Below are 144,179 nucleotides of genomic sequence, written 5' to 3'. Positions count from 1 at the left end.
TTGGCAGAGACCCATTCCCAGTATAGTTTTTTTAGTCGCCTTCGGGGGGGCAGAGTGGGTGGACCAACAAGACCCCAATCCTAGGTCCCCTAGGAGATTTTTAATGTCCTTAAGCCATTTAATCTTGTGCCAGCCGTCCGAACCCATCACCTCTGACAGCCCGTCTGCATATGATTTTAGTTCCGGAACCCTCCAAAGACGAGCCCAAAGGAGAAGAGGCCGGAGGCGGGCCCTGTCCTTGATTGCTTTACAACCCGCATCCGGAAGCACCGGAACTGTCGGGGTGCTCATCGGAATGGCCAAGAGGTCCTTTAGAAATTTGTTCTCTGCCTTGGACAAAGCCTCCATGTTACCTAGTCCCCATAGCTCAGCCCCGTAGAGTGATGCGGTTACAGCTCGGGCTTTGTAAATGTCAATTATTAGAGCTACGCATTGTTTAGATGAATTGTTATACTCCTTCAACAAAGCTCCCCCCACCCTTTTGTGGCTGATGGTCATTTTGTTGATATGGGGAGTCCAGCTCATGACATCGCTCATATGAATTCCCAAATAGTCAAATTCTGACACTCTTTTCAAGAGGGATAGAGTTCAGGATAGGGGGGTTGCATGATTAGATATTTGGTTTTGTCTACATTGATGACAAGTCCTCTTTTTGCACAAAAGTCCTGGAAGCAGTTCAAAAGCTTCTGGAGGCCCTGGGGGGTTTTGGAAATGAGGAGGGTGTCGTCGGCAAACAACAGGGTTGGAATCCTTAGGCCCCCCAAGGAGGGGGCGTCTGCTGGTTCACCAAGCAGGTGCTCTGCCACCCCGTTCACGTACAGGGAAAATAAGGTGGGAGCAAGTACACAGCCCTGCCGGACGCCCCTAACAACTGGGATCCTATCGGTCTTTTCCCCGTTCAGTCCCCATCGCACCTGAGCATAGTTGGCGTTGTGCAGTTTGATGAGGAGCATTAAGATGTAAGGGGGCATCCCAGGACCATACAACACCCTCCAGAGTTCCTCCCTGGGAACCAGGTCAAAGGCAGTCTTCAGGTCTATGAAGGCCAAGTAAAGACTGCCTTTGCCCAGCTCCACCACCTTCCAGTAAAGTAGCAGGAGTCTAAAGACTTGCTCGATAGTTCCTGTACCTGAGCGAAAACCAGCTTGCATGTCGGACAATATGTGGCTTTCATCCACCCACTGGAGAATCCTCCCTAGAATAGCTTTTCCTGCCACCTTCTGGGTTGAGTCAATGAGGTTTATTGGCCTGTAATTCCCCGGTAGATCCCGACAACCCTTTTTAAAAATTGGAACTACCTCTGCCCCTTTCCAAGACTCAGGCACAGAACCTCCCTCGATGATAGCATTAAGAAGGGCAGAGATCAACACCCCCCATTCGCCCGGATAGGCTCGGAGAAGGTCCCCTGGCAACCCATCCGGACCAGCTGCTTTTAGTGGTGTTAGAGATTTAATCAGATTCGTAACCTCCTGTGCAAGGATAAGGGGGGAAGGGAAAAAGGGACATTGAGTGTGCCTTCTACGGCAGAATAAAGAGCCTTAAAATGGTTAAACCACGCCTGGGCAGTGATAGTGCAGGTCCTCAAGGTGTCGTCTGGACGATTCCTACTACCCACCAGGTCCCAAAACCCTTTGGCATCTCTCCCTCGACTAGCGGCCAAGAGGTCCTGCCAAAAGCTATCCTCCCATTCCTTTTTGGCATTTTTTAAGCAGTGTGAGTATAGCCTTCTGGCCTCCCTGGTCCTAATTTGTGATTTAGATTTTACCGCTTCAATGAGCAGTGTCTTTGCTTCCCTGCATTTATGATTAAACCAGCCCTGTCTGGCCCGGGGACGTAGTTTCTTCCCGTTGGGACTAACTGGGACAATAAAAAGGTTACTTAGAGCCTGAGTTAGGTTACAAAACCTGTCGGACACCTCCGCCAACCCACCCTCAAGAGAGTCGAAATTATCTAGGGCTGCGGCTAAGAGCTGCGTTATGGAGGATATTTTCTCGACTGAGAGCGACAGCTTGGCCCACTTTAGCCGTCGACCACAGTTAGAGACAGATGACAGGTCCGGGACGGTGGCACATGGGGTTCGGCTCCCTATACCTTCTAACCACCAAGGAGTCAAGGCAAGCGAGAGCAGGTTGTGATCGCTCTCGACGGAAGGTATAATCTCCATGTCTTTTACCGAGCTCCATAGGTGGACGTCAAGCAGAATGTAGTCAATTCTTGATGTATGGCTGGGCCTATTATACGTATGTGCTCCCTTTTTGTCAGAACTAGTCCTGCCATTGAGGGCCCTCAGGTCGAACTCCATTGTTAGGGAATTAACCTGGAGCGCCACTTCCGTCCATCTTTTAATGGGGCTAAGCTCTAGAGCCGGTATCCCCCTCCTGTAGTCATCATCCTCTTGGTCTTGGGTGACTTCTGAGCCAAGAGGCTCAAACGTGCAATTGAGGTCACCCGCTACCAGGGTACAGGACTTGTGGGGAGAGGATCGAAGCAGACCCTCAAGACGGGCTATAGTGGGGGATTCTCTACCCCCCTTGGTGCCTCGCGCATAAATATTAAAGATGTTTAAAATAACACGTCCCTTGGGGGTTTTTAGGATGAAATTAAGGAGGTCCAGGCATTTTGTATCGTGCTCCTCCACCCTACAATTAAGAGAGGAAGCTACCCAAACAAGGAGACCACCCGAGGGACAACCCCTGCCAGTCTCTGAGTGTACAGCTGGTATATAATGGGAAGAATATCCTACCTTGTGTAGGGGCTCCCTACTCCAGGTTTCCTGGAACAGACATATGGGGTACTCCTCCACAAGTGCGTTCCAGTCGGGCAGGGCCAGCTTCCTGTCCAGACCAGCCACATTCCAGCTGAGAACCCTAATAAGTGGGTCCGCCACAGCCGCAATGCTACAGGGCTCGACAGGGCCATCCGAGTCTGTCTCTCCGAAGGGAGGACAGACAATGGCAGGCTCCATTAGGTCCCTCCCCACCCCTGGTTCCCCTGTATCCACTAAGACAACCTACTCCCCTGGAGTAGTCAGGGGGTCATTACATTCTACAGATGAAGAGGACTGAACATCAGATGTTCAAACCACCCGAGCCTCCTCAGGAGAGTCAGGGAGTCAGTACCCCCTGGCACCCCAGCTCGACATTGGCCAAACTGCATGCGGCTGGGCTACAGTTGTTGCTAAATGCCATTGGCCACAGGCACTGTTTTGGAAGGTATACACGGGGGGTTGGCCTGAGCAGTTCATGACCGGCCGCGGGTAGAGGTATGTTAAATCAACTGCTTCAACACCAGGACCAGCCGTGGCCTGCCCTAAGCTACATATTGTGTGGGCAGCTCTCACGTCTTGGAAATTAACCACCACACAATCCCCCTCAAACAGTTTTTTCCCCTGACCAATCCATCCCACCCTGCGCACACCAAGAATCAAGCCATCCACTCCCAAGGGAAGGGGTCTGTTGGCTTTCAACCAGTGGATGACTTTATTCTTCAGTGCCTGATGGGTTTCCTGCTGGGCGTCCCTCAAGGCGGGAACCTTGATAAGGACAAGAACATATGGTTGGCACTCAGGGGGGAGATTAACTGGGGGACACTTTCGTGCCACCTTTTGTGGTATAACCACCGGGCTAGGGATTTTAGGTTGGCAAGTAGTTGGTTTTGCCTTAAGAGCCGTGGCTACTCCCCTGACTTCAGTGGGTGGAACGGCCGGTGGTTTAGACTTAGAGCCAGCTCCTCCCTCTTGCAGCTTCTTTTGGTCAGGTTTAGACTTCGCAGTCCTCACTACTGGGGGGGTACTGGCATGGACCTGGACAACATGAGTAGTAGGTGTCGGCTTTGCACTAGCAGGGGGCGCAGATGTCAAAGCCTTCCCAGTGGCTTGTGCAGGAGCGGACGTTGACGGTGAGGTTCCCTGTATTAGACCCCCTGAATCCCCTTTCCCATCATTCCCATCCGCAGTGTCCTCCCTGAGCTTAGACTGTAGTTTAATCAGGGTTTTCAGGGAGAAGAAGTTGTCCCGGGTGGTCTGTTAAAATCTATCTAGCCTGTCCCCCAGACTCTTGACTTGGTCAATAAGCGGTACCAGCAAGGACTTGACCAGTTTCTCAATGAGTTCGGGGGGAAGGCACCTTGTGTGGTAATGTGGGTAATGCCGGGACCGAGTAATGTGACAGAGGAGTTTCTGCCACTGGTACTAGTGGTGCAGAACCCCCAGGTTCTGGCCCTCCACCATCCAATTGCGTAGGACCTCTGGGGACATGTTTCCTTGGTCGCTTGTGGAGCGAGGAGTAACTCCCCTTCCGTGTACTAATAACCCTTTTTCTCTTCTTACGAGCCAGACAAGCTTGCGCCAGGGGCAGCGGGTTATGAACTGGTGAAGGAACCTGAGTGGATAGTTGGGAATTGTGGCCAGAGGAGGTTGTTATGAGTATGACAGGGCAGGGATCAGCAGCCACTAGGCTGGGGCTGGGGGGCAGGGGATTTATGATTAAGCTTTCCAGCCTGTCAATACCTGCCCCTATAGCTGCAATCCGTGGCTGTACGGACAGGTTCCCGGACAGAGGGGAGGTAGGGTAGGTGGAGATTGGAGACAGGGCATGTGCAACAGCTCCTAAGGAGGAGCGTTTGGAAGGGAAGGAATCTTGTGAGAGGCGACGTTCCGTCATCACAATCTCCTTTTCAATGACCGCTGCTACCCTTGTGATGAATTTGTCCATTATGCCTATCATTGTGCTCCCCGTAGCACTTTCTCCCCCACCCCTCAGTGCTTTGCCAGAACGGGTAGACATGTGGGCCTCTGTATCCGCAGGGAGAAACCAGGCTCTTGGACCAGAAGCGGTGGATGAAAGGGGGATGGCCCAGCCCAGCCACTGTCAGCCCCTGACTGCCACAGTGGCTGGCGGCAGACCGGTGGTTAAATAGGGGGCGTTGCAGTCAGGGGGGCGTGTCTTGCTGGGGGCGCAGCCGTGCACACCTGTGCAGCGCAGGGACTCCTGGTCTTGTGAGTCCCTGCTGGCGCGCACCCTCAGCAGACTCGCGGTGCTCCCTCCTCCTGCCTGAGACCAGCAGACGCTCCGGCAGCCTCTACCCCTCGCCACACGCCGCGCAGCTGCACCCACGAAGCGGGTGCTGGAAGTTGTTGTCAAGCGGCAAGGCGGCGGATCCCTTCAGGGATAAGGGGAGGCTGAGTGGGAGAGAAGTTGGCGTTTCGGCAGACCAGCAGCACCCAGGTCGGTTTCTCCGTCAGAGTCAGATGATGGGGGGGGGGTTGACTGAGGGGGGAGAGGGGGGATAGGGAATTCCACACGGATGCGAATGGATGTGGGGATAACATCCTCCTTCGCCTCGGTTTGGGACTCCAGACAACAGATAGCAACACATACTGCCATGTGAATCTTTCGTACAGCTAAACTGCACTACTACCTTTATGTGACCGCATTGTGACTTCCTGAATGTTCTTTTTGTTATTTTCATTAAAAAAAAACCTTACCAAACTTGCAATGTGATATTGACTATATACCTTTCACTCGAGTTGGTGATGTGCCCTTTTACAGTAGCAGCGTGACTACTGTGTGGACTTCTTTTATGCATGACTATCACTGCTCTTTTATTAGCGGCCTGCCCCTTGGGGTTGTAGGCAAACTGCTGTGTAACTGTGTGAAGGTATAATAAAGGTTTAAAAAAACAAAAACAATGAGTACTATAAAGATGTAAGTGTTGGAGCAGAGGAAACAGCTACAGAAGAAGACAGTGATTGTTCAGTTGGCCAAATTGAAAAAGTTGATGGGCCCGATTCACAGAATGAACTTAAGACTCAATCCTAAACTTACTACTATTTTGGTATTCACAGAATGCACTTACTACTTTTGGCATTCACGGAATGCACTTACTACTTTTGGTATTCACAGAATGAACTTACTACTTTTGGTATTCACAGAAGTTAGGATTTTGTCTTAAGTTTGTCTTAAGACAAACTTAAGACAGACTTAAGACAGACTTAAGTTAGGATTTTGTCTTAAGTCTGTCTTAAGTCTGTCTTAAGTCTGTCTTAAGTTTGTCTCAAGTCTGACTTAAGTCTGTCTTAAGTCTGTCTTAAGTCTGTTTTAAGTTTGTCTTAAGACAAACTTAAGACAAAATCCTAACTTCTGTGAATACCAAAAGTAGTAAGTTCATTCTGTGAATGCCAAAAGTAGTAAGTGCATTCTGTGAATACCAAAATAGTAGTAAGGTTAGGGTTGAGTCTTAAGTTCATTCTGTGAATCGGGCCCGATGTGTCTAGAAGTGAAGAAATATAGGAACATTATACTGTTCATCCTTTGCATTACAAAGAAGTAATGGGGAATGCAATTGACTTGTTTCAAATGAAAGCAGCAAAAGGAAGTCCCATTAGTGTATGGGAAGAAAGTTTGTAAGCTCGTTGTTTTCCACAGTTATTTCCAACAGGTCGTGGTGGACGATATGATGATCGATCAGTTCAAATTCCTGCAGCTGAATACCGGACTTTAAGATTATATGCTGAAGATCCAAGGTTTTGGCAATGCATTCCGTATTTGTTTCATCTACTGTATGAAAGTGATTTTTCTGGGCTTTCTTATGCAGTTAATCATATATTGAAAAGTGGAGCTCATCAGCAAAATGTTTCAGCAAGGGACTTTATGGAGAAAGTCAATCTGCAAGACAGTGTTTTGGAATCTCAGCTAATCAATCTCATGGCATGTCAGCCTGGAACAAATGAGTATTGGTTCCGTCGTCATGGGGAATTGAAATGTGTGCTAAGAAACTTAGGAACTCCTACATGGTTCCTCACTCTTAGCTGTGCTGAGTATGCACGGGACGACTTACTTCAATTTGTACGAGAGGCAAATGGAAACATACAAAATATAGAATTGGAAACACCTGGAGAACTGTGTTCTTTGGATCCAGTGAATGTTTGCAGATATTTTAATCATAGATTTGAAGCTATGATGTCTTTTATTACCAACAAAAAAATCCTCCCCTTTGAGAGGTTTTGGATTTCTTTTGGAGGAAGGAATATCAAGCGAGAGGTACTCCTCATATACATATGTTGTTATGGATTAAAGATGCACCCAAATTTGGATTAGATTCGGATGAAACAGTGATGAGTTTCATTGAAGAGTAATCTGCATGTGCTGTTCCAAAAACTACTGAAGAAAACAGTTTAAGGCAACAAGTTTTACGTTTTCAATCTCATCGTTGTGGAAAGTACTGTCGTCGAAAATTTTAAAACAAGGAAAAGTACTACACGAAATGTCGTTTTGCGTTTCCACGACCAGTGATTTCTAAGGGAAGAGTAAATCATTTGATGTCATCTCTACGACATACTGTGACGAGGAAATCTCCCAAAAATACATATAATTTAAAAAGAAACGAAGAGTCCAAGTACATCAACGACTACAACCCAGTGATTTTGTCCATGTGGAATGCTAACATGGATATTCAGTTCTTTGCTGACAACTCTATTGCTGTGGCTCGAAATGTGACATCTTACATCACAAAAAAAGAAAAGACAGAACTGAAGGAAATGTGGGAGGACATTTCACATGAAAAGAGTCTAAGCAAGAAATTATACAGTTTCAGTCTGAAGATATTGTCGCATCGAGAAATTGGAGCATATGAATGTTCTGATCGGTTATCATCAGCAAGTCTCTATGCCAAATCAAGAACAATCATTTGGGTGAGTCTAGGTCTTGGTGCAACACGAAACTGAGTTTTGAAATCTGTACAAGAAATTGAATATTTGGCGGAGAAAGAACCAAACAGTACAGATATTGTGAAGACAAACAAGTTGGATACATACTATACAAATAGAAGTACTCACCTTGAGAGCGCTTGTTTGTATGAAGTTCTGCAAAACTACAGTTATAAGAGGAACAACACAGAAGATATCAATAATGGAAAATATGCTGTCATTGGGTATGAAGGATGTCTAGTGAAGCTGAGAAAAGGCCATTTGATTAATCATCGAAAATTGAGTTGCGAAGCTCCAGACAAAAGAGAATTTTACTATTTAGCTCTTTTGCAACTCTTTAAGCCATGGCGTAGAGAAGAGGAACTACTTGGAGATTTTATCTGTTATGAAGACTCTTTTAATGCAACTAAGGATACCATAGAATGTCCTATTTTTCTAAATTATCTGCAAATGTTGAACAAAGAAATAGAGCAAGAAACCACAATTGCTGAAGAGATTGCTAGAGACAGTTCTCAAGACAGTCAGAGTTCTACTTCATTGAGTCAGGATCCACTTGGAGGACCAATTATCCAAAATGAATCTGCAACTGCCATGGATGAGGTAGAAAGAGCTATGGAACAAGCTCAAGAGGATGGAGTTAACTTAGAAGATTTGGTAAAGCAACTAAACGTTGAGCAGAAAAAGATATATGATGAAGTCACAGAACAGATTGAACATGGATTCAGACATGAGAAAAAAGAGTGCTCATGTACATCATTTGAGCCTGTCCAACTGTACGTAAGTGGAGAAGCGGGGACAGGAAAAAGTTTTCTGATTAAAGCCATTTCAACTTATCTGCAGAAAAGGACTGATTCACCGCTGTCTTGTGTTGTAACTGCTCCAACTGGTCTGGCAGCACATAACATTAAAGTGATGTCACTGACCATGTCATGAGTGATGTAATATGTGATGTCATCAGCAGTGCATTACACGCGCAAGTTATAGTGAGTCCAACTAACTATAACGTGGGAATTTCAATGGTTTTATGTCAGTAAAATTTCCAGGTAACTATAACTGGTGTGAAACCTATGGGGGAGGAGGATGTAACTCGCATCATCATGGATTTCAACTCAGAGAATAGAAGTCTCAAAAACATCATAAAGAAAAATTGGAACATCTTGATGCTTGATGATTCACTAAAAAGAACACTTCCACCAACCCCAAAGATAACATATAGGAAGACAGCCTCGTTGGGTGAAATCCTGACACAAAGTCATCTAACAATCTGTAATCCAAAAAATGATAAAGGCAAAAAATCCTGGCTTACAACACCTGGCTTTTGGAAGTGCTCGAAATACAAAGCCTGTGAACATGGTTGTAGCACTCTATCATATCAGCTACAAAACGGAAGAAGGGAAAACATTTCTGACCACATAACCTGTGAATCCAAATTTGTGGTATACGTTCTACAATTCCCATGTCAAAAATTGTACGTTGGGAGTACAATAAATAAACTAAAATTGCGAATATTACAGCATCTAAGAGCAATTAAGAACCAAGATCTCTCTTACGCAAAGGCAAAACACTTTCTGGAAAAACACTCGAGTAACAACAAAGAGTTAAAATTCTTTGGTGCGAAACTGGTAAAACCAAATGAAAGAGGTGGAAACAGAACTTTGGATTTAAGGAGAGCTGAATCGAGGTTCATCCTAGCGCTTGGTAGAGAAAGTCCCTTTGGGCATAACTTGGATGCTGTGAAGGACTGGGTTTTCTTAAGACTCAGCGGTGCCAGAGATAACACCTAAAACCTTTGTGGGTAACCTGTTCCGGCGTACAAATGACAGAGACACGGGACACTTCCTTCGGCGTCAAAGATTCAAGGTTTATTACTGCAGGGAACACAGAAGTCACAGGAAGTACAACGTGTGCAAGTTCGAGGAGTCTGCTTCAAATTGCATCTGTGGATCGCTCTTCTTATACAGTTTTTGAGCATAGGATAACATGGTGCACAAAGGTTTACAATCTGGTTCCCATCGTAAAGATCATAAGGGGTCGCTTTCATGTATTCAGGGCCCGGAACATAATTACAGTAACATTTGGCAGTTCCCAACTGTAAAAGTACATCTTCCCACCATTAGTACATTCCAATCAACAGTAAACGAATCGAGGAAGAGACAGAAACAGGTGCAGAGGAAGACGGGAACAGTGAACAGATCGAAAAGGGTGTAAAAGGGGTGGTATCAGGAAACACGAATTGCAGGCATCAAAGGGGACGTGCCTAATGAATGCACAACTGAGACAATAGACCGGCACGGCAAGATGAGCCTCGAGCGGGGCCATCTGCCTTACAATGTCACCCCCCTCGTCATAAAGACACCTTCAAAGGAAACGTGTCTTCCGCAAGAGTTTGGGAATCCCAGGGTCGCAAAGCGGACAGCGTCCGTTCGCTGGCTACTTGAGGGCAAGAAACAAAATGGATGCCGTATCTAAGATGGAACCCGTGGGTTCAGATGAAGAAACCCACGAAACAAACGAACGGTTTAGGTTAGCACAGCGAAAACGCGTACACCCACTAAACTCGTCATTTGCGGTTCATCGATACCAGACTCGACCATATTCGTGTGAGTCGGAAACACCACTTACAATTGTCACGGAACCTCAGCTGAACTACATGTGCACTTGTAGAAATGGAACCAATTGGACAGTAAATTATGAACATACACAAATTCCATGGGGACAGAACAACTATAAGTACAATGTGATGAGGAACAATTCAAGAAATGAACATAATCAAGAAGAGGAAATAAATGGGAAGGGGGTGGAGGAGAGAGAAACAGAATATAATTGAAAGGATGAGGAAGGGAAAAATGCATGGAATGATCAGGGGTAGTTCCAATTGGGACCAAATGTTAAACTTAGGAATGGAATAGGAAAAACTGGATGAAATACTTGTATCCCTCTTTCTTCTTATCTGTGTTTTTCTCTTTTTAAAAAAAAGTCTACTTTAGAATGATAGAATACAGGGAGAAAGACAAGTCTAATGCGTCTTTGCACATGAAAAATATTTGCACATGATGTTTTGCACAATTCACATGACACTTTATTTCCAAGTTTTCTCCTTTTCCTGTCCCCTATAGAGATCTGTTATTTAGACGACTTTTAAAAAGGATGGTTTAAATGAAATTATATTAACAGATGGTGACATATGCTTATCTTGTTAATCTAACCATTCAATCAATCAATCAAAGCATTTATATAGCTCACTACTCACCCAGAGGGTCTCAAGGCGCTAGGGGAGGGGGGTCCGCTACTGCTCGAACAGCCAGGTCTTGAGCTGCTTCCTGAAGGCGAGGTGGTCCTGGGTCAGGCGGAGGTGGGTCGGGAGGGAGTTCCAAGTCTTGGCGGCAAGTTAGGAGAAGGACCGTCCCCCTGTGGTGGCTCTTGGAATTCACAAAAGTAATATTATCATAAAGGAATCTATTTCTCTCCCTCTCTCTTTCTCCCTTTTTCATTCCTCCTCTTTCTCTCTTTCTCGTTTTTCCTACATCTTCTTTACTCTTTCCTCCTCCCTTATCCCCCCTTCCTCTTACACCATGACAATTAAATATCGCACATTGTACCCTTTGATATGTATAAATTCCCCTATTCCGATTTTTAAGAATTTTAATCACATGTTTTTAATCAGGCAATGATAATGTTGATATGAGCTCTTCTCTGTCTTCAGGTACTTTACCATTATGCCTTTCTGTTTTAATAGAAACAGTAAAAATGTTGGACAATAATGGCCACTAAATAAGAATAGATCAACAGGGTTAACAGTCTAGTCTATTTTTAATGAAATAAAGAAGGGACTTATGCACTTTACACTTTAAATGGACAGTTTAGACCGCAGGACTCTATGGTCCAGTTTAAGGCATCCGACGAAACACGTTGACCATCCTCCTTGTTTGCACTGATGGTGTTGTAATATAACAAAAATATCTAAACTTTGAAGAAATCACGTCTGGATTCTGTTTGTGCTGTGGTGAATTCAAGCTGCTGGGCTACGGACAGGAGCCCGGCTGGGTTCGTTCTTTCCTGTGATATATATATATATATATATATATATATATATATATATATATATATATATATATATATATATATATATATATATATATATATATATATATATATATATATATACATACATACATACATACATACATACATATATATATATATATATATATATATATATATATATATATATATATATATATATATATATTCACTGAAAAAACCATAGGTTTCACACCAGTTATAGTTAGGAATTAGCATTTAAAAACCTATGAAATTCACTGAAAAAACCATAGGTTTCACACCAGTTATAGTTAGCTGGAAATTTTACTGATATAAAACCATTGAAATTCCCACGTTATAGTTAGCTGGACTCACTATAACTTGCGCGTGCAATGCACTGCTGATGACATCACATATTACATCACTCATGACATGGTCAGTGACATCACTCATGACATCACTGATGACACCGTCCTTGTAACACAGTGACAGACCTCCTTTCACTGTAAAGTAACCTTTGAAACACTTATTCAAAAATAGAAACTAACATTAACAAAAAAGTGTATATACCCATACCAGTTACAACAACCAATTCAGTAATTTCACCATCTATATACAAATTCACACATTCACCAACAGTTTTATGTATTTACTCATACATATACTCACTCATCATATGTAGTGATACCCCTATTCATTCTGTTACACACTGACAGTCATCAAAAACGTACTCATACATATACTCACACATGCAAATAAACTAATAAACATCCATTTATTTGCATATACAACTATACACACATTAGCACATTACTTCTAAGGAAACTTACACATACTTACTCTCTTACACAATCACTTATAGAAACACATACTTATTTAAACAGGAACTCTTTCAATCTCTCACTCTCACATATACTTACTTATATACATCAATTATCATATATACAAGATTAAAACATATGTAGTTACTCATAAAGACACTAGTGAGAGAGGCATTCACTCTCTAACACACACATATACACACTCATCCACCCATACAATCCTACACAAATGCTGTCTTCAAAACACATACAAACAGTGAGTCAGTCATTGATGCATCTAAGTGCTAAGTAACAGCCCCACCAAACCATACAGACACTCATACTGATACTAAAAAAACATCTAATAACCCATATACACACACATGTAGCTACTCACCAACCCATGCAGCCACTTATACACAAAGTAAAACACTGATACATATATTTAAATATTTAAACATTACTCGCTAATATATGTATTCACTAAGATACACTTAATAAGCCAGTTAACCAATCAATTTTTTTTTTAAAAACATCCATTTAGACACTTATTTAAACATTTATTCTTCCATCGATCTTAACATATACATATATAAAATATATTTATTTTTCAGAAAGACACACATTCACTGGACGATGTCATCAGTGATGTCATTTGAGATGTCATCAGTGATGTCATGAGTGATGTCACTGACCATGTCATGAGTGATGTAATATGTGATGTCATCAGCAGTGCATTGCACGCGCAAGTTATAGTGAGTCCAACTAACTATAACGTGGGAATTTCAATGGTTTTATATCAGTAAAATTTCCAGCTAACTATAACTGGTGTGAAACCTATGGTTTTTTCAGTGAATTTAATAGGCTTTTTAAATGCTAATTCCTAACTATAACCGGTGTGAAACCTATGGTTTTTTCAGTGAATTTCATAGGTTTTTTAAATGCTAATTCCTAACTATAACTGGTGTGAAACCTATGGTTTTTTCAGTGAATTTCATAGGTTTTTTTAATGCTAATTCCTAACTATAAGTCTCACTTTATAAATAAGACTGTTAGCACTCTAGTTGTTCTTTAGAACACTCTGGTACATTCTGTCATTGGGCTACAGTTGGGCTACATCTAGTTGAAATTTGGGCTACATTTACATTTTTTGGTCTCTGGTGGCCATCTTTGGGCTACATTGGGCTACATTGGACTACATTTGGGTTACATTTTGGCATTTTGGCATATATATATAGCCCAATGTAGCACAATATATATTTTATCAAAGTTAACTTTCGTAAAAACCACTTAAGAATAGGGCTACCAGTCCCTACAATTTTTCCCATTTTTTATTTTTTTTATTTTTTGCTTTGGAGCGCTCCCGGTGCGCTTCCCGGGGAGCGCCCCGAAAAGCGTACTTTTATAAAGCGCCCCCGGGCGCGCTCCGAGGAGCGTCCCGTAAGCGCCAATATCGCGAACGAAAACATGATCATGACGTATCGCGTAGCCGCGTCCGCGTGATACGCACGGCGTATGCGCACCCGGAAGTACTCGAGCGAATACGATCGCGCAACGTAAACATCCGACGCGCTTACGCTACGCGACCCGAAGCGCCCCCGGGCGCGCCCGGGGGCGCGTAGCGTAAGCGCGTCGGGTCATGTGACCTGAAAATAACACTTTTCATTGGTTCATAACAGTTTTAGTTTCATAATGATGAAGCCCCTGATCTTGTGACCTGAAAATAACACTTCTCATTGGTTCAGGACAGTTTTTTTTCTAAATGATGAAAGACCCCACCTTTTTTCCTTATTCTGACTTTGTCCTTTGACTGAGGAAGACCTGTTTGTACATCTCTGTACCTTTTTGATATTAATAATGGCTTCAGTAGCAGCAGCAGCTGGTGCATCTGCCCCACCACCACCACCACAACCACCAAGAGGACCACCTCAAGATTATATTGGTGGTCAAGAACAGGAGGAGGAGGAAGAGGAAGAGGAGGAGGGGAGGAGAAGATGGCTGCCTGAAGAAAATACCCCATACAAACCCAAGCCACACATTGTATGGGAGTTTTTTTCAATCCCAGAGGGCAAGAAAAAAGTGAATGCGCCCAAGGTAACTTGCCTAATCTGCAATGATGAACTTTCACGGGGCAACCCAAACAAAAAATATTCATTTGGTAACTATACCATGATTCGTCATATGACCAGAAAGCACCCAAACAACTACTCTCGTGCTGAGTTCAGGGAACTGGCCAGTAACCTCCCCCAGTCGTCAAGGACCACCTCCCAAACAAACCAACCCACTTCATCGGGACCAGAAACATCTGAGATGATGCCTTGCATTCAGCCAAGATTTGCTGATTTTAAAATCACTTGTTCTGCATGTGGCAAGCTTATCGCCTATGGTGAAAAAAGCGTTAAGCTCATCGTCCTTGCAGGTGATAATCACAAGTGCCCCAAAAAGAAGTAATTTTTGGTTTTTTTTATTTTTTTGCTCCAGTTGAGCCAGTTTCAATTCCCTTTTTTTGTTTCTCCCCCTAAAAAACATACAAAAAAAATATAAAACTGTTTTGAAAAGCCAAAAAAGTTCAAAAAGTTAAAAAAACACAAAAAAAATATAAAACAACAAAAAGAAGAAAAAAAAAGTTCTTTTTAGAACTACCTCCAATTTCTAAATAAAAACTTCATTTTTTTAAAACTCTGTCATCTTTTTCCCTCATTTTACGCTCTCCGGTGCGCTACCTGGTGCGCGTACCGGGCGCTTCCCCCGCGCAAAACGAAAAAAAAAAAATATTTTAAATGCCCCGCGGGGCCCTTTTATAGCCCCCACATCAAACCTAGGGTGTCAAGGGGGGGTCTACCCTTCCCCCTTATGGTCATTTCCCTCTTTGTTTTGCCCACCTCTCGTGTCTCGATCCTACCGAGACACAAGATGGCGGCCGCTCCGGACTGTTTAGAATGTTTACAGACAACTGAAAGCCAATCAGCTTTCTGCGCGCAAGTCGCGTGGCGCGCCTGGAGCGCTCTCCGGTGCGCGCACCGGAGAGCGCCTATAGATATATATTAATTTTTTTGAACCTAAATTACTCAAAATCCACTGCAGCACATATCTTGAGACATAGCAAAGGCACATCGGGCTACCAGTCCCTTCAATTTTGCCAAGTTTGGTGGAAATCCATTCAGCCGTTCGGGCTAAAAGTAAAATCGACCGCCCTATGGAAATTTACATGGGGAAAACGCGTTTTGGGACCCCCCTTTTATCTCGGCCCCCGCTTGACGTATTCCCCCCAAACTTTCAAGGAAGGACCGGAGCTCCACGAGGCCATTTTCAGGAAATTTTCAGGCAGATTCGTCAACCGGTGCCAAAGTTATTCCAAATAGAATTTTGAGATTTAACATTGAAAAAAATCCTAACTATAACTACCTACTGGCGACCGCCAGTAGGTAATATATATATATATATATATATATATATATATATATATATATATATATATATATATGTATATATATATATATATATATATATATATATATATATATATATATCAAAAGAAGACCTGTCCGCTATGACTGCGGATTTGAAAAGGTGCCGACCTCTCTCCCCCACAACGAGTCTTATTCTCAATAAAACGCCATCACAACGTAGAAAGTTGTAGCAGTGGAGAAATGTATTGTGCAAATCATGGAGCAAGTGCTCTCCCTGACGCGTTTCGCTCCGCGGACGGAGCTTGATCACATATATATATTCACTGAAAAAACATAGGTTTCAGGCAAGTTATAGTTAGAAATTAGTATTGAAAATCCTTGGAAATTCACTGAAAAAACAATAGGTTTCAGGGATGTTATAGTTAGTTGGGCATTTCACTCGTATAAAACCATAGAAATTCAGCTGTTATAGTTAGTTCAGCTAACTATAACTCGCGCCCCTGCAATGCCCTGCTGATGTTACATAGTACATCATTCATGACATGGTCAGAAACATCACCAAGGTCTCGGACCACCTCTCTCCAATGCAGCTCTGTGGAGCTTACTGGAGGTACCTGGTGGGCTACTTGGCCCCCAGGGACCCTCAGGATTCAAGGGGGCATAATCCCCCAATTTAGAACATGCCAGGGGGTGTGTTTGCACACTTGTAATATCAGGTCCGCCCCTCCCTGCACCACTTTGAAAACGCGCCCCCCGGTGCATAGTAAGTTGGGGCAATAAGTCCACTTGAATCCTGAGGGTCCCGGGGGCCAACTAGCCCACCAGGACCTCCAGTAAGAGCCACAGAGTTGCGTTTGTAGAGAGGTGTAAAAAGAGGCATGGCCTCAGACCACCTCACTGCAACACAGCTCCATGGTGCTTACAGGAGGTACCTGGTTGGCTAGTTGGCCCCCAGGGACCCTCAGGATTTAAGGGGACTTAATCCCTCAATTTACAAAGCACCAGTGGGTGTGTTTGCACACTTGTTATATCAGGCTGCCTCCTCTCTGCACCACTGTGCAAACGCTTCCCCTGGCGCATTGTAAATTGGAGGATTAAGTCCCCTTGAGTCCTGAGGGTGCCTGGGGGCCAACTAGCCCATCATGTAGCTCCAGTAAGCACCACAGAGCTGCATTGCAGAGTGGTGTAAAAAGGGGGAATGGCCTTGTACCACCTCTCTGCAACACAGCTCCCTGGTGCATATTGAAGGTACCTGGTGGGCTAGTTGGCCCCCAGTGACCCTCAGTATTCAAGGGGAATTAATTCCCCAACTTACAATGTGCCAGGGGGCATATTTGCAGAGTGCTGCAGGGAGGGGGCGGGCCTACAGTGCGATGCCGGCTTTTTTTTCTGAAGGGGGGCTGTGTGACCCCCTTCTTTCCCAATTTTATGGGGGCCATCCCCAGGGCCTGAACCCTATTTAAAAAAAAATAAACAAATAAACGGGAAGGGGGCCAAGTGGCACCCCCTACAGAGACCAATTACGGCCTTGGGGACCCCATCTCCCGGGGCATGGTCATATATTTATTTATTTTTTGAAAATGTTTTTAAGGAAGGGGGTTGCATGGCCTCACTCCTGAGGCCTCTATTAGCCCCGGAAACCCCATCCCTGGGGCTCTGCCTCTACTTTTTATTTATTTATTTTGAGGAAGGAGGGCCACGCGGCCCCCCTCCTGGCACACATCTGGCTTCGGGGACCTCTCCGTTGGGGACCGTGGGGGAAGTCTCAATTCTCCCATGGTCCCACTGGCTCCCAGCCTCCTACGGGAGCCGGCATTGCTTTTTCACAAGGGGAGCTGCTGACATGCAGCTCCCCTTGTGGTAACCCTGCTCTTGCTTCAATGGTCCAAAGCAGCGCTTGCTATGGCAGGGCGGGAGCCGCATGGCTCCTGCCCTGCCATAGCAAACAGCAGTGTTCTGGTGTTGGACACCCCAGTACACTGCAGGAGCCGGCCCCAGTTGGGGGCAGTCCCAAGGGCCATTAAGGGCTCCATGACAGGGGCGCATGGCCCCCCTCCCAACCTTTGAAAAGCCCCAGGGAGGTGGTTGTCCTCGGGCATGGGGGTTTGTAACAAACCCCATATATAAATTCAAAGTGCCCCGGGGAGGTGTTGGTCCCTGGGGTAGTGTGGGGGTGCTTGAGCCCCCACACTAATTAATTTTGACAGCCCCGGCAAAGTGATGGTCCCCAGTGCTTGGGGGGTCCACAAGGCCCCCCACACTTATTTAATGAAGCCCTGGTGAGGTGGTGGTCCCACGGATTACGGGGGGCCACGTGCGCCCCGCATATAATGACTATAAACCCAGGGAGGTGGCGGTCCCCAGGGCTGCGGGCCCCCAGGGGTCCCTGCTATCATTTATTGACAATGCCCCCGGGACCTGGCCCACCCGGGGGCCTTTTATAATTTGGCGGGATTGGCAACCTCAGTGCGAATTCCACCAAAATTATAAAACAAAAATCCTTTTTTGGGCCCCGGGGGTTCTTGTGGGACCCCCTGAACAGGCCTATGGGGTCATGGTCTTTAAACTCTGCCCCCTTTTCTTGTTTTTTATATTTGTTTTACTGTTTTCTTGTGGCTCGAGTCACAAAATAGCTGCCAACACTTCCTGGTTTGGAGTGTTGGCACCCAATCAGAGGGTAGCTCATGCCCGGGAGGGTGCGCGAACCCTCCTCGGTGCTCAGATACCAAAACTTTCTTTTACTAATTCCTCAGCAACTATTGAACGGATTTACACCATTTAACAAAAAGAGCTCTTTCTGAACCAAGGGCTAACTTTTTGCCGAATTTGGTGTAATTCAGTTTAGCAGTTCGGGCTGTAGCTTTGTCTAAAGTTTCCAATGGAGGACAGATATCGAACAATTATTTTTCTAATTTCTCAGGAACTACTGAAAGGATTTACATGATTTTAAAAAAGGGCTGTTTCTGAACTAAGACCTACCTTTTGGCCAAATTTGGTGTAATTCTGTTTAGCATTTCGGGCTGTAGCTTTGTCTAAAGTTTCCTATGGAAATTAACATGAGGAATACACGTTTTGGGACCCCCCCTTTTTTCTCTGCCCTCACTTGTTGAATCACCCCAAAACTTTCAGGACAGAAGCTGACTGGATTGGGCCAGTTTTTGGGAATCTTTTGCAAAGAATCATCAATCGGTGCCAAAGTTATTGTGAAAAAAAATGTTTTTCCTATGAAAACTAGGTTCTAACTATAACTACCTACTGGCAACTGCCAGTAGGTAATTTATATATATCTGATGTGTATATATATATATATATATATATATATATATATATATATATATATATATATATATATATATATATATATTCTGTCAAACACTTCTCCGCTCAGGAAAGATAACAGGACACGGCGGGGCTTTGTTTCGCGGTTTTCTTTATTCTGACCAACTCTGCATGACCGGTTTCGGCGTTGCTGCCTTTTTCAAATGCTCGTGGTCCCAGCATTGCGTTTTCCTTACTTGAATTCTGTTTGGCTCCTCCTTGCCCAGTGGTGGTTGGCTCGCCTGCACCTCATGACGACACTTAGGAATAGAAAGGGACTACCAGTCCCATGATGCCCCAAGATGCTGCTTTGGTGCAGTGCAGTTCAGGAACGAAATTTGCATTTCAAATGCCTTTTACCCCTTCTCTCATCCACTGCCATCTGCGCAGTTCTCAATAGTCACTCTCGTGATTTTACAGATGGTACGATAGAGGGCCAGAAAATTACTTTGTTTCTACGATAAAATCAGGATAGTCCCATGGTTTTCTGGCCTCAGATATGGGAGGGTCCTGCATGCGCGTCGTGGGTAACGCGGAAATATTCTGTCAAACACTTCTCCGCTCAGGAAAGATAACAGGACACGGCGGGGCTTTGTTTCGCGGTTTTCTTTATTCAGGCCAACTCTGCATGACCGGTTTCGGCGTTGCTGCCTATTTCAAATGCTCGTGGTCCCAGCATTGCGTTTCCCTTACTTGAATTCTGTTTGGCTCCTCCTTGCCCAGTGGTGGTTGGCTCCCCTGCACCTCATGCCGACACTTGGGAATAGAAAGGGACTACCAGTCCCCTGATGCCCCAAGATGCTGCTTTTGTGCAGTGCAGTTCAGGAACGAAATTCACATTTCCAATGTCTTTTACCCCTTCTCTCATCCACCGCCATCTGCGCAGTTCTCAATAGTCACTCTCGTGATTTTGAAGATGGTACGGTAGAGGGCCAGAAAATTACTTTGTTTCTACGATAAAATCAGGATAGTCCCATGGTTTTCTGGCCTCAGATATGGGAGGGTCCTGCATGCACGTCGTGGGTAACGCGGAAATATTCTGTCAAACACTTCTCCGCTCCGGAAAGATAACAGGAGAAGGCGGGGCTTTGTTTCGCGGTTTTCTTTTTTCAGACCAACTCTGCATGACCGGTTTCGGCGTTGCTGTCTTTTTCAAATGCTCGTGGTCCCAGCATTGAGTTTCCCTTACTTGAATTCTGTTTGGCTCCTCCTTGCCCAGTGGTGGTTGGCTCCCCTGCACCTCATCCCGACACTGGGGAATAGAAAGGGACTACCAGCCCCATGATGCCCCAAGATGCTGCTTTGGTGCAGTGCAGTTCAGGAACGAAATTCGCATTTCAAATGTTTTTTACCCCTTCTCTCATCCACCGCCATCTGCGCAGTTCTCAATAGTCACTCGCGTGATTTTGCAGATGGTACGGTAGAGGGCCAACAAATTACTACGATAAAATCAGGATAGTCCCATGGTTTTCTGGCCTCAGATAGGGGAGGGTCCTGCATGCGCGTCGTGGGCAACGAGGAAATATTCTGTCGAACACTTCTCAGCTCATGAAAGATAACAGGACACGGCAGGGCTTTGTTTCGCGGTTTTCTTTATTCAGACCAACTCTGCATGACCGGTTTCGGCATTGCTGCCTTTTTCAAATGCTCGTTGTTCCAGCATTGCGTTTTCCTTACTTGAATTCTGTTTGGCTCCTCCTTGCCCAGTGGTGGTTGGCTCCCCTGCACCTCATGCCGACACTTGGGAATAGAAAGGGACTACCAGTCCCATGATGCCCCAAGATGCTGCTTTGGTGCAGTGCAGTTCAGGAACAAAATTCGCATTTCAAATGTCTTTTACCCCTTCTCTCATCCACCGCCATCTGCCCAGTTCTCAATAGTCACTCTCGTGATTTTGCAGATGGTACGGTAGAGGGCCTGAAAATTACTTCATTTCTACGATAAAATCAGGATAGTCCCATGGTTTTCTGGCCTCAGATATGGGAGGGTCTTGCATGCGCATCTTGGGTAACGCGGAAATAGTCTGTCAAACACTTCTCGGCTCAGGAAAGATAACAGGACACGGCGGGCCTTTGTTTCATGGTTTTCTTTATTCAGACCAACTCTGCATGACCGGTTTCGGCGTTGCTGCCTTTTTCAAATGCTCGTGGTCCCAGCATTGTGTTTCCCTTACATGAATTCTGTTTGGCTCCTCCTTGCCTAGTGGTGGTTGGCTCCCCTGCACCTCATGCCGAAACTTGGGAATAGAAAGGGACAACCAGTCCCATTATGCCCCAAGATGCTGCTTTGGTGCAGTGCAGTTCAGGAACGAAATTCGCATTTCAAATGTCTTTTACCCCTTCTCTCATCCACCGCCATCTGCGCAGTTCTCAATAGTCACTCTTGTGATTTTGCAGATGGTACGGTAGAGGGCCAGAAAATTACTTTGTTTCTACGATAAAATCAGGATAGTCCCATGGTTTTCAGATATGGGAGGGCTCTGCATGCACGTCGTGGGTAACGCGGAAATATTCTGTCAAACACTTCTCCGCTCAGGAAGGATAACAGACACACACACACATATATATATATATATATATATATATATATATATATATATATATATATATATATATATATATATATATATATATATATATATATATATATATATATATATATATATATATATATATATATATTACCTACTGGCGGTCGCCAGTAGGTATATATAGTTAGGATTTTTTCCCTATGGGATTTCTGAAAATTCTATGTCTAATAACTTTGGCGTTTGTGGACGGAATTGGCTGAAATTTTCAGGAAAATGGCACATTTTGTTTCTGAGCAGCCCTTGAAAATTTGGGGGGGTTTTGTCGAGGGGGGGCCGAGAAAAAAGGGGGGTCCCAAAACACGTTTTTCCCATGTTAATTTCCATAGGGCGGTTGGACTCACTTTTAGCTCGAACGGCTGAATGGATTTGCACGAAACTTGGCAAAATTGTAGGGACTGTTAGCCCGATGTGCCTTTGCAAGGTCTCAATATATGTGCTCCAGTAGTTTTTGAGAAATTAACGTTCAAAACAAGATATATATCTGTAACAGCGCTCCGGGCAGCGATCCGGTCCGCTTACTTTTCGCGAAACGGAACTTTGCGCGCAGAAAGCTGATTGGCTCTCCGGTGTCTGTCAACATTCTAAACAGTCCGGAGCGGCCGCCATCTTATCTCTCGGTAGGATCGAGAGAGAAGAAGAGGTGAAAAACGAAGGGGGAATTTAATGAAAGGGGGCTAGGTATACCCCTCTTGACCCCCTAGGAATGTTGTTGGGGTTATTACAGGGTCCCGTTGGGAAAATAAAAAAAAAATGATTTTTTACGGTAGAAGCGCTTCACGGGCCGCGAACTGGGCCGCAAACTGGTAGCGAAACGGGAATTCGCCATTTTGTGCTTCGTTTTAATTGTTTAGAGACAAAAATTATCGCCGCACATCGGCCACAATGCCTGAATATCGCTGAAAAGTCAGCGATATTCATGCATTATCCAGCAAATGCTCTTAGCCATGTTATCCACCTTCCATTGGATAACATGGCTAAAAACTGCTCTGTGCGTGAGCTTTTTTTTTTTTTTTTGCTGCGTGACGTTTGTTAACGTTCGATTCGATGGAAATCAGGAAGTGTTGACCACCATTTTGTCACTGCGAGTAAATATTTTGTTATAAATGAATCCTTATTGATAAACATTGTCTGCGCCATCTTGCGTTTTCGTCCAATGCCACAATTTTGTCGTGCACGGCAGCCATTTTAGATGCCTTGACCAGGGCCACTCCCTGCACGCCGCCGATCCTCAGCATGGCTCCCCAGCCTCGCAAGCATCTCCCCCACGCAGTGGTCACCCCCGCTCTTTCTCTCATGCATGGGCCATATACTTCCCCCCATCTGCGCTGCTCTTCTCTGAGAATCACACCCTGTGCCCGCCCGACACCTCCCTTTCACCCTATTCACTACTGCACCCTCTGACACTCCTCTTCCTCTGTGTCCGAATGTCCAGGCCGGACCTAGGCTATCACCTAGCCCTGCGGATGTAGTTTATGGCCCCAGCTGTAGAGTATCCAGACATGCCAACCCTCCCGATTCAGGCGTGAGACTACTGATTTCAGTGCTAGTCTCCCGCCTCCCGATTCCTGCAAGCAAAAACCCGGGGGCATATTATCAACAACTAGCGATAATTTTTGTCTCTAACTTGTTTAGAGACAAAAATTATCGCCGCACATCGGCGAATTTTATCGCACATAAACCTTGCTATTAGCAAGGTTTATCGCAAATGCGATAAAAAACGTCCGCAATGCATGAATATCGTTGAAAAGTCAGCGATATTCATGCATTATCCAGCAAATGCTCTTAGCCATGTTATCCACTTCCCATTGGATAACATGGCTAAAACTTTTCAGGGCAGGTGTTAGGTTTTGGAGATATTTGCGCTTAGCGCGAATATCTCCAAAAGTTGGTAATAGGAGATAGCGATGGTTAGGGACTGTTTCCAGTCGCTAAAATCTTGGCACGCCCACTTTGCATGTCATTAGTGATAAATATCACTGATATGCAAAGCGGGGCCCAAGATGGTCGCTATCTCCTTTTAGATGTCACTAACTGGTGTTAGCGACAGCTTGGTAATAGGGAGATAATTTTATCTCTTTTTTTTTGGCTTTTAAAGCCCAAAAAGCGGAAATAAACCCCCTTGATAATATGCCCCATGATTTCTCGGGGGTTTCAGCTGACAGGGCTTGGTATTGTGTTACGTGCTAATTCTTCCAGGAACCGTCAGAGGGTCGATGCAGGGGTTCTAGAAGGGGTGATAAACCATTTAAGCCTCATGAACAAGCGCATGGTCTTTTAAAGATTTGTGAAGTACTCGGGGCGGCGGTGTGTGTGTGCCCTCTTTCAGGAGCGGGCGGGGGGGGCACTGCCAGCAACTTGCCAGGCCAGGCAGTGTTCAACACGTGCATCACCCTTTCTCTGCCTGCTATTGCGCTCCATGCTTCGGAAAGGTAAGAAAAAGAACGTGCATTTGAGTTTGAAATGTCCGATCTTGTAGCAGTACACTTGCAAAGCCCACACATGACAATAACCCGATTCAAGGGCCCATTCACCCGATTTTTTAAACATATATAGCACTCCAACAAAGTTAGATTTTAAAACTTTATTAACTTTTAACTATAATGAACGGAACAAAAACTGTAAAAACATTTAAACATTTTTCACCCAAAAAAGCAACAATTGTCAGAAGCTGTCTTTTGTGCGAATAGTCCCAAGGCAGCACAACGTGCTGAGTTCTGGACGGCACCCAGGTGATGTCGCCTGGGTGCCGCACTGGTTTTGGTATCCTACAATGCTGCTCCGAAAATTGGCGTGGGGCGTCCCGGGTGGGGCGGGGGGAGGCTTCGTCAGTAGCGGTCTGTTGTGCGAATAGTCCCAAGGCAGCAGAACGCGCTGAGATGTTGATGGCACCCAGGTGATGTCCAGTAAACTGCCGCACTGGTTTTGGTATCCTACAATGCTGCTCCGAAAATTGGCGTGGGGCGGCCCGGAGGGGGGGGGGGCGTGGGGGAGGCGGCGTGAACGGGCCTCCCCAGGTGGCGGCCATCCAGCTGAGTTGCGCCCGCTCTTGCGGCTACAGCGTCTCGCTCACCATGTTGTTGAGTTGCTCCCACTCTTGCAGTGCAGCGATAGGCGGCTGCCACATGACTCTTAAAATGGCGGACGGCTCTTCGGTTTTGGGCCTGGTCCACTAAAATGGCCCTGGGACACCTTGGAACTCAGACGCTTGCCTGCTAGGGCTTGGGCTCCATTCTCGAAAGCGTCCCCTCAGCCGTGAAGATTCTACAAAAGTCTTGGGGGCCCTCGACTCCTGCAGGCTTCCGGTGGGGAGCGGCTGCCATGATTGCTCGCGGAATGACCACGACGGAGCCATGAGATGGTGGTGCTCTCATGCTGACGCCAGCTTTAGTCTGAAACATCCAGAAACAAGGTGGGGCTTTCATCGTTTGGGAAAAAAAAATGTTCTAAACCAATGAAAAGTGTTATTTTTAGGTCATATGACCAAGCCTTCCATCTTTAGGAAACCAAAAGTAAAATGAACCAATGAAAAGTTTTATAAACAAGTCACATGACCTGTTATGCGGCATAGGGCTACAAAAAGCGTAGAAAATCCGTTGGCACGTGAGGCGGCGTCAGTAGCGGACCGATGTGCGAATAGGCTGAAGGCAGCACAACGCGCTGAGATCCGGATGGCACCGAGGTGGTGTCCAGCAAATTGCCGCACTGGTGTGGCCATCCTACAATGCTGCGCCGAAAGACGGCGTGTCCAGCTGAGTTCCGGTCACTCTTGCGGTACAGTGAGTCGAACGTGCCGAGATCCGGATGGCACCGAGGTTGTGTCCAGCAAGTTGCCGCACTGGTGTGGCCATCCTACAATGCTGTGCCGAAAGTCGGCGTGGGGTGCCCCGTTGGCTTATGAGGTGATGTCAGTAGTGGACCGATGTGTGAATAGGTCGGAACCAGCACAAGGCGCCAAGATCCGAATGGCAAGTCCTGGATATTGAGTGCCATAGTTGAGAGTTCTGAGCAGTGCTTGTAAGACTATCTGAAGCTTATTTGCACCTGCCCTGCTGCAGCTTCACTGTTGCCCAAGGTGGTGTCCAGCAAATTGCTGCAGTGGTGTGGCCATCCTACAATGCTGCGCCGAAAGACGGCGTGTCCAGCTGAGTTCCGGTCACTCTTGCGGTACAGTGAGTCGAACGTGCCGAGATCCGGATGGCACCGAGGTTGTGTCCAGCAAGTTGCCGCACTGGTGTGGCCATCCTACAATGCTGCGCCGAAAGACGGCGTGACCAGCTGAGTTCCGGTCACTCTTGCGGTACAGTGACTCGAACGCTCCGAGATCCGGATGGCACCGAGGTGGTGTCCAGCAAGTTGCCGCACTGGTGTGGCCATCCTACAATGCTGCGCCGAAAGTCAGTGTGGGGTGCCCCGTTGGCTTATGAGGTGATGTCAGTAGTGGACCGATGTGTGAATAGGTCGGAAGCAGCACAAGGCGCCCTGCACTGTTGAGCTTTTTTCAATGCCTGTTTTTTGTTGTTTCCCCTCCATCAAAAACAAAAAAAATATATAAAACTGTGCACAAATACAAAAAAATGTTTAGAAAAGCAGTGCTTGTAAGACTGTCTGAAGCTCTTTTGCACCTGCTGCAGCTTCACTATTGCCCTGGTGTGGACAAAGATCGCCCATGACTTAGGCTGATTGAGAGTTTGTAGAAAAATGGCTTCAGATTTTCCACATATTACTCTTCAACATTCTTCCTAAATGTAACAATGTGAGACTCACTAGGAGAACGGCTGTTTATCTTTCCTTTCAAAATGCTGCCAACAATATTTTCTGAATGGAAGACACCATCTTGTAGCATAAAGGGCCGAAAGGGGTTCTGGTCTGGCCGATTGTTGGTGGAGACATTTTGACTATATCTTGGACCTGCCCGGCCTCGCCCAAAATGGCGCCGGTATAAATGGGACTCGTAACTCCTTGCCCGCAAATGTATATCTAGAAAATTTTATTGTAAGTGGCCCTGTCTTATTTTAATTACAAAATGTACGTCCACCGATTCCGCAACTGTTAGACACCTTAGTTCTTGCAACCTAATGGCCCGCTCGTTACGTTCCTCTACAGTGTAAATGTCTCCTCATCATATACGATTTCAGTTTGCTCCGTGGCCGGCCCAGGTGGTTATAGGCCCGTATTTGTATACTGACATTTTCACAATAAAGGTTTTTAAATCAAACACGGTAGTAGTATTTACATTGGTAAAGTTTTTACTTTTAGTCACTGTTTTCGAATCAGTAAAAGGCAAGTGAAATAAAGCAGTCCAATTACATGACGGATAAAAGGTATAATATGTAGGAACGTAGTAAAGATAAATGGTCAAGGGCAGTTGTGTTTTCCACTCCTGCAACATAAAGTGATCGATAAGAATCTGATAATCAGGCGTATCGGCGACTAAGACAGCAGGCCCAGTCTCTTTTACTCAACAGCTCCGTCATGGAACGAAGAAACGCCCTTTTTCTCGAAAAAGGAATATATTTTACTTGCAGGACAGTTGTAAATTTTCCGGGAAAGTACATTAGCCTGGAATATTATAACATATATGTTTTAAAAAAAATAATGTTCGAAAAAAATAAAAAGCGTAATTTTTAGGTCATATGACCAAGCTTTTCATCATTAAAATAACAAAAGTAAAATGAACCAATGAAAAGTTTTATTAACAAGTCACATGACCTGTTATGCTTACGTTACGCGCTGCGCGCCGCGCCCCGGATCACTTCCGGGTGCGCTAACGCGGCGTGTCATATAACGCATTACGCGACAACGTAGGTCAAGAATATAGTCAAAATGTCTCCACCAACCAGCGTTCGGAACACAACCCCTTTCAGCAGTCCAAAAAGTTCTGTTAAATGACAACAGAGGGGACAGGCAACAAGACAGGCAACAAGAACCATCAGTCAAAGAGGGGAGGGCAAGTTCTTCTCTTCCGGGTCATGTTGGGGCGCTACCGGAACTGATCGAATTGATCGAATTGGTAGTCTACAGTGTTTCTGGATGTTTCAGACTAAAGCTGGCGTCAGCATGAGAGCACTACCATCTCGTAGCTCCGTCGTGGCCATTCCACGAGCAGACATGGCAGCCGCTCCCCACCAGAAGCCTGCGGGAGTCGGGGGCCCCCAAGACTTTTGTAGAATCTTCACGGCTGAGGGGACGCTTTCGAGAATGGGACCCAAGCCCTATCAGGGAAGCGTCCGAGTTCCAAGGTGTCCCAGGGCCATTTTAGTGGACCAGGCCCAAAACCGAAGAGCCGGCCGCCATTTTGAGAGTCCTGTGGCAGCCGCCTATCGCTGCACCGCAAGAGCGGGAGCAACTTAACTACATGGTGAGCGAGACGCTGTAGTCGCAAGAGCGGGCGGTAAACAGCTGAATGGCGGAAGAGGCACAGTGTAGCAAAAGCGGGCGGAATGGCAACTAAAACGGTAAAGGGGCGCCCCACTACAGCGTGTCTTCAGGTCAAACGGATTGTGGGACAAAGTCCAGAATAGAAGAGTCATCAAAAGGCAAAAAGTTCCGCTGGACCCCGGGAGCCGGCCGCCTATGTCGGGGGCGATCTCAGGCTACACCAGTGCTATAAGACTTGGGGAGGGGGTCGGAGCCAAGCGTCTTCTCCGAGTCCGTGCCATCACACCGCCCCTCGGGGACCTCCGTCAAGCGGTTTAGGGAGGTACCATATAACATTGTTTTCAAATGCAGTCAGGTCCACAAACGACCCTCACTTACTTTGAGAATAGTGAAGCTGCAGTAGGCGGAAATAAGCTTCAGACAGTCTTACAAGCACTGCTTTTGTAAACATTTTTTGTTTTTTTTATATTTTTTTTTTTGTTTTTGATGGAGGGGAAACAACAAAGCACAGGCATTGAAAAAGGCTCAAACTCAGAACTCTGAACTATGGCACCCAATATCCAGGACTTTCCATCCGGATCTTGGCGCCTTGTGCTGCTTCCGACCTATTCACACATCGGTCCACTACTGACATCATCTTATAAACCAACGTTATGTAAATAGTTATTTAATAAAATGTTTTACCCTGTTTCTTTGCTGGTGTGTTGTCTATATTTTTAATATTTGCATAGGGTTTGTCGTTATTTTGGGCGGGGTGGGTGACGGAGCCGAGCTGTCTTGCAGCCCTCATGGTGTGGAGCTCAGTTCATCTCGCTATTTTCGTATTTCTCATGAAGGGTTGTTTATAATATTTCTATTTTAGCGAGGTCAAAAAGAGATCCAATTAGTGGCCTACTGATTTTGCTCGATTACTTTTATTTTTTTACACGATTTTTCACGATCTGCAAAGACTAAACAGAGTATTGCGACTTTGTGCTTGTTTGTAAATAGAGAATGAACCAAAGAGAATCAATTGAAAAACAGTAAATGCTTGGATAATAATCAATCAAATGGAGAGACAAGCAGGCAGGACGGATTACAACGGGGGTAAAGGCCTGCGTTAACTACTCTTCACTATCTGCAAAGAGAGAGTACTACTAAGAGAAAAGAGGGGAGGGGGGCAGCGTTCAAAGCACATCAGCGTGCATAAATACGAAAATGTTTTTTATCTATCACGTACTTGACATTTTAAAGCTTTTCATATTTGCTATTAAAAAACCAATGAAATTCACAGAAAAAACCATAGGTTATAGTGGATATATAGTTAGGAATTTGCATTTACAAAACCTTGAAAATTCAATGAAAAAACCATTGGTTTTAGGCCATATATAGTTAGGGATTTGCATTTACAAAACCTTATTTTACTCGCATAAAACCATTGAAATTCCATATATAGTTATAAGCGCTAACTATATATCGCGCACCCGCAATCCACTGCTGATGATGTCACATATTACATCATTCATGACATGGTTAGTGACATCACTGATGACATCACTGATGACATCTCAAATGACATCACTGATGACATCACTGAAAACATCTCATTTGACATGACTGATAACATCACTGATGATATCATTCATGTGATAATACCATGAACCTCTTCAGACTCTAATATAACCTTAGATACAATCAGTGTAAACAGACAGTCACAGACTGTCACTCATCCATGGAGTTACTCACACACCTAGTCAGTTATGCCAAAAATCAATCACACCTCCATTTTCTCAACTATACAGTTATACACACCTTACTTATTCAAACATATACTAACACATATTTACTTTACTCTCTTATACAATCTCTGATACATGTTCACAATGATCCATACAGCCACTCACACATTCACTGGCTCTTATGCACAGTTATTTATAGATGTCAACTCTCACATGTACTGTGTTTTACATATGTACTTAATTTGACATGTAGCACTGAGATATCCATTCACTCACTAATACACTCATGCACAGTCAACCGCCCATACAGCTGTTTGCACATGCACTTTTGAATCTATACATATAGTGAATCAACTACTCACACATCTATGTACAGAGTCACACACCTTCCAGCCACCCATACACACACACTCAGTTTCCCATACAAATACTTGGACAACCAATCAATAACCCATACAGTTACTCATATAGCTACTGATCAACATATGCAGCAGTTTGTAGAACAACAGATATAATGATGCACAAATTAAAACAGTTTAGTCACTAACCCATGCACTCAGTAAGACACATTTAATCACTCACTCAATCAGTCAGTCAGTCATGCACCTAGTAAATCCTTCATCCAGACACTTATACATCCACTCATTCTTCAATATGTAAGACATATTTTAACTTTACAGAAACATACAGTCACTGGATGTTGTCATCAGTGATGTCATCAGTGATGTCATTTGAGATGTCATCAGTGATGTCATCAGTGATGTCACTAACCATGTCATGAATGATGTAATATGTGACATCATCAGCAGTGGATTGCGGGTGCGCGATATATAGTTAGCGCTTATAACTATATATGGAATTTCAATGGTTTTATGCGAGTAAAATAAGGTTTTGTAAATGCAAATCCCTAACTATATATGGCCTAAAACCAATGGTTTTTTCATTGAATATATATATATATATATATATATATATATATAAATATATATATACCTATGCTAATTACTAACTATAATGTGGCTGAAACCTATGGTTTTTTTCAGTGAATATATATATATGTTGGTTTCCACCGGCCCAGACACTGCAGGAACGACGTATGCCCAACCCACTACCCCGACTCTAATGCGACTCATGTAATATAATAACATAAGAAGACACTCGAGTCTAGGATAGGGGGCCGGAAAGGAATTCAAGGGGAAGGGACGTCAAAAAAGCTTCACCCCCAAGCTGGAATGGACTACGATATCCAACCTCCGTATCACGCCTCTGTATCTAGAAATACAAGATACACAGAATCAGTATTTCTCCTATTTCTCTCTGTACCCTCCCTTTCCACCCTGTCTCATAACCACACTCCACCATACACAACCCACAATCTCCTTACTTGTGAATGATACAGGAACTGCTTTCGGAGGTTTCTGCAGCAAGGAGAGGGAAACTCCAAAGTGGATGGGAGGTTCCAATTCCAGAAGGGGTTTATGAAAGGGAATCTGCTCTCTGGAATCAAGTGCGCTAATCAGGGATTCTAGGGGGAAAAAGCCAGGTTCATAGGCATAAAAAACCCCCAAACTACTGTCCATAAGCGTCTTTCCGTACACCAATAGGTAAAAGTCTCTAACAACTACTTTTCACTCCTCCGGGATCGGCAGCGTCTGCAGCTCTGTCCAGCGCGGCAGAAAACGCCCAAGCGGCACACAAAGAGGCGGATTGCCTACACAAAATGCGGAAACCAAGTATACTGCTTCCGTGTAGATACCGAAGGCACCGGTAAGAGTTTCTTCTAGCGCGAACACACGCTTCTGCTTCAGCTTGTTGCCGAGTGAACCGGAGCCCCGGTTTACCTCGGCTCTGCAGACAAAAGCCAGAAAACTACGAGCTCAAGGAGCCAGGAGCCAAACAAGGAAAATGAAATAAAGGCTAAATAACGTAAAACGGGGAGGGAGGGGGGAAGGACTAGAAAAACGAAGCTCCACAAAAAACGGGATACAATCAACCAGGGAACACGAGCCCGTGAACCCCAGACAAAGCTATAGCTCAGGAACAACAACCCAGCACCTGGAACCCAAAATTAAAGATACCAAGCACTGACTCAAAGGAGGGCGGTGCTTATATTCCCCCAGTGCTGATCATGTGATGGTGGAGCATGGCCATGGAGGACAGACTGGCCCTGGTTCCTAACAGTATCCCCCCCCAAAGGCCCTCCCTACCGGACGGGGTTTAGAGGGATGCTGTCTATGGAACGCTCGAACCAGCCGAGGAGCGTGTACGCTACCAGCTGGTTCCCAGGTCCGATCCTCAGGTGCATAACCCTTCCAATCCACCAGGTAGAAGAGACGACCTCTCCTACGCCGGGAATCCAAAATAGTCTGAACCTCGAACTCCTCTTCCCCATCGATTAACAAAGGAGGGGGAGGTGGCAAAGCCTGTGTTGATGGAACATAGGGCTTCAACAGTGATGTATGAAACACAGGATGGACCTTGTATTCATTGGGCAAGACTAGCTTCATGGCCACGGGATTAATCACTTGCTGTATGGCGAATGGTCCCACAAACCGAGGCTGCAGTTTACGAGAGCCCTGCAACCTAAGATTGCGCGAAGCTAGCCACACCTGATCCCCTACCTTATATAAAGGAGCGGGAACTCTGTGTTTGTCTGCCTGAACCTTCATAGACTCTTTGGAGGCCTGTAACTGTTCTCGTGCTCTGTCCCATATCCCACCCAGGGACCTACATACATCGTCTATGGCTGGCACACGCCCCGTAGGCTGGATGGCTAACGCCCTGGGGTGATAACCCAATGAACAAAAAAAAGGAGTCATACCCAAGGCGGAATGCAAGCTGTTATTATACGCAAACTCCGCAATGGGAAGAGCCACCCTCCAATCACAGGACAAGGACGTGACCAGACACCTCAAGTATTGCTCCATGGTCTGGTTCGTCCGTTCAGTCTGACCATCTGATTGCGGATGATAGGCTGATGACAACCTTATCTCTATCTTCAACACCGAACACAATTCCGTCCAGAAATGAGACACAAACTGTGCTCCCCTGTCCGACACAATCGCAGATGGTAACCCATGGAGTCTAACTATTGATGACATGAAGACTAATGCCATCTCCCTCGCAGTAGGCACCTTGGGTAAGGGAATAAAATGTGCCATCTTTGTGAACAGATCAACCACCACCATTATAGCGGTATGTCCTGACACCAAAGGTAAATCCGTCACAAAATCCATACTAATAGTATGCCAAGGAGCAGGAGGGACCTCTAAGGGCTGCAAAAGACCAGATGGCTTGGTGTGGGAAGGTTTATTAATGGCACACACCGGACACGCTGCCACATAACCCTGGATATCCCTGATCAGTGAATCCCACCAAAACCAACGCAGACACATCTCCCTCGTCTTTTGTATCCCTGGATGTGCTACCAATGAAGAGGAATGACACCACTCCAATACCTTCTGTCTGAGGGAGGGGGGCACAAACAGACGGTCCCCATGGTACAATAGCCCGTCCTGCATCGATACCTGTGGCACCGCCATCCAAGGGGCCAAATCCAGTTGTTGAAGGTGCCGTTTGATTAGAGTGGGAAAATCCTCAACTTGCGTCACCCCTACAATCTTTTCAGCACTGATCATGGGTCTATCCTCCTTCACTCCACTCTCCCCCCTCCCCTCCACATGGATCCTGGAAAGGGCATCTGATTTTATCTGCTGTGCGGCGGGTCGATAAGTAATGACAAAGTCATACTCATTAAAAAACAAGACCCACCGCATCTGCCGAGGTGTTAACGCACGAGCAGAGCGAAAGAATTCTAAGTTCTTGTGATCCGTATAGATAGTGATCGTATGTCTAGCGCCCCAAAGATAATGGCGCCACTCCTCGAACGACAATTTCACCGCCAGCAGCTCCCTCTCTGCCACAGTATAATTGCGCTCCGCAGGCAGCAAGGTTTTAGAGAAGAAGGCGATAGGATGCATCAGACCTGACTCAGCATCCCTCTGGGACAACACCCCTCCTACCGCACACAAGGAAGCGTCCGTTTCCACAAAAAACGGTAAAGCAGTATCGGGATGTACCAATACAGGGGCTGACGTGAAGGACCTCAACAACGAACGGAAAGCATTCTGGACTTCAGAGGACCAGTCAAAGGAAACCCCCTTCCTCAATAATCGGGTCATAGGAGACACGATGTCAGAAAAATTGGGGATAAAGCGCCGATAAAAATTGGCGAACCCCAAAAGGGCCTGAATCTGTTTGACCGTGGTTGGGATAGGCCAGGTGATAATAGCCTCTATTTTCCTGGGATCCATTCGGATACCCTCTGCTGTGATGATAAACCCCAGGAATTCCACTTTTTGTGTACCGAACTGGCACTTCTCCAGTTTGGCATACAAATGGTTGTCCTGCAACTTCTGCAATACTTCCGCTACGTGGTCGTGGTGTTCAGCCCTTGTCTCCGAGAAAATCAAGATGTCATCCAAATAGACTATGACACTTCGGTCCAGTTGTTCCCGGAGAACCTCGTTGATAAAGTATTGGAATGCCGCCGGTGCATTACATAAACCGAACGTCATTACACAATACTCGAATAGGCCAAATTTGGTCTTAAACGCCGTCTTCCACTCATCCCCGGGCCGCACTCGGATGAGATGATAAGCACCCCGCAAGTCCAGTTTCGTAAATATGGTTGCTTTGCGTAGTTGGTCTAATAGCACAGGGATGAGTGGAAGAGGGTACCTATTCTTTACAGTAGCCTTATTCAAGGCCCTGTAGTCTACACAAGCCCTCAAGGTCCCTTCCTTCTTCGGGATGAAGAAGATCGCCGAGGACACAGGCGAGCAAGAGGGACGAATAAAACCCATCCTCAACATCTCGTCCAGATACTCTTTGAGATGCACTTCTTCAGGTTCCGAGAGGGCATAAATGCGACAAGATGGTAAAGGAATACCTGGTATTAAATCAATTTTACAGTCAAACGACCTGTGCGGAGGGAGTCCCTGCGCCTGGGTCTCATCAAAGACCTCCTGAAAGGCAGAATACTGTACAGGGATAGTCATCCCTTCTACTCCAGCACAAGACAAAGGAGAGATCTGTTCACTAGCTTCCTTATAGCAATGTGTAAGACAATATTTGGAATCTAGGGTAACCAAACGTTGCACCCAATCTATCCTCGGGTTGTGTTTCTGAAGCCATGGGACTCCCAACACCACCCCAAAGGAAGGGGCATCTATAAGGTCAAAGACCACTAACTCCGAGTGTCCGTTTTCGCACAACAATGTAATTGGTTCGGTTTGACGTGTGATAGAGCCTGAAGTCAATTCCGTCCCATCAATAGCCCTCACCGGTTCTGGCTGTTGTTTGTACTGACATGGAATCCCCAATGTATCCGCTAATGATATATCGATAAAATTTCCAGTGGCTCCGGAATCCAACAGTACTGACACGGAGACACGGCTCCTTCCTACCCACAATAAATGTGCCGGGATCATAAAATGCCGAGGAATCTGGTCTATCGCTCCCAGTACATCGTAGGTCCCCACTGCTCCTCTCCTCACTTCTGAACCCTGATTCCCATGTACACAGGCTATCTTTTTACTGAAGGCCAGACCTGAAGGTTTAACTGGACACTCACGGGCAAAGTGGCCACCTTGTCCACAGTACAGACATAAATTCAAATCTCTCCTTCGCCTCTTCTCTTCCATGGTTAACGGACCTCTCACTCCGCCTATCTCCATGGGTTCAGGGGCAGTTTTTTGTTCACCAGGTGGCCTTGTTTCTGGTTTAGGATAATACCACCTAGACAACTGACCTCGACTACGGTCGCCCCGCCTCTCAGACAACCTGTGATTCAACTTCACCACCAGATCTATAAAGGCGGCACAGTCGTCTGGGGGATCTACCACCTGCGACACCACGTCCTTTAATTCATCACACAAACCCTGATAAAACAAGGATGTCCGTTTGTCTGTTGGCCAGTGTGTCTCCGACACCAATCTATTAAATGTCGATATATATGTTAGCAAATCCTGTCTGCCCTGTCGCAACTTTAGGAGCTCTGCATCACTTGCCTGCATAAACGCATGTTTAGCAAAGAGGCCTCTCATTAGTTCTTTAAATGTCCGATAGTCATGTATAACCGGATCATCGTTATCCACAAGAGGGGTAGCCCACTGAGCGGCTGTGCCAGCCAAATACGAGATGGTAAACGCCACTTTTGCCGTGTCATCCGGAAAAGCAGTCGGCCTGCACAAAAAATGCAGTTGACATTGCGTCATAAAGGTCCCAAACTTATTACTATCTCCCATGAATCTCTCAGGGGGGGCCAAAGGTACAGGGACAGGAGTTGTGACAGTTACCGCTACGGGAGCACCCCCATCCGCTCTCTGACCTGTCCCACCTCCGTATTGAAAAGTGGCTGGCTGTATGACAGGACCATGTCCCCTTTCTCTCAGCTGTTCTCTGGCTCTCACTGCTCCCAGCTCCTGTTTTAGTCCTGCATTCTCCTGCTGTAGATCTTGCACCTGAGTCTGCAATGCAGCAACAGCCCCTATTATATCCTGAAAAGTAGGAACCCGTTCGGCTCCCTCCGTAGGACCACCCAAATCCTCATCCATACCTCGTCCAGGCAGTGTATTAATTTCGTGGGCTTGGTATTCTGTTGGTTTCCACCGGCCCAGACACTGCAGGAACGACGTATGCCCAACCCAGTACCCCGACTCTAATGCGACTCATGTAATATAATAACATAAGAAGACACTCGAGTCTAGGATAGGGGGCCGGAAAGGAATTCAAGGGGAAGGGACGTCAAAAAAGCTTCACCCCCAAGCTGGAATGGACTACGATATCCAACCTCCGTATCACGCCTCTGTATCTAGAAATACAAGATACACAGAATCAGTATTTCTCCTATTTCTCTCTGTACCCTCCCTTTCCACCCTGTCTCATAACCACACTCCACCATACACAACCCACAATCTCCTTACTTGTGAATGATACAGGAACTGCTTTCGGAGGTTTCTGCAGCAAGGAGAGGGAAACTCCAAAGTGGATGGGAGGTTCCAATTCCAGAAGGGGTTTATGAAAGGGAATCTGCTCTCTGGAATCAAGTGCGCTAATCAGGGATTCTAGGGGGAAAAAGCCAGGTTCATAGGCATAAAAATCCCCCAAACTACTGTCCATAAGCGTCTTTCCGTACACCAATAGGTAAAAGTCTCTAACAACTACTTTTCACTCCTCCGGGATCGGCAGCGTCTGCAGCTCTGTCCAGCGCGGCAGAAAACGCCCAAGCGGCACACAAAGAGGCGGATTGCCTACACAAAATGCGGAAACCAAGTATACTGCTTCCGTGTAGATACCGAAGGCACCGGTAAGAGTTTCTTCTAGCGCGAACACACGCTTCTGCTTCAGCTTGTTGCCGAGTGAACCGGAGCCCCGGTTTACCTCGGCTCTGCAGACAAAAGCCAGAAAACTACGAGCTCAAGGAGCCAGGAGCCAAACAAGGAAAATGAAATAAAGGCTAAATAACGTAAAACGGGGAGGGAGGGGGGAAGGACTAGAAAAACGAAGCTCCACAAAAAATGGGATACAATCAACCAGGGAACACGAGCCCGTGAACCCCAGACAAAGCTATAGCTCAGGAACAACAACCCAGCACCAGGAACCCAAAATTAAAGATACCAAGCACTGACTCAAAGGAGGGCGGTGCTTATATTCCCCCAGTGCTGATCATGTGATGGTGGAGCATGGCCATGGAGGACAGACTGGCCCTGGTTCCTAACAATATACATACATAACCTTTCCATTTCCTCAATTCGCCGGGACACGCCAGCGTTGGTGCATCACAGGGGCCGAGGTCACCCTGTAAACATCTCACTTCCACCGTACATCCAAGTACGCGATGCACTCCAAACACGAAAATACGCAATTCCAGGAGCTTGAAAGAATTTATTTATGCATCAAGCCAAGACAAAACCCAACGCGTTTCGGCGGAAACCTCCTTGGTCACGGGTGAGTATGTTAATGGCAATCTGACATTTAAACTTTATGTGAACACTTTGAAAACAAACAATTGACTATTCGCACCATTTCTGTCGGCCATCTTAAGCTAGTAAATACGAAAATGCCAAACACCAGAACTACAGCCGTAGTTCCTATTTGATGGCGATACAGTGCTGTTGTTTCAAGTTCATACAAACTATCATCATTTAACTCATAAAGACACATTTATAGACTTCATTACTGACATAAATAATTTACAACCGTGTTTCCACATAAATGCAATAAAGAGAATTAATGTGGCATTTTCTTCCTTTTGATCAATAAGGCAACTTGCTTTCTAACATTCGACGGTGGATTATATTGATTTAACAGGCAATCATAAATCCAATTTATAATATTGTATTGGTCACAATGATAACACTGCCTCTCCCAAAAAATCATTCAATCACAAACAAATACATTATTCATAGTTGCAATATTTCATAACATATTTCACTCCCCAAGTGTGTTAATATCTTTGGTCTAATTGACCAACTGTAGTTCAAAGCACATCCTATATCCCAAGTGGGCAAACTACAATTTATCCACTTTATTAAATAACATGCCGAATCATATCTTTCTATTACGGATACAACTCTCTACTTATTGCAGCATACACTATTATTTCGCCCTAGTGCAATTAAATTCTTGTGAAATATCGACGGCAAAATAAAAAAGAATTTCTTCTATAATTTTTCAATATCCCAGAAGGGCAGGGAACATCATTTATAAATAGTACTCAATCTATGATCATCATTGGTATTGATAGTCGCTGCCTTTATTCTTGTTGCAGCCACCACCTACAAGAAAACAAATATAATAAGTGGCTCAGACAGAATATTGATGAGAATTCTCTAAGCAATAGTGAAGATGAATTAAAAACACTTAAAAACAGCGGAAGCAGTATTATAGGAGGTTTCAGATAATAACAAATTAATTAATTGATCACAACCAGGAGAGACCTTGCTTTAAGCCTAAAGCAATGAATTCAGTCTCCTAGGAACCAAGACAGTTCCTCTTCGGAGTTAAGACCACTTGGGATTTTCGTGTCAAGTTATAAGATATACTTAGACTCCAAGTGGTGAAATTTATAGATGGTGTCTCCTCCCCTGCCAGAAGGAGGCACTCGGTCAATCACAAAAAAACGTAGCAAATTTTGATTGCTGTTATGTAGTTCTTCAAAGTGTTGTGCTATCGGGGATACCTTATCCTTATTTTGAATTGCTCTCATGTGTTCGAGAATGTGCTTCTTGTCAGCATACATAGTGCTGTCCACATATTTTTTGGCGCATGGGCAAATTAAAACATATACACAATGGTCAGATAGACATGTTAGATGTTTCTTTCGCATTCAACAATAGGATAATACACACTTTTCACATTTGAACTGTATTTGCACGCTTTGCACAACATGCATACATAGAAACCCTGAATATCTCGCAGATTAGAGTTGATTGGTACAATTTAATTTTTACATAATCTGTCTTTTAAGGAGTTGGATTTCCTATATGTGATATTGGTAGAATCCTTGATTGCATTAACCAATGCTGGTTAAGTGCTCAAGATTTTCTAGTGTTTTTTCAAGATTTTCTAGTGTTTTTTCAAACATTTTCGAACATTTGCAGAACCATTATTATGTGTGGTGAGGTATCTGATGACATTTTCATCCTCCCCAATAATCTTCTCTTTGGGTGTTAACAGCTCAAGATGAGTAAAATGTGCAGCTTTGGTATATGCATCTTGAATTGAATTGGGGCTATACCCTCTTTCGTGAAATCTCTTTTTCATACACTGACACTCCTCAAAGCTCGATTTGCTACTGCAGTTTCTCCACGGCCGCAAAAATTCCCCATACGGGATACTGCAAATCAATCCTCTACGATGGCTGCTTTCAGTGTGCAGCTATGTATTGCCAGCTGATTTCTTTCGATACAAACTTGATGTTAATTTGTTGTCAACTATATTAAATACCAGATCCAGAAATTTAATTTTGGACTCACTCATTATACATTCAAATTGTAAATTGACTTAATTGTGATTTAAGACTGCAATGAACTTAGTTACTTCCTCCTGGCTGCCTTTCCAGATGATAAAAAGTGCTAGTGTGGGTGTGTGTGCGATTTGCTGTCCTGTAGGGGAAAAGCCTGGACTAGTGTGTGTGAAAGTGCATTTAGGAGGGCTTTCGGGAAATATTTTAAAAGTGCATTTATTTTTCTTTTGCCGCTTTTTAACTGTATTCTGCCCTACCTGAAGCTCATGCTTGAATTTTCTATCGACCCCTGTGTCGTGTCCATTATTTCATCCCCAGCAACCGAGTAGGAGCTGTTGGGACACCGCCATTTTTGTGCAGGGCAAGCATAGCAGGGCTTAGCCCCTCCCCGCCCTCTCGTCACATCCACTACAAAATGGTGCCCTCCCCAGGTAGCGCAGCGTACGGGCGCAGCGGCGGCGCCGAAGGTGCACCTAAGGTAAGCCCGTCTGCGCCCGTCCGCGACCCGGAGGCGCCTGGTCCTGTAGAGAACCATGCCCACCCGGCATACTTTACGGAAGGGGTAATTACTTACGATCGAGCCACCTTACACAGGCTCAGGGATACTACGAGAAATATATGTGTGTACCCTGCCTGCGATCCTGATACTGTTAGTCATGTTTGTAAGGATTGTGGGTGGTCATCTACCACTACCTCTCTTTCTCAGGACACCTCTGGCCCCAATAATATCGCAGATAGTTTTCTTGCGAGGGCCTATGTTCACCCATGTATGCTTCTAAATACCCGATCACTGGGCAAGCATGCCCTTGACCTTTTTAATGTACTCTCTGCGCAAAATCCTTCATGTCTTTTTCTCACGGAGACCTGGCTGGGTGACTCCTCTAGCCCTGATATAGCTACTGCCCTTCCCTCTAACTATTATATTGTAAGGAAAGATCGGGAGTCAGGTAGAGGAGGAGGAGTGGCTATAGTGGTGGACAAGCGCTTCGCCTGCTCTGTGTTGGAAACTGACCCTATTAGTGGGACCGAATCACTTGGCTTCTGTTTATCTTTTTCACCACATCACTCTTGTGCCGGTATTCTCATCTACCGCCCACCCAGCAATCTTGGCTCTTTTTGTGACGAACTTCATCAGGTTTTGTCCACACTGGCAGTGAAATATAAGCATCTTTTCCTTCTCGGTGATTTTAATATCCATATGGATGAACCTGAGTCAGCCGATGCCATAAAATTAAGTGATGTCACCGGCACATTTGACCTGCTTCCCTACTTTTCTGTGGCTACTCATAACAGAGGTCATCTGTTAGATCAAGTCTTCTCCTCCAGGCCCATTCAGTCCTACCCTCCTCTTCCCGTGATCTGGTCTGACCATTGTCTGTTAAACTTTGATATCTTGGGTCCCGTTAAATCCATCACGACAGAGAATAGCCTTCAATCTATGGCTTTCCGCCCTTTCCATCGTGTCACCACTGACATGTTGGAACAGTCTTTGGTAGTCCACCCTTGCCAACAGTCTGGTAATCTTGAGCTGGATCTTATTAGTTTTCAGTCTTGGCTCGTGCAACGTTTTGAGGAACTAGCTCCCATTCCTGCTAGAACCAAAACAGTCCAACGGACTTCAGCTCCTTGGTTCACGGCCGAACTTCGTGAAATCAGGAAGGACTGTAAGAAAGCCGAGCGATTATGGCGTAAAAACTACGAAATTCCTCTGAAAAGAAGTTTTAAAAATCTTACAAAAAATTACCACAAAGCCATCATAAAGGAGAAGAAGTCTTTCTTTGCCAAAAGAATTGACTCTGCCAACAACATCAGTAAGGAAATCTTTACTATTGTTAGGGAATTCACTTCACCTCTTGCCCTTTGCCCTAAATTCTCTCCTTCTGAGTCTTGGGTTCACCAGCTGGCTAGCTTCTTCTTTAATAAAATTCTTACTATTCAGGCGTCTTTTCCTCCGATCGCTCCTGTCTTAGACCTTGGCTCTCCTATCTCTGTGACGACTGCCCCACAAGTAGACAATATCCTCGCTGTTTTTCCGCCATTATCCCCCCAGACCTCGCTCATTCTTTTACAAAAACTGAAATCTGGCTCTCCCTCCGACCCATGCCCAGCAAAAAGTCTGTCCAAAATGGCCCACATCCTCAATCCTCTGATCAATCCTCTTCTTAATGCTTCCTTTACATCAGGTGTGGTTCCTGGGGCCTGGAAAATGGCTCATGTCATCCCTCTTTTAAAGAAAGCTAATCTGAATCCCTTGGTGCACTCCAATTACAGGCCAATAGCTTTGCTCCCTGCATTAGCCAAGCTTGCAGAAATACATGTACATTCCATCTTGTCTAATTTTTTAGAAGAGCATAATATTCTGCACCAGACACAGTCAGGCTTTCGGTCTAACCTTAGCACAGAAACAGCTTTGCTAGAGGTTACCGAATCTATAAAGGAAGTGACGGATCAAGGCGGGAAGGCAATGCTGGTATTACTCGATCTCTCAGCGGCCTTTGACACCGTCCCTCACAACCGGCTCCTATTAAGACTCCAGGAGATCGGGATTAGAGGGACGGTGTTCAATTGGTTTAAGTCCTTCCTGTCTGAGCGCCAACAACTGGTCTGGTCGCCACCTCATGCAGCAGTGGTTCCTTCACTTGAAGTGGGAGTGCCACAGGGATCAGTATTGAGCCCCACCCTCTTTAATATTTATCTTTCCCCTCTGGCTGCACTGGTGGAGTCTTATGGCGCCCGTATTGTATCGTATGCTGACGATACGCAGCTACTGTTCACCTGTGATAAACATTCTGATTTTGCAGGTGATTCCATCAAAAGCTGCCTGGAGGCGGTCTTCGCCTGGTTTCAGGAGAATCAGCTTAAATGCAATTCAGACAAGTCTGAAATTATTTTTTTTGGCTGTTCTCCTGCCTCTCAATGGAAATCCTGGTGGCCGGCAGATATGCACCCTCCTTCGTCACCTACTGAGGTTGCTAAGAACCTGGGCGTGAAAATTGACAAGGGTCTCACTTTTAAACCTCAGATCCTCACCTTAGTTGGCCAATGTTTTGGGCTACTACGCACGCTTAGGAAATTCCTTCCTCTACTGTCGCATTGCCACAGGAGAATCACTGTGCAAGCAATGATCGGAACTAGGCTTGACTACGCCAACGTACTATACTTAGGACTTCCAGAGTACCTCTTGGCTCGCCTTCAGACTGTACAGAATTCTGCCGCGAGGGCCATTTTTGGTCTGAGTCGTAGAGCTCATACTTCATCCCTGCTCAATTCACTCCATTGGCTCCCGGTTAGGAAACGGATCATCTTCAAGACCTTGACCATGACTTTTAAATCTTTGCATGGCATCGGTGCAGTCTACTTAAGGAAACATGTCCAGTTTTATCAGCCTTCTAGATCACTACGCTCGGCCACACAATCTCTGGCTGTTGTTCCAGCAATAAAGCGTGCTCGCATTGGAGGTCGGTCATACAGGGCGTGCGCTCTGCAGCTCTGGAACAAACTCCCACTTTCTCTGAGGAAGGCAGACAATCTCCTAACTTTCAGAAAGGATCTCAAGACGTTGCTTTTCGGTCTCTAGGAAGTCATGTTGTGTTCAGACCTCACTACTGATCTGTAAAAGCGCCGGGACACTCTGATCGAGTAGCCGTGCGCTATACAAACCAAAAAAAAAAAAAAAGAGCATCTATATACCGCAGCCAAGATTTTACATGGCTGTGGTATTGGCCATACAGCTGGGGAACCTGTCGCTCCAGATACTGGACTTTGCAGCAAACGGTTGTCTTTAAATCCATAAACAGCAACGTGGCAACCTAATCCAAACCGTCCTTATGCGTCTCAGCTGATGTAACAGCCTTGATCACAGGTAAAATAAGGGTTTGCAGCATTCTCTGCATCATTACACTCGCCTTTTGAAGACTACACAATTACCTGGTAGTTTCCTCATACTTCAATCACCATAATGTATTTGAACACTTTACCAAAATAAAATTGTAACATGCAATTCCTTTTCTCCATAATTGGTTTTTCGAGGACATTGCAGCCAATATTCAACAATCCAATAGTGTTCTATTTGCATATTATTCCAATATACTGCCTGGCTGCCACCAATATATCATTCTCAGGAACACTTGTTTACTTCAAAAGTCCCTAGTGAAGAGGTTTCTCCCTTTCACTCCCTCGCCACGCTTTTGCCTCCTTTATAGGGTCGATTAATTCCTCATACCTTATTTTCAATTGGCATATTGCGGGCGGGTCGGGATCCCTCTTCCAACATCAGACTGTGTCCGCAGGGGAGCCCTGACCTCACATGGCAGTCTCAGCGCTGGGAGACAGAGCACCCCCACAAAACATTCACCATTCACTTCTTTCATCATACGCAAAGAAGTGCGCCGGACACTTGACTTTGTAGCAAGCGGTTGACTTTTAATCCATAAACAGCAAAGTGGCAGCCTAATTCAAACAATCCTTTTGCGTTTCAGCTAAACTCTGTGATCAAGGCTGTTAAATGAGCTGAAACGCGTAATGATTGTTTGGTATCCCATTGGGGAAGAGGGGCATGGAGAGCTGAGCGAGATAGGCACACCTGTGAGAGAACCCAGATGGATGTTCAGGTCATCCTAGTTTCAATTCCTGGTGGACAAGCGAGGTGCAGGTACTGCTGGTACTAATCTACCTAAAGGCTGGAAATCTCAGAGGCCGGTGTTCAAAATCATAGAGGGATATTGACCAAGAGTTTTAGCCATGACACCTACAAGACTGATGCAAACAAACCCATACTGTGAGTGGGCCCCAATTTCTCACAAGACACTTCGGAGTCACCCCAAACAGGGCGGGATAAGGAGGACTGGTAAACAGTCCCCCACAGGGGCCAAACAAAATTTTAACAAGGGAGCCTGTTATATGTACCTCTGCAAGTTTTGCCATGACTGTTTCAAAACTGGTGGCAGGCACTACTTGCTCCAATGCACAGCAAGAGATAATCTGCTCCTGGTAGGATGGGGCAGGAGGATGGTAAATGAGTGGCAGCAAAGGGCGGATAGTCTGGTTAAACTGGAGACAATGCTACCGCGGTTGCACCGATATCCTGACGGAGCAGGTGTGACTTTCTTGTGGGAGGGCTTTTGTTTTAGCTTTTTGATACCTTACACAGGTTTCCGGGCGAGTTGAGAAGTGGACAACCTGATGGCTTTCAAAGACATGGAGGAACTGAATGAGGATAATTTAAGAAAAGAAGTCAGTCAGGGTTCAATGGCAGGGCTAATCCTGCTTCTTTCATCGAGCTGCATGAACGAACGAGGGGTGCTGAAAAAGGCTCCGGCCGAGCTCACGATGATAAACCACCTGTTGTGACCTGAAGGGGGCTCTTTATATGATTTCATTGCTCAGGTGGGTTTTCAGTGGTGTATGCCAGTGTAGACACAGCCACTTGGTTAGTGCGGGAGTGTGAGGTTGGTGCGGAAATGGGCAAAGCTAATACTAAATTGGCTTGTCCCCTTCTGCCGGTGCACCCGGATGATTTCCACTTGTTGGGAATGCAGTTTCAGGGTTGCTATCTTTTGGATAAATACATGCCTATGGGTTATTCGGGGCATGCGCAGTGTTTGAGAAAAGTAGCAATTTATTATAGTGGGTGATTCACACAGTGGCTGCATCAGAGCAGGTTCTTCATTAGTTGGATGATTCTTGCTAGTGGGGAGAGCGGGGATAACAGGTGAGTTTGAGAGAGTTATTAAGATACTGGCGGTGGTGGTGGACTGATTTGTCATACCACTGGCACCGAGAAAGACAGAGGGGCAAGAGACCATGCTGATATTTTAGGAAATTGAGTTGGACTCTGAGGCAATGGTGTTGGTGCTGCCAAGTTGCAGGTGGACCGATTGATGAGCTTCTGTAAAGCTGCTGCGAACCTGCAGAGGAGAAAGAAGTGCAAGCTGCATATTGCCCAAAAGGTGCTGGGTCCTCTGCATTTTGCATGTAGTGTAGTGGCCAGAAGTGTGCCTTTGGCAGAAGCATTGTATTAGTTACATTGGGGGCTGTGAAGTCACATCACAGGATTTTCTTGTTCAGTTAAGTGGAGGATGACTTGTTGGTATGTAAGGTGTTCTGGGGGGTGGGTATAACGAAGCAACAACCTGGGTGCAGTGTTATTGCGGGTGGATAATTTTTCAGATGCTTGGGTTCAGGGGATTGGAGGGTTCTGGGAGGGGTGCTGGTGTGTGGAAACCTGACCTCAACATTGATGAGACAAGGTGCACAGAATTGTCTGAATTTTTTCTATTACTTCTGGCAGTGCGTCTATGGGGTGATGAGCTAAGGTAAAGCTTTGTCTGCTAATGCAGCACTGGTAGAGTTGGTGAAAAGGATTAGTGCTTGTGGTGCATGAGTATTGATGTTTCTGAGAGAATTGGTGTTGCTTTGCTTAGAGAAGAAGACCTTGTTAAGAGCTAGGCCCATTGTGGGTCTGGTCAACTGAGTAGCTCACGCAATATCTCATTTATAGTGGGAAAAGTTCTGTGATTTGCCCCCACTTGCAGCGATGGTAAGTCTTCAGGCTCCAGAAGAATGTGAGACATCAGGCAGTAAAAGTGCACATACTAGTCGAAAATTCCTTGGCGGAGTCAATGAGGAGAAAATACCAACAATGTTAGAGGGGGTTCATAGCATTGGGTGGCAAATGGGCAGTCAATGGCCGCGTGGGGCTGTGGTTGAGATGTGAGGACATGCTGGAATTCATCTTGGGGCAAATTGAGAAGGGGTTATCCGCAATTACCATATGGGGAAAGCTGACATGTATTGCATTTTATTGGAAGAAGTGATGCAGGTATAACCCATGGGTTGGTGAACTCAGTTGGGGAATGTTAGATGTCTTATCCTGAATGCATGACAAGGTGCCACTGGTAAGTCATTACGATTTTGACCAGGGTCCTAAGGGCAATAATGGAGCAGACAAGAGTCACATGAGCCTCTGTCAGAGAGACATGGCTCTTTTGAGCAATATTCAGTCTGATCATCTATGAAGTCAATCAGGGTTTCAGAGTTGGGAGAAGGGAAAGGCAGTGTGGCGATGTCATTGGTTGACCCATCACATGGAGTAAGGGGTGTGTAAGTGCATTTCAGGAAGTCTAAGACTAACCAGAAGGGAAAGGGGACAATGGGGTGCCTGCACATTTTGGGTGAGGCATGGTATGCTATTACTGTAATTACAGGCCTTTTTGGAGTTGAGGGAATGGAGTGAGGGCCTCATTTTTTGACACAAGAATGGATGTGTAGTAAGCTCAGGGCAATTGGTGGAAGTGTAAAAAGATGCTTATGAGCATTGGGCTTGCCAGGACATAAGTTTGGCACACACTCATTTCGGATAGGGGCAATGACGGAGGGCTTCTGCCTGGGAATGAAGGAATACAGACTGAAGTGTTTGGGTAAATGGCAGAGCAATTGTGTATGGAGGTATGTTTAGCAAACACTGAACTGATGGACTGTTTGCTTTGTTGGCAGGTGCTTCTTCTGAGGAGTCTCACCGGTGGGATATATGAATCTGCAGGCAATCTTTAGTGAAGTGGCCATAGTGCAGCCTGGGAGTCAATTTGGAGGAAAGCTGTTGGAGTTGGAAAAAGATGGTGCTCGGGTGCATTGTTTTTGGTGGGATGAGTTGAGGGCAGCTGGTGCTGGCCTTGTGCTAATACAAGACAAAGTGTGGCAAATCTGAATTGTTAGTCGTTCACCTGGAGGAGAATGACTTGGTGTAATGCACTGGGTTGGATTTGCTGAAGTCCATAAAGTTGGATTTGCAAATGCTGAAGGTCAACTGGAGTGTCATGAATGTGTTTTAGACCAGGCTGTTGCCTAGGAAGGTGTGGAAGGGTGTGCAGTGGAAGGCTGTGATCATCAGAGCCCCGAAGGAGCTAAACTGGTAAATGACTGTGTTGTACAAGGTGAGAAGGGTTCCAGTGAAAGCGCACCAGGGCATTCTTTTTGAGTTCTTGCATATATTCAGGCACAATGGGGTGCATTTATGTCAGCAGGGCAATAGCCTACACTTGGAAGGGTTGATGAGGTGCTTGGAAGAGTGACTGAAATTTCTCTGATTTGTAGCGAAGAAATGACACCTCAGGGTAGGGTCTTTCTGGTGGTGGAGGAAGGCAAACTGTTACCCTGATTGAGGAAACAACGAGGGGGTTTAGGAAAAGATAGAGTGCAATGGAGCCAAGATTTGGGGCAAGGATGAGGGCCTGGTCCAAAATCCGCCGAGTTCAATAATATGGGTAATGAGGGTACAGGTGCGGGGACCACAAGGCTGTTGATGTGGGTTCCAGAGTGAGCACCACAAGGACTCATTGGGTGACATGGGGGGGATAGGTACTCTGCCTGTTTAAATAAAGCAAAACCAAAGGGGTTATTGGACGGAGTGTTAAACATTGAAAGCACTCACCCCGAGTCAACTGATCTGGGTTTAATACATCATCATTCTTTAGCTCACTCCGCCATCCCAGTTCAGACATGGCCATATGCAAATCATTCTGACCCTGTGCCTCATGGGAACAGTCCATCCCGAACTGCCAAGCCATGTCTTCCCAGGACTAGAAACAAGTATCGTGGGACCGGTCTCTGGCTAATCAGCCATCACTTTGCCACTGGATTTGAGCTAGCCTGGCTGATGATGGCTGATTAGTCCCAGGATGTTTGTTTCCGGTCCAGGGAAGACATGACTTCATTCCCTTTGGTTTTGCTTTGTTTATATAAAGCAGCCTTTGGCTCTCAAAGCAAGCGCAAGTGTGTCATTGTTTCCTCTCAATCTAGGGGTTATGAGGAAGTAAGGGGCAATGCTGTGACATGATGACTGTAGGGCCACCCATATAGTGTCAACTCATACAGTGGTGTGCACACTTTCTGTTGCGCCAGGCGGAGTGTGGAACCCCATTCTAGTACATACCATTGTGGGTCAGTTTGGGTGTTTTATTGTTGTGGGCTGTTACTGTTGTGTAATAATGTTGCTGGCGAGTAAGCACAGTAAGGCAAACTTTTCAGCTGATTAAGGGAAAGAGGGAGATGTACGAATGATCAAAGTGCAATAGCAAGGTTTGGGGCAAGGACAACCAAAGAGCAGTCAAGGTTAATGTGGGATTCGGTGTGAGGACCGGATGGACTCATAACATTGCAAAGGTTGTGTGCAGTTCAAAAGGATTTGGGGGGTTAGAGGTTGGGGGTAGGAGTTACTTAGTAGAGGTTAGCTCATTTGAACCTTGTGTTAGTCCAGTTGAAAGGGCAGATTGTGAGGCTCAGCCGAAGGGATAGGTACTCTGCTTGCCAGTTGTAGACAAAGCAGCCTTTTGCACTTGAAGCAAGTGAAGTAGTGTAATAAATTCCTCCCAAACACCTATGTATTGATGGAGCAAGGATTCGCATATGAAGCGACTTGCTCGTACTCATGAACCTCGCCGAAAGTTAACGAAGTAACCAATCTGTTTGTTTTACTAATTTCGCACATCTTACATTTACATGGGTGATCCAAGGGAAGCTTGCTTATGTGTTTTCTAATCCTAATACGCCTGCGTCTAAGATGGCTGCTGCTACGCGGGAATTTCACGAAAAAGAAAAGATATTTCTAAACATGGTTGAGAAAAGAAGGGAGAGTTTCCAAAGAAAAGCAAATGACAAGAATCAGAAAACCCCTAAATGGGCTAAAAAGTATAGGGAGCAACTCAAATGGTGGAGCTAATGCTGCTATGTTGCTGGATTTCGAAAAGAAGGGGAAACTCTGTCTTCACAGAGAAAAGACTAGCTATCATAACAATATATTCATTGGTTCCAGTGAATGTGAGCACAATTACAAGGTAATTGGGGGCGGGGGTTTCAAAGATGGGTCCGAACCTGTGTTTCCCGGAATTAAATATATATATATGTGGGAACAAGGCTTATTTCAAGTTACCAGCTCACTGGTATGGAAGCTGTTATTTTAGTATTGTCTTCCCAAAGATATACCATGTGGATAAAATCACAGGAAGCAATGAAGAAACTAATGTATTAGTACGTAGCAAAAGAGAAAGTGCCGGAGAAATATATACTGCATTGATACCTACAGTGGGAGTGGCTCTGAATACACACAGAATTTGCAAATTATCAACAGTAGTGGATCGGTTATCAACTGACACTGCTGGAGGTTTCCTGATGGTCAATACCGAATTGGTTGTGATCAGATCTATGGTTTTACAAAATCGAATTGCTCTTGACGCATAATTGGCAAAAGAGGGCGGAGTCTGTAGAATGTTGAAAGCGCAACATTGTTGCACTTACATTCCAGACAAAAGTGTTGAAATAAAGAGGTAAGTGAAAAACATTACTAATTTGGAACGAGAGCTTAAACCACTGGAGGTTGATAGTGCCTGGAAGAGACTGACTGATGGTCTCTCCTCTGTAGGTAGTTGGTTTTCTAATCTAGGTAAGAGTCTTGTGAGTAAAATACTGATGCCAATGATGGGAATAGGTTTATTAGTTTTAGGGATAATAATTTGCTGCAAATGTTGAAAACATAAAAAGAAATTTTCTGTAAATCAGCGAGGAGTGAAGCGAAATATTGAAGAACTTGAATTGGAATAGTTAAATTGTCAGATTTATAAAAAGATGAAAAATTCTCATTCGATTAAAAATAATGAGAAAAAGCAGAATAGAAAGTTTGAAGAGATTGAAATGGTTGAAATGTGAAACGTGAAGAGTTGGCAGCTTTTTCATTAATTAGTGATGATATAAAATATCATCAAAGAGGGGATTGATGGAGCAAGGATTCGCATGCGAAGCGACTTGCTCGTCCTCATGAACCTCGCCTCACGTTAACGAAGTAACCAATCTGTTTGTTTTACTAATTTCGCACATCTTACATTTACATGGGGTATCCGAGCGAAGCTTGCTTATGTGTTTTCTTATCCTAATACGCTTGCGTCTAAAATGGCTGCTGCTACGCAGGAATTTCTACTGCGCATGCGTCTGTCATACCCACGTGATATGACGTACTCGCAAGTTGTGGAGGGAAGTCTGTCGCATCTGCGCACTAGTGTTAAAATGGCTGCTCTGTGTTCTCACATACTAGAAGCTTGCACTGCTGCTTTTGCTAAACTGTTCGCACTGCTTAATCCTAATGCTATAGTTTATTTTAAAGTAATGGGTATAGTGTAGAGATTCATGGTATACAGTGTAATCATTTATTTCTGTGTTCTAAGTTGTTTCCTTTTACTTTTCATGTATCGTATTCTTTGGTCCTGGGAGGTGCTTATTACTCCATCTTGGACGTCCTTTCCGTGCATGACAGTCTGCAGCGGGAAGTAGAAAACATTTGACATTGAATGGGATCCAAGAAAAATCACAGCCAAGATGCGCCTGGGAAGATGAACCCTAACCCTGCTAGCAGAAGCTGAACTGAACTGAAATTATTACATTGTATTTAATGTTAAATTCACCATTGTTAACTGGAAGGCATATGTCATGAGAACATGAAATTTAATGGGTGTAGACGAAATTTGAATAAGGAGACTGAGAAAGTCCAAAATTTAGGTGGTGTGATGACCTGTCCTCCTCCTTTGTCCAATCAAAATTGGGGATCCTTACACTTGCAACATTGGGGGGTGGTACTCTGACCTGAAAAACAGTATAATTAGCCTAGGTTTAGCTAGCAAAATTTTCTGACTTGTCTGAATAGCTGACCTGTCACTGACCCAACGCACTCATTAGGTGTCTAAAAGCAGAGAGCTGTGGAGCACTCTGTCGGGAGGTTTGAGAACCCAATCAGTGTTTTTGGGAAGTGAAAGTGCTGGGGAAGCACTTTGTTGGTGAAAGCTGTAACCCAATCGGGGTTTTAGCAGATTCCTTGCAGAGAGGGAGTAGCGCAGGCTTTGCAACCGAAACTGCGGGTGCTGGTCTTAACCTCTGGTGATCCGGTCCTGATCCAAATTCTGGGGTTATCCTGTCCTGATTGTCCATGAGCTCCATCTACTTGCCTACTGGCACTGAAGTCTTTGGGGTTTCTCCTGTCCTTTCCAACTGACCCATGACCAGGGTTGGTCTTCACACTGTTCTAGGTAAATATAAATCTGTGTGGGTGATTGTGTTTCTAAAATCGTGTCCTCTTCTTTACCCTCAATGAAATATTTGTAAAGTTTTGATTGCATATGTTCCTTTTCTCTCTCATCCCTTGGTAAATGAGATTTTCATGTATTACTATCTATTAGCATGTTCCAGTTTTCGACCCACCTTTAGTCAATGATGAGCGTTTCTATAATAGTATATGTTCCTTTTCTCGTCCTCCCTCCCTTTGGAGATAAGCTGAATCCATAGTGTGTTCCAATTCTTACCTTCCCTATAGTTATTGTGCTAAATCTGATTTTCAAATTGCATAATTGTATTCTCTTTTTCAAACTGCCAATGAATGACGAAAGTTCTTGGGTTTAGTATGTTCCCTTTCTTTACCCTCCTTTAATCAAGTTGCAAAAGTCTGTTATCTACAATTAGCATGTTCCTTGTTTTTACCTTCCCTTTACTTAAAGTTTGCTAAATGGTTGGCATAATCTATCTTTTACATAGCTATACGCTGTTTCTGATCTTGGTTATTGATAGTTGAATTGCTTTCAATCTGTGGCTCATGACTTTTGATGATGATTAGATAAAGAGTTTGAACCTACCCTGAGTCTGTGGGTATTATATAAATGCAAATGTTATGGTATTCCGAGTGCCTTTCTTTATTAAACTCCCTGATTCATCGTGTTTAGGTATCTAATGACAAGGATTGGTAAGTTACTGGTATAGGAATTAGTATAAACACAAACTGGTAGTAGAGCGTGGGTTACCTGTCTAAGGTAACAAAATTGATATCTTTTTGGAATTATGGGCCCTGGCGAGTATTGGTAAGATCCTAGTCCGGTGACCTGCGCGCTCTATCAGTTATTTCTTGGTAGCAGTAGTATGGTTAGGGATTAGTTAAAGTTAGGTAGTCAATTAGTTGGTAGGTTAAAGTTCATATTTTATTGATCGATCAAATGTGCTTTTATTGAAATGTTTATTTGATGCTGTTATATTGAATTTTATTTATTAACCAAAGTCGTTTGTACCTGTTATATGTTTTGTCTGGAATCCCCGGGGACAGAATAGCGGGTGGTAAATAGAAGCCACTTCGCGGCGAGATCACGTACCAGAGGAAGTTAGTGCATGGTTGGTCAGAACCGGAAGCACTATTTAGGGTTTTATGAATGAATGTATGAATAGCAAGGAGTTCGCTAGCAACACTTCTATTGTGATATAACCAAGTAAGGGTCACACGGAAGGAGTAGCAGGTCCATCTTAGCTTGATTGATAGCAATGGTGAAACTTTAGCCTCAGTATATATCCCGGAGTGGATGAGTCTGGAGGAGTAACAGGTTCTCTAATGCTTGTGAGAAGGGTAGGCGGAAGAGTTCTACTCGTAGTGTATGAAAAGTAAACAGAAGGGATTTACTTGCAGTGAAATATTTTTTTCTATCTAGTCACTCTGGTACAGTGGCGAATGTGTTTCCGTTGTTAAATAATAAAATAATAAAAACTGCACTTTAAAACAAAATAATCTAGTTTTCGAATTACCGTGTAAAGAAGGGAGTCAGTTGCGGAGCTGCTCTGACGTCACTCAGTGTCGCGCTGGTATTGGTCAAGACAGCGGGTGTGTAGTTGAGATAGCACTGTAAAGGAGGGGTGAGCGCAGGAGCGTGAGAACTCGTCTCACAGGAAAGGCCGCGCACCCATTGGTTGAAATTATTTGAAACCGCATTGTTGGTTGGTTGTCGAGAAATAAAAGACGCGCTAGTATTGGAAGCATTTAGTAAACAGAAATAAGTATTTTTGTACGATTTGAATTGTTACAAAGTATATGTGGTATCCAAGTCATCCAGAATATCGACTTGATCCAAGATACTTAGGGTTTGCTAAGGATCAGATGTTAAGAGGCAGACCAATCAATATGTACGAAAGTAAGAGAAAAGTGTCCCTTGTCGATAAAGTTAGAAATTACTTTAAAAAAGACAAGCCTATTAAGACTAGAGAAGGAGTTATTATCCCACCACCGAATACTCCTGCATCATTCATGATGTTTGACCGGGGATACCAATCCTGTGTATGGGTAGAGAACTGGGTGGAATATACAAATGATAATGGAATTCTGGGATTTCCCTTAGAAGGCACCTTTAATGGAAGAATTTTGTTTAATTTAAGGACTTGAATGAATGATCTACATCCCAGACCTAGATTGACGCAATATGAGGCATTCGAAGAATGGGAAATTGAGGCTTTTGAGCGAGACAAACCTAGGATTGACAAAGGACTAAGTACATTTTTCCCAAAGGTTCCATGAAATTCAAAAGAAAAACAAATGAAACAATGAAGACAGAATATGCTAGTGGAAGGGCTTTACCCAGTACTAACCATTGAGGAGCCTGTGGGAGGTAAAAGGACTGAAAAAACTAAACATTTAATCACTATGGGTGATTCCGATGATGATTACATGGAGGATTTATTAATGAAAAATCCACCACCCTATAAAGAAGAAACAAGAATAGTAAATCCGAATGACCCGTTTTTTAAGCCACCTTATGATGAGGAGTCAAGCACATCGAACCCGACTGCCCCGTTCTTAAAGCCCCCTTTAATTCTGCAAATGATACATGAGACCTCTATCGAAAGGGTATTACAAGACAGAGAAAGAGAAGCTTTAAATAAACAGAGAAGTGAACTAATTCAGAAAATTTCCCAATTAAATACTAGTCCTGAGGCTTTGACAATTCCAGTGACTATTGGCCCAGTTGTTCCTTTGTACGGAGATAAACAAGCTAGTCCAAAAGCTCAAGTTATAACTGCATCAGTAGTACAGCCAAGAAAAGAACCACTGATAGTAGATGATCAGGCAAGTAAATGTGAATCAGTTATATACGTAATGGATTTACCGATAGGGGAAACTGAAGGTGGTTCAATGAGGAAAACCACTTCTTTAACTTCAAGAGAAGTACAGATGGAGACTTCCTCAGGTACAAGAAGTGCCACTGTAGTAACTCCTAAAGAGAAAGACAGATGGACACGAGAAATAGAGAGACCAAAGACACAGCCTAAGCCATTAGACATATAAATTAAGGATTGAAATAGAAGAAATGATGGCTGGGAATATGGGATTGGAGAGATTAAATACCCTTAGTGAAGATGAATTACTGTTTATCTGTAAAAGCATCACTAGAAATACAAAGGTGTTTCACGAAAAATTAATGCATATGGCAGCTAGCATGGGAATCGACATTGGTAAATCTAAAGTGTTGCAGAAACCCTACCGAGTAGAAATTTCTCTCTGACAAAGATTTAGAAAACATGAATGTGTTGGGGGAAAAGGTGCAGATAAGAGAGCTGATGGCTTTAATGCAAAACATGGGGAGAACTAGAGGAACGGAAAGCAAGATGGGCAAAGAAAAAGAAAGAAATTCGATCAAGAAAAATGACTTCAGAATATGTTTTAAAAGAAGCAGAAAAGGTAGAAAAATGATGTCCCATGCGAGAGGTACCAGGTGGAGGCTATGTGCATGTTCCATGGTCCAGACAGGATATTTTGTCATTTACGAATTATTTCCCAAAACTTCGAGAAACACCTGTAGAATGGTACAGACAGGTCAAGAGTTTTGTAAAAGTGTCAAAGTGTCTTTTGAAAGACTTAGATAGCTTATTTGAAATTGTTGTTCCCGTAGATTTGTGGACAGAATGCAAAGTAGCTGTTGATTGGCCAAGTGATGAGTACCCAAGAGACCCGAAGACAGGAGCACCTTTCGAGGATGTAATGAAGAAATAAAATCAGGTAATACTTTACCTGAAAGGAAAGGTACCTGCAAAAGAGACAGATTGGATGAAAATAGATGGAACCACTCAGAACAAGGATGAATCAGTGCATTCATATTATGAACGTCTACCACTGACCTTTAAACAATACAGTGGGTTAGTCAGCATTGACATCAAAGACATGACACATTTTATGTATTGGTTTGTACTGGGCTTGAGACCAGAAATTTCACAATGGATTAAAGACAATTACATTTGTTGGCAAGCTAAGCCCATAGATGAAGTCCTGAAATATGCAAAATATTGTGAAGATTAGCTAGAAAACAAATGGAAAGAATTGAAAGAAAAGGTTATGTGGGCACAACATTAGCAGAGCACCAAGAACAACTGTTAAATAAGATGACTACTAATCAGAATAAGGGCGATGGAAGTGGGGAAAGGCCCAGGGGAAAATTCAATAGGGAAGATGCGAAAAAGAAGTTCCCCTGTCACGGATGTGGCAAGTTGGGCACTAGTAATAATGCTTTAAATCCATAGACGCAGCTTGAGGTGCCACGGAAGACCCAGCAGCAGGTAACACAGAACCAGATACCCCCGGCGCCTATGGCAAATTATAGGAGCAAAGCGATACAAAAGGGGATGATGGACAGAGCGTTTGAGCAAATCAAACACTCATCCCCAGTCAACTGATCTGGGTTTAATCCATCACCATTCTTTAGCTCACGCAGCCACCCTAGTTCAGACAGGCCATATTCAAATCAGTCTGATCCTGTGCCTCATAGGAACAGTCCAGCCCGAACTGCCAAGCCATGTCTTCCCTGGACCGGAAACAAGCATCCTGGGACCGGTTTTGGATTCATAATCCTCATCAGCCAGGCTATCTTGAATCCAGTGGCCAAGTGAGCAAGGGACTCACGTCTGAGCATACCCTGCCAACTTAGGGCGAACAAAGCGATACAAAAGGGGATGATGGACGGAGCGTTTGAGCAAATCAAACACTCTCCCCCAGTCAACTGATCTGAGTTTAATCCATTACCATTCTTTAGCTCACGCAGCCACCCCAGTTCAGACATGGCCATATGCAAATCAGTTTGACCCTGAGCCTCATGGGAACAGTCCAGCCCGAACTGCCAAGCCATGTCTTCCCTGGACCAAAAACAAGCATCCTGGGACCGGTTTCGGATTCATAATCCTCATCAGCCAGGCTAGCTTGAATCCAGTGGCCAAGTGCTCACTTTGCCACTGGATTCAAGCAAGCCTGGCTGAAGACGGCTGTAATGCCAGAAACTGGTCCTAGGAAGCTTGTTTCCAGTCCAGGGAAGGCATGGCTTGGCAGTTCGGGGTGGACTGTTCCCATGAGTCACAGGGTCAGACTGATTTGCATATGGCCATGTCTGAACTGGGGTGGCAGAGTGGGCTAAAGAACGGTGATGGATTAAACCAAGATCTGTTGAGTGGGTGTGAGTGTTTGATTGGTTCAGATGCTCCGTCCATCACCACCCCCTTTTGTACCAAATTATAGGAGCAAAGCACAACAGAATGTAGAGACTTCGAATTGGGAAGGAAGGGAAAAGAGAGATGCGTTAACCTCACAATTTCTTTTGAATTACACATTCTTTTGTTAAGAACCTTACTGACGGTGCCTGAGGGAGGAGGACGAGGAGTGGGTTCTTGGTGCCTCCTTGCCGGTAGACCAGTTGGGCCATACATTGAAGGAAAGGTTGAAGGGAATGATGTCCCCTTCCTGTTGGACACTGGTGCTACCCGTTCTACTGTGAGAACAGCAGACGTTCCAAACCTACCCCTCTCGGGAGAAGCGATCCAAGTAGTGGGCGTTTCTAATAACCAGATTAGTACCCCAGTCACAAAACCAATGGCAGTAAAAATAGGGAATTTTAAAGAAATGCATAGATTCGTAGTCTGTGACTCAAGTCCTGTAAACCTGCTAGGACGATATTTGTTGTGCAAAATGAATTGCACCATCTTTTGCACTCCAAATGGCGTTGAAATTCAAACTCCTGATGAGGATGGCATTTACAAACTAATGTTAGCAAGACCAGAGACAGAAGTTGCCAGAATGACAATAAAAGACTTACCAGAAGAACTGCAACAGACAGTAAAACCAGAGGTATGGGACTTTATTGGAAAGGATGTAGGAATAATGGCAAATGTTGATCCAATAAAAGTGACCATAAAAGAAGACGTAGTTTACCCAAACACACGACCGTACAAAATGAATGCAGAAATAAAGGCAGGAGTTGCAGTAGAAATAAAGCAGTTGGTGGAAGCAGGCATTTTGCAAGAAGTAATGAGCAGTCCATGTAACTCCCCCATAATTGGTATAAAAAATCCAGCGGTAAGTACAGAGTAGTACAGAACCTGAGAAAGGTTAATAAGATTGTTGTCCCTTGCTGTCCAGTTGTGCCAAATCCGGCAGTGATTCTGTATCAGATACCGTGGGAAGCTGGATGGTTTACTGTCATAGACCTATGCCATGCATTTTTCTCAATTCCATTGCTCCCAGATAGCAAATTTCTTTTCTCATTTGAATTCGACAGTCATGTCTATGTTTGGAATCGTGTCCCTCAGGGGTACACAGAAAGCCCCTCAATCTTTAATCAGATTTTGAAAAAGTGCCTTGAGTCATTAGTACTACCTGGGCGGTCAGTCTTGGTTCAATACATAGACAACCTTTTAGTGGCCTCGAAATCACGAAAAGACTGTGTTGTTGATACCATTGCTTTACTGAATCATCTGGGTGAAGGAGGACATAAAGTGTCCCCAGAGAAATTGCAATTTTGTGCTGCCTCCGTGAAATATCCAGGATATCAAATAGAGAGAGGTGTCAGGAGAGTTACTACAGAAAGAATCAGGCTACCTAAAAACATTTATTTGCCAAAAACACAAAAAGAGGTTAGAATGTTTCTTGGAGTCGTAGGATATTGCAGGCAATGGATTGTGGGATTCGTAGTCCTTGCAAAGCCTCTGATATAAATGACAAAGAAAAAAGCCAAAGACCCAGTAGAGTGGGATGACGAAAGCATGACTGCCTTTCTAAATTTGAGAAACTGCCTGTGCACAGCTCCAGCATTGGGAATGCCTGACTATTCGAAAGATTTTACACCTTTCTGTGACACACGAGATAATTGTGCACTTTCAGTTTTGACTCAGATTCATGGATTGGTGTGACGACCTGTGGCATAATTTTTCATCCACACTAGACCCAGTAGCCGCCGCATTACCTGGATGTTTGAAAGCAGTAGCTGCCACTTGCATGAGTCTTGAGCAGAGTGAATCCATCATTATGGGACATCCTGTAACCGTATATGTTCCACATGCAGTTGTAATCTTGCTAACCAGGACTAAAACGCAGTATCTCACACCTAGTTGGCAGACTAAGTACGAGAGAATTCTTGTAGGTGCAGGAAATGTAACCATTGCTAGGTGTAACATTTTAAACTCAGCAACCTTACTACCTAATTCATATAGTGCAGAACTTAAGGAAGAAGTTGAACATGACTGCATTGATCTGACTGAATACAGTACCAAACCACGACCAGACATAAGAGAGGAGCCTCTAATTGATTCAGGCTATGAGCTCTTTGTTGATGGCTTATGCATGAGACATGAGGAAGGAGGTTTAAGCGCTGCCTACGCAGTGTGTACCTTGGGAGGTCCAGTGGAAGCATCCTATTTACCTGGAGTCAAGTCTGCACAAATTGCCGAATTGGTTGCCCTGGCAAAGGCCTGTAAATTTGGGGAAAATTGGTTACGGGGTTGTGCATGACTATGGCCAATTATTGATGCAAAGGGAGTTTCTGACTTCCGCAGGCACCCCCATCAGAAATGGTCAATATGTAAAAGATTTACTGGAAGTAATCCAGTTGCCAAAAGAAGTGGCTGTGGTCAAGTGTGCTGTTCACAAATCTGGCAATGACAAAGTGACAGCTGGTAATCGATATGCTGACCAGTTAGCCCAACATTGTGCAAAATACAAAATGGCTGTTAACAAAAAGGTTGAGGTGGGAGGAAACAGCTGCCAACTTATGTTACTGAATGGTGTGGATACATGGGAAGAAGTGAGAGATTTGCAGAATGCAGCAGAACCTAAAGAAAAGGAACAATGGAGGAAATTAGGGTGTAAGAGAAGGGTTGAAGATGGTGTCATTGTTTACCTCGACGAAACAGTAGCGTTACCCAACTGTCTGCTTGCTCCTATGGCTAGGTTGATTCATGGAGATTCACATCTAGGGAGAGATGCTATGATACATCTGTTCAGACGAACATGGTTTAACATGAAATTCAGGAATATAGCAGAGGCACTCTGCCAAAGGTGTTTGATTTGTCAACAAATGAACCCAGGGAAGAGAACAGTGGTATTGCCAGGAAAAATTGGAAAGGGAGAAGGTCCTTTTATTTGATTGCAGATTGATTTCATTCAGTTGCCCCTTGTCAAGAACTAAGATATGTACTTGTCATTGTCTGCCTGTTTTCAAAATGGGTGGAAGCTTACCCCACACGTAAGAAAGATACCATCACTGTGGCTAAGCTTTTACTTAGAGAGCTTATCCCACAGTTCGGATTTCCAGTAACAATTGAATCTCACAGAGGAAAACATTTTAACAGTGAAATAATGGTTCTAATTTGTGAAGCATTTAAAATTAAGCAAAAACTGCACTGTGCATATCGCCTACAAGCATCTGGAGTGGTAGAACAATTGAATGGCACTATAAAGTCAAGATTGGGAAAGATGTATGAGTCAACTCGATTGGAGTGGCGAGATGCTCTGACACTTGTTCTGATGGGACTTAGAAGTATTCCAGACCGGAACACAGGCTTAAGTCCCCATGAAATACTGATGGGAAGAGCAATGCAGCAAGCATGGGTGCCAGGACGCAGACCGCTAAACATATCTGATGATTTAGTACTGGAATACTGCAAAGAACTGGCTGACTAAGTGCGTTCTATCTCTCGCCAGGTTGGGGAGGACGCTGTCGCCAGACCAGCAACTCCAGCTCAAGACTTGAACCCAGGGGATTGGGTTGTCATTAAGAAACATACACGAAAATCTTGCCTCACACCCAGGTGTAGTAAACCTCGTCAAGTGATTCTGATCACCACCACAGCAATAAAGTGTGCAGGAGTTCCACGCTGGATCCATGTCAGTCACACGAAGAAGGTGACGGAAGCTGATGAAACTGAGGCTTAAGGTTGCGCAGCTGAAGGGTCCCAAGATATCGACCCTGAAGTAGCTGAAGAAGAACAACCGAGCACCAGTCAAGATGATTGGATTCCAGTAATCTACATACCTGCAGAATATGTTCGAACAAGGAGCCAAACTTATTTGGACAGACAGAGTGATAGCAAGGATATGACAGGTATAGAGCAAGATAGTCAGGTCATTGAAATCCATGTCAAAAGTGATTCCGAGGAGGACCAGATAGGGAAATATCAGGTAATCGATACTCCACCCAGAACTCCTGAATCTGAAAAGGGACAGATAGAAATTAGGGCGGAAACTCAAGCGGAAGAAGATCAAGAGTTCGAAGAGCTTAAGCAGGACCAGGTAGGAATAGACAATTGTGTTCAGGACGAAGAAAGTGAAACAGATAAAAGGCAAATCCAACAGATTCCTGAACGAGGCCAGTTTAGTGACCAGGCGGAAGAAACAGAAATAAGACCTGGAACTAGTGAGACAGAGAGGGAAGAAGAAGAAAACTCTGAAATCGATGTGCCACAACTGAGTGACAATAAAAGAGCATTCGAAGAGGGCCAAAGCACAGTGCCAGTTAAAAGACTCAGAAAGGGAGACAAATGGCCTTGATATGTCAAAAGACTGATATTGCATTTAAAACAAAATAATGAAGAGCCTGAACTAGTGGATGAGGTAACAAGTCAAACTGATCCACCTTTGATACAACCCAGAAGAAGAAGTCCATGACTAAAAAGACTTAACAACAAGTACAAGGGCCCTGAGTGGACCTACATCGTTTTGGAAGAATTTGAAAATCTAGACATAAGTGACGAAACTGATGAAGACGTGATTGCTGATCAAACTACCGAAGAAGTAAGACCCACCTGAGAGTTGCACAGGGTGAAGACTGTGTAAAAGCTTCAAAGAGGGGTTGAGACTCCTTAAGACCAAATGGATGTTTCAACTGTTAACGGAAGACCAAAAAGAAATTGTTTGAAAACATGCTGCAAAGTATGTTTTTGTAGCATAGCAATAGTACTTATACTTTGGATAGGACTAACCATAGCTATTCCTTACATGATGAGTAAAGATACTAATCTGTACCCTACTAAGCCAGTGACAATGGACATGGACACAGAAGAGCTGCAAACGGAAGATACACCACAAAGAGAAGACAATCAAGAGAGAGCACTTAGCAATAGACAAACTATAATAGACTTAGATGCACCAGATGAGGAAGGGCTGCATTATAATAGAATCAAAAACAGAACTCATTTAAATGTATTTGCAAACCTTTTAGTACACTATGTAGAAGCAATGGAGATAGAAGACTGTTATGTCTGTATGAAGCTGCCTACCTCAGTAGCAGAGGGTGTAACATCTCAACATTTGCTGCTAACATATGGAATTTCCTGTAGTATTTTAACCAGCTTATTTTATAAGAAAGGACCTTTTCAGTATTATTATTCTAATTCAGATGTGATATTTTCTGAACTTCCTTTACGTAGAAACCTAAATCCTGTTCATACTACTAGAGATGTAGCACGTTATATGAGTGAATACTTTCTAACAATAGGGAAAATAGATATTGGTGACGCACACAAAAAATAACTTAGCATGTCTATTACACGAAAAAGAAAAGATATTTCTAAACATGGTTGAGAAAAGAAGGGAGAGTTTCCAAAGAAAAGCAAATGACAAGAATCAGAAAACCACTAAATGGGCTAAAATGTATAGGGAGCCCCTCAAATGGTGGAGCTAATGCTGCTATGTTGCTGGATTTCGAAATTAAGGGGAAACTCTGTCTTCACAGAGAAAAGACTAGCTATTATACCAATATATTCATTGGTTCCAGTGAATGTGAGCACAATTACAAGGTAATTGGGGGCTGGGATTTCAAAGATGGGTCAGAACCTGTGTTTCCCAGAATTAAATATATATATGTGGGAACAAGGCTTGTTTCAAGTTACCAGATTACAGGCATGGAAGCTGTTATTTTGGTATTGTCTTCCCAAATATATACTATGTGGATAAAATCACTGGAAGCAATGAAGAAACTAATAGATTAGTACGTAGCAAAAGAGAAAGTGTCGGAGAAATAGTAGGTGATATATTTAGTGCATTGATACCTACAGTGGGAGTGGCTCTGAATACACACAGAATTTGCAAATTGTCAACAGTAGTGGACCGGTTATCAACTGACTCCGCTGGAGGTTTCCTGATGGTCAATACCCAATTGGTTGTGATCAGATCTATGGTTTTACAAAATTGAATTGATCGTGACACATAATTGGCAAAAGAGGGCGGAGTCTGTAGAATGTTGAAAGCACAACATTGTTGCACTTGCATTCCAGACAAAAGTGTTGAAATAAAGAGGTATGTGAAAAGCATTACTAATTTGGAACGAGAGCTTAAACCACTGGAGGTTGATAGTGCCTGGAAGAGACTGACTGACGGTCTCTCCTCCGTAGGTTGTTGGTTTTCTAATCTAGGTAAGAGTCTTGTGAGTATAATACTGATGCCAATGACGGGAATAGTTTTATTAGTTTTAGGGATAATAATTTGCTGCAAATGTTGAAAACATAAAATGAAATTTTCTGTAAATCAGCGAGGAGTGAAGAGAAATATTGAAGAACTTGAATCAGAATAGTTAAATAGTCAGATTTATAAAAAGATGAAAAATTCTCATTCGATTAAAAATAACGAGAAAAAGCAGTATAGAAAGTTTGAAGAGATTGAAATGGGTGAAATGTGAAACGTGAAGAGTTGGCATCTTTTTCATTAATTAGTGATGACATAAAATATCATCAAAGAGGGGATTGATGGAGCAAGGATTCGCATACGAAGCGACTTGCTCGTACTCATGAACCTCGCCTAACGTTAACGAAGTAACCAATCTATTTGTTTTACTAATTTCGCACATCTTACATTTACATGGGGTATCCGAGCGAAGCTTGCTTATGTGTTTTCTAATCTAAATACGCTTGCATCTAAAATGGCTGCTGCTACGCGGGAATTTCTACTGCGCATGCGTCTGTCATACCCACGTGACATGACGTACTCGCAAGTTGTGGAGGGAAGTCTGTCGCGTTAAAATGGCTGCTCTGTGTTCTCACATACTAGAAGCTTGCACTGCTGCTTTAGCTAAACTGTTCGTACTGCTTAATCCTAATGCTATAGTTTATTTTAAAATAATGGGTATAATGTAGAGATTCATGGTATACAGTGCACTCATTTATTTCTGTGTTCTAAATTGTTTCCTTTTACTTTTCATGTATTGTATTCTTTGGACCTGGGAGGTGCTTATTACTCCATCTTGGACGTCCTTTCCGCGCATGACAGTCTGCAGTGGGAAGTAGAAAACATTTGACATTGAATGGGATCCAAGAAAAATCACAGCCAAGATGCGCCTGGGAAGATGAACCCTAACCCTGCTAGCAGAAGCTGAACTGAACTGAAATTATTACATTGTATTTAATGTTAAATTCAGCATTGTTAACTGAAAGGCATATGTCATGAGCCCATGAAATGTAATGGGCGTAGACGAGATTTGAATAAGGAGACTGAGAAAGTCTAAAATTTAGGTGGTGAGATGACCTGTCCTCCTCCTTTGTCCAATCAAAATTGGGGATATTTACACTTGCAACATTGGGGGGTGGTACTTTGACCTGTAAAACAGTATAATTAGCATAGGTTTAGCTAGAGAAATTGTCTGACTTGTCTGAATAGCTGACCTGTCACAGACCCAACGCACTCAATAGGTGACTAAAAGCAGAGAGCTGCGGAGCACTCTGTCGGGAGGTTCGAGAACCCAATCGGGGTTTTTGGGAAGTGAAAGTGCTGGCGAAGCACTTTGTTGGTGAAAGCTGTAACCCAATCGGGGTTTTGGCAGATTCCTTGCAGAGAGGGAGTAGCGCAGGCATTGCAACCGAAACTGCGGGTGGTGGTCTTAACCTCTGGTGATCCGGTCCTGATCCAAATTCTGGGGTTATCCTGTCCTGATTGTCCATGAGCTACACCTGCTTGCCTACTGGCACCGAAGTCCTTGGGGTTCCTCCTGTCCTTTCCAGCTGACCTATGGCCAGGGTTGGTCTTCACACTGTTCTAGGTAAATATAAATCTGTGTGGGTGATTGTCTTTCTAAAATCGCGTCCTCTTCTTTACCCTCCATGAATCATTTGTAAAGTTTTGATTGCATATGTTCCTTTTCTCTCCCGTCCCTTGGTAAATGAGATTTTCATGTATAACTGTCCATTAGCATGTTCCAGTTTTCTACCCACCTTTAGTCAATGATAAACGTTTCTATTATAGTATATGCTCCTTTTCTCGCCCTCCCTCCCTTTGGAGATAAGCTGAATCCATAGTGTGTTCCAATTCTTACCTTCCCTATAGTTATTGTGCTAAATCTGATTTTCGAATTGCATAATTGTGTTCTCTTTTTCAAACTGCCAATGAATGACAAAGGTTCTTGGGTTTACTATGTTCCCTTTCTTTACCCTCCTTTATTCAAGTTGCGAAAGTCTGTTATCTAAAATTAGCATGTTCCTTGTTTTTACCTTCCCTTTACTTAAATTTTGCTAAATGTTTGGCATAATCTATCTTTTACATAGCTATACGCTGTTTCTGATCTTGGTTATTGATAGTTTTATTGCTTTCAATCTGTGGCTCATGACTTTTGATGATGATTAGATAAAGAGTTTGAACCTACCCTGAGTCTGTGGTTATTATATAAATGCAAAAGTTATGGTATTCTGAGTGCCTTTCTTTATTGAACTCCCTGATTCATCGTGTTTAGGTATCTAGTGACAAGGATTGGTAAGTTACTGGTATAGGAATTAGTATAAACACAAACTGGTAGTAGAGCGTGGGTTACCTGTCTGAGGTAACAAAATTGATATCTTTTTGGAACTACGGGCCCAGGCGAGTATTGGTAAGATCTTAGCTGGGTGACCTGCGCTCTCCATCATACACATAAGTGTGAAACTACAATCGGTCAAATCGCAGCATATGAAACACTGGGGGCTCAGATGAAGTTACAAGGGATCCCATGTTCTGCTGTCATTTATTAAAAACCTTTACTCATTTTCATTTAGTGCGCAATAATTAGCATATTTACCTACTAAGTATTTTCATAGATTTCTTTTTAGAGGCAGCAACGTACATTATATGGATACCACTTTTGGAATAATGAAATGTATGAAACAATGGACTACAATTTCTAAAACAAAATCTACAGTTTTTAGTTAGTTATCTAAAATGTCCGATATGAATTGCAGATTATCGGAATGTAACGCTATAAACTTCGTATACAATTGCATTTGACACCAACAAATATAACACATCGAAATGTAACAACAGTAATGTTTAAATTTAAATTGAGTTATAGCTAAAAATCCACTTTTTTCGTTTGCATATGGCCAGAATCTGGAAACTGAAACCCCGACAGCAGATGATAATTGATATTTCCACGGGTCTCCCACGGGAGTCAAATATTTGTGCATGTCTTTCCCATGTCTTCATTCATAGCGTTTAACTGTGCTCCTTCCAATAACCATATGCATGGTTCTTTCTGCAATGATGTCCTGTTATTGTACTGCAAGGCCGCATCATAATGCAAATATCTTCATTATGGAGTTTAACAAGATTTGTTCTGGATTCAAAGCTGTCATTCAAGCTGCCTCACTTTGTAACTTTGAGTGTTTATGTTACAAAAAAAATCGACTTTACAGCAGCTGTTTCCTGAACACGACATGAAGAGCAAAATAAATTGTTTTTCATACCATTTCTTTCCGAATGCCAGACAGATATACAGAAGCAGCTGAAAGCAGTGCGTCTCTAACTGGGAGAACACATTCATTTTCTATTTTTTGAAGATGCGAAGTGACTTGGCACATGACTTGCTCACTCAACTATGCGAAATTAACCTAATAGCCAATACTACACAAATGATACGAGGTTCAACGATTTTGCTCAGTACTTTGGAGTTGGTACAGTATAATTTAAAATTAGATACAAAAAGCTAATATTTGCCCTAAAAATAGAAATCCTAATTAGATAAAATGCAGTGTTTCAAACCGATTTCTTGAACACATGCTCGTTCCACATGCATGTATCACAATTCACAGTGCAAGTCAGAGGAAAAAAGACATTTGTTATCCCCAGGCGTCATCAAACTGCACACACGATATTTAGATATTGTCCACACTCCTGAATTTTTAGGACGCAAGGTAATTGAAATATGTAGTGTCTCTTTCCCCCTCATTTACATTTCTCATGCTCCCCATCATTGTGCCTTCGATGTCAAAATCTCACTCATTTATTTTCGGCCTCTGTGTCTTCTGGTGACTAAAGACCTTATTTAGAGTTTACCAGATGAGATAGTCCATCAAAATATCTTGTCCACCGTCTTGCACGTGTATTAAAGCCTCTGGTCCTTGCAATGCAGCGGATGGGATATCCACCATATTTGTGACTGAGTATGCCATTCACCAAACTTTAAATAAGGCTCAAAGGGTTCAATGTACAAAGCATATTTTCAGCAAAAATGTTCCGATTTGCAGAATCCCTCAATTTGAAAACAGAAGAATTCATTTTGCTATGTGGGGCCCCAAATTGCAACTTGGTAATTTCTTACTGAATCGCTATTTCGGTTTTGCGATTCGGTATTTAGTAGGGGAGTATTGAGGGCATTTTTCCTAATATGATTCGGAATGGTGATGTTCGGATGTTTTGCAACTGAAATGTGGTTGCAAAACATTTGCATTTTACCACCATTTGAAAAATGATGGTAACCTTTTCACAAATAATAACGGGTCCCAAAGTGGCCCCTTTCCCTTTGAGAATGGTGGGTAAAATATTTTTTAAGAGCAGGCAGTGGTCTCACGGCCCACTGCCTACTACTCAAAAATGAAACTTCCAAGTTTCATTCTTTTCTTTTTAAACGAAGCCCAAAGGAAAACGGGCTGCATTAAAAGAAACATAAAATAATACTTTATTTATAGGCAATCACAGACATGGTGGTATGCTTTTTGTGTTGCTATGGTCTGCTGACCCCTGCAGGTCACAATCCCTGTAATGGCTGCGATTCCTAATGACTTGCAAATTTTGGACCTTCCTCATTAATCTTCATTAGGTAGGTCTATTTGCGACCCTCTACAAATTGCTAATGGAACTTTTGTACTTTAGAAATAGCGATTTCCTAAATGAGATTTGCAGGAAATCGCAATTAGGAAATCACAATTCATAATTTTTGTACATCTATGCCCACATGCATCAAACTCCCGTTTTGCGATTCCAAATTTGCGATTTTTACCGAATCGCAAATAAGGAATCGCAAAACGGGATGAATCATTGAAAGTGCATAATATTTGAGATTCAGTAAAAATCGCAATTTTTAAAGAATCGCAAATATTATGCGAATTCCAATTTCCGATTTCGCAATTCCCATTGATTCCTATGGGCCAAAAGGCCCATAGGAATCAATGGTAATTGCGAATTCGCAAATTGGAATTCGCAAAATGTTGATGCATTCCATGGGTGCAGGGGGGGGTCCAAAGGACCCCCCCCTGCACCCCTGAAATGTATTTTAAAATGGATGTTTCACACACATGACAGTGTTTAAAGCATTTTAAATTTTTTTCGCAAATTACCACGAGGTTCAACCTCGTGGTAATTTGCACTTGCAATCTTTGAATTTGCAATTTTTATAAGAATGATGCATTGCATTTAAGGAATCGCAAATTTGCGGTTCCTTAAATGCAATCGCATTTTGGAAAATCGCAAAATTAGCGATTTTCAACAAAAAATAATACATCTCAAAAATCATTTTTGGAATCGCAAACGGCCGATTTTAAGGAATCGCACCGTTTGTGACTCCAAAATGCTTGATGCATGTGGGCACTAGCCCATAGTCTCTTCACACTCCGACCCACTCCTGAGGCCCCAGGCTCCTGTGTCCCTGTGAGTATACAATTGCTTCCCATATTTAGTCTTAGGGAACAGGAAAAAATACTGGGACGATGAATACCAGTAGCTGATTACATCTTCGCTTTGAGCTGCCCAGTGTCTCACTAGAACACGTGCACATAAATCAATGCTTGTCTCTGCTGATAGCTTTTATTGCTAGTTTCCACTATGGCTATGCTATGGAAGTTGAGGCAGAGATACAAAATGTGTAGAACAATTCTAAAAATCTATGGGAAAGTTATCAAAATGTAAACAGTCAATGGGCATTTCAATTACAGAATTACCAAAATCAGTAGAACGGTATGAAATCTGCATTTTCATCCGAGTGATTTGCTTCACAGAACTTGACTGAAACTGTCTTTTGGTTTGGGAAAGCAAGAAGTCTTACCCGAGAGGGACTCTAACAAAGAGGGACTGGGGTGTCGATGATGCACATTCCCAAATCCCAGAGTCAGCAGGAGCGGGCTAATGATGGACAGGACACAGACTCACTGATTCATCTGTCAGGGGGTTCTCTGCTAATGTCAGAACAGAAATGAGAGCCTAGATAGTGAAATCACTCAGGAAAGAGAGAGGAGAAGAGAGGTTGGGGTTATAGAGCGGTTAATTATGATGTAGGTAGAGAAGATTATGAGTGATGCTAAACTCCAAAAATGTGTACAACTTGAGTGACACAAGCTGACAGCAGTGAACGCCATAAGAAATGACAGTCTTGCATAAGTTTCAGCACATCATTTAGATGTCAATCAGGATGACAAACAAGGCAACAAGGAATATATATGTGCATGATGGACGAAGGCCACAGAGCTGACAGGACAACATTAAATATCGGTGGTGTTGGGGGACATTTGTGATGCTGTATGCCAACATATGAGGTAACTGGAGGAGAGACGTATGCTACTTAGCAAAGAGGTCATTGAAAGTTAAACGACTCTGACAGTGTTCACTGTGAAGGCCCTCTTGGGCGCCTGGGTGGGGACATCATAACTGGTTAGAAACCACTGGATTCAACACGCGTTCTGTAATGCACAGCATGCTCTATGTTCACATTATTGAGTCAGCGACAAGTCATTTTCAATTAAATGTAGTACCATTAATTTAAGGTAATAGCCACAGATGTTATTTTACAGCCCTGTAAAATGTCAAAAACTGTTACGAAGCTTTATATAATATAAGTTTAAATTCCTACTAGTTTTATTAGTGTCAGCAGTTGTTTATTTTTGGTTAATTTAAACCTTTTTTATTTTAGGAACATAAATTGACTTTTTTTGGACTGTTCTAATGCTACATCATCTACCAAATGGGTGAAGGATTTTGTGTTTTAATTTATTGGGGTCAATAACCTTATATTCTGCATACAGTGATGCTTGTGCTTCTCCTGCATATAATGCGCCCTTTGGTAAGCATGCAATGGTATCCAGGTCTTCACTGTTGGTAACATTGTGATTTCGCGTGTGCATTGTAAGCTCTTTGCAGGTTCTTGTAGGTATTATTGTTACTGGTTAGGGGTAAACTGCAAACTGCTTTGCATTGGTCCTTAAAATGTGATATGGTCCTGTCCTTGTTTTGGATTGCTTTCCTACGTCTGATTGTAAGTTGGATTGGTGAGCGTGGAGCAGCGTAATTTAATGCTCCATGCATTTATACATTAATTATACTCATTGTGCGATAATTGTGTGCACTGTATTAATCAAAGAGATAGTAGATGACTGCATTTACCTATTGTTCGAGTCACACATATAAACAATTATAATCATTGTATTTACGCATGTTAATTGTACCCTGTTGTCTGTCATTTTTCTCTTTTCTAAATGTTGTCATGATTTTTGCCTAGGCCTGAATCACTCAAATTATTTCTTTACTAGCAGCCCGCCCCAGCGTTGCCTGGGGCAGAAGGGGGCTGGGGGCAGCATTTGAGGCTTGCGTGCACTAAGGGCTCCCGCCCATCCCTCTGAGCGCACCCGCTCCCTCCCCCGACCCCCTCCCGCCCGACTCCCTCCCGCCCCGACTCCAATTGGTCCCTTTACCTTACCTGAGCCGCCGCTGGGGGTAACATTTGAGGCTTGCGTGCAGTAAGGGCTCCCGCCGTCCCTCTGTGCGCACCCGCTCCCGCCCTGACTCCAATGTGTCCCTTTACCTTACCTGAGCCGCCACTCCTCCCCGCGCTCCTCTCTTCACTGCTGCTCCATGTCCGCCGCTCCTTCTCGTCATGACGCACCTGAGCCGCCGCTTCTCCCCGTGCTCCTCACTTCACCGCCGCTCCATGTCCGCCGCTCCTCCTCGTCATCACGCACGTCGCGGCCAGTGCTACGTCACGGCCAGCACAGCGTCGCGGCCGGCGCTACTTTCAGGGCACTACTTTTTTTTAAAAGTAATATTTTTAAATTTACGTTTAAAAAAAAAAGAATTTATAGCCTATGTCCATCTGCACACCCTGACAATTTCTACGATGTATCTGGTGTGTGGATTGGCGCTGTGGTTCCCGAGATTACCTGGCTCAAAGGTTTGTGTTCTCTCTATATAATAGTAGTATAGAAGATAAACTGCATTGCAAATTTCATGGTCTTCTCTCCTCTGCAGGTGTATTATCGAGGAGCGCTCATTGGTTAGACTATGGTCTATGTTTACTGTTGGGGACTGTTAGATTAGACAGTTTAATTGAAACTTGGCCATGGGCATGTAGTGTGTGGAGAAGCGGTAGAGCCTCCTGTACAAGGAAAACCAGACTGTTGCTAACTTCAAGGCTGCATAATTGTACACTGCGCAGGGAACCTGGGGAGTCTACCTGCTCCCGGAGAACATCAACTTCTGATTGGACAATCCAGAGGGGGCTGGTGCATTGAAGCTTTCCGAACCTTCTACTGTGTTTTAATTGTGTGTTAAATTGAATAGTTTAGCGGGTACTTTACTGACTTCCCTGAAAGAGGGCTTTCTCAAATTCTGCTGATTCTCCTTGCCTAGGGTGTTGAGATTCATGCTTGAACACTCGTGTTTTCCCCTTGCTTTAACCTGGTTCTTCTGATGCTGACACCTTCCACTTTGAACTTCCCCTTTTCACTTATGATCCCTTATTTAGAATAGGGAAGCTCCTTTATTCAACAAATGTATATCTTATTATGTGTTTACTACATCCTTATGTTTTGCGTAATGTTCTAAATAATATACAAATTCAGGTTGCATAATCATACTGATATATTATATTTGACCACGATATTCCAAACTGCCTCTCGATATATCCACAAAGGCTAAACATGGCCTTGATGACTGAAATACTCGCTCGGACGTACCTAGCACCAATATTGCGAATTTTGCTTCTACTTTTATTGCTATCCAAAATAATTTACCTTGGAAAGTTACTATGCTTACAGAATTTCATGATTAAAGTCAGGTTTTTTGGACATTACTTGAACTGGCTTATGCCGTGAGGAAGCCCGTGATTGGACAACACTCATTGGCTGCATTGAAGAATAACAAGAATAAAAGAATATAAAGGCTAAACGAAAATTGCCTGATAATTGATGTGCATTTACTGTGTTTTTCTGCACTTTTCATTCAATACCCTCTTTTTATGTTGCCTTTCTAATATAAATAAATGCGAACCCATATATGAATATAAATTGACTTACTAAATGATTGATTTGTCAGCTTTGCTGAATTTTGCTAATAAGCATTCATAGTTTGGACATAATCCTCGCTGTCTTTTTGAGGAGCCACAATAATTTCACCCTAATTCACATGTGTTACTGATTCTAGCGCCTTCATATGCTTACAGTCGACAACCAAAGGTCCATATAACCAGTGAAGGATTTTGTACGATGACTACACTAAAACATTTAGAGATCCGCTGGATCAAGTGTTAATTGTTACTTTGCAGGTATTTTACATAAAGAGTTATTGTGTTATAGTCACTGCATCTTGTGTAATTTTGCGTGACATTTTATTACAATATGAGATATGAAGTTAATTGAAATATTGAAATAACTCTAACTATAACAGCTGAATTTCCATGATTTTATGTGTGTAAAATATCAACCTAACTATAACTCCCTGTAACATTTGTTTTTTTTTACTGAATTCCTAAGGTTTTTTTTTCAATTCTATTTCCTAACTGTAACGTCCCTGTAACCTTTGGCTTTATCCAGTAAATTTCTAGGTTTTTTTTAACATTAAGTAATATGCCCATTGCTATGCATGGTGGGGGGTTGGATGCAGGGCCTGTCCTAGCATTGTGCTGCCTCCATCCAAGCTTGCTGCTCCTGCTCCCCTCCTCCCGGCCATCCATTGTCCAAGTCCATGGCCATGCGCCCGCACTACAGTCCTGTGTGGCCATTGTTCTGCCACTGACCTTCCCGCCTCCCGTGATCTATTAGCTTGCTGCCCCATCCACCTCCACTCTACCCTCTGTTGTCTGAGTCCATGCACCAGCCCCCACCATCCTGCCTTACATGGTCTGATTTGCTGCCGCTATCCTCCATTTAATTAATATCCCATCCCTGCTCACTCTTCTTGCCCTCTGTTTCCCAATTCTATACCCCATCTTTGCCCTCCTTAGCCTTAGTGCTTAGCTTGCTGCCCAACCCTTCTTTCCCCTGCTCTTCGATGTCTGTGTGTATGCCCTTGCTCCCTTCTTTTTGCCCAGCATGTTCCATGGACCTGCCACTGCTCCTCCTATCTCCTCTGAGTGTTCTCTTCCCCTTCTACTGCCACTCCCACCTGCCTACCTTGGTCTGATAGCTGGTGCCTGTCTCTTTTACCTCCACCCTGCCTGTCTGAGCTCCACGCCCCTCCCCACTGCCCCATACGGTCCACTTTGCTGCCACTCTATGCTTTGTTGTGTTGCGACTGCTCCTCTTGCCTGCTTGCGTGATCTGTTGTGATGTTCCTTTCCCTACCCTCTCTTGTCTGTGTCCAGTCTCTACCCCTGCCTTCTGTCCTCCATGGTCCTTTGTGCATGCCACTACCCTCCCTTTTGCTCACCAGGGCAGTTTGTGCTGCCACTAACCCTCCTGCTTGCCCTGCATGCGCTTCTGTGCTGCCACAGCCCCTCCTACCTGCCATGTGTGGTCAGATTGCTGCCTTTCACCCCCTTCACCTTCCCTCCTTTGTCTGTGTGTATGCAATTATAGTCTGGCTGTTGCTCTCCCTGATGTGCTGTGCTTCCAGTGCCCATCCCTCCATGGTCAGCTTGCTGCTCCTGCCCTGCCCACTTGTCCCCCTGCTCTCCATTGTCCATGTGCAGGCCCCTAGTCACTCCCTCCTGCCTTGTCTGGTCCACTGTAATGCCCCTTCCCTCCTGTCCTTCATGGTCCATTATGGTGCAACTGACCCTCCTGTCTGTCCGGTATGGTCAACTTTTTGCCCTTGCCTCTTTCTTCCCGGCTCTTTGTTGTTCATGTGTATGGGCTTGTCCCCTCCCTATAGTTTTCCATGCTCCATTGTCCTGCACTGCCACCCTGCTTTCCCTGTGTGGTATATGGCGCTGCTGCAACTCCTGAAGCCTGCTGTGCATGGTCAGTTTGGTGCCTCTGCCCATCGCCTTCCTGCCCTCTGCTATCAGAGTCCATGTCCCTGTCGTATTTACCTACCATCCGTGATCCAATGTGCCATATGTGTCAACATTTGAAACTTAGTAAGAGGAAGATTTTGAAAAAAAAGCTGGGATATTGATTTTGCCCATTGACTTACATTGAAAAAGAGGCAATTTTAGACAGATAAAATAAAGCCCTATTGGGCTTAAAAACATCAGAAGTCTCCTGTCTGAATTGGGTCTATTGGCATGCATGGTTGTAGTGCCACTGCCTCTTCCTTCTGCCCTCAATGGTCTGCTTTAGTGCCACAACCTCTCTTGGCTGTACTGCAGGGTTGTTTTGTTGCCACTGCCCCCTTTTCCTCTGCCCTCATAGATCCATTGTGCTGCCTCTGCCTCTCCCACCTGCCCAGTGTGGTCAACTTGTTGCCTCTGCATCCTCCTCCCTGCCCTCAATTATCAGAGGCTGTGCCCCTGACCTCTGCCTCTCCACAGTATTCTAAATAACAATTAGATTGCTAACATTCTCTATTTATTAATACACCTGACGTCATATTGATGGAATCAAAACTGTAATATATAAAGCATTTCCTTTAGAAATTATAAACATGAGAGGGTCTTATTCCCATGGAAATGATGGTTAGTGCGCTAAAAAACAAAAATGAGGACATCATTTCTGAGTTTTCAAAGAGCGACAAAGCACATTTAATTTATGTGCTATTTTTATGTTTTTAATCCAGTTGATCACTTGATTATACGTTACACAGAGGATGTGGTGTTAGGACCAGAGCTGCAGACTTTGCAATTGGTGAGCCAGGTTCAAGTTAAAGTGTCAGCTCAACATCCTGTGAATCTGGGTAAGTCACTTATGTCTAAAAAATGAGTGTGTCCTTGTGTAATGTATTTGATTATCATGTAAAGCACTCCAATACCATTGTGTCAAGTCTGCGCTATATAGTACTTCAGAAAAATTTTATGCTTCCGATGCATCACTTTTTGTGATGCATCGGCGGCGTAAAACATGCCTCCTGTTGCGCACTATTTACAAAGTGACGCATCTAAGCAGATGCGTCACTTTGTAAACCCCTGCGCTATATTATACGTGCATCAGGTATAGTGTATGCAGGGGGGGCGTTCCCCTGCAAAAAGCCTCGTAGAAGTGACGCAGCGAAATCCATGAGATTTCACTGCGTCACTTCAAGGACGCTGTTGCATCAAAATCTTATGCCTACCTCACAGCAGGCGTAAGACTGATGCAGGCCCTTTCATATGGGGCTTGCCACATGTGAAAGGACACATTGATGGAGTTGCATCACTTTTGTGACACACTCCAGCAATGCGTCACTTTTACGCCATACAGATATGTCACAAATACTGACGTATCTGTAACTCCTTGCGACATGATGCGTCATACAGTAAATATGATGCATCAGGTATGTCACAAGGAGTGCACAATGAGAAGTGACGCACCGCTGCTTTCATTTAGCGATGCGTCATTTCTCATAAATGCGCCCCTAAGTTTTTTGCACACTTCTGCCAATGGATTATACTTGTGCTACATTTGGGTGATATTTCTGCTATATCAAGCTAGCGGTCAGATCTGCCACACTTTTGGCATGAATTCAGAATATAAGCACTCTAGTTTCTCATTAGAACACTGCAGTAAAGCTGCTGATCACCAGGGAGTTAAATGGTAATTTGACCCCCCTCATTTTGTTCCTTATTTTGGTTAAATATTGTAAGTTTTACCAGTTTGAGTCAATCAAGATGGCTTTTGGTGTGCCATACATTTGTCATAAGGTAGACTGTTAGCACTCTAGTAGTTCTTTAGAACACTCTGGGAGGCTGTAGTAGACCACAAGGGATTTAAATAACAAGATGCTTCTGTCGGAAGTGCATGTTTTACTGACAATATCAGACTTCATTTTCAAATGGATGAGAAAGATAGTGTAAATTTACTGAAAATCTGCTCTCATTTTAGCTTCTGGAACACCTTCCATAACCTCTATGGGAAAATCATGAGAAATCAGTTTCCCCTCAAACACGATTAATGAAATCCCAGCAGTAGGCTTTTTCAGAGGGTAAAATCATCTTAGATCACACCACAGTTCATAAAATTAGTATGGTACCATCCACAAATTATGTATATTGTAACTAAAATCACTTATCACCCTTTATATGTTCTCTTTTTTGTGACCTTCAAAACCTGCTATTCACTATAATGCATTTGAAAGGGGTGCTATCATGTTTATTGGTTCCAAGATGGCTGTCAGCACTTCCTGGTTGAAGTGTTGACTGCCAATCAGATTTCACCAGGAGATCTGTGCTTAGACACCGACCAGATGTAAAAATTAGGATTTCCTTTAATATCTCGTGAACAACTGAACAGAGTTACACCAAATAACAAAAAGTGTGATTTAGGAATAAGAGCTACCTTTCTGCCAAATTTGGTGTAATTCCATCAAGCAGTTCGGGCAATAGTCGCGTCTAAAATCTCAATGGGAATTAACATTAGTATTATTATTATAAAACGTTTATTAAGCGCATATCTTCCCAAGGGCATTCCAGCGCTGAAAACAGTGCAAGCAAAGAAACTACCAAACCAAATTACGGAAAAAGCCAAGTTTTTAGGGTTTTACGGAAGGCCAGATGATTGGGTTCAATAGGAATGTAGAGGGAAAGAGAGTACCATAACCTAGCAGCATTATAAGAAAACAGGCATCCACCACTTTTTGCCCTTTTTATTCTAGGAACTAAGGCAAGGCGGTGGATGCCCGAGCGCAGGCATCTGTTCGCTCGATAAGCAAAATAATGGACCAGTTAATGGATGGTCCCTGCCCTGCTAGTGTCTTATGAGCAATACAGAGTGCCTTAAATTTAATTCTCTCCTGAACGGGAAGCGAATGAAGGAAGCTCAGTGCTGGTTCCGCCGATTGGCGGTTTGGTATCCAAAGGAGCATCCATGCTGCACAATTTTGAACAGCCTGTAGCTTTGAGATGGTAGCGCTGGGGGCTCCTCGATACAGGACATTTCCATAGGAAAAGAATTAAAGCCTGGTCTATGAGCCTTCTTGCAAGGAAGAGTAGCAGCAGAAGAAATTCCGAAGTGCTCTGAGGATACCATAACACTTAGCCGCCAATTTACAGGCCTGATCCTTAAAGTTAATATCACGATCAAGCTAACTATCCAAACTCTAGATATGGTTCTTTGGAGCGGGGTAAAAACAGGCTGGCCACAGCACTCCTGCATCAAAAGTAGGGGAATTCCCTAGGAGCATCAGCTCTGTCTTATCTCCATTTAATTTCAAGTATGAGTGCTTCATTCAGATGGCCTCCTTCTCCAAGCATGGATGTAAGCCAGTTGAAGAGTTATCAGAGTGGATTAGGGCCACAACCAGTTGTGTGTTGTCAGCATAAGTGACAATCTGGACCCCAAAAGGAAGCACTATCTCCGCTAGCGGGCTCATGAGAACATTAAACAGGGTGGGACTCAAGGATGATTCCTGCGGAACACCGCAGCGGAAAGACATTAGTTTTGACACAGCATTGACTTCGAAAACCTGGAATGACCTGTCTTTCAAGAAAAAATTCAGCCATAGTATGCCCCTCCCCGTCACCCCCAAATTCCAAAGTCTTCAAACCAAGATTTGGTGGATAACAGTGTTGTATGCTGCACTGAGGTCCAAAATGATGAAAGCTGTGGAACCTCCAGAGTCCAAGATATTCTTGGACTCCTCTACTACTGCTAAGAGGGCAATTTCTGTGCCCTGTTGGGCTCGCAAGCCACGCTGTGAATGCTGGAGAAGATTGTGGGACTCCAGAAATGTGGAGAGAACTGAGTTAACATGTTTTTTCACAATCTTACTGAACCCTTAGAAGAAGCTTTATGGGGCAATAGTTTCCCAGGAGATCAGTATTGAGGCTCAGCTTTTATAGCAGTGCCTTCACCATAGAACTTTTCCATGGGGAGGGGACTACTCCAGAGGAAATAGAGGCGTTAATCAGCTCCAGTATCACAAGAGAGACTGTTCCCACAGCTCTATGAAAAATAGTAGGAGGAGCTGAGTCATTGGGCAAACCACATTTTCTCAGAGCTGAAGTATTTCCTAACCGCTTAAGGTTCATCAAAGGAATTTCCTCCAAGCAGTGCTCACTGTTCTGAGACATAAAGTTCAGGAATGGTGCATTGTGGTGGCCACCTACAGCGGGGAAAGAGGTGTAGATGACTTGAATTTTATTACAGAAAAAGTCTGCCAATTTGTTACAGCGGGAGCTCGCGTCGTCAGAGGTAACTGGAGCGGAAGGAGAACTAAGGAGATTTTTAGCAATATAAGAAATTCTGCGCAGAGAAGTAGTTGCCAGAGTGATTCTTTCTTCATAGTGCGATGCTTGTGCAGAATTTATTTCCGATTTATAGATGATAGAAATGGGGGTATCTAGTTGGCAAGGGCTTGCACCTTTGTCCAAGTAGGGACCCTTCTTCCTAGTCAGGATAAGGAAGTTACACTCTTAAAATTACCCCTACTCACCCCCTTGGTTGCTTGGCACAAGCAGGCAGGCTTATCTCAGAGGCAGTGTGTAAAACATTTGCACATAACCAATAGTAGTACAGTGTAAGCACTACAAAAGGATACCACACCAGTTTAGAAAAATATCCAATATTTTTATATACTTAAAACAAAACCAAATACGATACAAATCCACAATGCAGTACTTAAAAATCTTGAGTTATCAAAATAACATTGAAAAACAGTTCCTTGATGTGGATAGCTCCGTCTGGAGCTATCAGGGCATTGTGAGCAAACAATTCCAAACAGTTCTGGTTGATCACAGCGTCGCGGGCCAGCTACAGTGCTGGGAAGACCCGCAAACTGTACCTGTCAGAAATGCAGGGCATCGATGACCTCTCGTTGAGCTTCCGAAAACACATCGTCCCCAGGCGTCGGTTCGAGTGATCGGTGTAGGAGTTGTCTGGCCCTCGAAGTCACATGCGTTGCAGATCAAACTCTTCTCTGTTGAAGTCAAGAGTGCTGGTGTCGCGTGCTGTGGTGCAAAGTGCAAAACACGCAAGATGATGGACGGAATGTTGCACAATGGCAAAACATTCACCCCCAGTCACAGATCTGCATTTAATACATTGTTATTTTGCTCACCAAGCCACCCCAGTTCAGACATGGCCATATGCAAATCAGTCTTGACCCTGTGCCTCATGGGAACAGTCCAGACTGAACTGCCAAGCTATGTCTTCCCTTGACCCGAATCAAGCATCCTAGGACTGGTTTCTGGTTATCAGCCTTCATCAGCCAGGATAGCTTGATTCCAGTGGCTTAGTGATCATGGGACCCACGTCTGGGCATACCCTTCCCACATAGGGTGAACAGCAAAACACACAAGATGATGGACGGAATGTTGCACAATGGCAAAACATTCACCCCCAGTCACAGATCTGGGTTTAATCCATTGTTACTTTGCTCACCAAGCCACCCCAGTTCAGACATGGCCATATGAAAATAAGTCTTGACCCTGTGCCTCATGGGAACAACCCAGACCGAACTGCCAAGCTATGTCTTCCCTGGACCGGAATCAAGCATCCTAGGACCGGTTTCTGGTTATCAGCCTTCATCAGCCAGGATAGCTTGAATCCTGTGGCTTAGTGAGCACGGGACCTACGTCTGGGCATACCCTTCCCACATAGGGTGAACAGCAAAACACACAAGATGATGAACGGAATGTTGCACAATGGCAAACAATTCACCCCCAGTCACAGATCTGGGTTTAATCCATCGTTATTTTGCTCACCAAGCCACCCCAGTTCAGACATGGCCATGATCAAATCAGTCTTGACCCTGTGCCTCATGGGCACGGTCCAGACTGAACTGCCAAGCTTTGTCTTCCCTGTACCTAAATCAAGCATCCTAGTACAGGTGTCTGGCTATCAGCCTTCACCAGCCAGGATAGCTTGAATCCAGTGGCTTAGTGAGCACAGGACCAACGTCTGGGCATACCCTTCCCATATAGGGTGAACAGCAAAACACACAAGTATGATGGACAGAATGTTGCACAATGGCAAAACATTCACCCCCAGTCACGGATCCGGTAATAATCCATCGTTATTTTGCTCACCAAGCCACCCCAGTTCAGACATGGCCATATGCAAATCAGTCTTGACCCTGTGCCTCATGGGAACAGTCCAGATGAACTGCCAAGCTATGTCTTCCTTGGACCAGAATCAAGCACCCTAGGACCGGTTTATGGCTATCAGCCTTCATCAGCCAGGATAGCTTGACTCCAGTGGCTTAGTGAGCACGGGACCCACATCTGGGCATACCCTTCCCACATAGGGTGAACAGCAAAACACACAAGATGATGGATGGAATGTTGCACAATGGCAAAACCTTCACCTCCAGTCACAGATATGGGTTTAATCCATCGTTATTTTGCTCACCAAGCCACCCCAGTTCAGAAATGGCCATATGCAAATCAGTCTTGACCCTGTGCCTCATGTGAACAGTCCAGACTGAACTGCCAAGCTATGTCTTCCCTGGACCGGATTCAAGCATCCTAGGACCGGTTTCTGGCTATCAGCCTTCATCAGCCAGACGGGTGTGCTCAGACGTGAGTCCCGTGTTCTCCATGCCACTGGCTGCTAGGATGTCATGAGTGATGTCACTGACCATGTCATGAGTGATGTAATATGTGACATCATCAGCAGTGCATTGCGGGCACGCGAGTTATAGTTAGCTGATTTAACTATAACGGGGGAATTTCAATGGTTTTGTATGAGTGAAATGTCCTGCTAACTATAACATGTGTGAAACCTATGTTTTTTTTCTGTGAATTTCTAAAGGTTTTTTAAATGCTAATTCCTAACTATAACATAGCTGAAACCTATGTTTTTTTCATTGAATATATATATATATATATATATATATATATATATATATATATATATATATATATATATTATCTGTTTGTCTTTTAAATCAATTGTTTTAAAACTTGTCTTATAGCTATGATATATGTCTGCTATTTTTGATCCATTGCGTATTTTGCACATCTGAGATCTTGCACATCTGACATTTTGCACATTTTCCCTAGACCCATCCCTATTCCCTTAAAAAAACTCTGACTCTTTTTGCACTTTACTTAGAGCACTTTTGCGTTGTTGCACTAAAGCACAGGTCACTTTAGATGAATAAGTATTGGTAGACCTGTAAAACAACACCTTGCATCGATAATTCAACATTGTGAATATAATTATGTCCTCGTTTATGAAAAGGATGTTTTACTAACATATGATGAATTTTAGCCTTTGCTTATTATTTGGAGAACAGTGATTCTCAAGGTTAATTTAATTTTGCACTTTGTGGTGAGCACTTATATTTTGAGAAAAACTTATATGAAGTGCATCAAATTGGTCTATGACAATATGGTTGTTGAGGTTCATTGACAGCATGTATGAGTGAATCTACAGGTAAATGATTAGATGTGTGTATACATCTATGAAATACTGAGTGGATTTTTAGATACTTGTATTGCTGTGACAATGGATTCAAATATGATACTCTGTATTTTACAAAGAGTGATGAAAGATTTTAATAGTGTATGAAAAGGTGTAAGATTGTCATGTGGATGATGTCATCAGTGATGTCATCAGTGATGTCATTTGAGATGTCATCAGTGATGTCACTGACCATGTCATGAATGATCTAATATGTTACATCATCAGCAGTGGATTTCGGGTGCGCGAAATATAGTTAGTACAACTAACTATATAGGAGCAATTTCATTGGTTTTTTAAATACTAATCCCTAACTATATAAGGCCTGAAACCTATGGTTTTTTCAGTGAATATATATATATATATATATATATATATATATATATATATATATATATATATATATATTCGGCTCCAATTTCTTTTGGGGAGAAAGAACTGACTGCACTTCGTGGGAAAATAAACATGTTTATTTAAACCATTAATACAACCGAACGCGTTTCGGCTTCGCCCCTTCTTCTTGCTGCTAAGCACAGTTACTCGCCACAGTGTTTAAATAAAGTTTCAACTACAAACAATTTGATTGACACAAGTCTGCAACATAAATGATGGACTAGTATATATGTGTCACTGTGGCAGACATCTTAAAGTGTGTTTCAACATTGTTGTAAATATAGAGAACAACAGATACTATTAAGCCGTGTATCGGCTAACAGATTGCACAAATCATTTGCATTGTGATAAAAAGATTAATAATTAAAATCCGATGAATCAAAATTAAATTTCTGGGTATTTCATTCTAATTCTCATAATTTCCCATTATGGAATTAATTAATTCATCATAAGGAAATAATTGTTGTATAAGCAATTTGCTATTATATCTTAGATAATTTGCATTATTCTATGCTGTGCAAAATTGTTCATTTCATCCACTGGTGGGTTACAGACAGAGGGAGATATTATTGGGGGGAGTCACTATCCTAGGTGAATTGATAGCTCCTCCTCGATGTTGAGGCCTGTCAGTATCTTGGTTTGTAAGTCAATTATAAATCGAGATTCTAGCCTCCGTAACTGTAGGTCCCTATCTCCCCCTCGATCTTTAATGGGAATGTGGTCTAGACAAAAGTAGCGAAGGAGGTTACGGTCACTTCGCTGTTTTAAGGCAAAGTGCCTTGCTACAGGATAGTTGACAACATTATGTTCAATTGCTCTAGCGTGTTCTAAGATTCTTTTCTTGACAGGATGTTTTGTGCTGCCAATATAACGCAGTTTGCATGGACATTCCAGGCAGTAAACACAATAAGGGGTGGTACATGTAATGTATTTATTTATCTTTCTAAGTGAAATACTTCCAGGAATTTGGTAATGAGTGATTTTAGGGCTTGTTTTACATGCCTTGCAGTGATGGCAAGGGAAAAATCCTGTAAGGTTACCCAATCTTGGTGTTTTAGTAATAGGGTCAAAGTGACTGTGCACAAGTAGGTCTCGCAATGATCGATTACGTCTGTATGTAATCAATGGAAAATCAGAGATTTCTTTGCCTATCGTACAGTCTGATCTAAGGATATGCCAATTGCGTAAAAGAATATTGTCAATCCTTTTGGAATCTTTCGAGAAAGTGGTTATGAAGCGTAAGGTGCCTTTAGTGTTTTTGTCTTTTTTCTTGTGAGAGTCTTTCACAAGACACTGGCGTGGTATCTTTCGCACTTTCTCCAAAGTTTCTACCAAAATGGATTCAGAGTATCTTCTTTTCATGAACCTTTCCTGACATTCTTTTGCTGCAATCTCAAAGTCCTGTTCCAAGGTACAGTTCCGTGGAGAAGTGTGGCTCAGGGGTTAGAGGCGGCAGACCCGGAATCTGAGATCGGTCCTGGACCAGGGTTCAATTCCCCGCCCCGGCGGGGTCTTGGGCTAAAAATTCCACGGACTCGATAATTCTCGTCCCGGTGCCTCCTCGACTCACGGGTTCACACTCTGCGACTCTGGGCAATAGCTTGCTTAATCTCCACAACGGCCCCTCGCGGCGGGATGCCTGACTTTCACCCTGTGGACACCCTGTCGGGGCTTCTCACAGGGGAATACCAGGACGGGTTCCCTAGGCAAGCGCCAGGATGCCCTTTGTGGTGACAGGTTGCGCTATATAAGTATACCTACATTTACATTTACAATTCCATTTCAAGCGCAGCAACTCGCCATAGAGTATGCTGTTCTTGAGAGGTTTAGGATGCCAGCTGTGGTTTTACGGAAGTGCAAATCTTGCCTTCTCTAATGGTGATTTTCAAATCTAGATATATATATGATTTCCAATCCTGTATCCTTGCGTACGAAATCAGGCGCTGACACCGTGGGATGAAGATCAAAGAAAAGTTGTATTTATTTCATATGATCAGCTTGACGCGTTTCAGCGGCAGTACCGCCTTGCTCACTACATTTTGACACTGAGTGAAAAGGTAATATATATGTGTACTAAAGTGATTAGCTTGATCGTGGCGTGAGTGGGTTGCCATGGAAACTTCCCCTGCATAACAGTCATGGAAAAGGTATGCTACATAACATATGTCGAGTCATGTTCATGTAGTCTTTCCTCTAAAAACAATATTTGCTATTTTGGTTGATGTTGACTTCTATATCACATTAACCTCATAGCTGTTATGGAACGTCCAGCTCCAGTGCTGGACGTTCCATTGTGCAGGTGCAGTTCGAACGTTCAACGGCGGACGGCAGAACTATGGTGGTAGTGGTGCAGTCGGACGGTGAACGTGCGCAGCACCTAAGGGGTTAAATTGGCATGTGAAAAGAAATTAATTAAATTTAATTTAATACAGTAAAAAACTAAAGTTATATATATATATATATATATATATTCCAAAGCACACAGGGTTCTGCTGGGACCTCCTCCCGTAGTCAGGTGGCGCGAAGATTCGGCAAACCCTCCGCCGAAATTTTCAATAAACAATTCCCAAGGTTTTGCTATGCAGCAAGAAGTCGCGCACTCAAGGATTTCAGAAGTGTAGTTTTAATCACCGGAGATTAAAACTACACTTCTGAAATCCTTGAGTGCGCGACTTCTTGCTGCATAGCAAAACCTTGGGAATTGTTTATATATATATATATATATATATATATATATATATATATATATATATATATATATATATATATATATATATATAATATATATATATATATATTCACAGAAAAAACCATAGGTTATAGTGGATATATAGTTAGGAATTTGCATTTACAAAACCTTGAAAATTCAATGAAAAAACCATTGGTTTTAGGCCATATATAGTTAGGGATTTGCATTTACAAAACCTTATTTTACTCGCATAAAACCATTGAAATTCCATATATAGTTATAAGCGCTAACTATATATCGCGCACCCGCAATCCACTGCTGATGATGTCACATATTACATCATTCATGACATGGTTAGTGACATCACTGATGACATCACTGATGACATCTCAAATGACATCACTGATGACATCACTGATGACATCATCCAGTGACTGTATGTTTCTGTAAAGTTAAAATATCTCTTACATATTGAAGAATGAGTGGATATATAAGTGTCTGGATGAAGGATTTAGTAGGTGCATGACTGACTGTATGAGTGAGTGATTAAATGTGTCTCACTGAGTGCATGGGTTAGTGACTAAACTGTCTTAATTTGTGCATCATTATGTCTGTTGTTCTGTAAACTGTTGCATGTGTTGATAAGTAGCTATATGAGTAACTATATGGGTTATTGATTGGTTGCCCAAGTATTTGTATGGGATACTGAGTGTGTGTGTGGGTGGCTGGGAGGTGTGTGACTCTGTGCATAGATGTGTGAGCAGTTGATTCACTAGATGTATGGTTTCAAAAGTGCATGTGGAAACAGCTGTATGGGCGGTTGACTGTGTGCATGAGTGTATTGGTGAGTGAATGGATATCTCAGTGCTACATGTCAAAGTAAGTACATATGTAAAACACAGTACATGTGAGAGTTGACATATATAAATAACTGTGCATAAGAGCCAGTGAATGTGTGAGTGGCTGTATGGATCATTGTGAACTTGTATCAGGGATTGTATAAGAGAGTAAATATGTGTTAGTATATGTTTGAATAAGTAAAGTTTGTATAACTGTATATTTGAGGAAATGGAGGTGTGATTGATTCTTTGCATGACTGACTAGGTGTGTGAGTAACTCCATGGATGAGTGACAGTCTGTGAGTGTCTGTTTACACTGATTGTATCTAAGGTTATATTAGAGTCTGAAGAGGTTCATCGTATTATCACATGAATGATATCATCAGTGATGTTATCAGTCATGTCAAATGAGATGTTTTCAGTGATGTCATCAGTGATGTCATTTGAGATGTCATCAGTGATGTCATCAGTGATGTCACTAACCATGTCATGAATGATGTAATATGTGACATCATCAGCAGTGGATTGCGGGTGCGCGATATATAGTTAGCGCTTATAACTATATATGGAATTTCAATGGTTTTATGCGAGTAAAATAAGGTTTTGTAAATGCAAATCCCTAACTATATATGGCCTAAAACCAATGGTTTTTTCATTGAATTTTCAAGGTTTTGTAAATGCAAATTCCTAACTATATATCCACTATAACCTATGGTTTTTTCTGTGAATTTCATTGGTTTTTTAATAGCAAATATGAAAAGCTTTAAAATGTCAAGTACGTGATAGATAAAAACATTTTCGTATTTATGCACGCTGATGTGCTTTGAACGCTGCACCCCCCCCTCCCCTCTTTTGTCTTAGTAGTACTCTCTCTTTGCAGATACTGAAGGGTAGTTAACGCGGGCCTTTGCCCCCGTTGTAATCCGACGTGCCTGCTTGTCTCTCCATTTGATTGATTGTTATCCAAGCATTTACTGTTTTAGAATTGGTTCTCTTTGGATCCGGATCTCGGCGCGTTCGAGTCACTGTACCGCAACAGTGAACGCAACTCAGCTGGACACGCCGTCTTTCGGCGCAGCATTGTAGGATGGCCACACCAGTGCGGCAATTTGCTGGACACCACCTCGGTGCCATCCGGATCTCGGCGCGTTCGAGTCACTGTACCGCAAGAGCGGGAGAAACTCAGCTGGACACGCCGTCTTTCGGCGCAGCATTGTAGGATGGCCACACCAGTGCGGCAATTTGCTGGACACCACCTCGGTGCCATCCGAATCTCGGCGCGTTGTGCTGCCTTCGGCCTATTCGCACATCGGTCCGCTACTGACGCCGCCTCACGTGCCAACGGATTTTCTACGCTTTTTGTAGCCCTATGCCGCATAACAGGTCATGTGACTTGTTTATAAAACTTTTCATTGGTTCATTTTACTTTTGGTTTCCTAAAGATGGAAGGCTTGGTCATATGACCTAAAAATAACACTTTTCATTGGTTTAGAACATTTTTTTTTCCCAAACGATGAAAGCCCCACCTTGTTTCTGGATCATTCAGACTGAAGCTGGCGTCAGCATGAGAGCACCACCATCTCGTGGCTCCTTCGTGGTCATTCCGCGAGCAATCATGGCAGCCGCTCCCCACCGGAAGCCTGCGGGAGTCGGGGGCCCCCAAGACTTTTGTAGAATCTTCATGGCTGAGGGGACGCTTTTCGAGAATGGAGCCCAAGCCCTAGCAGGCAAGCGTCCGAGTTCCAAGGTGTCCCAGGGCCATTTCAGTGGACCAGGCCCAAAACCGAGGAGCCGTCCGCCATTTTAAGAGCCATGTGGCAGCCGCCTATCGCTGCACTGCAAGAGTGGGAGCAACTCAACAACATGGTGAGCGAGACGCTGTAGCCGCAAGAGCGGGCGCAACTCAGCTAGATGGCCGCCACCTGGGGAGGCCCCCCCCCGGGGCGCCGCACGCCAATTTTCGGAGCAGCATTGTAGGATACCAAAACCAGTGCGGCAGTTTACTGGACATCACCTGGGTGCCTGTCGTACATGTTGTGTCAGCCATGGGACACTGGACACAGTCCCATCAACATCTCAACGCGTTCTGCTGCCTTGGGACTATTCGCACAACAGACCGCTACTGACTGGGCCTCCCCCCGCACCACCCGGGACGCCCCACGCTGTTTTTCTGTGCTGCATTGTAGGATTCCAAAACCAGTGCGGCACCCAGGCGACATCACCTGGGTGCCGTCCAGAACTCTGCACGTTGTGCTGCCTTGGGACTATTCGCACAAAAGACAGCTTCTAACCATTGTTGCTTTTTGAGTTGAAAAATGTTTAAATGTTTTTAGTTTTTGTTCCGTTCATTATAGTTAAAAGTTAATAAAGTTTTATAATCTTACTTTGTTGGAGTGTTATCTATTTTTTTTAAAACGGGTGAATAGGGCCTTGAATCGGGTTATTGTCATGTGTGGGCTTTGGAAGTGTGCTGCTGCAGGATCGGACATTTCAAACTCAAATGCACGTTCTTTTTCTTACCTTTCCGAAGCATGGAGCGCAATAGCAGGCAGAGAAAGGGTGATGCACGTGTTGAACACTACCTGACCTGGCAAGTTGCTGGCAGTGCCCCCCCGCCCGCTCCTGAAAGAGGGCACACACACACCGCCGCCCCGAGTACTTCACAAATCTTTAAAAGACCATGCGCTTGTTCATGAGGCTTAAATGGTTTATCACCTCTTCTAGAACCCCTGCATCGACCCTCTGACATTTCCTGGAAAAATTACCATGTAACACAATACCAAGCCCTGTCAGCTGAAACCCCCAAGGAATCGTGGGGCATATTATCAAGGGGGTTTATCTCCGCTTTTTTGGCTTTAAAAGCCATGAAAGCGGAGATAAAATTATCTCCCTATTACCAAGCTGTCGCTAACACCAGTTAGTGACAGCTAAAAGGAGATAGCGATCATCTTGGGCCCCGCTTTGCATGTCAGTGATACTTATCACTAATAACATGCAAAGTGGCGTGCCAAGATGTTAGCGACTGGAAACAGTCCCTAACATCGCTTTCTCCTATTACCAACTTTTGGAGATATTCGCGCTAAGCGCGAATTTCTCCAAAATCTAACACCTGCCCTGAGCAGTTCTTAGCCATGTTATCCAATGGGAGGTGGATAACATGGCTAAGAGCATTTGCTCAATAATACATGAATATCGCTGACTTTTCTGCGATAATAGCAAGGTTTATCTGCGATAAAAATCGCCGATGTGCGGCGATAATTTTTGTCTCTAAACAAGTTAGAGACAAAAATTATCGCTAGTTGTTCGTAATATGCCCCCGGGTTTTTGCTTGCAGAAATCGGGAGGCGGGAGACTAGCACTGAAATCAGTAGTCACACGCCTGAATCGGGACGGTTGGCATGTCTGAATTCTCTACAGCTGGGGCCATAAACTACATCCGCAGGGGTAGGTGATAGCCTGGGACCAGCCTGGCATCTAAAATGGCTGCCGTGCACGACAAAATTGTGGCATTGGAAAAAAGGCAAGATGGCGCAGCCGCTGGAAGAGATGTATCAACATATATCAGCCTCCTCAGCCACCCTCAGGAAACATAGGGGATTAGGATACGTCTCCCGCACCCCCTTATACCTAGTAATTTAATTAACAAAGCACAAAATGGCGAATTCCCGTTTCGCTACCAGTTTGCGGCCCAGTTCGCGGCCCGTGAAGCGCTTCTACCGTGAAAAATCATTTTTTTTTTTTTTCCCCACGGGACCCTTTAATAACCCCAACAACATTCCTAGGGGGTCAAGAGGGTGATACCTTGCCCCCTTTCATTAAATTCCCCCTTCGTTTTTCACCTCTTCTTCTCTCTCGATCCTACCGAGAGACAAGATGGCGGCCGCTCCGGACTGTCACGCAGCAAAAAAAAAAAAAGCTCACGCACAGCCGCTGGAAGAGATGTATCAACATATATCAGCCTCCTCAGCCACCCTCAGGAAGCATAGGGGATTAGGATACGTCTCCCGCACCCCCTTATACCTAGTAATTTAATTAACGAAGCACAAAATGGCGAATTCCCGTTTCGCTACCAGTTTGCGGCCCAGTTCGCGGCCCGTGAAGCGCTTCTACCGTGAAAAATCATTTTTTTTTCTTTTCCCCACGGGACCCTTTAATAACCCCAACAACATTCCTAGGGGGTCAAGAGGGGGATACCTTGCCCCCTTTCATTAAATTCCCCCTTCGTTTTTCACCTCTTCTTCTCTCTCGATCCTTCCGAGAGACAAGATGGCGGCCGCTCCAGACTGTTTAGAATGTTGACAGACACCGGAGAGCCAATCAGCTTTCTGCGCGAAAAGTAAGCGGACCGGATCGCTGCCCGGAGCGCTGTTACAGATATATATCTTGATTTAAACGTTAATTTCTCAAAATCCAGTGAAGCACATATATTGAGACCTAGCAAAGGCACATCGGGCTAACAGTCCCTACAATTTTGCCAAGTTTCGTGCAAATCCATTCAGCCGTTCGAGCTAAAAGTGAGTCCAACCGCCCTATGGAAATTAACATGGGAAAAACGCGTTTTGGGACCCCCCTTTTTTCTCGGCCCCCCCTTGACGACCCCTCCCCAAATTTTCAGGGGCTGCTCAGAAACAAAATGTGCCATTTTCCTGAAAATTTCAGCCGATTCCGTCCACAAACGCTAAAGTTATTAGACATAGAATTTTCAGAAATGCCATAGGGAAAAAATCCTAACTATATATACCTACTGGCGACCGCCAGTAGGTAATATATATATATATATATATATATATATATATATATATATATATATATATACATATAAATATATATATATATATATATATATGTATATTACCTACTGGCTATCGCCAGTAGGTATATATAGTTAGAATTTTTTCCCTATGGGACTTTTGAAAATTCTATGTCTAATAACTTTGGCGTTTGTGGACGGAATCGGCTGAAATTTTCAGGAAAATGGCACATTTTGTTTCTGAGCAGCCCCTGAAAATTTGGTGGGGTTTCGTCAAGGGGGGGCTGAGAAAAAAGGGGGGTCCCAAAACGCGTTTTTTGCATTGAGTTTTCCATAGGGCGGTTGGACTCACTTTTAGCTCGAACGGCTGAATGGATTTGCACGAAACTTGGCAAAATTGTAGGGACTGTTAGCCCGATGTGCCTTTGCTAGGTCTCAATATATGTGCTCCAGTAGTTTTTGAGAAATTAACGTTCAAACCAAGATATATATCTGTAACAGCGCTCTGGGCAGCGATCCGGTCCGCTTACTTTTCGCTTATCGGAACTTTGCGCGCAGAAAGCTGATTGGCTCTCCGGTGTCTGTCAACATTCTAAACAGTCCGGAGCGGACGCCATCTTGTCTCTCGGTAGGATCGAGAGAGAAGAAGAGGTGGAAAACGAAGGGGGAATTTAATGAAAGGGGGCAAGGTATCCCCCTCTTGACCCCCTAGGAATGTTGTTGGGGTTATTAAAGGGTCCCGTGGGGAAAAAAAAAAAAATGATTTTTCACGGTAGAAGCGCGGCCGCGAACTGGTAGCGAAACGGGAATTCGCCATTTTGTGCTTCGTAAATTAAATTACTAGTTATAAGTGGGTGCGGGAGACGTATCCTAATCCCCTATGTTTCCTGAGGGTGGCTGAGGAGGCTGATATATGTTGATACATCTCTTCCAGCGGCTGTGCGTGTTTTTTTTATTTTTTTTTTGCTGCGTGACAGTCCGGAGCGGCCGCCATCTTGTCTCTCGGTAGGATCGAGAGAGAAGAAAAGGTGAAAAACTAAGGGGGAATTTAATGAAAGGGGGCAAGGTATCCCCCTCTTGACCCCCTAGGAATGTTGTTGGGGTTATTAAAGGGTCCCGTGGGGAAAAAAAAAAAAAAATGATTTTTCACGGTAGAAGCGCTTCACGGGCCGTGAACTGGGCCGCAAACTGGTAGCGAAACGGGAATTCGCCATTTTGTGCTTCGTTAATTAAAGTACTAGGTATAAGGGGGTGCGGGAGACATATCCTAATCCCCTATGTTTCCTGAGGGTGGCTGAGGAGGCTGATATATGTTGATACATCTCTTCCAGCGGCTGCGCCATCTTGCCTTTTTTCGAATGCCACAATTTTGTCGTGCACGGCAGCCATTTTAGATGCCAGGCTGGTTCCAGGCTATCACCTAACCCTGCGGATGTAGTTTATGGCCCCAGCTGTAGAGAATTCAGACATGCCAATCCTCCTGATTCAGGCGTGTGAGTACTGATTTCAGTGCTAGTCTCCCGCCTCCCGATTTCTGCAAGCAAAAACCCGGGGGCATATTACGAACAACTAGCGATAATTTTTGTCTCTAACTTGTTTAGAGACAAAAATTATCGCCGCACATCGGCGATTTTTATCGCAGATAAACCTTGCTATTATCGCAGAAAAGTCCGCGATATTCATGTATTATCGACCTAATGCTCTTAGCCATGTTATCCACCTCCCATTGGATAACATGGCTAAGAACTGCTCAGGGCAGGTGTTAGATTTTGGAGATATTCGCGCTTAGCGCGAATATCTCCAAAAGTTGGTAATAGAAGGTAGCGATGTTAGGGACTGTTTCCAGTCGCTAACATCTTGGCACGCCACTTTGCATGTCATTAGTGATAAGTATCACTGACATGCAAAGCGGGGCCCAAGATGGTCGCTATCTCCTTTTAGCTGTCACTAACTGGTGTTAGCGACAGCTTGATAATAGGGAAATAATTTTATCTCCGCTTTCATGGTTTTTAAAGCCAAAAAAGCGGAGATAAACCCCCTTGATAATATGCCCCACGATTCCTTGGGGGTTTCAGCTGACAGGGCTTGGTATTGTGTTACATGGTAATTTTTCCAGGAAACGTCAGAGGGTCGATGCAGGGGTTCTAGAAGAGGTGATAAACCATTTAAGCCTCATGAACAAGCGCATGGTCTTTTAAAGATTTGTGAAGTACTCGGGGCAGCGGTGTGTGTGTGCCCTTTTTCAGGAGCGGGCGGGGGGGCACTGCCAGCAACTTGCCAGGTCAGGTAGTGTTCAACACGTGCATCACCCTTTCTCTGCCTGCTATTGCGCTCCATGCTTCGGAAAGGTAAGAAAAAGAACGTGCATTTGAGTTTGAAATGTCCGATCCTGCAGCAGCACACTTCCAAAGCCCACACATGACAATAACCCGATTTAAGGCCCCATTCACCCGTTTTTAAAAAAATAGATAACACTCCAACAAAGTAAGGTTATAAAACTTTATTAACTACTAACTTTAACAAACGGAACAAAAACTAAAAACATTTAAACATTTCTCAACACAAAAAGCAACAATGGTTAGAAGCTGTCTTTTGTGCGAATAGTCCCAAGGCAGCACAACGTGCAGAGTTCTGGACGGCACCCAGGTGATGTCGCCTGGGTGCCGCACTGGTTTAGGGATCCTACAATGCTGCTCCGAAAATTGGCGTGGGGCGTCCCGGGTGGGGTGGGGGGAGGCCTCGTCAGTAGCGGTCTGTTGTGCGAATAGTCCCAAGGCAGCACAACGTGCAGAGTTCTGGACGGCACCCAGGTGATGTCGCCTGGGTGCCGCACTGGTTTAGGGATCCTACAATGCAGCACAGAAAAACAGCGTGGGGCGTCCCGGGTGGTGCGGGGGGAGGCCTCGTCAGTAGCGGTCTGTGTCCAGTGTCACATGGCTGACACAACATGTACGACAGGCACCCAGGTGATGTCCAGTAAACTGCCGCACTGGTTTTGGTATCCTACAATGCTGCTCCGAAAATTGGCGTGCGGCGGCCCGGGGGGGGGGCGTGGGGGAGCCGGCGTGAACGGGCCTCCCCAGGTGGCGGCCATCTAGCTGAGTTGCGCTCGCTCTTGCGGCCACAGCGTCTCGCTCACCATGTTGTTGAGTTGCTCCCACTCTTGCAGTGCAGCGATAGGCGGCTGCCACATGGCTCTTAAAATGGCGGACAGCTCCTCGGTTTTAGGCCTGGTCCACTGAAATGGTCCTGGGACACTTTGGAACTCGGACGCTTGCCTGCTAGGGCTTGGGTTCCATTCTCGAAAAGCGTCCCCTCAGCCGTGAAGATTGTATAAAAGTCTTGGGGGCCCCCGACTCCCGCAGGCTTCCGGTGGGGAGCGGCTGCCATGATTGCTCGCGGAATGACCACGACGGAGCCACGAGATGGTGGTGCTCTCATGCTGACGCCAGCTTCAGTCTGAATGATCCAGAAACAAGGTGGGGCTTTCATCGTTTGGGAAAAAAAAATGTTCTAAACCAATGAAAAGTGTTATTTTTAGGTCATATGACCAAGCCTTCCATCTTTAGGAAACCAAAAGTAAAATGAACCAATGAAAAGTTTTATAAACAAGTCACATGACCTGTTATGCGACATAGGGCTACAAAAAGCGTAGAAAATCCGTTGGCACGTGAGGCGGCGTCAGTAGCGGACCGATGTGCGAATAGGCCGAAGGCAGCACAACGCGCCGAGATCTGGATGGCACCGAGGTGGTGTCCAGCAAATTGCCGCACTGGTGTGGCCATCCTACAATGCTGCGCCGAAAGACGGCGTGTCCAGCTGAGTTGCGGTCACTGTTGCGGTACAGTGACTCGAACGCGCCGAGATCCGGATGGCACCGAGGTGGTGTCCAGCAAATTGCCGCACTGGTGTGGCCATCCTACAATGCTGCGCCGAAAGACGGCGTGTCCAGCTGAGTTGCGGTCACTCTTGCGGTACAGTGACTCGAACGCGCCGAGATCCGGATGGCGCCGAGGTGGTGTCCAGCAAATTGCCGTACTGGTGTGGCCATCCTACAATGCTGCGCCGAAAGACGGCGTGTTCAGCTGAGTTCCGGTCACTCTTCCGGCACAGTGACTCGAACGCGCTGAGATCCGGATGGCACCGAGGTGGTGTCCAGCAAGTGGCTGCACTGGTGTGGCCATCCTACAATGCTGCGCCGAAAGTCGGCGTGGGGTGCCCCGTTGGCTTATGAGGTGATGTCAGTAGTGGACTGATGTGTGAATAGGTCGGAACCAGCACAAGGCGCCAAGATCCGAATGGCAAGTCCTGGATGTTGAGTTCCTCAGTTGAGATTTCTGAGCAGTGCTTGTAGGACTGTCTGAAGCTTATTTGCACCTGTTGCAGCTTCACTAGGTCCGGCGGAACTTTTTGCCTTTTCCTTTCTGCTTCTTTTCCTACAATGCGTTTCATCTGAAGACACGACCAGGTCCCTGAATGTGTGCAGGGGGACGCTATTGATTGAATGAACGCGCCGAGATCTGGATGGCACCGAGGTGGTGTCCAGAAAATTGCCGCACTGGTGTGGCCATCCTACAATGCTGCGCCGAAAGTCGGCGTGGGGTGCCCCGTTGGTTTATGAGGTGATGTCAGTAGTGGACCGATGTGTGAATAGGTCGGAACCAGCACAAGGCGCCCTGCACTGTTGAGCCTTTTTCAATGTCTCTTTTTTGTTGTTTCCCCTCCATCAAAAACAAAACAAAAATACAAGGCGCCAAGATCCGAATGGCAAGTCCTGGATGTTGAGTGCCTCAGTTGAGAGTTCTGAGCAGTGCTTGTAAGACTGTCTGAAGCTTATTTGCACCTGCTGCAGCTTCACTAGGTCCGGCGGAACTTTTTTCCTTTTCCTTTCTGCTTCTTTTCCTACAATGCGTTTCATCTGAAGACACGACCAGGTCCCTGAATGTGTGCAGGGGGACGCTATTGATTGAATGAAAATGGCGGCTTGACACAAAGCTGACTCAAGCGTTACTGTTGGTGCTATACAGACAAAAATTGGTTTTCAGTTTGTACATTCTTCAGGTTTTTTTTTCTCCATCCAAGTCTGATTGAGAGTTTGTAGAAAAATGGCTTCAGATTTTCCACATACTACTCTTCAACATTCTTCCTAAATGTAACAATGTGAAACTCACTAGGAGAACGGCTGTTTCTGTTTCCTTTCAAAATGCTGCCACCAATATTTTCTGAATGGAAGACACCATCTTGTAGCATAAAGGGCCGAAAGGGGTTCTGGTCTGGCCGATGGTTGGTGGAGACATTTTGACTATATCTTGGACCTGCCCGGCCTCGCCCAAAATGGCGCCGGTATAAATGGGACTCGTAACTCTTTGCCCGCAAATGTATATCTAGAAAATGTTATTGTAAGTGGCCCTGTCGTATTTTAATTACAAAATGTACGTCCACCGATTCCGCAACTGTTAGACACCTTTGTTCTTGTCACCTAATGGCCCGCTCGTTACGTTCTTCTACAGTGTAAATGTCTCCTCATCATATACGATTTCAGTTTGCTCCGTGGCCGGCCCACGTGGTTATAGGCCCGTATTTGTATACTGACATTTTCACAATAAAGGTTTTTAAAACAAAACACGGTAGTAGTATTTTCATTTGTAAAGTTTTTACTTTTAGTGACTGTTTTCGAATCAGTAAAAGGCAAGTGAAATAAAGCAGTCCAATTACATGACGGATAAAAGGTATAATATGTAGGAACGCAGTAAAGATAAATGGTGAAGGGCAGTTGTGTTTTTCATGTCTGCAACATAAAGTGATCGATAAGAATCTGATAATCAGGCGTATCGGCGACTAAGACAGCAGGCCGAATCTCTTTTACTCAACGGCTCCGTCATGGAAGGAAGAAACGCCCTCTTTCTCGAAAAAGGAATATATTTTACTTGCAAGACAGTTGTAAATTTTCCGGGAAAGTACATTAGCCTGGAATATTATAACATATGTTTGAAAAAAAAATATTGTTCGAAAATAATAAAAAGCGTAATTTTTAGGTCATATGACCAAGCTTTTCATCATTAAATTAACAAAAGTAAAATGAACCAATGAAAAGTTTTATTAACAAGTCACATGACCTGTTATGCTTACGTTACGCGCTGCGCGCCGCGCCTCGGATCACTTCCGGGTGCGCTAACGCGGCGTGTCATAAAACGCATTACGCGACAACGTAGGTCAAGAATATAGTCTAAATGTCTCCACCAACCAGCGTTCAGAACACAACCCCTTTCAGCAGTCCAAAAAGTTCTGTTAAATGACAACAGAGGGGACAGGCAACAAGAACCATCAGTCAAAGAGGGGAGGGCAAGTTCTTCTCTTCCGGGTCATGTTGGGGCGCTACCGGAACTGATCGAATTGGTAGTCTACAGTGTTTCTGGATGTTTCAGACTAAAGCTGGCGTCAGCATGAGACCACTACCATCTCGTAGCTCCGTCGTGGCCATTCCACGAGCAATCATGGCAGCCGCTCCCCACCAGAAGCCTGCGGGAGTCGGAGGCCCCCAAGACTTTTGTAGAATCTTCACGGCTGAGGGGACGCTTTTCGAGAATGGGACCCAAGCCCTAGCAGACAAGCGTCCGAGTTCCAAGGTGTCCCAGGGCCATTTTAGTGGACCAGGCCCAAAACCGAAGAGCCGGCCGCCATTTTGAGAGTCCTGTGGCAGCCGCCTATCGCTGCACCGCAAGAGCGGGCGCATCTCAACTACATGGTGAGCGAGACGCTGTAGTCGCAAGAGCGGGCGGAAAACAGCTGAATGGCGGAAGAGGCACAGTGTAGCAAAAGCGGGCGGAATAGCAACTAAAACGATAAAGGGGCGCACCACTACAGCTTGTCTTCAGGTCAAACGGATTGTGGGACAAGGTCCAGAATTGAAGAGTCATCAAAAGGCAAAAAGTTCCGCCGGACCCCGGGAGCCGGCCGCCTATGTCGGGGGCGATCTCAGGCTACACCAGTGCTATAAGACTTGGGGAGGGTGTCGGAGCCAAGCGTCTTCTCCGAGTCCATGGCCATCACACCGCCCCTCAGGGGCCTCCGTCAAGCTGTTTAGGAAGGTAACATATCACATTGTTTTCTAATGCAGTCAGGTCCACAAACGACACTCACTTACTTTGAGAATAGTGAAGCTGCAGTAGGTGGAAATAAGCTTCAGACAGTGTTACAAGCACTGCTCAGAACTCTTAACTATGGCACCCAACATCCAGAACTTATGCTATTTGAGAATGGTAGTGACATCGAAGCATCTCAGGGACCAAAACCATTAACGTACTTTCACGTATGAAAATCTTACTTGGGGAGGGGGCAGGAGCGAAGCGCCCCCTCCCAGTCAGCGCCACCACACCGTATGTTGAAAATCTGAAGCCATCGTTCTACAAAGTCAACCAAACTTGGATTGAAAAATCTAGAAAAATGTACAAACTGAAAACCAGTTTTGGTCTGCATAGCATCAGTAACAACGTTTGAGTTAGCTTTGTGTCAAGCCGCCATTTTGATTCAACAAAGCACAGGCATTGAAAAAGGCTGAAATTCAGAACTCTAAACTATGGCACCCAACATCCAGGAGCTTGCTATCCGGATCTTGGAGCCTTGTGCTGTTTTCGATCTATTCACACATCGGTCCACTACTGACATCATCTTATAGACCAACGTTATGTAAATAGTTTTTTAATAAAATGTTTTACCCTGTTTCTTTGCTGGTGTGTTGTCTATATTTTTAATATTTGCATAGGGTTTGTCGTTATTTTGTGCGGGATGGGTGATGGAGCCGAGCTGTCTTGCAGCCCTCATGGTGTGGAGCTCAGTTCATCTCACTATTTTCGTATTTCTCAAGAAGGGTTGTTCCTAATATTTCTATTTTAGCGAGGTCAAAAAGAGATCCAATTAGTGGCCTACTGATTTTGTTCGATTACTTTTATTTTTTTACACGATTTTTCACTATCTGCAAAGACTAAACAGAGTATTGCGACTTTGTGCTTGTTTGTAAATAGAGAATGATCCAAAGAGAACCAATTCTAAAACAGTAAATGCTTGGACAACAATCAATCAAATGGAGAGACAAGGAGGCACGACGGATTACAACGGGGGTAAAGGCCTGCGTTAACTACCCTTCAGTATCTGCAAAGAGAGAGTACTACTAAGGCAAAAGAGGGGAGGGGGGGGGGCAGCGTTCAAAGCACATCAGCGTGCATAAATACGAAAATGTTTTTATCTATCACGTACTTGACATTTTAAAGCTTTTCATATTTGCTATTAAAAAACCAATGAAATTCACAGAAAAAACCATAGGTTATAGTGGATATATAGTTAGGAATTTGCATTTACAAAACCTTGAAAATTCTATGAAAAAACCATAGGTTATAGGCCATATATAGTTAGGAATTAGCATTTACAAAACCTTATTTTACTCGCATAAAACCATTGAAATTCCATATATAGTTAGCTAACTATAAGCGCTAACTATATATCGCGCACCCGCAATCCACTGCTGATGATGTCACATATTACATCATTCATGACATGGTCAGTGACATCACTGATGACATCACTGATGACATCTCAAATGACATCACTGATGACAACTCAAATGATATCAATGATGACATCTCAAATGACATCACTGATGACAACTCAAATGACATCACTGATGACATCTCATTTGTCATCACTGATCACATCACTCATGTGATAATACAATGAACCTCTTCAGACTCTAATATAACCTTACATACACTCAGTATAAACAGACACTCACAGACTGTCACTCATCCATGGAGTTACTCACACACCTAGTCAGTCATGCAAAGAATCAATCACACCTCCATTTCCTCAACTATACAGTTATACACATCTTACTTATTCAAACATATAATAACACATATTTACTCTCTTATATAATCCCTGATACAAGCTCACAGTGATCGATACAGCCACTCACACATTCACTGGCTCTTATGTTCAGTTATTTATATATCTCAACTCTCACATGTATTGTGTTTTACATACGTACTTACTTGCACATGTAGCAATGAGAAATCCATTCACTCACCAACACACCCATGCACAGTCAACCGCCCATATAGCTGTTTCCACATGCACTCTTGAACTCATACTCCTAGTGAATCAACTGCTTACACATCTATGCACAGAGTCACGCACCTCCCAGCCACCCACACACACACTCAGCCTCCCATTCAAATACTTGGGCAACCAATCAATAACCCATATGGCCACTCTTATAGCTACTGATCAACACATGCAGCAGCTTACACAACAACAAACATACTGATGCACGAATTAAGACAGTTTAGTCACTAACCCATGTACTCAGTGAGACACATTTAATCACTCACTCATACAGTCAGTCATGCACCTACTAAATTCTTCATCCAGACACTTATACATCCACTCATTCTTCAATATGTGAAACATATTTAAACTTTACAGACACATACAATCACTGGATGTTGTGATCAGTGATGTCATCAGTGATGTCATTTGAGATGTCATCAGTGATGTCATCAGTGATGTCACTGACCATGTCATGAATGATGTAATATGTGACATCATCAGCAGTGGATTGCGGGTGCGCGATATATAGTTAGCGCTTATAGTTAGCTAACTATATATGGAATTTCAATGGTTTTATGCGAGTAAAATAAGGTTTTGTAAATGCTAATTCCTAACTATATATGGCCTATAACCTATGGTTTTTTCATTGAATTTTCAAGGTTTTGTAAATGCAAATTCCTAACTATATATCCACTATAACCTATGGTTTTTTCTGTGAATATATATATATATATATATATTAAAGCTCCAAAACACCAGCCAGCCGCAACTTCGTGCGGGTGCCTGCTTAACGGGGGTGTGCCCGTTACATATATCACGCTCCAAACATCCTCCAGGAATCTCCTGAAATAGATAGCAGCACTCGTAGGGGTGGTTCCAAAAGATGTTTATTTGAAAACCAACAGCACTCCATCAAGACGCGTTTCGGCATATAGCCTTCGTCAATTGTTTAACAGTTTGCATTCTGGCCGTTACACTTACTTAAACACTTCCGAGTACTTGGACATGGACATCAACATAGGACTGACACTAACATTAGTACGCCGCCATCTTGTAACGTGCATTATATCTAAGATAACTTTTACAATGCAACCCAGTATTGTCGCAGTGTCCTTTATACACTGTACTAATATTCAGTTCGAATATATTTGGAGCTTTAATTTTGGATTCCGGCTGCACTGTGGTTACGAGGAAAACGGAGAAATAAGAAGTCACCACCGTACACGCATACCAGGATTGGTTGTGGACTGTGGCGGACAGGACAGGAACACCACTACTGAGTTCACTCCGGTAAGGTGTCGGTTGGCACAAGAACTTCTTAACATTGACACGTATATACCACAGAGCGTTGGGGGAATCAGCACACAAATTGGAAACGCTGCGGACGCAGCTATAATTAAATGAAATGTTTTGTGGAACAGAACGGCGCGAGGCCGAGCTGGGAATGTTCAAAAATAAGAAAAAAGATGATAAACAGGCGCAGGCAAGCAGAGGCACGACAGATTTGAATTCCAAATTTACCTAATTGGAACGCCTGTAGGAACGGGAGATTAGAAAATGGTGGGAGGCAACCTCTTTACAAAATTATATAGAGGTAGATCGAGTTCCAAGAGGCCTCAGAATATACACCATACCGGCTTATGAAAATCCGGACCCATTACTTCTGGATGCATGGGCAGAACACACGGCCCAGTCCTGTAAACGAAGTCTGGAAATTCTAGTGAAGTTTGCCTGGAGTGACCGCGAGAAAACCCTGGCCCTGATTAAAGATTTGGAGAATGAATTACTGAAAGAAGAAAATCAAAGCAAAATAGAAACGTGAAATAATAAAAAAACGTCTAAAATCATATGAACAAAAAATTAAACAACGTAAGGAAGAAAAGTTTGCAAGAGACGAGCGGGATTATAGTATGGGCAGAGTATTGACATTTGCCAAGAAATACGACAATCCCAGAAAAGAACTTAAAAAGAAGATCGCAGGCCCGACACCACTGGTACCTGAAACGTCAGAGACAGAAGTGACGGGCGATGAGCTGTCGAGTGAGGATGGACAAACAGATCGTTCACCTTTTCATGTGGAATTCAAGGTGATACGAAAACAACAATTGCAGGGCGGCAGGGGCAAACCCCCAGAGAGACGGGGAGGAAGAGGAAAACGAGGCGGGGGCGGCGGCAAGAGACATCATAGGCTCGCCACCCGTGACCCGCAGCAAGAACTTCTACAAGAAGAACTAAATGTGGAAGATAATCTAACTATAATCAATTTGACACCCAAAGTCCTGACCAAAGAGGAAGAATCGATTTTAAAACTTGGTCTGTCCTTTTGCCCCCAAAAGAACTTGGAATATGCCCAGACAAGAATAGATTTGTTCAAATTTACTCGTAAGCTAAAATTGCACACATTTTTCTAAATGAAACCGGCACCCAATAAACCCACGGCTGTGGAAGGAACATTGGGAGAGACAATGAGATGCAAAGATCTAGCAGGTGCGAGAACACTGGAGGAATTAAGAGTGGAGGTGAATGAGGGAATGATTTTGGACATAGGAAACACACAAATATTGGATAACATGGAAGTGCAACAAAAAGGAGGAGCTAGTAGCTTTAAACCAACGTCGAGTTTTATGCCGATTATGGGCACAGATGCTATTGATACCTTTGCGGAGGCAGTGGTTAAGGATCTGACACGTTTGAGAAATGATAACAAATACAAAAACAAAGAAAATAATTTCTCAAAAAAACAACAGGCAGCCCTAAGAACATTGTGCGAGGATTCCTCCCTAGTTTGCAAACCCTCAGATAAAGGGGGGAACATTGTGTTGTTGACGAAAAGACAATATGAAATGGAAGCCCTACGACAACTTGGAGATATTACAACATACATGAAAATTAATGACAGAACATACAATCAAAGCATAACAGATTATCATGATATGATATCGAAATGGTACAAATTGGATATGCTGAATTCTGATGAGTATTTATTTTTGAGATGCCTTAGCCCTGTCACACCCACATTTTATTACCTACCTAAGGTTCATAAAGACAAACTGAACCCACCGGGAAGACCCAATGTGGCCTCGCAAGGGAGTCTTACAGAACATTTATCAATGTATATTGACTGCTTTCTTTTCCCTCATGTTGTGACATTGAAATCCTATCTGAAAGACACAAAATATTTTCTCAATTGTTTGGAGAAAATAACATGGAATGAAAGCTATTGTATGATGGTATTGGACATAACTAGCCTTTATACATGCATTGCACACGAGGATGGCATAAGAGCTATAGAGAGTTTCTTGGAACTGAGATCTATGCGATATTACGAACACAATAAAATGCTGTGTGAATTCTTGAGGATTTGCCTAAACAACAACATATTTTTGTTTGGTAAACAACTATATAGACAATTGTCAGGCGTGGTGATGGGCACCTGCTCCGCCCCCAGTTTCGCAAATCTTTTCGTGGGATGGTGGGAGGAGCAGGTGGCCTGGTCACATAATACTCATGATCAGGGGGGGAAGGATCACTTGTCCAACAAAAGAACGCGCAACCTCAAGGACATCTTGGTCCACACCAGACCCCTTACTACAAGACAGCCACCACCAGTCAACTCACCACTGGACATGAGCCCAGTAACTGGCCACTACCCATGCGGATCGTGTTCTGTCTGTCCACTTACAAAAGCGACAAAGGAGATACAACTGCTCCCAAATTTCATATGGAAAATTCTGCATCACACCAACTGCAACACAAGTCATGCCATCTACATGATCACATGCCCCTGCAAGAAAAACTACATAGGAATGACATGTAAACCTTACAGATAAGGTTCTAACAAAAAATCAAGAGGAAGTACTAAACAAAGGTCTTGGATATGTCCCGACACCCAACCTTGATACTTTCAAGACGAAATGCAAAATTGCAGAATTCTGCCGAAAGCTCAAACTTAAAGCCTTCTTCAGTAACCAACCAACCCAAACCCCAGATGGAGATACCAACTTGAGAAAGAAGTCCACCTTTTGTCCTTGAAGGCTTGAAGGACAATACAAAAAAACCCTTTCAAAATCTGTCGAGAGCAGAACAACAAGCATTGAGAGAACTAAAAGACGATGAGAATATCGTCATAAAACAAGCGGACAAAGGGGGCGGAGTAGTACTCCTCTCAAAAGAAGGTTATGATCGACAATGCAAAGAACTACTTTCTGATCAGAAGTTCTACAAGCGAATAGATGTAGATCCTACACCCAGACTACAAAAGACCATAACATTAATGGTAACAGAGGCCGAGACAAATAATTGGATCTCGAAGAAAGAGGCACAATTTCTAGAGACCAACAACCCGAGAATACCTTATTTCTATTCGCTCCCAAAAATACACAAACCGCGCTCCCCTCCACCTGGAAGACCCATTGTGTCGGGAATAGGTTCGGTCCTAGAACCATTATCACAGTTTGCAGACCAATATCTCAAACCAATAGTCCAAAGGACCCCCACCTACCTAAAGGACACGAGGGACCTCCTGAATCTGCTCCGAAATTTTGTGTACTCAGAGGAAAACATGATTCTCGTAGGACTAGACGTAGAAAGCCTCTACACTAGCCTACCTCAAGAAAAGACATTGGAGACACTGGAAACCATTGTTTTCAATATTGACTGGGACCACAAGACCCCGAGACATTTTGTCCTTGAATGTTGCAGGTTGGCACTGACTGAAAACTACTTTAAATACAATGACACCATGTTTCAACAATGCCATGGAACTTCCATGGGAAGTACATTTGCGCCTAGCGTGGCGGGGCTCTACGTGAGCCAATTTGAGGAAACACACATTAATAATCCAATCAACCCTTTCAAACAACAGATCCTGTTCTGGCGACGTTACATCGATGATGTGATCCTCATCTGGGAAGGAGACATGTCTAGTCTCATCAACTTCCACACCTGGATTAATACCCGGGATGAATGGCTGAAATTCACCTACACAGCGAATAGCAAACAAATTGATTTCCTTGACATCACCATATACTCAGAGGGCCCAACTTTACAAACAAAAACGTATTCTAAACCTACATCCAAAAACAGCTTACTCTCCTATCAGAGTTTTCACCCGAAACCTCTAAGAGAAAATCTCCCTTTCAGCCAGTTTCTGAGACTGCGACGAAATTGCAGCAAATTGACGGAGTACAAAGACCAAGCCAATGAGCTGAGCGAGAAATTGGAAGAAAGATATTATCCAAAAAGAATCATCGAAAAATGCAAAAAAAGGGCACGTAATCAGTCCCGAGAAAGTCTCTTAGAAACCACACCAAAAGAACCAGAAGTTGATATCACAACTTGTGTAACCACTTATGGCCCTGCGAGTAACAGACTGAAAAAGATAATCAATAAAAACTGGAGGATCATAACTTCGGGTGGCATTCAATGGCCCAAACCACGTTTTGCCAACAAAAGAACGCGCAACCTCAAGGACATCTTGGTCCACACCAGACCCCTTACTACAAGACAGCCACCACCAGTCAACTCACCACTGGACATGAGCCCAGTAACTGGCCACTACCCATGCGGATCGTGTTCTGTCTGTCCACTTACAAAAGCGACAAAGGAGATACAACTGCTCCCAAATTTCATATGGAAAATTCTGCATCACACCAACTGCAACACAAGTCATGCCATCTACATGATCACATGCCCCTGCAAGAAAAACTACATAGGAATGACATGTAGGAAAGTAAAACAGCGACTGTGTGAACATCGCAGCAATGTGAAATGTAAGAAGGCGACCACTAAGATGTCTAGCCACTACCTGGAAACTGGCCACACTCTGAAAGATCTACAGTGGGTAATTTTAGAAACACTACACAATAAAGACCACAATGCAGAAAAAATCCTCTTTGAAAAAGAGCAACGGTGGGTGCACAGACTTGGTACAGATATCAACGGTCTGAACGATAACATACCGTGGGGTACTATCTATAACGGATGAAAAATTGATATATCATACTAATACATCCAATTAGTCACCTAAGTCTTTCTACCCTTCCCATCACTGTGCTACCTATAAAACCACCGACCCGGAAACGTTCCTCGTATTCCGGGACAGAGGTGACAGAGTCAGCACAAGGAGTGAATGGAGAGCCAGAGGTACCACGAGGACCAAAACGCGGCGAAACCGTAACGTATTAATGTAAAAGAGCATTGTTCTGATTGAATGTTTACCATTGTAGCGTGCCTCCCTGACCCACCCTGATACCGAAGAGGCTTATTAGAGCCAAGAATATAGGTATGTTACTGTACACAGAGATGGCCGCTTGTGTTTAATTGTTGAGGTACAGCATCACAGCCTGAGCGCGCTGTTGAATGACACAACTTGCCTGGGTATGAGTGAATGTGTAATACCACCACACCTTAATGCCTCCAATCCGGCACGGATAATCATATGCCACTCACATCACTTGCCATATCCACCAAACCGAAAAGATTCTTCCAATCCCATGCCAATCAAGAGATAGTCGACCCTATTCTTTGAGTGGGGTAGTCAGTGCAAAGTATTGCCATTTTTTAGTTGCTACGCCACAGTGCGATTTATGTGTTCCTGGTACATTTCACCAGACGTACAGTCTTTAATGTTTCCCTTTACCTTTACCCCTTGTCTACAATGTCTTCTTTCTTTGCAGGTACTTTTTGACCTCATTTGGAACAACATAATGCTTTGTTCCATTATTTAAATCCTTTCTCACCACTAATAGAGACGTGAGAGGTCTCTATTTCACGTCACGGTCCTGAAGAAAGCCCACATGACCTATCAGGCATAAGATAGGGCTGAAACATGTCGACCTTTTTCACTTAGTGTGAACGAGTCATAATAACTCACGTTCACCGATATATTTTAATGATATTGCCTCTGAATACAGAACAAATAAATAATTTTTCTGATCATAAGAGACATTTTTTTATCACTTCACCTCACCATCACTTATCACTACTGTTTTTAACAATGGGTAATGCCTCCTGGATGGAGGTTGCATAAAAAAACAACCCAATGATTATGCACACACGTGCAAGGGACGGCGGAGAATAAGATATACCGCCCAAATACCACACGATTACCAGCACGTGCATGAGGGTTAACATTGGGACTACTCGGAACAGTTTCGGCATACCCAGAGTTATGCAGGACAAGTGATCCTTCCCCCCCTGATCATGAGTATATAATTCGAGGAAATTGGTTGGATCACAAATTCCTCTCTCCCTCCACATTGATATTGATAACTGGTCACATAATAACCAAGAATGGAATGGTAGAATCAAGGGATGGTATCGTTATATAGGCGATTTGTTTATTATAATGGACAGTCCTGTTGAAATGGCAGCAAAGTACATCGATGTTTTGAACAACAATGAGGTTAACCTAAAATTTTCGGGAGAAATAAGTACCAAAGAGGTTAACTATTTGGATCTTACAGTATATATAGAAGAGGGGAAGATTCAGACCAAACTCTTCAGGAAATCTACCGCAGGGAACTCAACTCTATTTGCAACTAGTAGCCACCCCATAAAGTTGGTAAATAGTATCCCGTATGGGGAACTGTTAAGACTTAAAAGAAACAATTCATGTAAGCAAGAATTTCAGAAGGCTAAGAAACAAAGTTTGTCTAGGTTTAAGGCTAGAGGGTACAAGGATGGTATACTAACCCAGGCACTCAATAAGGTGAATAAAATACAGAGGGATGAATTGTTGAAGACTAAGGATAAAGTATATATATAGCAGGGATAGGCGCTTCATTGTCAGTTCGTGGTGACTTGGAGTGAATCCAGTGTTTGAAGCGCCCACCGGCTGTTTAACTGTGACTCTACGACAGAAAGATGGAAGTGGTCTTTGCGAAGGGCCCGCCTCGACTGCGAGGATGAACAAGGTCAACAGCCAGGGTCGGCGAAAGGGATTTCTCTATGCCCGTTGTGCTGGAAAATGCTTGCTGGATGACGAGGACAATCTGTTTTGAATCCGGATGGTAGCAAGAAATAATTTTGGATTGAGCGGCAGCCAGGGAATAAAAGCCACATACAGAACCTTTTCTTTTAAAGGCATCTTTATAAAGCGGCTGGGAGCCATTCCAAAACAATAATATTTTGCCAAGATCGACATAGGAGGACACAAACAGCGAAATGTGGCAGCAAGGGTGCATTGTGGGGACTGCGGTTTGATGGACACAGCAACAAACCAGCAATGACACAGTGTCTGCAGACAGGTATGATGAAATTACTCAATTTCAACGGAACTTTTCCTAATGTGACTGCTGAGTACTTACGGACACTGCGCCCTTTACAACCCATTAGAATTACCCTGCTGCCACTTTAAAAACAAGAACTATTGGGAATTAGTCCGTCCCCAATGTCCATAAGTTACGTTTTTTTAACAAAAAGCCAAACGAACCCATCCCAGATGAAAGCTGCATATGATTAAGCCGTTGTTGGCGAAACGCGTTTTGCGATGCTGTCTCCATTAAAAAAGATTTGATACCAGCACAAAGGAGTGGTCGTTTGTAAGTTATCATTGGTAACTGGCGTTGTTTGGTGTAACAAAGGTGTCTGACACACCTTAGTAGACGACCCCGACTCGCAGGGAGAGGCGCTTTATTGTCAGTTTGTGGTGACTTGGAGTGAATCCAGTGTTTGAAGCGCCCACCGGCTGTTTAACTGTGACTCTACGACAGAAAGATGGAAGTGGTCTTTGCGAAGGGCCCGCCTCGACTGCGTGGATGAACAAGGTCAACAGCCAGGGTCGGCGAAAGGGATTTCTCTACGCCCGTTGTGCTGGAAAATGCTTGCTGGATGACGAGGACAATCTGTTTTGAATCCGGAGGGTAGCAAGAAATAATTTTGGATTGAGCGGCGGCCAGGGAATAAAAGCCACATACAGAACTTTTTCTTTTAAAGGCATCTTTATAAAGCGGCTAGGAGCCATTCCAAAACAATATTATTTTGCCAAGATCGACATAGGAGGACGCAAACAGCGAAACGTGGCAGCAAGGGTGCATTGTGGGGACTGTGGTTTGATGGACACAGCAACAAACCAGCAATGACACAGTGTCTTGAGACAGGTATGATGAAATTACTCAATTTCAACGGAACTTTTCCTAATGTGACTGCTGAGTACTTACGGACACTGCGCCCTTTACAACCCATTAGAATTACCATGCTGCCACTTTAAAAACAAGAACTATTGGGAATTAGTCCGTCCTCAATGTCCATAAGTTACGTTTTTTTAACAAAAAGCCAAACGAACCCATCCCAGATGAAAGCTGCATATGATTAAGCCGTTGTTGGCGAAACGCGTTATGCGATGCTGTCTCCATTAAAAAAGATTTGATACCAGCACAAAGGAGTGGTCGTTTGTAAGTTATCATTGGTAACTGGCGTTGTTTGGTGTAACAAAGGTGTCTGACACACCTTAGTAGACGACCCCGACTCGCAGGGAGAGGCACTTCATTGTCAGTTCGTGGTGACTTGGAGTGAATCCAGTGTTTGAAGCGCCCACCGGCTGTTTAACTGTGACTCTACGACAGAAAGATGGAAGTGGTCTTTGCGAAGGGCCCGCCTCGACTGCGAGGATGAACAAGGTCAACAGCCAGGGTCGGCGAAAGGGATTTCTTTACGCCCGTTGTGCTGGAAAATGCTTGCTGGATGACGAGGACAATCTGTTTTGAATCCGGATGGTAGCAAGAAATAATTTTGGATTGAGCGGCGGCCAGGGAATAAAAGCCACATACAGAACTTTTTCTTTTAAAGGCATCTTTATAAAGCGGCTGGGAGCCATTCCAAAACAATATTATTTTGCCAAGATCGACATAGGAGGACACAAACAGCGAAACGTGGCAGCAAGGGTGCATTGTGGGGACTGTGGTTTGATGGACACAGCAACAAACCAGCAATGACACAGTGTCTGCAGACAGGTATGATGAAATTACTCAATTTCAACGGAACTTTTCCTAATGTGACTGCTGAGTACTTACGGACACTGCGCCCTTTACAACCCATTAGAATTACTCTGCTGCCACTTTAAAAACAAGAACTATTGGGAATTAGTCTGTCCTCAATGTCCATAAGTTACGTTTTTTTAACAAAAAGCCAAACGAACCCATCCCAGATGAAAGCTGCATATGATTAAGCAGTTGTTGGCGAAACGCGTTATGCGATGCTGTCTCCATTAAAAAAGATTTGATACCAGCACAAAGGAGTGGTCGTTTGTAAGTTATCATTGGTAACTGGCGTTGTTTGATATATATATATATATATATATATATATATATATATATATATATATTCACACGATCAGGAAGCACAAAGAGGAATGCCTCAGGAAGCTTAAAGTGCAAAGTTCATTTATTTTGCTCTCGAACACTTGCCAGCAGCCCCAAACACGAAACCATAGGCTCCAGAAAGATTGCTCAGCCAGACGCGTTTCAAGACATCAAGTCCTTTCATCAGTGGCATAGTCGGAAGTGACAACATCGCTTTCAATTATAAATACCTGCCCATTCGGGCGTGGCGTTTCCCAATGTCTCATGGTATCTGTAGTTTATAGACCTGATGGGTGCGATGTTACCTGCCGTAATTAAGTACAAAATGAAAACCCCAGTGGGTCGATGCTTACAGTTAGGCGTTGCGGCTGTTCTGCTTTTCAGTATTCAAGAGCGAACATTGTGCAGGCTCCAGTCCTGAATTGTAACCTGCACCGCTTCCTTCTGTAGATACCAGGCTCGAGAAGCAGGCCTGGACAGACCCGCAGATACTGTGGGCCTCTCCCCGTCAGGCGTGCAAGGCCCCAAAATATTCACACGATCAGGAAGCACAAAGAGGAATGCCTCAGGAAGCTTAAAGTGCAAAGTTCATTTATTTTGCTCTCGAACACTTGCCAACAGCCCCAAACACGAAACCATAGGCTCCAGAAAGATTGCTCAGCCAGACGCGTTTAAAGACATCAAGTCCTTTCATCAGTGGCATAGTCGGAAGTGATAACATCGCTTTCAATTATAAATACCTGCGCATTCGGGCGTGGCGTTTCCCAATGTCTCATGGTATCTGTAGTTTATAGCCCTGATGGGTGCGATGTTACCTGCCGTAATTAAGTACAAAATGAAAACCCCAGTGGGTCGATGCTTACAGTTAGGCGTTGCAGCTGTTCTGCTTTTCAGTATTCAAGAGCAAACATTGTGCAGGCTCCAGTCCTGAATTGTAACCTGCACCCCTTCCTTCTGTAGATACCAGGCTCAAGAAGCAGGCCTGGACAGACCCGCAGATACGGTGGGCCTCTCAAGAACTCTGTTATGTCATCCGTCCATTACAGCCAGGATAAGAAACGAATCGGACCCATTTAGGTAGATTTGCAAGTTTTTATTCGTGCGTTTTTATGTCCGCCATGACGCATTTCGGGCCCTGGAGCCCTTGATCAATATATATATGTTGTTCAACCAATTGCCCAAGCATACCCAGACAAACTCAATACTGTTCAAAACCGGAGTTTAATTATTCATGGCAACCAGCAGGAATATTCCGGTATAGATCTCTGTGCCGAAGCGTTTCAAGGTATTTGACCTCTTTTTCATAGGCGGCTGCTTCAAAGTCTTTGGAAGAGACCTGCATGCTGTTTAAATAGGTTCTCCGCCCTTAGTGGGTGTTGCATAGTGCACGGTGCATGCTGGTACTTGTAGTTAATACCTTTAGTGGATTCCATTGACTAGTATTGCAGCTTTTTTAATTACCCTTGGTAGGGCTCTGGGCTTGCCGCTGGTCTATTGAAGCCTGAACAGCATTGCTGTGTCGATGAAAAATCGTTTCCACCGCAGCCTCTTCACTTGTAGATGGTGCGCTCCAGCACGGCAGGGCTGCCGCATGATTAACCGTTCAACCAATTGCCCAAGCATACCCGGACGCACTCAATACTGTTCAAAACCGGAGTTTAATTAATTCATGGCAACCAGCAGGAACATTACGGTATTGATCTCTGTGCCGACGCGTTTCGAGGTATTTGACCTCTTTTTCATAGGAGGCTGCTTCAAAGTCTTTGGAAGAGACCAGCATGCTGTTTAAATAGGTTCTCCGCCCTTAGTGGGTGTTGCATAGTGCACGGTGCATGCTGGTACTTGTAGTTAAGACCTTTAGTGGGTTCCATTGACTAGTATTGCAGCTTGTTTAATTACCCTTGGTGGGGCTCTGGGCTTGCCGCTGGTCTATTGAAGCCTGAACAGCATTGCTGTGTCGATGAAAAATCGTTTCCACCGCAGCCTCTTCACTCGTAGATGGTGCGCTCCAGCGCGGCAGGGCTGCAGCGTGATTAACTGTTGAACCAATTTCCTAAGCATACCCGGACGCACTCAATACTGTTCAAAACCGGAGTTTAATAAATTCATGCCAACTAGCAGGAACATTCCGGTATCGATCTCTGTGCCGACGCGTTTCGAGGTATTTGACCTCTTTTTCATAGGCGGCTGCTTCAAAGTCTTTGGAAGAGACCAGCATGCTGTTTAAATAGGTTCTCCGCCCTTAGTGTGTGTTGCATAGTGCACAGTGCATGCTGGTACTTGTAGCTAATACTTTTAGTGGGTTCCATTGACTAGTATTGCAGCTTGTTTAATTACCCTTGGTAGGGCTCCGGGCTTGCCGCTCGTCTATTGAAGCCTGAACAGCATTGCTGTGTCGATGAAAAATCGTTTCTAGCACAGCCTCTTCACTCGTAGATGGTGCTCTCCAGCGCGGCAGGGCTGCCCCATGATTATCCGTTCAACCAATTGCCCAAGCATACCCGGACGCACTCAATACTGTTCAAAACCGGAGTTTAATTAATTCATGGCAACCAGCAGGAACATTACGGTATAGATCTCTGTGCCGACGCGTTTCGAGGTATTTGACCTCTTTTTCATAGGGGGCTGCTTCAAAGTCTTTGGAAGAGACCAGCATGCTGTTTAAATAGGTTCTCCGCCCTTAGTGGGTGTTGCATAGTGCACAGTGCATGCTGGTACTTGTAGTTAATACCTTTAGTGGGTTCCATTGACTAGTATTGCAGATTGGATAATTACCCTTGGTTGGGCTCCGGGCTTGCCGTTGGTCTATTGAAGCCTGAACAGCATTGCTGTGTTGATGAAAAATCGTTTCCACCGCAGCCTCTTCACTCGTAGATGGTGCGCTCCAGCGTGGCAGTGCTGCCGCGTAATTAACTGTTCAACCAATTGCCCAAGCATACCTGGACGCACTCAATACTGTTCAAAACCGGAGTTTAATTAATTCATGGCAACCAGCAGGAACATTACGGTATAGATCTCTGTGCCGACGCGTTTCGAGGTATTTACCTCTTTTTCATAGGCGGCTGCTTCAAAGTCTTTAGAAGAGACCAGCATGCTGTTTAAATAGGTTCTCCGCCCTTAGTGGGTGTTGCATAGTGCACGTGCGTGCTGGTACTTGTAGTTAATACCTTTAGTGGGTTCCATTGACTAGTATTGCAGATTGTATAATTACCCTTGGTAGGGCTCCAGGCTTGCCGCTGGTCTATAGAACCCTGAACAGCATTGCTGTGTCGATGAAAAATCGTTTCCACCACAGCCTCTTCACTCGTAGATGGTGCGCTCCAGCGTGGCAGGGCTGCCGCATGATTAACTGTTCAACCAATTGCCCAAGCATACCCGGACGCACTCAATACTGTTAAAAAACGGAGTTTAATTAATTCATGGCAAGCAGCAGGAACATTCCGGTATAGATCTCTGTGCGGACGCGTTTCGAGGTAATTGACCTTCACAAGTGTAGGTGCTGGTTTTCTGCAATAAAGCTGTTTTGGTCGCAACTGCTGGGAGTGCGTCTTCAAGCTTAAGGGCCTTTGTACAACAATAATCACACGGCTGCCTCGCCGTGGAAGATGCACCGTTTCCACAAGTAAAGGAGGGGCTGCTCGGCAGCTTGGAACTTTGCCTAATGCCGCGATTAGCCCAGCAGCTGCCAGTTAATCAACCAGCATGGCATTTGAGGGCCAACTGAGGGTGAAAGCATTGCTTTTAATAAAAGTGGACAAAGAACTTACTAAAAGACGTTACTAATCTCAAATCTGGGCTTGATGTCCCAACATGCACCGTACTACATGTAGGTACTGCAACCCACTGGGGGTCCCTGCACGCATTTAAAGATGCTGATTGGAGCCGTCTGTGACCTACTGCGAGCTGCCCATGAAGAAGAGGCTACGGACTTGAAATGCGTCGGCACAAGGAATTGCTCCACAAGTGTAGATGATGGTTTTCTGCAATAAAGCCGTTTTGGTCGCAACTGCTGGGAGTGCGTTTTCAAGCTTCAGGGCCTTTGTACAACAATAATCACACAGCTGCCTCGCCGTGGAAGATGCACCGTTTCCACAAGTAAAGGAGCGGCTGCGCGGCAGCTTGGAACTTTGCCTAAAGCCGCTATTAGCCCAGCAGCTGCCAGTTAATCAACCAGCATGGCATTTGAGGGCCCACTGAGGGTGAAAGCATTGCTTTTAAAAAAAGTGGACACAGAACTTACTAAAAGACGTTACTAATCTCCAATCTGGGCTTGATGTCCCAACATGCACCGTACTACACGTAGGTACTGCAACTCACTGGGGGTCCGTGCACGCATTTAAAGATGCTGTTTGGAGCCGTCTGTGACCTACTGCCAGCTGCCCATGAAGAAGAGGCTACGGCCTTGAAACGCGTTGGCACAAGAAATTGCTCCACAAGTGTAGATGCTCGTTTTCTGCAATAAAGCCGTTTTGGTCGCAACTGCTGGGAGTGCGTCTTCAAACTTCAGGGCCTTTGTTCAACAATAATCACACGGCTGCCGCGCCGTGGAAGATGCACCGTTTCCACAAGTAAAGGAGGGGCTGCACGGCAGCTTGGATCTTTGCCTAAAGCCGCGATCAGCCCAGCAGCTGCCAATTAATCAACCAGCATGGCATTTGAGGGCCCACTGAGGGTGAAAACATTGCTTTTAATAAAAGTGGACACAGAACTTACTAAAAGACGTTACTAATCTCCAATCTGGACTCGATGTCCCAATATGCATCAAACTACACGCAGGCACTGCGACCCACTGGGGGTCCGTGCACGCATTTAAAGATGCTTATTGGAGCCGTCTGTGACCTACTGCAAGCTGCCCATGAAGAAGAGGCTACGGCCTTGAAACGCGTCGGCACAAGAAATTGCTCCACAAGTGTAGATGCGGCCTTTGTACAACAATATATATATATATATATATATATATATATATATATATATATATATATATATATATATATCTCACAGCAAAACAGTTTCAACAAAGAAACACGCCGCACACTACTCCATAGGTTGAATGTTTGGATTCATTTTCTGTAGGATCCCCACCTACGCGTTTCGGACAACAATCTGTCCCTGGTCACGGTACAAACATTAGTCCATCATTACTTTCCACATTTTATACCTGTAGTCACCACTTGGCCATTAAGGTGCATTGTGGGCACAGTAGTTTTTATGGATTAGTGTAATTCCAAATCATGCAAAGTAAAAGCCGGATCCCAGCATTTTCACGACACAAATAGTGCTCATTTAATTACATTAACTGGTGAAAGCCATGGCGCTGGGTGCAGTCCTCGGACTGTGTGTGATGTGGCTGAGTATGCTCACATTTATTTGCGCCAATTTCACCTTCATTTTGATTATAGTAATGGACTGAGTGTCCAAATTATCAAATAAGGGCTAAGTGCCTATGAGTGTTCATTGAGTCGCTACATGTTGTAGATCAACAGTAATTACGATGCATGAATAATTAAAATCATAATCATTTACTACTTGTCACATACATTGAATTCATGTTACTTGACTTAGTAAGAACAGAAACTGCTTTGTTGATCCAAAATGTCATTTTGTCATATCACAAGAGAATTGTGGACCATATCAATTGTTCGTCATAAAGTTTTGGTACCCGCATCAAGTCTATAAATGTACATAAAGTTCCTCATCGGCGTTCAGACCCCAGGGGCTTCTTGTTTTGAACCTGATTATTAATTTTGACTCAAGCCTTCTCAGGTTGGTTACTTTATCACCACCTCTCTCATTGTCGCCAATCAATGCTATTCCTGAATATTTCATGTCTTTCCAGGTTTTCCCTGGATGTGAGTTCAGATGTTTTGCTGTTGCGTACGTTTGGTCATTGTTCTGGATTGCTCTTGTATGTTCGAGAATTCTCTTCTTTAAAGGGCAAATTGTCGAGCCAATATACTTTTTACCGCAAAAACATTGAATTTGATATACAACAAATTGTGAATCACAGGTGATTTTATTCCTGATGTCGAAAGTTCTGCCCCTAGGATCAATGAGTGATTTCATGTTTTGGCCAATCTTACAAGCTTTGCATGTCATGCATTTGCTAAAACCCAATTGTCTCTTTTCCAACCAGCTTTGAGTTCTTGTTTGTTTGAAATGGCTGTTGACCAGAGTGTCACGGATTGATGGAGCTTTGCGATATGTAACTAGTGGATTATCGCCGATTAGACTGCCTATGTCATTGTCTTTCTTTAACACATTCCAGTATTTGCGCAGGACTTTCCTGATGTTGTAGCTTTCCATGGAGTATGTTAATACTAATCGTGGTTGCTCATCTCCTTCATTACTTTCAATTCGACTTGTTTTTGTTATCAGTGTTTCTGCTCTGGTTTTGGCTCTTGCTTTTTGTTCTCCTTTAATGATGTCTGCATGTTTGTATCCACGCTTGGAGAATCGATCTTTTGTCTCTTTGAATTTGTTCTCCATTTCGGTTTCTTCCGAGCAATTCCGTTTCATTCTTATAAATTCCCCATAAGGGATGCTCTTTTTTAGTGAGGTGGGATGGAAGCTGCTTCCATGTAATACACTGTTTGTGGAGGTCGCTTTTCTGAATACAGTTATTTCGAGTCTGTTATTTTTGACATAGACTTTGGTATCAAGAAAATCTATTTCTTCTTTCTGTATATTTGACGTAAACTGTAGTCCAACTTCATTCTCATTGAGGATTGCAATGTATTCCACCAGTTTCTGTTTAGTTCCCTTCCACAGGAGGAACAGATCATCTATGAATCTGAGCCATATAACCACGTCCGTGGTATATGGCTCATTCTCCTCTCTCCAAGCTATGTGTTTCTCCCACCATCCCATGGTAAGGTTCGCATAGCTTGGAGAGAAAGAAACACCCATGGCACATCCGCAGGTTTGTCTATATACTTTTTTGTCAAAGGTAAAAACGTTATTGTCTAGGCAGAAAGTCATCATATCAATTACCATGTTGGTATGCCGTAGTTCTGATATTGGTCTCTGACCCAGAAAGTACTTGGTTGCTGTCAGTCCAATGTCCCGCTGAATAGAAGTGTATAGCGAGACAACATCTATTGTTGCTAGCCAGTAATCAGGTTGCCAGTTCACTCCCATGATGATTCTAAGGAAGTCCCCAGTGTCTTTAATATAGGAACTTAAAGTTGGAACAAGGGGAGCCAGAAAGTAGTCCACATATGAAGATAGATTTTCGCACAGTGAGCCACAGCTTGATATTATTGGGCGGGCAGGTGGTTTCACTAAAGTCTTATGAATTTTCGGAAGAAAATATATCGTGGGCATTATTGGATGTGTAATTGGTAGAAACTTTTTTTCTTCCATGCTTAGGAGGCCATTTTCTTGCCAGGTTTGTATGCATGAATGTAGTTTATCATGATTGCCGTTGGATTCTCCCGCAAGACTTCATAGTTGTTTATATTATTTAATTGGCGATGGGCTTCTTCCACGTAGTCTCTTTTATTCTGTATCACAATATTTCCTCCCTTGTCCGCTGGTTTTATTTCTATCAAGGCATTGGACTGAAGATTTTTTAGAGCTGTACGTTCCTTTTTTGTAACGTTTTCCTTTTTGGTGTTCATAGTGTTGTTCATAGTTTCTAGTTCGGCCACAACTAGATCGTGAAAGACATCTATGCGATTGCCTGGATGAAGTACAGGACAAAATTTTGATTTGCTCTTCAAAGTAGTTTTTGGACGTATTCCAATTTCGTGACCCATTTGGGAGAGTATTTGAGTGTTGGTCAGTTCAGTTGGATCCATTTGGTGCGCTAATTCGTAGGCTGTTTGTAAGCTGTTTGCATCTGCTACTGCCATTACTTCAGATTCATTGTTGTGAGTAGGCTCACTGGCTGTAGTTGATGATTCAAAACGCTTATTTCTTGAAAAGAATTTTTTAAGTTTCAATTTACGCACATATTTGTATAGGTCGATCCGGGTTTCAACTTGGTCCTGATGTTTGTCTGGACAAAAAGATAATCCTTTGCTCAATAACATCTCCTCCGGTTTCGTTAGGGTGTAATCTGATAAATTGATTATCAGTTTAGGGTCTGATTTTGGTGTTTCCTTTACTTTTTGACTGTCCTGTTTCGGAGAGGATATCTTTGATTTTTTTCCTCTCCGGGTTTTCCTCCTTGGGTGGGGTTTGTCATTCGTCCCCTTCCACCTCCTCTTACTAGTGTGTTGCCACGTCCCCTTGGCTTTGGGGTTTGTTGGTCTCTGTGGAGCATTTCTAGCTCCTCTCCAAAAGTAAGTCTTTTTGGCGGCACTCTATTTTGTTCTCCCTCGCTCACTTCAGACTCTGTTTCACTCACAGTGGTATCATATTGTGTGTTTCTTGATACCGCATTTGGCTGTTTCAGTGCGTCGAAGCGTTTCGCGAAAGTGAAAATCGTGCCATTGGCAAAGTCAGCCTCATCACGTTTAAATTTCCGCTGTTTGCGTTCTTGGATTTCGTTGTCATGCCTATCCAGGTTTTTATCCATATTTTTTCGTAAGTTGTTAACAATTTCCTCTTCTTCCCCTGTTGCCTGTATTTGGTCCTCCAGCTCTTTTATTTTGATATGCAAGTTGTCAATATCAATTCTGGCATGCTTCAATATGATTAGGATCATTTTTCTTGAACAGTCCATATTGTTTAGACCCCACTCTTCCAGCATTTCTCGGCTGGTATCAGGATGGTTGGGTAGGGTAAATATGCGTAGTCCTCTAGGGACTAAACCCAGTTCTGTATATTTATCCAAGGTTAGAATTTCCCAGCTTTTTGATATTTCTTTTCTCTGTAGTTTTTCTAGTTGCTGGAATAATTGTTTGGTTGTTGGTTTTGCATTAGCGCCAGTTGTGTTTTTGCTCGCCGTTTGGTTGGATCCTGCAGTGCTTTTAGAGAAGATATTTTCCGCTTTTTCGGCGCGTTTGGCTGTTCTTTGTTCCATAGTAAGAAAGGACGGTGTTTGGGATACGTTATAAAAATAGTCTATTCAATTGTGACTTTTATTTCTGACTGCGTGACTTTTGTTTGTTTTGGGGGGAATTTGTGCCGGTTTTAATCTTCACGGAACAATGATGTTCCTCCCCTCTTCAGAAAATATTAATCAACCAGGAGTAAGTAAAACGTTGTTCCCAATGTTGAGAACAAACACAATAATGCGCTTCAATCGTTTGTCAGCGTTATTTATTGTTTTACTCGCTGCAGCTTCTGGGCACACATTCGCATTTCACACAGAGCTTGTCACTTACCGGGAGTCTCCCGTCGCTGGCGGTGCCCTCCGACACGTCCAGTCGGCGCTCGACCGGTGACAGCGCAGGTTGCCTTTGTTTGTGTGTCTTTCATTCGCTCCGCTTTCAAAAAATGCACACCCTTCGGAAAGAAGGTTCAGATCCCAAACTGCTTCGCCGTTAGTGTTGGCAGGATCTGTAATCCTCGCAGGGTTTTCGCAGTGTTAGTCTATTTCACAGAAAACGGAACAGTGAAGCTGGGCTCCCTCTCACGGAAAGTTAATGTAGAAGCAAATGTCCTAATGTCAAAGTAAGTACCGTGACCAGGGACAGATTGTTGTCCGAAACGCGTAGGTGGGGATCCTACAGAAAATAAATCCAAACATTCAACCTATGGAGTAGTGTGCGACGTGTTTCTTTGTTGAAACTGTTTTGCTGTGAGGTATCCTGCGAGGGTGTCCTAAACCTCGCCGCCGGCACCAGCTACGGAGCTCCTCTCACCATTAGGACATTTGCTTCTACATATATATATATATATATATATATATATATATATATATATATATATATATATATATATATATATATATATATATACATATATATATATTCACTGAAAAAACCATAGGTTATAGACCATATATAGTTAGGAATTCGCATTTACAAAACCTTATTTTACTCACACAAAACCATTGAAATTCCATATATAGTTAGTTGCACTAACTATATATCGCGCACCCGCAATCCACTGCTGATGATGTCACATATTACATCATTCATGACATGGTCAGTGACATCACTGATGACATCACTGATGACATCTCAAATGACATCACTGATGACATCTCAAATGACATCACTGATGACATCACTGATGACATCTCATTTGACATTACTGATCACATCACTGATGATATCATTCATGTGATAATACGATGAACCTCTTCAGACTCTAATATAACCTTAGATACAATCAGTGTAAACAGACACTCACAGACTGTCACTCATCCATGGAGTTACTCACACACCTAGTCAGTCATGCAAAGAATCAATCACACCTCCATTTCCTCAACTATACAGTTATACAAACTTTACTTATTCAAACATATACTAACACATATTTACTCTCTTATACAATCCCTGATACAAGTTCACAATGATCCATACAGCCACTCACACATTCACTGGCTCTTATGCACAGTTATTTATATATGTCAACTCTCCCATTTACTGTGTTTTACATATGTACTTACTTTGACATGTAGCACTGAGATATCCATTCACTCACCAATACACTCATGCACACAGTCAACCGCCCATACAGCTGTTTCCACATGCACTTTTGAAACCATACATCTAGTGAATCAACTGCTCACACATCTATGCACAGAGTCATACACCTCCCAGCCACCCACATACACACTCAGTCTCCCATACAAATACTTGGGCAACCTTACTTATTCAATCTTTATTTCGACCATTTGGTCATAAAAGATACACATACAATAAAATCACATGAATCTGTCACAGTTATTAAAACATCAATGCATGCTATTCAAATAAAAACCAGACTTTACAAATAATTGTTAAAAAGTAAGCGATTCTACAATCTACCCAGCATTTTTTAAAAGACGACTGCGCGTATGCCAGACATTCGTGAAGAATTTGGAAAGTGCAAAAACAGTTGGGCCGGAAACATCGCTTTTTAAAATCCTGTACATCGGTACATATTCCCTGCCACCCAAATTCTTGATCAATGGCAGCAGCCAGTACTTTCTAGCTGTCTTGTATGCTGGGCAGAAGAAAATCACATGCAAGTCATTTTCCTCTTTGTCAACGCAAAGAGGACAGAACTTGGTAGAAGGGATTTGTGCCCAGGTACTAGTAAAGGACCGTAAAGGCAGAGTGCCGTATCTCCACTGGAGAAATAACTTTCTGGTGAGTATGGGGTAAACGGGATCAAGAGCTTTCTCAAATGTATAAAGATCCTTGGTTTGCAGGAATAAGGAGGAAAGGGACCCCTCTGTCTGGGTAGCTATAACCCTTACCCTTTTGTGTTCGTGGTACAGCTTCGCCAGTGCTCTCTTAGGGATTCTTGGTGCTGTATTAGCTGGTTCGGTCCACAACTCGGGGAGCCCCAAATCTTTGCAAACTGACTGGATGTTTTGGACCCAGGGAATACTGAGCGCCTTGGGGTGTTTTAGTAGTTCGACCAGTTCCGCCCTGTAATCGGCGAGATCGTCGCCGCTCCATAGCCTGCGCCAGAAGGCAATGGGTCTTAGACTTATCTCGTCGGCAAGTGGCCGTAGCCCTAAATCAAGCCTCAAAGGGAGAAGCGGGGTGCTAGAGGGAAGTGCGGTAATTTGTCTTAAAAACCTATTTTCTGTGCAAGACAAATTCCGACATGGAATGTGGCCCCACAATTCAGCCCCGTACAAGATCGCCCCCCTTGCCTGTGCCTTATATATCTGAATTAGGGCCCCCAATGGGCGATAGGTCGAACCGGTCATCATCCGGGAGATGCCCCCGGTGATTTGTACTAGTTTAAGGTTAGCCCTAGTTTGATGGGTCTCCCAGGTCATGTTTTCATTGAGTGTCACGCCGAGATATTCGAACGTGGCAACTCTTTCCAGTCTCGTTGCTCCTAGTAGGGGATTCGGGCGCTGTTTGGGGCTTGGGTTCAACACCATATATTTGGTCTTTGTGGCATTGATTTCGAGCCCTCTATCCTGACAGAAGGCCACAAAGGCATCAAGTATCTTTTGAATGCCCATGGGTGTCTTGGATACCAACAGCGTGTCGTCCGCAAACATTATTGCGGGCACACTGTTGCCATTCAGTTTAGGGGCATCTGTATAGTCGGTGGCATTTAGGTGAGCGAATATCCCGTTGACGAAGAGGCAGAACAGGGTCGGCGCCAGCACACAACCCTGTCTTACCCCTCTGCCCACGGGAAATCTATCTGTCAGCTCCCCCGACCTCCCACACCTCACCTGGGCATAATTATTATGATGCAGCCTCTGTAGGGTCAATAAAATGTCTGGTGGAACGCCCATCCCTGCTAAGATGACCCAGAGTTTTCCCCTGGGCACGAGGTCGAAGGCGGCTCTTAAGTCCACGAAAATCGTGTACAGACTACCGCCCTCGAACCTCACTGTCCTCCAGTAGATCAAGTTCAGTCTAAAGACCTGGTCCACAGTCGATACCCCTTTCCTAAAGCCTGCCTGATATGGACTGAGGGCGCCCACCTCCTCAATCCATTCCTGAAGCCTGTTCAGGAGAACCCTGCCGAACAGCTTCTGTGCTACATCTATCAGGCTAATCGGTCTGTAGTTGGCTGGGAGCAGGGGGGAACCTTTTTTGAAAATCGGGACCACCTCAGCCCCCAGCCAAGTACTGGGGATTTCCATCCCACCGAGGACACCATTGAAAAGGGCTGCGAGGTAGGGCGCCCAGACGGTGGTCTCCTGTTTATACAGATCTCCCGGTAGCCCGTCCAGGCCAGGCGCCTTCCCCGAAGCCAGGCCTGAAATAGCAGCCGTAACCTCACTCAGTGTTATCTGAACCGCCTGCAAGCCCTGTCTCCCTGGTTCAATTAGCACAGGGGGTTCTCTGGACTCAGCGCTATATAGCGACTGGAAGTGGGCCTGCCACACTCCAGGAGCTATATTAGGCACCACTGCCGAATGTAGACTCCCTGATCCCCCATTCACCATTCTCCAGAACAGGCGTTGGTCTTGTACTGCTAGGGCCTTTGTAAGCTCCTCCCACTGGTTTTCCTCCCATTCTATTTTGGCCTGTGCGAGAAGCTTCTTATAGGCTTGTCTGCATTGCTTGAGACGTTCCCCTCCTTTGCCCTCCTTAATTACTCCAAGGAGTTCTGTTTTGGCCCGCCTGCAGGCTATGTTATACCATTGTGTTTTGCCTCGGGGCCTCACTTTTGGTTTTTGCACTTTGCGTGTAAAATGGGGTGCCGCCACTTTTATAAGTTCTTTATGGGCATCAAACAATTTACTCCTTATATCTGTTTTGTTTGCCACACTATCAAGGTCCCCGACAGTTTCCAGGATGGGGGTAATCTCTGCATAAAGCAGTGGGAGTTTGTCCTTGTTTGTGACCATGTGCTCCCACCTAATTTTTCTCCTGCTGTTGTCTATAAGGAGTGTGGGATAATTCCCTGCCTCCTGGGTCGCTAGGCCCTGGGGTGCTGGGTGGACGAGGTCTAGCTCGAGAGCATTATGGTCACTGTCCATCCTATCAACTACCCTAAAATCCTGTACTGTTGACCACCTCGCTAGTTGTACCAGAATATAGTCCAAATGTGACTCCCTTCCCTGGCGATTATAAGTAATTTTGCCTGGTGTGTCGGAGTTAGTTCGCCCATTACACGCTCTAAGTCCATACCTTAACGTGAGGGCAGTAATTTGCAACGCTAGTGGGGTCCAAGCTTTCGGAGATGGCACATCAACCCCAGGTACTGCCCACCTATCTTCTTCTTCTGATAGGAACCCTTCCTGGAGGCCTGGGAGTGGCTCAAAGTGAGAGTTAAAATCCCCACCCACCACATAGTATGAATCAGTCGACAGTTCCAATAAAAAGTTCGAAAGTTCATTAAAAGTCGGTGATTCTTTTGCCCTTCCCATTGGCCTAGAATAAATATTGATCAGCAGGAGGTTGACTTTGTTTGGCCATGTTAGAGAGACCACAAGAATGTCGTCGGAGCTGCATGGGAGCCGTGTTGCCACACAGCCCAGGTGAACAGCAATCCATGTCGCAAGACCCCCTGATGGTCGGCCTTTGCCTTCCCACCTAGCTGGAATAGAAAAGGATGCGTAGCCTTGATGCTCATAGTCCTCTCTGGCCCAGGTTTCCTGGAACATACATATGTCACCAGTTTCTATGTACTTTCCCCAGGCCGGCTCTTCCAATTTATTTGCTAGTCCCGCGATGTTCCAGGAGATTATCCTCAAATGTTCGGAGGTGGAAGATGTCATGGCATGAGGGATGTGGGAGGTAAGTCCATAGTCCATTTGTGTTGTGGAGCCTGCGGCTATGGCAGCAGAAAGTACGTGTGGCTCCATGGGTCCCAGCTCCCCCTCGCCCTCAAGGGAGGGAGCCATAGTTATCCGCACAGCAACATCTACTCCATCAGTGGCTAGGTATGAGGATTCAATTTGACCGTGTTCTGAGGCGAGTGTGTCATTCAGTGGGCCAGAGATAGCACCGGGGGACACAGTGGAAGGATCCAAGGGGCCACAGAAGCCCGATACCCCTGTCGCAGATTTACTGACGGTAAGTCAGTCGACCCCATCCAGCCCGTTCAAACAGTTAAAACGGTTAAAATCGCAGAAGGGTGTGTCCGGCGGTTGGAAGTACGGGCGTTGGACAAAGCCTTTATGATTGCGTCTGTAGTCCACCCTTGTCCAGCCATCGTGTGTTGGGGCCTGATGCCTGGGAATTGGAGGAAAGAAAAAGGATACTGGGAGGGTCTGTATGGTGGAGTCAAGGGATCGGTTCGTCCCTCCGCAGATGTGTCGAACCGTGCCCGGATCTTTAAAGGTTACCATGATACAGTCCCCCACTATGGTTTTCCTGGTCTTCCCTAGCCATGGAACCCTTCTCACCATGATGATCTCGTTATTAAAGTGAGGTGGCAAGGGTCGGTTCCAGTTGAGCCATTTGATTACCTTTTTCTTAAGGGATTGATAATCCTCGTTTTCTCCTGATCTTAAATGGGGGGCACCAGCTAAGACCACCATCAAACTATTAGCCTCAGGTGGGAGGTCTGGCCTCCGTGGTCTGGGAGTTGGGCAAGTGGGCATGGTTGGGGGGGCATTAACCTGATCTTGATGTATTCCAGTGGACTCTATTTGTGGACTGTGTGGGGCTGGGACCACCGGATCAGTGGGTCTATTACTTGGGTTATTGTGCCGTGCTTGGAGTTGAACAGCCATAAGGGGTTGCAGAGGGGCGGCAGATGGCATGCTTCTAGGGGGGGCTTTATTAACGTTGGTTACTTTGGAAGATTCCCCACCCGAGGAATGAGTTTCCACTAGCTTAGTCTGCTTGCTTACTAGGGTATTCAGAGTGGTGAGAGAAGTTTCTAGCAAGGTGAGCCTAATCTCCACTTTTTTTAAACTATCCGTGATAGGCTGCAGAAGGGAGCGGAGTAAAAATTCTATGCTCCCCTTAGCAGAGAGTGGGTGGTTTGGAATCGGCGTAATAGCCTCTGGCTCTTTGGTGGTAGCAGTTATGCTGGGGTTTGAGAGCTTGGGTGGTGGCACTATCTCCGTAGTCTTCCCTGGTAGGGTGATGTTAGTACTTTTCTTACCAAAGTCCAGGTGTGATATTTTAGATTTCCCCCGCCCCCCCGCTGTTTTCCGAGCCCGTTTACTGGGTGGGGGCCTGTGTATCTCCGCCATGACATTTAATTTAGACTTGCTCTTATTAACCAGTTGTGTGGGTTGGGTTTGGGTTACCAGGTTAACAGGGGTATGGGAAATCTCTAAGGGGCCCGGCTCTGTGATTTTCCCAGATGCTATCCCTGGGGTAGAGGGAACTTCCCTTAGTAAAACAGGGATATCCTCTAGTGCTAAACAACTGGGTAGGGAGTCTACCTCTTGAGTGGCGGGATAGGGAATGATATCTAGCAAAGGCCTAGTTTTCAAACATTCAATGGAGCGCCTATGCTCCGCCCTTCGTTTCTCAAGTGAGCCTTCCGAGTCCGCCTCACCTTTATTGTGTTTGAAATACTTGTCCAAAGTCCCGGTGCTGGAGGCACCATCCCTTGAGGGGGTTTCCCGTAGTGGAGGCGAAGGCATAACCTTGATTGCAATGCAAAGTGGGATAAAGAGAGTGGGCCCAGCCCGGCCTCCTTCGGCCCCTGACGGCCACAGACGGTCCCGCCCTTGTCCCGGGCTTCTCCCGGTCGCTCCCGCTCGCTCCCGCGAAGCGGTGGTACTGCTCTCCTTATAACTCTACAGCTGTGTGATCACGAACAGATAGGCGGGAGGCGTGGCCAGCGGGGAGAGCAGCCCAGGTGTTGCAGATTGGGCGCGCAGGGGCTCCTGGACGCTGGAGTCCCTGCCTATGCTCGCAGCCCCGCTGGTCCGCTCGCCTTTCCCCGCGCTCCTCCTGTCAGTCCACAGCCTCCAAGAACAGCTGACGCACTGCGGGACCCGCGAAGCGGGTCCGGCGAGTTGTAGGGTGAGTGTTGGTGTGGTCCGTTCTGCTAGGGCAGGGGTCCGTTCTGCTAGGGCAAGCAGAGATGCAGCGTTCCTCCAAGGTCCTAAAACAAACTGCCAAACGGCGTCAGAGGGTCCCACAGGAGCAGAAGTGAAGCTCGCTTTTCACTCCGTCGGCGGGGGCGTGGCCAGCGGGGAGAGCAGCCCAGGTGTTGCAGATTGGGCGCGCAGGGGCTCCTGGACGCTGGAGTCCCTGCCTATGCTCGCAGCCCCGCTGGTCCGCTCGCCTTTCCCCGCGCTCCTCCTGTCAGTCCACAGCCTCCAAGAACAGCTGACGCGCTGCGGGACCCGCGAAGCGGGTCCGGCGAGTTGTAGGGTGAGTGTTGGTGTGGTCCGTTCTGCTAGGGCAGGGGTCCGTTCTGCTAGGGCAAGCAGAGATGCAGCGTTCCTCCAAGGTCCTAAAACAAACTGCCAAACGGCGTCAGAGGGTCCCACAGGAGCAGAAGTGAAGCTCGCTTTTCACTCCGTCGGCGGGGGGCGTGGCCAGCGGGGAGAGCAGCCCAGGTGTTGCAGATTGGGCGCGCAGGGGCTCCTGGACGCTGGAGTCCCTGCCTATGCTCGCAGCCCCGCTGGTCCGCTCGCCTTTCCCCGCGCTCCTCCTGTCAGTCCACAGCCTCCAAGAACAGCTGACGCGCTGCGGGACCCGCGAAGCGGGTCCGGCGAGTTGTAGGGTGAGTGTTGGTGTGGTCCGTTCTGCTAGGGCAGGGGTCCGTTCTGCTAGGGCAAGCAGAGATGCAGCGTTCCCCCAAGGTCCTAAAACAAACTGCCAAACGGCGTCAGAGGGTCCCACAGGAGCAGAAGTGAAGCTCGCTTTTCACTCCGTCGGCGGGGGGCGTGGCCAGCGGGGAGAGCAGCCCAGGTGTTGCAGATTGGGCGCGCAGGGGCTCCTGGACGCTGGAGTCCCTGCCTATGCTCGCAGCCCCGCTGGTCCGCTCGCCTTTCCCCGCGCTCCTCCTGTCAGTCCACAGCCTCCAAGAACAGCTGACGCGCTGCGGGACCCGCGCTGCGGGACCCGCGAAGCGGGTCCGGCGAGTTGTAGGGTGAGTGTTGGTGTGGTCCGTTCTGCTAGGGCAGGGGTCCGTTCTGCTAGGGCAAGCAGAGATGCAGCGTTCCTCCAAGGTCCTAAAACAAACTGCCAAACGGCGTCAGAGGGTCCCACAGGAGCAGAAGTGAAGCTCGCTTTTCACTCCGTCGGCGGGGGGCGTGGCCAGCGGGAAGAGCAGCCCAGGTGTTGCAGATTGGGCGCGCAGGGGCTCCTGGACGCTGGAGTCCCTGCCTATGCTCGCAGCCCCGCTGGTCCGCTCGCCTTTCCCCGCGCTCCTCCTGTCAGTCCACAGCCTCCAAGAACAGCTGACGCGCTGCGGGACCCGCGAAGCGGGTCCGGCGAGTTGTAGGGTGAGTGTTGGTGTGGTCCGTTCTGCTAGGGCAGGGGTCCGTTCTGTTAGGGCAAGCAGAGATGCAGCGTTCCTCCAAGGTCCTAAAACAAACTGCCAAACGGCGTCAGAGGGTCCCACAGGAGCAGAAGTGAAGCTCGCTTTTCACTCCGTCGGCGGGGGGCGTGGCCAGCGGGGAGAGCAGCCCAGGTGTTGCAGATTGGGTGCGCAGGGGCTCCTGGACGCTGGAGTCCCTGCCTATGCTCGCAGCCCCGCTGGTCCGCTCGCCTTTCCCCGCGCTCCTCCTGTCAGTCCACAGCCTCCAAGAACAGCTGACGCGCTGCGGGACCCGCGAAGCGGGTCCGGTGAGTTGTAGGGTGAGTGTTGGTGTGGTCCGTTCTGCTAGGGCAGGGGTCCGTTCTGCTAGGGCAAGCAGAGATGCAGCGTTCCTCCAAGGTCCTAAAACAAACTGCCAAACGGCGTCAGAGGGTCCCACAGGAGCAGAAGTGAAGCTCGCTTTTCACTCCGTCGGCGGGGGGCGTGGCCAGCGGGGAGAGCAGCCCAGGTGTTGCAGATTGGGCGCGCAGGGGCTCCTGGACGCTGGAGTCCCTGCCTATGCTCGCAGCCCCGCTGGTCCGCTCGCCTTTCCCCGCGCTCCTCCTGTCAGTCCACAGCCTCCAAGAACAGCTGACGCGCTGCGGGACCCGCGAAGCGGGTCCGGCGAGTTGTAGGGTGAGTGTTGGTGTGGTCCGTTCTGCTAGGGCAGGGGTCCGTTCTGCTAGGGCAAGCAGAGATGCAGCGTTCCTCCAAGGTCCTAAAACAAACTGCCAAACGGCGTCAGAGGGTCCCACAGGAGCAGAAGTGAAGCTCGCTTTTCACTCCGTCGGCGGGGGGGCGTGGCCAGCGGGGAGAGCAGCCCAGGTGTTGCAGATTGGGCGCGCAGGGGCTCCTGGACGCTGGAGTCCCTGCCTATGCTCGCAGCCCCGCTGGTCCGCTCGCCTTTCCCCGCGCTCCTCCTGTCAGTCCACAGCCTCCAAGAACAGCTGACTCGCTGCGGGACCCGCGAAGCGGGTCCGGCGAGTTGTAGGGTGAGTGTTGGTGTGGTCCGTTCTGCTAGGGCAGGGGTCCGTTCTGCCAGGGCAAGCAGAGATGCAGCGTTCCTCCAAGGTCCTAAAACAAACTGCCAAACGGCGTCAGAGGGTCCCAATCAATAACCCATATAGTTACTCATATAGCTACTTATCAACACATGCAACAATTTACAGAACAACAGACATAATGATGCACAAATTAAGACAGTTTAGTCACTAACCCATGCACTCAGTGAGACACATTTAATCACTCACTCATACAGTCAGTCATGCACCTACTAAATCCTTCATCCAGACACTTATACATCCACTCATTCTTCAATATGTAAGACATATTTTAACTTTACAGAAACATACAGTCACTGGATGTTGTCATCAGTGATGTCATCAGTGATGTCATTTGAGATGTCATCAGTGATGTCACTGACCATGTCATGAATGATGTAATATGTGACATCATCAGCAGTGGATTGCGGGTGCGCGATATATAGTTAGTGCAACTAACTATATATGGAATTTCAATGGTTTTGTGTGAGTAAAATAAGGTTTTGTAAATGCGAATTCCTAACTATATATGGTCTATAACCTATGGTTTTTTCAGTGAATTTTCAAGGTTTTGTAAATGCTAATTCCTAACTATATATGGTCTATAACCTATGGTTTTTTCAGTGAATTTTCAAGGTTTTGTAAATGCTAATTCCTAACTATATATGGTCTATAACCTATGGTTTTTTCAGTGAATATATATATATACATACATATATAAACATATATCATCTGTATATCTATATAAATACAAACAAATGCATGCATACATATACTTATATGCATACAGATGCATGTTATTTACATGAAAGTTGAAAAAACACTAATAAAAGCAAAGCTAAAAAGCCACCTCATTACAAACAGAATGGCTTTAACTTAAACGAATGCGAGATCTATTGCATTTTCAATGCTTGTTTACTTTGGTTCCATCAAGAAGGCATTCAGATGTGTCACACATTTGCCATAAATTCTGAATGTTAGCACTCTAGTTGCACATTAGATCACTGTAGTAAAGCTACTGCTCACCAGGGACGTCTGCTGCTGGTATTCAAAGTGCATGTTTCAGTCTGAATGTCAGAATGTTTTTAATGAAATAGAAGAGGATTTGAGAAGTCACTCAAAATGATCCCTAATTTTTCTTTCTGAAGCACTAATCATACTTTCTATGGCAAAATTAACCCCCTCATGTTGTTCCTTTTTAAATTGAGTGTTTTCAGACTTACCACTTCATTCCAATCAACATGGCTTCTGGTGTGCCATACTTTTGTCATAAGTAAGAGTGTTAGCGCTCTAGTTGTTCTTTAGAACACTCTGGGACATTTTGTCATTGGGCTATACTTGGGGTACATCTGGGTGATATTTGGGCTACATTTAGGCTCTTTTGTCTCTGGTGGCCATCTTGGGAGACTGTATGTCAGAATGTTTTAATGAAATTGAAGAGGGTTTGAGAAGTCACTCAAAATGTGTCCTAATTTTTCTTTCTGCAGCACTAATCATAATTCATATGGCAAAATATACCCCCTCATTTTGTTCCTTTTTAAATTAAGTGTTTTAAGAGTTACCACTTTATTCCAATCAAGATGGCTTCAGGTGTGCCATACCTTTGTAATAAGTAGGACTGTTAGCGCTCTAGTTGTTCTTTAGAACACTCTGGGACATTCTGTCATTGGGCTATACTTGGGCTACATCTGGGTGATATTTGGGCTACATTTGGGCTCTTTTGTCTCTGGTGGCCATTTTGGGAGACTGCATGTCAGAATTTTTTAATGAAATAGAAGAGGATTTGAAAAGTCACTCAAAATGTGCCCTAATTTTTCTTTCTGCAGCACTAATAATACCTTCTATTGCATAATATACCCCCTCATTTTGTTCCTTTTTAAATTAAATGTTTTAAGAGTTACCACTTTATTCCCATCACGATGGCTCCAGGTGTGCTATACCTTTGTAATAAGTAGGACTGTTAGCGCTCTAGTTGTTCTTTAGAACACTCTGGGACATTCTGTCATTGGGCTATACTTGGGTTACATCTGGGTGATATTTGGGCTACATTTGGGCTCTTTTGTCTCTGGTGGCCATTTTGGGAGACTGCATGTCAGAATGTTTTAATGAAATAGAAAAGGATTTGAGAAGTCACTCAAAATGTGCCCTAATTTTTCATTCTGCAGCACTAATCATACTTTCTATGGCAATATATACCCCCTCATGTTGTTTCTTTTTAAATTAAATGTTTTAAGAGTTACCACTTTATTCCAATCAAGATGGCTTCAGGTGTGCCATACCTTTGTAATAAGTAGGACTGTTAGCGCTCTAGTTGTTCTTTAGAACACTCTGGGACATTCTGTCATTGGGCTATACTTGGGCTACATCTGGGTGATATTTGGGCTACATTTGGGCTCTTTTGTCTCTGGTGGCCATTTTGGGAGACTGCATGTCAGAATGTTTTAATGAAATAGAAAAGGATTTGAGAAGTCACTCAAAATGTGCCCTAATTTTTAATTCTGCAGCACTAATCATACTTTCTATGGCAAAATATACCCCCTCATGTTGTTTCTTTTTAAATTAAATGTTTTAAGAGTTACCACTTTATTCCAATCAAGATGGCTTCAGGTGTGCCATACCTTTGTAATAAGTAGGACTGTTAGCGCTCTAGTTGTTCTTTAGAACACTCTAGGAGGCTGCAGTAGAACACAAAGGAATCAACTGACAGTCTCTGTCTTTGTTGGATGTACATGTTTTACTGAGAATGTCAGACTTCATTTTCACATGACTGAGAAAGATAATGTGAATTTACAGAAAATATGCTTTCAGTTTAGCTTATAGATCCCCTTCCAAACCACTGTGGGACAATCATGAGATATTAGTTTTCTTTCAAACAATATTCATGATATCACAGCAGAAGGTTTTTTCACATGGTAAAATCACCTTAGAACCCACCACAATTCCTAAAACGAGTATGGTACCATCAACAAATGATTTATAATGTAACTAAAGTCCTAAAACCCTCTATTAACTACAATGCTTTTTAATGAGGTGCTATCATGTATATTGGTCCCAAGATGGCTGCCAACACTTCTTGGATGAAGTGCTGACAGCCAATCAGATCAGATGTGTGGTTAGGCTCCGCCCAGATATATATCTTTTTTTGAACCTAAATTACTCAAAATCCACTGGAGCACATATATTGAGACCTGGCAAAGGCACATCGGGCTAACAGTCCCTACAATTTTGCCAAGTTTCGTGCAAATCCATTCAGCCGTTCGAGCTAAAAGTGAGGCCAACCGCCCTATGGAAATTAACATGGGAAAAACACGTTTTGGGACCCCCCTTTTTTCTCGGCCCCCCCTTGATGAAACCCCCCCAAATTGTCAGGGGCTGCTCAGAAACAAAATGTTCCATTTTCCTGAAAATTTCAGCCAATTCCATCCACAAACGCCAAAGTTATTAGACATAGAATTTTCAAAAATCCCATAGAGAAAAAATCCTAACTATATATACCTACTGGCGACCGCCAGTAGGTAATATATATATATATATTCCCGAAAAAAGGAGACAGATTCCCAGGAGGAACAGGTAGGAAACGCTTATTTATTGGCATACATGCGAATGCATTTCGGCAGCTTGACTGCCTTCCTCAGCGCCCAAAGCGTCCCGTGAGTAAAATGTCACGCTGCAAGTGGGTCCCTCATTAATAGGCTTGCTGGTGCAAGCCAGCTCCGCCCCTGTGATAAACTCCACGCACCTGTGAGTAGTCCCGGGTGTGGCGCAGGACTGCATGTCCCAGAATGCAGCATAATGGATGCTGGAAACCACGGTGCAGGGGAATGACATGGGTGGAGACAATGTCATTGCGGGGGGGCGAGGAACAGCGTGAACCCCTCAGGATGCTGTGATGAAAGTATATATATATAGTTATGTGATCAAGGGTAGTGTTTACCCGAAACGCGTCATGCCCAAAGAAACAGAGAGGTTATAATAAACTGACCTTTGTACCGGAAAACTGCCTGGTGGTCCGTGATTTCTGCATGCCGCGTTGGAGAAGCAGAAAGTTGGGGGAATATATATATATATATATATATATATATATATATATATATATATATATATATATATATATATATATATATATATATATATATATATATATATATATATATATATATATATATATATATATACACTGATGAAGCCACAAGGCGAAACGCGTCTGTCGGGGGTGAGGGGTTTTCAATAAAGAATTTGTAAAATGGATACCAGCGTGCTTGCCGTTTTTGACTCAAATGGAGCAAAAGTTTGTGGATATATATATATATATATATATATATATATATATATATATTATATATATATATATATATATATATATATATATATATATAAAACACATCAAAGTTGCCCTTGAGGAGAGTCTCACCCCTGTAGACACACAGCAAACTCACAGGCGGTAGTGCAGCCAGCCAACACCTCGCATTTCCAAATTGCCATACGCGTTTCGAGCGCAAGCTCTTGATCACTGGCATGAGATGACAGAAACACAGGTTTGCGTGGAACACCCATTTATTTGATTTTGAGTCCCGCCCCGTGGAACACCCACACTTGGATAGAGAACCACACGAGCCTGGGGCAATATTTTTCTGGACTACTTCTACCAGCATGCCCCGCAAACACGCCCACTGGGGCGGGACTCAAAATCAAATAAATGGGTGTTCCACGCAAACCTGTGTTTCTGTCATCTCATGCCAGTGATCAAGAGCTTGCGCTCGAAACGCGTATGGCAATTTGGAAATGCGAGGTGTTGGCTGGCTGCACTACCGCCTGTGAGTTTGCTGTGTGTCTACAGGGGTGAGACTCTCCTCAAGGGCAACTTTGATGTGTTTTGTGTATAGCGGCTCGCTCGGTCGCGGAGAGTCCCCGACGCTGGAAGGCGTATCACGAGTGCTGAAAACTATCGGCACTTACGAGACCTGTCGAGCCTCACTCACAGAGACATTGGGTATGCGGAGCAGCAGACGCTTTCAGCAGTTCTCCTAACAAGGAACTATATTTTAATGAGAACAGGACACAAGCCACTTGGATAGAGAACCACACGAGCCTGGGGCAATATTTTTCTGGACTACTTCTACCAGCATGCCCCGCAAACACGCCCACTGGGGCGGGACTCAAAATCAAATAAATGGGTGTTCCACGCAAACCTGTGTTTCTGTCATCTCATGCCAGTGATCAAGAGCTTGCGCTCGAAACGCGTATGGCAATTTGGAAATGCGAGGTGTTGGCTGGCTGCACTACCGCCTGTGAGTTTGCTGTGTGTCTACAGGGGTGAGACTCTCCTCAAGGGCAACTTTGATGTGTTTTATATATATATATATATATATATATATATATATATAATATATATATATATATATATATATATATATATATATATATCCACAAACTTTTGCTCCATTTGAGTCAAAAACGGCAAGCACGCTGGTATCCATTTTACAAATTCTTTATTGAAAACCCCTCACCCCCGACAGACGCGTTTCGCCTTGTGGCTTCATCAGTGTATATATATATATATATATATATATATATATATATATATATATATATATATATATATATATATATATATATATATATATATATATATATATATATATATATATATTCCCCCAACTTTCTGCTTCTCCAACGCGGCATGCAGAAATCACGGACCACCAGGCAGTTTTCCGGTACAAAGGTCAGTTTATTATAACCTCTCTGTTTCTTTGGGCATGACGCGTTTCGGGTAAACACTACCCTTGATCACATAACTATATATATATACTTTCATCACAGCATCCTGAGGGGTTCACGCTGTTCCTCGCCCCCCCGCAATGACATTGTCTCCACCCATGTCATTCCCCTGCACCGTGGTTTCCAGCATCCATTATGCTGCATTCTGGGACATGCAGTCCTGCGCCACACCCGGGACTACTCACAGGTGCGTGGAGTTTATCACAGGGGCGGAGCTGGCTTGCACCAGCAAGCCTATTAATGAGGGACCCACTTGCAGCGTGACATTTTACTCACGGGACGCTTTGGGCGCTGAGGAAGGCAGTCAAGCTGCCGAAATGCATTCGCATGTATGCCAATAAATAAGCGTTTCCTACCTGTTCCTCCTGGGAATCTGTCTCCTTTTTTCGGGAATATATATATATATATTACCTACTGGCGGTCGCCAGTAGGTATATATAGTTAGAACCTAGTTTCCATAGGAAATCCGCAACATTCAATTGGGAATAACTTTCGTGCCGGTTGAGGAATTTGCGTGTAATTTCCCCAAATTTAGGCCAGCTCCGCTCCGCTCCTTCCCTGGAAGTTTGGGGGGGATTTGTCATGCGGGGGCCGAGAAAAAAGGGGGGTCCTAAAACGTGTTTTCCCCATGTTAATTTCCATAGGACGTTCAGACACGGCTACAGCCCGAACCGCTGAATGGAATTACACCAAACTTTGCAAAATCGTAGGGACTGGTACGCAGAAGTGCCTTTTCTATATTTGGTGAAAATTGCTCCAGTGGTTTTTATGAAAATTAACATATTATAATTAACATATATATTTATATGCGCGCTTCGAGCGCTCAGGGTACGCGTACCCGTAAGCGCACCCGGCGCACCACGGAAGTGTGCGAGCCGAAAGCTGATTGGCTCTCGGGTGTCTGTCAACATTCCAAACAGTCTGGAGAGTCCACCATCTTGTGTGTCGGTAGAATCGAGACACAAGAGGTGAAAAAAAAGGGGGCAATGAGTAAAAGGGGGCAGGGTAGAAAACCCCTGACCCCCTAGGTTTTCTGAGGGGGGCCTAGAAGGACCCTGAAGGGCAAAAAAACGATTTTTTTTTAAAATAAATTCGCGGGGTAAGCGCTGGGTGTGTTCCTATGTACGCTTTCAGGTACGCGTACCCTGAGCATACCACAGGGAAAAACAGAGAAAGAAAATAGTGTAAAATAAGAATTTGGAGTGCTTAGAGGTAGGGTAGCTCTAAAAAGAGCTGTTGTGTTATGTGGGTGATTTAAGTACCTACAAGTAGGTACCGATGTAGAGTCTAAAATTCAAGAGAAAGACTCTGTTCCCCTCATCTGAGAAATGTACACCGTCTCCTCTGTAGATATCTTGCATGTTGTAACACAAGTTATTGTGGTATATGGAACCCATACCATAGTCTCTCAGGAAAACAGAAACAGATCCTTCAGGGACCCCCTGAGAAGGCCTAGGGGGTCAGGGGCACTCTACCCTGCCCCCTTTTCACGTTCTCAACTATTACATTTCACTCTCTTCTGAAACTACAAAAAATGGTGGTGATAGGGTGCATCAGAGACAGACAGTGAGAGAAAGGAGGCAGGAGACGAAGAAGAGATGTCAAATACACATTGGAGAAAATATAGTGGGAGAAGGGAAGTAACTATGAGTAAACTTACTATGTAACACAAAAATGTTGCACTCTATACTATAATTCTCACTTTATACCACAATCACTTCGCTACTACCTCATAAATTACAAATAAAAATGAATAATGTCTCAAACAATTTTTAATTTCTAAATATAAATTTATTCTTCTGAATTTTCATAATTTAAAAGAACTAGTAACATGTCATCATCAGAAATTTCCTCATCAATCACATCATCAGGAATCTCCTCATCAAAAGTCTGCAAAGATGATTCCTGGAACTCTATGGTCTCCAAACATTCGAGAAATTTGCCGTCCAGAGACTGATCAAAGAAATCCCTCATGTCATCTCCTCCAACAGAAACTTCTTCATTACTGGTGCTGTCAATAACCGGGACATTCAAAATCTCAATAAAAGTAGTGGAAAATTAAAAAAAAATTCAACGGTCTCACTCCCCCAATTTAGAACACCCTACAGGGCGCGTTTGCACAGTTTAAGTTGGGGAATTAATTCCTGTTCAATCCAGAGGTCTTCTAGAGGGAACTAGTCCAACAGGTATCTCCAGTAAGTGCCATGGAGCTAGCTGTGCTGCAGAGTGTTGTAAAAAGGGACACCTGCCTACAAAAATGTAGTAAATCAGTATAAAAAAAATAACAAGTAATGCATTTAAAAATTGTCATTTAAAAAACCTTCGAAATTCAATGAAAAAACCATAGGTTTCAGGCCTGATGTAGTTAGGAATTAGCATTTAAAAACCATTGAAATTCACTGAAAAAACCATAGGTCTCAGGCCTTATATAGTTAGGAATTAGCATTTAAAAAACCTTTGAAAATTAACTGAAAAAAGCATAGGTTTCAGGCCTTATAAAGTTAGGAATTAGCATTTATAAAACCTTGCATATTCACTGAAAAAACCATAGGTTTCAGGCCTTATATAGTTAGGAATTAGCATTTAAAAAACCTTTGAAATTCACTGAAAAAAAACATAGGTTTCAGGCCTTATATAGTTAGGAATTAGCATTTAAAAAACCTTTGAAATTTACTGAAAAAACCATAGGATTCAGGCCTTATATAGTTAGGAATTAGCATTTAAAAAACCTTTGAATTTCATTAAAAAAACGACAAGTTTTAGGGGTGTTATAGTTAGCTGGACATTTCACTCATACAAAACCATTGAAATTGCTCCTATATAGTTAGTTGTACTAACTGTATTTCGCGCACCCGCAATCCACTGCTGATGATGTCACATATTACATCATTCATGACATGGTCAGTGACATCACTGATGACATCTCAAATGACATCACTGATGACATCATCCACGTGACAATCACATACACGTTTTCATACACTACTAAAATCTTTCATCACTCTTTGTAAAATACAGAGTATCATATTTGAATCCATTGGCACAGCAATACAAGTATCTACAAACCCACTCAGTGATTCCTAGATGTATACACACATCTAATCACTTACCTGTAGATTCACTCATACATGCTGTAAATGAACAACAGAACACCATCAAAAATACTTATACACCTATATCGACATTACACACCAGCACACATCCTATTCACATATGAAGTTATCCTACTCACTTATGCAAACAATGGATCATACTTACATACTTAATTAGCTACACACTTATACAAACACCACTTCATCTATTCATTAAGATAGTAAGTCATACTTAGTGTATTATAAAATCATTATTACAAGTATACAGTTAACCATACAGTCACTCACACAATCATTGAGTCTTATGTATACTTATTTATATACAACAACTGACAAATACACTGCCTTTTATATAACTACTTTGTTGGATATGTACCATTGATAGATATATTTGCTCATCACCACACCCATAAAGATATTTACTCACCCAAACAACTGTTAGAACATGTCGTTTTAACTTCATATATCTACTAAATCAACTATTCACACATCTTTGGGCAGTCACACACCCCCCACCAAACCACACACGCATTCACTCTCCCATACAAATACTCAGTTAACTAATCAATAACTAATATAGACTTTCACATAGCTAGTAACCAACTGGAGAACCAGTTTACACAACAACTGACAAAGTGATACAGATATTCACACAGCTTAGTCTCTATCCACTATATTTAGTGAGACACTAAAAATTGGTAAAGTAAACAGTCAATTACACTGCTACTAAATCCCCCATCCAAATATTTATTTTTATATATCCACTCATTCTTCAATGCAAATTGCTATATATATGATGCATGTTTAAATAACGAAGCAAACCACATTCACATATAACACCGTCCCTTGCTCATTGCACCATCAGGATTCAAGCAAGCCGGGCCGAAGATGGCTGAAATGCCAGAAACCGGTCCCCGGAAGCTTGTTTCCTTCCCAGTGAAATAATTGGCTTGGTAGTTTGGTTTGCCCTGGTCCCATGATGCACTGGGCCAAGGAACGGACTAATTTTCATATAGCCAGGTTCTGAGCTGGGATGGTGCAGTGGGCTAAAAAACGGTGTTGGATTAAGCCCTGATCTCTTGACTGGGTGAGAGTATTCTGCTTAATTCAGAAACTCTGTCCATCACCACCCCCTGTTGTTTAATTCTTTTGTCCACCATAAGCGTGGAAGGGTATACTCAGAGGTGAGTCCCTTGCTCATTGCACCATCAGGATTCAAGCAAGCCGGGCCGAAGACGGCTGAAATGCCAGAAACCGGTCCCCAGAAGCTTGTTTCCTTCCCAGTGAAAGAATTGGCTTGGTAGTTTGGTTTGCCCTGTTCCCATGATGCACTGGGCCAGGGACAGACTAATTTGCATATAGCCAGGTTCTGAGCTGGGATGGTGCAGTGAGCTAAAAAACGGTTTTGGATTAAGCCCTGATCTCTGGACTGGGTGAGAGTATTCTGCTTAATTCAGAAACTCTGTCCATCACCACCCCCTGTTGTTTAATTATTTTGTCCACCATAAGCGTGGAAGGGTATACTCAGACGTGAGTCCCTTGCTCATTGCACGATCAGGATTCAAGCAAGCCGGGCCGAAGACGGCTGAAATGCCAGAAACCGGTCCCCGGAAGCTTGTTTCCTTCCCAGTGCAAGAATTGGCTTGGTAGTTTGGTTTGCCATGTTCCCATGATGCACTGGGCCAGGGACAGACTAATTTGCATATACCCAGGTTCTGAGCTGGGATGGTGCAATGAGCTAAAAAACGGTGTTGGATTAAGCCCTGATCTCTTGACCGGGTGAAAGTATTCTGCCTAATTCAGAAACTCTGTCCATCACCACCCCCTGTTGTTTAATTAATTTGTCCGCCATAAGCGTGGAAGGGTCTACTCAGACGTGAGTCCCTTGCTCATTGCACCATCAGGATTCAAGCAAGCCGGGCCGAAGACGGCTGAAATGCCAGAAACCGGTCCCCGGAAGCTTGTTTCCTTCCCAGTGAAAGAATTGGCTTGGTAGTTTGGTTTGCCCTGTTCCCATGATGCACTGGGCCAGGGACAGACTAATTTGCATATAGCCGGGTTCTGAGCTGGGATGGTGCAGTGAGCTAAAAAACGGTGTTGGATTAAGCCCTGATCTCTTGACTGGGTGAGAGTATTCTGCTTAATTCAGAAACTCTGTCCATCACCACCCCCTGTTGTTTAAGTTTGCAACACAGTAGGTAGGATAAATAAATAAATAAAGCACTTGACAATGCAGAGTGACACTATTTATTGTATTTATTTTTCGAAAGTTTTCAAAATAAAATACACTCATGTACAAAATATGGTTGCTTTATTTGCAAGATAAATATTTAATATAATTCATATGAATCACCACAAATACTGATATTACAGTAAAGATAAAATGAAGTGTTTATGTTTTTGTACAAGGACCTACAACATAAGAAATTCAGTATGGAAAATCAGCAAAACAATTTGGAAGACGGGGTAGTAGCTACAACAAAAAACCTTGATAAAGGGCCTGCGCTTTGAACAGGAATATGAAATTGAACAATAATTGATAACCCCTGTCTAAATAGGCAGAATGTAGGTGTGTGTATGTGCGGATGATGTGTTGATTGAGTGGAAGATGAATGAGGTGAAAAATAACAAAGGCAGCAGACCCGCACCATACCCACTGCCTTGTCAGGGAAGTTGATGTTTGGATTTCCAGTCCATTACATGGAGTGGGAGTTGCATTCCGCAGTGAGAGTCTTGAGAAACTGCTTCCACATTTAAGTAAGCAAGCAAGTGCATAAATTACACACTCCCGACACTGGGTGGTAGGGTTGAAAAATAACAATATTGGCCCCTTTCTAGGGTTTGTCATTAGAATTTCAAAATTACTCGGCAACTGCACTAACTCTTGAGTGACTGACACAGATCTGGTAACCGAGACTGTACAAAGTGGTCTAACTCTTGGAGTGGGTGACACACACCCAGCCACCTAGGTGGCAGATGGTGCACTAACTCTAGGAGTGACTGACATGCTGCACACATCCGTCAACTCAGGAGGCACACTATGCACTAACTTTAGGAGTGACTGATGCACCCTGCAACCCAGTAAGCACTCAGTGTACCAATTTCAGTCTTGAGTCTAACGCACCTGGCAAACTAGGCTGTACTCGGTGAGGGGCCTGTGTTACACTCTTGCTCTCCCCTGCTGCAGTGTCTACCGGCAGATGCTTAGGAACTCAAAGTAGAATGAATAAAAAGGGAGGGATCTTTGAGCAGTTGAGTAGGAAGTGTTATGAACTAATACACTGTAATTCGCATACTTTCTGGCTTTTTTTCAGTTAAATATTCAATTTCTTGTACAGATTTAAGTACTCGATTTCATGTTGCATGAAGACTTAAACTCACCCAAATGATTCTTCTAGATTTGGAGTAAAAACTTGCAGATGATAAGCGATCTGAACATTCATAATCTCCAATTTCTCGATGAGATAACATCTTTAAACTTTAACTATATAATTTTTTTGTTAGACTTTTCTTGTAGGAAATCTCTTCTCACATCTCCTTCAATTCTGTCTTTTCTGATTTTGTTATGTAGGGTGTTAGATATCGAGCAACAACAACGGAATTGAAAAGTTCATGGGTCGCACACCACTCCACCTCACCAGCGGGTGTAACCCAAGAGCATCACGGTAGATGCAGTCCTTCTAGGCGTGTGCGCCTTTCGTAGATCAGGAAGTGTAGAAAGCAAAGTTGCAGCACCAACTCTGTACACCGGTGTTTCGGAATTATTGTTCCTCGTCAGCAGAGTGTAGGTTTCTTCAGGGTTTGCTGTGCAGGCTGCCAAAGTATTAACAGGTCTGGTACCACTCATGGCGCGTAGGTGCGTTGTCCGAGCTCGTCAGCCCAATGGTTCGAGGGAACCATTTATAAGTGAAAAGTTCATGGGTCGCACACCACTCCACCTCACCAGCGGGTGTAACCCAAGAGCATCACGGTAGATGCAGTCCTTCTAGGCGTGTGCGCCTTTCGTAGATCAGGAAGTGTAGAAAGCAAAGTTGCAGCACCGGGACATGTATCGGGTCTAGAGATTCATCAGTCCTACAAGTACCGACTTGCACCCACCTGGGTGATCCACTAAAGAACTACAAGTACCAGAGTCCCGAAGGGCGATCCGGAGGAGGGGCTAGCGGTGTGCGCTCCATTGATGACTAAAAACAACAACGGAATTGTCTGCAATATATTGAATGTCTATGTAAGCATTCCACATGGACAAAATGACTGGGTTGTAGTCATTTATATATTTTGACTTTTCATTTCGTTTTAACTTGTATGTATTTTTTGGAGACTTTTTTGTGATAGTATGTAGCAAAGATGGCATAAAACTGTTCACTGGTCCTTTCAATATTACAGAACGTGGAAATCCAAAACGACATTTGGTGTTGAACTTGTTCCTAAATTTGTAGTTTTGATGACAGTATTTCCCACAACGATGGCTTTGTAATCGTAAGACTTGTTGTTTTAAGTCCTTATCTTGTGTACTTTTGGGGATAGTACATGTGGCATATTTTCCAACAAAAGACAGCACAGTATCATCTGACTCAGTTGCAAATGTGGGAGCATCTTTGATCCTTATTAGCATATGTATGTGAGGAGCACTCTTTTCTCCAAAAGAAATCCAAAACCTTTCCAAGAGGAGAATTTTTTTTGTTGGTGATAAAAGATATTATAGCTTCGAATCTATGATTGAAATACCTGTATACATTAACTGGATCCAAAGAGCACAATTCTCCAGGTGTCTTGTATTCAATATTTAATATCTTTGGATTTGTGTCTCGAAGAAATTGAAGTAAATCATCCCAAGCGAACTCAGCACAGCTCACATACACATTTTTATAATATTGATTAGTTTTTTAATACATAAGTTGCCTTTTACACTTTCCAAACATTCAATAATTCGTGCCAGATTTTCATACTCCTAGTAGGAACGCCATTAACAAGAATAACTAAAGGTTGATCTTCTACATTTTCTACACCAATTGTTTCAATTTTTTATAAAAAATCTACAGACAAATATACAACTCTTCCCTTTAATCCTGTCTGTTAATCTGAACGAGGCAATTTTCCGATCTTAGGCTCCATACGAAAAATACTCTGAAATGGATACACACATTGAATAAGAATAGACTCATAGGTATTGAAATCCATCAGTTCAGAAGGAATAATTACCAACTCAAGAATATTATGCACATCTCTAGCAGGCATTTTGTTCTCATCTAATTCGTTATAACAGTATTTACAAATACGCTGATCAGAACCCAAATCAAAAGAATTCTCTACCAACAAATAAGTTGCAACATGCTTCCATTCATTATTATTTTCCTTTTTACTTTTTAAATACAGATGAACAGTCCTGGTTTGATTTTTATAATGAGTTTGTTGAACACAAATAGAAGAATAATTTGGCGTTTCAAGTGAAATCACCTTAAACTTTGTAATATCTTGCTCAAAATGTTCTACAGTACAATATTGTACATTCGCTTCCACATTTTTTTTTATTAATATCTCAGTTTCTGCACTGTCTTCCTGAGGACCAAAGTAACTAAGCTGAATTTCATCAGAGACATTCGTTACATCTGATACAGATGCACGGAAAAGAGTACTGTTCAACTGTTTTTAACATTAGTTCTGGAATTTTTGCGTAATACAATGTTTTGACTAATTTCCATATTTGAGTATGATAAACTGGTAACATTCTGAATTGGTGAAAAACACTTCACCATACTTTTTTTAGAAAGACAAGCTAAAGAATGACCTTGCGAACAAGTATTTTCACTCACTCTACAAGAGTCTAGTCCTTGCAACATCTTAATCTTTTGTTTAACACTTTTCTTGATATAGTTATGTATGAAATGGCATAAAAAAATCTATAGATTCTTGACTTAAAGTATAAATACTACTACAATTGCAAGTGTTCACTGGAGCTTTAGGCCGTTTCCCTAAAACTTCTTCAGCTAACACCTCTTTTGCATTTCTAGGAGCAATTTTCTCTTTCACAATAGCACAACCATTTCTAAGCTCATAGGCACGACCACTAGTGTCAACTGCATGTAACAAATCATTACTCTGAAGATAACTGTCATCCTTCAAAAAAAGGCTCAGAACTTGAACTATGGTTCCATTCACGCAAACAAACTCTGAAAAATTACTTCTGTTAGTTACTCTTTTCCACTTCCTTTTGCCCTTCATTAAAAGGATTGGT

The sequence above is a fragment of the Lissotriton vulgaris genome, chromosome 4_1, assembly GCF_964263255.1.
Source record: "Lissotriton vulgaris chromosome 4_1, aLisVul1.2, whole genome shotgun sequence".
NCBI lineage: Eukaryota > Metazoa > Chordata > Amphibia > Caudata > Salamandridae > Lissotriton > Lissotriton vulgaris.
Note: the sequence above shows the minus strand (reverse complement) of the source record.